Raw genomic sequence first — 144,179 nt, 5'->3', positions numbered from 1 at the left:
CACGCGCCTGCTCCTCCCACTAGGCGGCGCAGGCGCGTGACGTCAGTGAGTGAGCGCCGCCCCCCGCACCGCCTGCTATTACCGGAGCTAAGACAAAGTAAGATATCCCATATCCAAATAAATTATAATTTAAGTAAAGAGCTCAGCAATGAGCAATGATTAAAGTTAAAGTAGTTACTGATTAGTTTATAAATATACTGCTGTGAGCGTCGGGGAGGGAGATCTGTGGATGGCACTGTTTAGGGGGGGATCTGTGGATGGCACTGTTTAGGGGGGAGATCTGTGGATGGCACTGTTTAGGGGGGAGATCTGTGGATGGCACTGTTTAGGGGGGATCTGTGGATGGCACTGTTTAGGGGGGGATCTGTGGATGTCTTTGTGATTAATTACTCTGCTTTAATTATGTTCAATTTGTAGCAATAAAAATACATCCTGCATATCAGATATTTACATTACAATTCATAACAGTAGCAAAATTAGTTATGACGTAGCAAGGAAAAAAATGTAATGGTTGGGGGTCACCACAACATGAGGAACTGTATTAAGGGGTCACGGCTTTAGAAAGGTTGAGAACCACTGCCCTAAGGGCTCGTTCACACGAACGTGTGCTGCCCGTTGCCGTATTGCGGACCGCATTTGCGGATCCGCAATACACGAGCACCGTTCCATGGCCATTCCGCATCACGGATGCGGACCCATTCATTTTAATGGGTCCGCAAATCTGGAGATACGGAACAGTGCAGAATGGAAGAACAGAACGGAACACTACGGAAGCACTACAGAGTGCTTTCTGGGGTTCCGTTCCGTGCTTCCGCACCGCAAAAAGATAGAACTTGCTCTTTTTGCGGAACGGAAGTGTAGTGTCCCACTAGGTGAATGTGGGCACTACACAAGGGTCAATTGGGCCACGTCGTACTCCACCTCCTGTGGAACAGTGGCATTGTATTTTACAGTCCATTTTAATATATAATTTCTGTGTTTTTATGTGAATTTCCCTGTTGTATCTGTGTATCAGGCCTGTTAGGGTGTAATTCCTCCTCCAAGACAGTAGAGGGAGCTAGGGAACCCCTAGTATAAATAGTCAGGTCCTGTTCAGGGAGGGTAGTGTAGAGTCAGAGGCCAGAGGACACTTTAGCCAGAGTGGGGCTGAGGTGCAGGCTCTGACATGCAACTAGACAGCCCAGGTTTATAGTTGACACCAGGAGGCTAGTGAGTGTGGATCAGCCTGCCTGAGGATATGGAGCCAGAGCTAGCTCAGAAGATTTGTCACCAGGGGAAGAGTTGCCTCCTGAGAAACCGAGTTTCCATAAGCAGAGCCAGTATTCCAGCTAGACAAGAGAGCTGAAGGGCAGAAGGATTCACCCAAAGCAAGGATATATGCCTGAGGAAGTTTGCTACCAAGGATAAAGCCAGCATTAGGGCATACGGGCCTTGGGATAAAGATGGCCAGGAGTTCTGAGGAATAGTGCACAGGATTTCTGAGGAATAGTGCAGCCTGGTCTGTAAGTGTTGTTTTTACCCTCTGAGTATCTTGCAAAGAACATTGTACCTGCCATTGATGTGAAAGCCTGCTTATTACTGCTGCATTACCTGGAACTTACAAAAGACTGTATAAAGTTAACTGTTTCCAGTAAAGAAAGTTTTGGTTCACCATAGCAGCGTGTTCCTCACTTATTACCACTATCAATCGGTGTGCCACCGTTACAGGCACTGGCGTCACAAATCTTAAAGGGACCTTGCCCTAGGCACATTAAACATCTGCAACATCCAGGGCACCTCACCCACCATCAGGCCTGGTCCCTAAATACAGAGAGTGCCCCAGAGGACCCCTGTGCCAGCCTCTCCATCACTGCTGTACGCCTGCCCAGGGTCCCCCTACAAACTGTGAGTAACCCAGAGCAACCCTCGTTTGCCTAAGTAACCGTGACCTCACATCGCAATACCCTGCAGGTCTGCGTGCTGAAGAAGGATCACGGACCCTTCAAGTGAAGGGTCTGCGATCCCCATGCGCCTGCCCCATGGACAGTGCCCCTGCATTGCAGACCGCAATTTGCGGTCCACAGCACGGGCACAGGCTTCACACTTTTGTGTAAACAAGCCCTAAAGGTGTAGAAAAATGGTGGGTAATATAGGGGTAGATTGATCAAACTGGTGTAAAGTAGAACTGGCTTAGTTGCCCATAGCAACCAATCAGGATCCACCTTTCATTTTCCAAAGGAGCTCTGAAAAATGAAAGGTGGAATCTGATTGGTTGCTATGGGCAACTAACTAAGCCAGTTTTCCTTTACACCAGTTTTGATAAATCTTCCCCTAAGGCTCTATACAAACGTCTGTAGTGCATTGCGGATCCGCAATACACCCAGCCGGCACCCCCATAGAAATGCCTAATCTTGTCCGAAATTGCTGACAAGAATAGGACATGCTCTATTTTCTTGCGGAGCTGCGGACCGGAAGATCAGGGCCGCGATCCGGAAATGCAGATGCGGAGAGCACATAGTGTGCTCTCCGCATCTCTTCCGGCCCCTATAGAGAATGAATGGGTCCGCACTCGTTCCGAATAATTGCGGAACGGATGCAGACCCATTCTACAAACGTCCAAATGGAGACAAAAGGTGCAGAAAAATGATGGGAAATATAAGGAGAGATTTATCAAACTGGTGTAAAGTAGAACTGGCTTAGTTGCCCATAGCAACCAATCAAATCCCACCTTTCATTTTTCAGAGCACCTTTGGAAAATGAAAGGCGGAATCTGATTGGCTGCCATGGGCACCTAAGCCAGTTCTACTTTACACCAGTTTGATAAATCTCCCTCGTAGTGCTTATCAATGACATATGACAAATGGAGAGCATAATGCCGGCTCCCACTGAATCCAGCTCTCTCCATCTCATTTGGCAGACCTCAGGTTTGTTTTGCTGGCACCGGGAATCTTTGTTTAAGTCCACATTTCGCTGGGCGGTAACACGGCGGCTCCTCGGCTGTCCCTCCATCTGTATTCACAGAATGGTGTATGGCCAGAATGCTAAGTACCATAGGACATCATTAATTCAGTGCTCACCTGAGCCCGCACAGCAGCAGGGGCGTTTGACTGTATTTAAAAGCCAGTAGGTCAGTGATCAGCCGTGAATGGAGACGAGAGAAGCCGACGCCACTCTACTGGGGTCACCAAATGAGAGAGATAATTACAGTTTCATCAGTACACGAAATGTAATCAAATCAGCGTGAGGTCTCCCAGCTTTGGGGCCCCTGCGCCAATAATATAAGAAGCCGTGCAAGTCGCTGTATTGTGCACCGGGCACACAGGCAAGTCGTGCACTGCCTCTACTAAAGAGAGCCTGTCAGCATGGAAATTCACTGATGAACCGGGCACGGTGCCTTGTAGAGCTAGCTCAGCTGAATGTAATGATACCTCTCACTTAGCGATCCGTTGCTTTATTCCATATGCAAATTAGCTGTTAAAGGCTATCTACACCATTGGAGGCAATTTTTTTATGACTGCATTTTAGTTATTTTTGGCTAAAAATCATATTTTAAGTTGGCCTTTATTAAAAATATTGAGCCATTCTGTCACAAAGGGTTAACTGTTTTTCTAGCTGCGTGAGTGGTACTTTCACTTTGTGCCGGTCATCTAATAACCCTTATCTCTAAACTACTAAGACCACCCACATTCTAATGAGTAAGATAAGAACCGAGCTATGAGTGTTTATAAGGTCAGAGAGCAGAGATAAAGAGCCCATCAGCTCCCCAACTGACCGAAAAGACAGAAAATCCACAGGCAGCTAGTAGAGCATGTCAGCTCTGTACAGAAAAAAGGATTCCGTATTGTTAAAAAAGACCAATTGAAAAAAATTACTTTTTTTTATTTAGCTCAAAATAAGTACAATGTAATATTTTTTTTAAAAAATTGCCCCCAAAGGTGTACATAGCCTTTAAGTGCACTCCGGGTGGGCACAAACCGCTTCATGTACCCTTGCTCCTCCTGCTTCCTCTGCTAGCCCCTTCCTCTCCTTCTTGATTGACAGGGACAGGTTCCTGCATAGTTCTCTCACCTGACCCTGTCATTCAAGCAGAGGAAGTAGGAGGACCGAAGGTGCAGAGTGGCTTGGGCCCACCCTCAGTGCACTTAACTGCTCATTTGCATATGGTTTTAAAATTGCATTGTTTCATTTAATAATGTCTTTCTGGAGGGTATTTTTTATGTGTTTTCCAGAGTAGTTGAAAAAGTGTCAAATATCAAGTCCCCTTGGAATTGAATTAGAGGACTTTACAGTAACGTTTTATTTGCATCCAAAATGAGCTGAGACCCTGCAATCAGATATAACCTGCAGTGGTACCTAGCCATATGTGTTCATTGCCACATTGCAATCAACGACTTTGTAATGCACAGGGGCTCCAGAGAGAAAATTACAGGGTCTGACTACAAATAAGAATCTGTTTGTAACCATGGAGATGCCTAGGTCTGCATAGGAGCTGTAGACATGAAACGGTAAAGTACAGTTTTAGGGAAGATTATTTGAAAAGTTCATTTATTTGTTTCAGTAAAATTGCATAAATATACACGCCGTTCAAAGGAGTTTTCCATTATATATAATAACCGTGTTATTATGATCGTGGTGGACACTGTAAAGAAAGGGACATGGAGGGATGAACCAATCGAGCTCATGGCACAGGGCCCTTCAGTCAGATGCAGCACTGACTTCTACTCCCGTATAATGATGTATACGCCGTATCCTTGCTTGTTTAAATGGCGGAGCGACTATTAATTACGATTTTGCAGTCCCCCCTGACAGTATCATGGCTTTACCTCCCCTTGAGTGGGATATTTATGGATAGCGATGAATGGCCTTCTACCAGTGGAGAGAACAACGCCGTATAAACCATGTCCTGTGTCTCAGTGCGCGCAGAACAATAGATCAATTTAAACGTTGTTGCAGTCGATGTCTTGTAATTTTTCCTCTGCATGATTATCCCTATGAGACACGAACGTGCTGCTTCCACCACGTGCCAGTAGGTTTACTTATTGATTGCCTACAGAGTGCTATGAGCCATCCATCATGCACGCCTCCATTTCTATTCACATTGACGTTATGCTATAAATTTGGAGCATTTACCCACAGGAGGTGGTGCTCTGGAGGATGCAGTACAGCTATTAATTACACAAACAGTGCCTTGCAGCCTAAGATTGGCTATCTAGAGTACCAGAGGATCCTCCTGTGGGCTCAGGGCTTAGATACAGTAAGGAGCCCAGAAGAAGACAACCCCACTGGTGATGACTTTGGCTTTGGAGTTATCACTTGCCTCTAGGGCAGGGATGGCCAACCTGCAGCTCTCAAGCTGTTGTAAAACTACAATTCCCACCATGTCCTGCTTATAAGCTGATAGCTGTAGGCAGTCTGGGCATGCTTAAAGTTGTAGTTTTGCAACAGCTGGAGAGCCGCAGGTTGGCCATCCCTGCTCTAGGGTTTATAGGATGACCTATTAGACCTTTTGGGTGATAAATCCTGTGTGTGGAATGATAAAGATTATCGTGATACTCACTATGAATTTTATTCCAAGAGTGTACCTGGATGCTGGTTTGAAGCCAACTGGCAACATAAAAGAGACCAAGCTGGACTTGAGGATGTTGGAAGCAACTTAGAAGCAAGGCACAAAGTTCAGGAGACCATTACCAAGGTTGCCGCAGGTTAACCTGAGGTGCCCTACCTGCAGTTCTTCATCCTCCCTCAAGAAGATGTGGACTGATATTTACCTAGATTGTGGTTCCCAGAATAGTCCCCAATAGATGGTTGGAACTTGGAAGCCTGGCCAAAAGAGGTAGTAAGGTCAGATATGAGTCAGCAATGAGTAGGTGAAAGTCATGTCTAAGGCTGGGATAGAAGGTTGGGCAGGAGTTGGCACATGGATAGTCTGGTCAAGCAAAGTCAGGCAAGAGGGGTCAAACCCAGAAAACCACATCAAGAAATTAAAGTCTATTGACCAAGAATTGGAATGGTTCTCCTTTAAGGTCCTGGAATGTCATGTCTCATGCTATGTGGGCCCTGGATCCAGCAGCCAGAGCCTTATGTTAATAGCAAAGGAGAAACATTGTGTTGTCTTAGCCCATCGCTCCAAACAAGCTTGGACAATACAGTGGTGGCACTTATTACCTGACAGTTACTATGCAGCTAAAGGTTGGGACACATATGTTCTATATAGATTGATGGTGATCCCTCAAAGTAATTTCTTCTGGAGAACTCTTGGAACACCAGCCCAGCATTGGTCCATTGATTTTTGTGGGAGCTGTTTAGTGTAATGCCGCACTTCTTCTGTGGTGGTGCTGTGGATAAATGGAACACCTGTTGGCTGCTTACAACAAATCACTGGAGAAGCAGCTTATTGTCATCTTACTGACCACACATTTTCTGACATACCGGTAATTTCTTGTGATGTCAATTACCACCACGTTTAAAACTGTATGAGAAAGACACCAAATGTAGTTGTGTACTGAAAAAAAATTTGACCACTGAAAATAACGTATCACCTTATTTTATTTACAAAATTATGGGGTCAACCATCTTGCCTGAGCTTCTCAGTTCCTGAGTTTTGCAAATTCAGAAGTCAAGTTATTAATTTACATGAGAGTGTTGAAAGCAGGGCTGTGTCTTGTGCAGTAGTCATTGTGTACTTGGAGTGGAAGTAGGAGGTGAACTGTCCATGGTGGGATCCTCTATTATCTGCCTCTAGCTTTATGTGAAGGATTTACTTGAATCAACTTGCATCCATACAAGAAGTGGTGTTTCACTTGGTTCCAGCAGGTTTTGCCATAAACTGGCAGGTAAACTTGAATATTCTGCTTTATCTCCCTGCTGTGCTAGACTCGGCTTTAGTCAGGTCGCTGTTCTGGTACCTTTGGAGTGGGGTGCCTTTGGCTGTTGACTCCTTCACAATACTCTGTCGTTTAATCTGGAGTCAGGGTGACTCTACTAATCTCCTTCCAACTCTAGACTAGACTAAGACTCAGACTGAAAACTTCCTGCCGCCCCTCCCTTGGTAGGAAACAGGACTGGCCCACTTCTGGAATGGTAAGTTCCATTCTATCTACAGATCTCTCTGCTATATACACTGCCACCTGCTGGTGAACCAGGCAAATAACATGTAATACAACAGTTACATAGCAGAACAATGAATGCACAGAAGACCTAGAATAAATACACAGATGACATTATGGTTAGCCCATTAGACACAGTAGCAGGGTGTAGGAAAGGTAATGCAGCTCTGGGGTATTACAACATGTGCCATTCTGACCTTTTTAAATAAATTCTTACTGGCCTAGGAACCCCATTAATACAAACATAACATAATGCTATGCTTAGTGCACCCGTTTTAATTTTCCCTGGTTCCTCTTGGTACAATTAACAAAAGCCAGTAAATCAGCAAGAACAGAAGATCCTCCTAGAGGGTAAAAAAAAAAAATTTGAAAGGTAAAGTCTTAACGATTCGTTAAATATGCAACAAAAACAAATCTCCTAAACAAACATTAATTGGGATGAACCGAGCTTAGGCTAAATTTACATATTTCTGTGGGATAATCAGGTAGTGTTTTGTAAGTCTTTCCTGGGGATGAGAAATTCCCTGATTAGACTCGGTAACCACACAAAATCTCCATAAAGAACCTCACAGAACACGAAAAAAACAATCAAGAGAAATGAATACAGGGAGGATCGGTCGTTGTCTTGACTCCTGACCTTGTCCTAAACATGTAAAATAAAAGCAGATTTCAGGGTTTATTGCAGTACATTTGGGGCAGAATGAGTCAGGTAATTTCAGCAGTTTTATCAGGCTGACATTATTGTAGGCAACGAAACAAAGTCCAACTGTGACTTGGAAATTGGCGCACAGTACAATTTAATAGTAACCAACAAGCAAAACAGTGTCACCTAGAGTATACTGCAACCACTAAGCTTCTGTGACTGTGAAGGAGATTGATAACCATCAAGCTTTTTGTGCCATTGGCTTGTGAAGAAATGAAAAGTACAATAAAGGCTGCCGCTGTTTCTTTAAAAGGGAACCCTCAGCCACCATATTACAAGCTGAGCTCCTATAATCCGGAGGGGTAGATAGTTTTCCCTATTAGATGACTATCATACCACTGTGGGACATCACTGTGATCCCAGTAAATTCACCCAGAACTAAATATTCTGTGTGCTGCCAGCAGGACATATGTGGCACAGATCAGCAGCCGCACGCGGGAAGGACGCTCTCTGAAAGGTTACAAATGCAGTCTATGCGGTCAGCCATATTGTGAAGCAGATGTTGGACAAGTCATTTTCCTGAATCATAAAAATGCCACTTCTATATTGTCCCTGGAGACTTGGCCGAGCTCAGCAACCTTAGGAAAATACTTAATCAAGACAATGCTGAGCATTTCTATCTACAATGTGAACGAAAGAAAATTATATTTACTAGTAAGTCCTTGAAATCATCCTATTCTGTCCTTCCTGAGTGGAAACCAACATGGCTGCCATTACAGCTTCCACGGTTGTTGTCACCTGGCTTTTTTAAAAGTCCTGAACAGCCAACCTGGAAAACTTTCATAATGATACACTGGAATCACTCCACTACTGATAGGGAAGGCTAATCCAATGTTGAGGACTTGGCAGGAACCTCACAACAGCAGAGAGCAGCTACAAGATTGTCTCTCACTCTGGAGGACCTGTCCTGCAGTATACAGATGTCCCATTGATTTAAAGGGGTTGTCCGGGTTTAGAGCTGAACCTGGACATGTCCCTTGCTTCACCAGGGCAGCCCCTTTGAGACGAGCATTTCAATGGCTTTTTTGTTTACTTATGGGTGGGCTTTACAGGCTAGGTCAGCGCTAAAGGTCGCCCATTAGTGCCGGTGACGTCACCGGGAACACTGCTAGGTGGAAGCCTCCGCTTAGCAGACACCGGTACGTCACCGGATCTGTTCAAAAAGCCTTAGCCCTGCGCGATCCAGCCCAGGGCAAGGGAGAACATGAAATGCTTCGATGCTCATCCGAGAGGGGCTGCCTGGGTGGAGACGGGGATATGTCCGGGTTCAGCTCTGAACCCAGACATCCTCTTTAAAAAAGCACTGTGTAAAGCTTCATTTCCCCTGTGGTGGCGCTGCAGGAAGACTGAACATTCACTCTCAGGTTTTCCTACCGATAACTGCTGCTTACTGGAACCTTCTATGATCAGCTTATTGTCAACTGACCCTTCAAACAATTAGCATACAGTGGATATAAAAAGTCTACACACCCCTGTTAAAATGTCAGATTTCTGTGATGTAAAAAAATGAGACAAAGATAAATCATTTCAGAACTTTTTCCACCTTTAATGTGACCTATAAACTGTACAACTCAATTGAAAAACAAACTGAATAATATGGTTGCATAAGTGTGCACACCCTTAAACTAATACTTTGTTGAAGCACCTTTTGATTTTATTACAGCACTCAGTCTTTTTGGGTATGAGTCTATCAGCATGGCACATTTTGACTTGGCAAGATTTGCCCACTCTACTTTGCAAAAACACTCCAAATCTGTCAGATTGCGAGGGCATCTCCTGGGCACAGCCCTCTTCAGATCACCCCACAGATTTTCTATCAGATTCAGGTCTGGGCTCTGGCTGGGCCATTCCAAAACTTTAATCTTCTTCTGGTGAAGCCATTCCTTTGTTGATTTGGATGTATGCTTTGGGTCGTTGTCATGCTGAAAGATGAAGTTCCTCTTCATGTTCAGCTTTCTAGCAGAAGCTGGAAGGTTTTGTGCCAATATTGACTGGTATTTGGAACTGTTCATAATTCCCTCTAGCTTAACTAAGGCCCCAGTTCCAGCTGAAGAAGAACAGCCCCTTGGCATGATGCTGCCACCACCATGCTTCACTGTGGGGATGGTGTTCTTTTGGTGATGTGCAGTGTTGTTTTTGCGCCAAACATATCTTTTGGAATTATGGCCAAAAAGTTCAACCTTGGTTTCATCAGACCATAACACCTTTTCCCACATGCTTTTGGGAGACTTCAGATGTGTTTTTGCAAAATGTAGCCTGGCTTGGATGTTTTTCCTCGTAAGAAAAGGCTTTCGTCTTGCCACTCTACCCCATAGCCCAGACATATGAAGAATACGGGAGATTGTTGTCACCACACAGCCAGTACTTGCCAGATATTCCTGCAGCTCCTTTAATGTTGCTGTAGGCCTCTTGGTCGCCTCCCAAACCAGTTTTCTTCTAGTCTTTTCATCAATTTTGGAGGGACGTCCAGTTCTTGGTAATGTCACTGTTGTGCCATATTTTCTCCACTTGATGATGACGGTCTCCACTGTGTTCCATGGTATATCTAATGCCTTGGAAATTCTCTTGTCCCCTCCTCCTGACTGATACCTTCTAACAATGAGATCCCTCTGATGCTTTGGAAGCTCTCTGTGGACCATGGCTTCTGCTGTGGGATGCAACTAAGAAAATTTCAGGAAAGACCAACTAGAGCAGCTGAACTTTATTTGGCATTAATCAGAGGCACTTTAAATGATGGCCGGTGTATGCTGACCCCTATTCAACAGGATTTTAAATGTGATTGCTTAATTCTGAACACAGCTACATCCCCAGTTATAAGAGGGTGTGCACACTTATGCAACCACATTATTTAATTTTTTATTTTTTTCTTCCCTCCACCTAAAAGATTTCAGTTTGTTTTTCAATTGAGTCGCACAGTTTATAGGTCACATTAAAGGTGGAAAAATTTCTGAAATGATTTCTTTGTCTCATTTTTTTACAGCACAGAAACCTGACATTTTAACAGGGGTGTGTAGACTTTTTAAATCCACTGTATATACCAAAAAGCCAAGAAACACAAATATCTGTAAGCGGAGGTTATCTGAACTGTTTTCATTGCTTAGTGTCGTTGATTAATTGTATACATCATATGCAGTGAGCGCCACCTAGTGGTTGCTGCAGTCAGCCTGAATTATATAATTTATCAAGTCAGAAAAACAGAGCTTCTCTATACAGATATACTTAGCTGAAAATAAAAATAAAAACCCTTGGACTACTTAAATGGGTATTTCAGTTTTATTTAAAAAAAAATTAATGTATCTGATGATAGGAAATCATATAATTTTCTTATATACATGTATTTAAAATTCTGCATACATACCTTTCTTATATCAGGCAGTTGACCTCTATTTGAAATAGAATAGCATAGCCCATGTATCAGTATGATTGAGCTGAGATTAACAAAGTAGAAAACTTTTAGTGGTGCTTGGTCAAGTATCACACAACCAAACAACCACAGTGTTGCCTCCTTTATTTAGGGTTCTGCAGCAGGGTAAGGGTATGTGTTGAGGCAGGGTCACAATAATACTGGGTGGCATCCCCCCTTGCTGTGGTACAGGCTGCCAATCAAGCATGGTGACAGTCATACAGATGCTGGATATCCTCCTGTGCCCATTCCAAGCTCTTACATCTTGGACCCCTAGTTCAGCCAGTGTGGTTGTTGGCTACTGTTGCCCCATCTAGTTCCATTCATTCTCGATGGGGGAAGAGAGATCTGGTGATCGAGCTGGCCAGGGGAGCTGCTGTGGTGTAGAGTGGTCAGTGCGTTGATGGGTGTTATCCTGTTGGAACACCACGTCTCCTAACTGAGTAAAAAAAAAGGAAGTAGGACTGGTTCCATGATGGCTGGTCAATGTTCCCTCACAAATACCAGACAGAAATGGCCGTGGTAGCTAAGTGCACCCCACACGATGTGTTGGACTTGTGTGTCTCCGCAATATGCATCATGGCAGTAGGTGCTCTCCACAATTCGAACCTGCTTTCATCACTAAAAGCTAGTTGTCATTCATAGATCCTAAAGCTTCTCTCGTGCTCTTGGCGATAATGAGAGGTCAGTGGCAAGTGAGCTAGTGAATAGCATCAATACAGAACTGCTGAAAGTAGATGGTTTCCTATGGTCTGGATCAGGGGTCAGCAACCTCCGGCACTCCAGCTGTTGCAAAACTACAATTCCCAGCATGCTCCATTCATTTCTGTGAGAGTTCTGAGAAGAACAGAGGAAGTATGCATGCTGGGAGTTGTAGTTTTACAACATCTGGAGTGCCGGAGGTTGCCTACCCCTGGTCTGGATGGTCACTACAGGGGCTACTGCAGAACCGATATTGATCCGTTGTTTCTGTCCTTTGAGTACAGCAGCTCTTCTTATACAGTACATCAATCTTCTTGTGCATCAGTCTCTCCTGACTCTCCAGAACCTTCTTTATCTTTGTGAGTGCCCTGACTACTTTTGATACCACCGATGCATTACAGAAACTTCTCATGTAAGTCTGTCCTAGATTTGATGGCGTCTCAAAGTCCCACTATTTGGCCCTTTCTAAAGTTCATTAATTGCACAGATGGTGCACGCCTTCGTCTAGCAGGCATAGTGAACACTTCAACAACACCCAATCAACAGTCCTATAATGGAGAAGACAAAAACAGTGCTGTCAGATGAAAATCCACAACAGTGATGTGAAACAAAAAACAACAGAGATGCGAGACAAATAAAAAACAACACTGATGTCAGACAAATAAAAAACAACACTGATGTCAGACAAAAAACAACAACAGTGATGCCAGACGGAAAAAAAAACAACAGTGATGCCAGACAAAAAATTACAGTAACGTAAGACAAAAAAAAAGTCTGTGGAACATCTACAGTACATGTAAAATAAGGATTTGAGAGTATATATATATATATAGATATATATATATAGATATATATATACAGTACAGACCAAAAGTTTGGACACACCTTCTCATTCAAAGAGTTTTCTTTATTTTCATGACTATGAAGGCATCAAAACTATGAATTAACACATGTGGAATTATATACTTAACAAACAAGTGTGAAACAACTAAAAATATGTCATATTCTAGGTTCTTTAAAGTAGCCACCTTTTTGCTTGGCATTCTCTTGATGAGCTTCAAGAGGTAGTCCCCTGAAATGCTCTTCCAACAGTCTTGAACTAGTTCCCAGAGATGCTTAGCACTTGTTGGCCCTTTTTCCTTCACTCTGCGGTCCAGCTCACCCCAAACCATCTCGATTGGGTTCAGGTCCGGTGACTGTTGAGGCCAGGTCATCTGGCGCAGCACCCCATCACTCTCCTTCATGGTCAAATAGCCCTTACTTTCAAAGTTTTCCCAATTTTTCGGCTGACTGACTGACCTTCATTTCTTAAAGTAATGATGGCCACTCGTTTTTCTTTACTTAGCTGCTTTTTTCTTGCCATAATACAAATTCTAACAGTCTATTCAGTAGGACTATCAGCTGTGTATCCACCTGACTTCTCCTCAACGCAACTGATGGTCCCAACCCCATTTATAAGGCAAGAAATCCCACTGACAGGGCACACCTGTGAAGTGAAAACCATTTCAGGGGACTACCTCTTGAAGCTCATCAAGAGAATGCCAAGAGTGTGCAAAGCAGTAATCAAAGCAAAAGGTGGCTACTTTGAAGAACCTAGAATATGACATATTTTCAGTTGTTTCACACTTGTTTGTTATGTTGATAATTCCACATGTTCATAGTTCATAGTTTTGATGCCTTCAGTGTGAATCTACAATTTTCATAGTCATGAAAATAAAGAAAACTCTTTGAATGAGAAGGTGTGTCCAAACTTTTGGTCTGTACTGTATATATATAATTTTTTTTACCTTCAGGATCAGACTATACACTCCCAGGATACCCGCAGCACATTGAAGCCAACTGAGGCATCTTATTTTATTTGAGGGCTGTGGTCACCACCCCTGGATATGCCATGAATCACTTAGTACCAAAAACCCGGCCCACGGACATTACAAAATAATTGACATAAAGAATCCAATTTCTTGAATTGATGTAATTGAATTTGCTCTCCTGCCAGAGTCAACTCCGATCCAATGGTCACATCTGGAGAGCTGGCGATTGAAGTGGTCCCTGGGAGTATTTAATTATCTTCCCCTTTGATACTCTCTGGCAAGAAAAAAAAGTCATCTTATTATTTTTTACTAAATTAAATCTCCAGAATCTAGGCCACAAATTTAAGTCAGTGCGAAGAACAAAATGAGAACATTTTAGTGACGACCTCTTCTTTTACTTTTTTCTTCAGCCAATTGAGAGAAATAATGGGATAAAATCTCACAATTAAATAGTCCAAAAAGTATTCCAGTAGGAGCAGAATAATAAATTCTCACAAGAAAACCCCTGAAATGCTTTACTTTTTTCAATTAAAATAAAGTTGATTCAATTATTCACAGAAGGAATGGTAACATGTTGTTTTTTAAGCTCTAGGCATGAAGTAAATGATCCTTGTCTCCCATCCCGCCTGTCCCTAATCTGGTCCCATCTAAGTATGGCTCTAAGCGGAAGCACAATTCTCTCAGTCATATTAATGTACGTGAATAAATTATGTTGCCATACAGTGTACATATACAGTGCTGCCATACTGTACACGTCATTTTCAGCTACATCTGGAATGTAGACGCCTGTTGGCCAGGACCAAGTAAATAAAACTTTAGAAGTGGATGCCTTTTCTCATTTTCTCTGAAGGGGTACTTTAAAAAGATCCAAAATGATGTGCTGAAAAATCTTTAATATGCCCTCTCCAAATTTTTTCCCTTTCACACAGCAGCAGTTAAAGCAGGATTGTCTGTCTGGTGGGGTTGATGCTGCTGATTAAAATGATACCTTTCTTGTGAAAATCGGTTGTGGCATTCCCAAGAAAAAAAGACTTTTATTCTTTAAGAAAATGAGTGCTTAAGTGCACCAAGGGGCGGGACGAACACTGGAAAGCTGCGGAGCCGTGGTGCACTGAGCGGTCAGGCCCCACCCCTTGTGCACTGAGCGGTCAGGCCCCACCCCTTATGCACTGAGCGGTCAGGCCCCACCCCTTATGCCTCAAAGCCATAATTTTCATAAAGAATAAAAAGTATTTTTTTCTGGGGAATGCTGCAACCGATTTCCACAAGATAGGTATTATTTTATTCTGCAGGGCCAACCCTACCAGGCAGCATGCTTGGTTTAATAGGGCTGATACTACTGACAAGTGCTCTTTAAGCAAGTAAAAGAAGTCATACCTCATACCCCCATAAGTTAAAGAAGTCATACCAATTCCCCACTGCTCCTACTCCGACACTTCCTGGGTTCCCCACCAGTCTCTACTTCCTGGTCCTGTCTAAGGTGGGTCAACATAGCAGCCATTGATTGACTAATTGGTCATCTTTCCAGTGCTAAGGGGGACCAGGAAGTGTAGATTGGCGGGGGAACCAGGAAGCTCTGGAACACTGCAACCGATTTTCACAAATCAAGGTATCATTTTATTTGGCAGGTTCAACCCAACCAGGTAGTATGCCTGGTTTAATAGGGTTGATTCCTCTGATATGTGCTCTTTAAAGGATCTGTCGCATCAGAGATAATCCCTTTCAGAAAGTGTCCCCATCCTGCAGGCCAGCCAGGCTTTCCCCCTGCAGCTGCCTCTGTAGGAGAAATGTAGTATTACATGCAGATCATTTCGATGAATAGCTCGAGTCCACTAGAGGGATGGCTCGAGTCCACCAGAAGTGACCCCCTCTAAGATGTCCATATGTACTTATAATAGGGCACACAGACAGGCTTTATCTTCATCGCTCTGGATGCTTACAGTGGCCACTAGAGGGAGCTCACTGCATACAGATTCACATATCTCCCATTGAAGTCTAGTGGTGACTGCTGGCAGACTGAAGATTGAGGGGAGGGGGTTTAAATGTAACCCTCACTTCATATGTATATCCCACTGTGCATAGTTAAAGTAAATCAGATACATATGTAATGTACCATATAAACTGCTGCTCCGGGGCTCAGGGAACGAGGGGCTTAAGTCATGAAATCCCCTTTTCACTATCCCATGTAGACCTGAGGAACTTGTTACCCTTTCCTCTGGTGGGCCCATGGATCCCATTCCCTGACATGGGATCGCGCAGTAAAACAGAGGGCATCGCACATGCGTGAGACTTCGGAAAGCGAAGCCGAATTGCGGGCTGTCACTCAAAGTCAAGAGGGGGCGTGGTTACCTTGACTTCAAGCTGACATGCAAATTAGCGCGGACAGAGGATAAAAGATCGTTTTCTGACCTGAAAAGTGATGAAAAGTATCACACTGCGGGCTACCCTGAGGTACTGCTGGCGGGTTTACCTGCATTTAGGAGGTGACAGGTTCCCTTTAGCTGTTGTGGTTCTGGTGACTACAGTGTCCCTTAATATAGAGGGGAAAAAGAATCAGCACAAAAGTATCAAATAAAATGACTGCATCACTATTCTAAAAATTTAAAAAGCACAACTTCCAACACAAATATATAGTATTTTGCAGATTACTTTTTTTTTTACAGTATACTACTAACCCCTCCATCCACCCCTACATACAGGGTAATACAGCGCACATACCTCTTACATCCAGTGACGTCTCTTTGATGTAGATGTTCTCTTTCCTCATCTTCTCCTTTCAGACCAGACACCATTTTTCAGCCATTTCTCATCTCTGCAGTTTGACAAAAAAAAAATCTTGGTTTACTACTTTTCCATCATCCTCCCATCTTCTGGACAAATCATTCTACCACCCCCAATACTGTGCTGCCGTGCTCCCCAATACTATACTGCAGAAACAGATAAACCCCCTGATAATAGTAGTACCATGCAGATAGTGCCCTTTAATAATTATTGGCACACAGTGCCCTATAATAACTGTGCCCAGCAAATAGTGCCCTGACACTAATAGTGTAACCATAACGTCCCCCAAAAATAACTGTGGTAAGCTGATACTGTGCCAAGGTGCCCCCCACAGTAATAGTGCTCCCAACAGTCCCACCAATAGGAATAATTCTCTGCTAGAGCACACATGGTAGTAATAGTGCTCCTACAGTGCCCCCAACATGTCCCCACTGTGCCCTAGAAGTAATAATGCTCCCATAGTGCTCATACTAGTAATCATGTTCCCCATAGACCCCCAGTAGTATAGTAATAAAGCCCATAATAATGCCCCCAGTAGTAATAATTCTCCTTATAATGTTCCAGTGCAAAAACAAATACCCCATTTTAATGCCCCCAGTTGAGCTAATGTCCCCACAGTGCCCCCATAATGTGCCAGTATAAAATACCCCATATATAGTGCCCCCAGTAAATACCCCATAGTGCTCCTCTCCCCCCCTTGTTCCTAGTGCCCCCCATAATGTACCAGTATAAAATGCCCCATATATAGTGCCCCAGTAGATGCCCTCAGTGTCCCCCATAATTTGCAAGTATAAAATACCCCTTCTTAGTGCCCCCTATAGATGAGCCCATAGTATTCCTCTCTTCCCTTCACCATAATACCCACCATAATGTGGCCAGGTATAAAATGCCCCTATACAGAGCCTCCATATAAAATACCCCTTATTTGTGGCCTCAGTAGAAGCCCCCATAGTGTTCCTCTCCCCCCTCCCCCTATATAAAATATATCTTCTTTGTGGCCTCAGTAGATTCCCCCATAGTGCCCACCAATAATGTGCCAGTAAGAAGTGCCCCCATAGATGCCCCCATAGTGCCACCCAATAATGTGCCAGCAAAAAGTGCCACCAATTATGTGCCAGTAAGAAGTGCCCCCATAGATGCCCCCACAGTGCCCCCCAATAATGTGCCAGTAAGATGTGCCCCCATAGATGCCCCCCAATAATGTGCCAGTAAGAAGTGCCCCCATAGATGCCCCCAAATCATGTGCCAATAACAAGTGCCCCCATAGATGCCCCCAAATCATGTTGCCAGTAACAAGTACCCCCATAGATGCCCCCCAATCATGTGCCAGTAACAAGTGCCCCACAGATGCCCCCCAATCATGTGCCAGTAACAATTGCCCCATAGATGCCCCCCAATCATGTGCCAGTAACAATTGCCTCCATAGATGCCCCCCAATCATGTGCCAGTAACAAGTACCCCCATAGATGCCCCCCAATCATGTGACAGTAACAAGTACCCCCATAGATGCCCCCAATCATGTGCCAGTAACAAGTACCCCCATAGATGCCCCCCAATCATGTGACAGTAACAAGTACCCCAATAGATGCCCCCAATCATGTGCCAGTAACAAGTGCCCCCATAGATGCCCCCCAATCATGTGCCAGTAACAAGTGCCCCCATAGATGCCCCCCCAATCATGTGCCAGTAACAAGTGCCCCTATAGATGCCCCCAATCATGTGCCAGTAACATGTGCCCCCATAGATGCCCCCCAATTATGTGCCAGTAAGTAGTACCATATAAAAAAAATAAACACTAAGGGTCCATTCACATGTCCGCAATTTCATTCCGCATTTTGCAGAACGGAATTGCGGACCCATTCATTTTTATGGGGCAGCACGATGTGCCCCCCACACGACAGTGGTGTGTTGCCACACGATGTGCTGCCCGGATCCGGAATTGCGGATCCGCACTTCCGGGTCCGCAATTCCGATCCCCAAAAAAAAATAGAACATGTCCTATTCTTGTCCGCAATTACGGACAAGAATAGGCATTTTCTTTTAAGTGCCGGCGATGTGCGGTCCGCAAAATGCGGAACGCACATCGCCAATGTCTGTGTTTTGCAGATCCACGGATCCGTGGATCCGCAAAACTCACACGGACGTGTGAATGGACCCTTATACTTACCTCCATCAGGCTGGCAGCGATGCGATGCAGGCCTCTTCCGTCCTGTGTCCCACGTTGTACGGCTTAGGCGGCGCGATGACGTAGGCCTGCAGCCTATCAGAGGAACAGGGAAGGGAGACGCCTCTCCCTCCCCTGCTGCAGCACTTCCATCTGTATTGCTGTCCTGAGGACGGCGATACAGATAACTATGGAGATGAGCGCTTCCACAATGGAAGCTCTCATCTCCCTGTGCCCATCCGCTGCCCCTCCTACTTGTCACCAGGGCCGTGGCGCCTGGGGCCATCACCTCACTTTGCCTAATTGCCTGTGCGGCCCTGCTGGCGCCCCCCTGGAATTTTGCGCCCGGGGCAACGGCCCCCCTCACGTTACGCCACTGGCCAGCGGGGCTCATAAGGCAGCTGCCTTGGGCCCCCCAGGAGCAACTGGGCCCGGGACAGCTGCCCCTTTTGCCCCGCGTTAAAGATGGCCCTGTATAAAATCACATATAAAGAAGAAATAAAGTGAAATGTCTTCACATCGTTAAATCTAACTGCGCTTTACGACTTGGGAATGTTGTGCGCTTCCCACTAACATTGCAGATAACGCGCTCCCCTCACCTTCTGTGTCTGGCAGGTTTTCTTTCCCCTTAAAGACAATTTCGAGCCCATTTCGGATGAATTGGAATGAATGTTCCCAGCCAAAGCCAAGGATTTAACAAACATTTTATGACGCTCTTTGGTACTGCCGACGTTCAGCTGCACATTACGAATGCTTCATGTCATGATTGTTTTTGAAAATGGAGTTGAGGACTAGGGGGCATCTTCTCCTGCAAGCAAATCTGAGGGTTGCCTTTCACATAGGATCTAAAATGATATCATTGGTGCCGCATATGGAAGAGGTTACAAAACAGTCATTGCCATGAGTAGCATCCACAAGGTGAAAGGCTGTTATAGTCACTCCATTTGAGTTCATGGGTCGGACTGTCCCACCAACCAAACGATCCTCTGGTGGGTCCAGGTTCTAATCCAATAGCGAAAAAAAACAACTATTTGGAGCTGCCTTCGGAGATATTCACCTGCCACTAAGGTTTCTTTGATTCAAAACCTATTCAACATTATTGATGATATGGGGGTTGAGACCCAAGAATCATTTCCTCTGGTGGGCCCAAGGAACTCCAGTATGACACTGGTCAAACCCATGGCCAATAAGAGAAACTCAGCCAAATCCGAACAAGGGATTCCCATACTCGAGGAATTTGCACGTCTCTTGGTGACACAAGGTCATTCTCATATGGCCTGCAGTTCTTGAAGTTGATGTATTGGAGGTAGAACAAATGGTCAAGCATAAGGATCTGACAAGGGCCAAGAAGGGATGGCCAGACAACTGGGTCAGAGCATCTCCAAAATAGTCTTAACAGATGTTCCTGGAATGTAGTGGTTAATATCTACCAAAATCAGCCCAAGGAAGGACTAGACCTACTGTAGTCATGGTACTCTATGGTCTGATAGAAAAGTGCTGTGTATGGGGCCGGGTAGCCACATAATACACAACCTCAGACTACTACCTTCATCATTCTGCACATTTACGTACCACTTTCTCCCTGTTTCCTACCGCTCTGCCTGTGCATGTGTCACTAACGGGATGCCAATCCCTCATCCTGGCATTGTGTTTATCAAACAGGAGGCCCAGGATGAGCAGGGTCTGTATGTCCAGCCTAGTAATAGCAATAAGCAAATTTAGATGTACTCCCCTGCATGGCAGAACACATGGAGTGATGTGCAAAAATATACAAAAACAACATCAAGGTCTAGTAAATGTCTACTACATAATAATAACCAGCAGGCTTCTAAGAGTGAAGATCAAACATGAGGTATTTGATGCCTCACGTCGTGCGCTGGCATCGCTTCCACTCTGGGGGAGGATTGTACAGAGGCCAGAGCTAAGATCCAGCGAGTGAGGATGATGAGCAGATTAGCTGAGCAGACAAGAAAGAGACAATAGACTTCACAGGACAGAGGAAAGCGGCTGGGCACAGGCGCTAATGTGCTGACGGAGGTTTGGGCCAAGAGATGGTACTATGGTTACTCTGCTCAGGCGAAGGATATAGTGGCGGTATGATAGCCGTATACTGGTATAGAATATACAGAATACAGGCACAGAGAATAACACTTGTACACAGTTTTATGCCCAGGGTATAGTAAGGGGTACACATATGTGGCCATACATCCAACCCATGCACCCGCTATAATGCCAAGAAGGAAGAGACAACTTCTGAATGGCTTTCTCCTCCATGCCCAATGTCAATCTAGCAATATTACAATGGAAAAGTTGGAAGATCTCTGCTTATTGTCATGGAATGGAAACATTCCAAAGGTAGAACCATGGAAGGTCACCAGCGAGCAGTCAAGACACGGTTGCCATGCGACTGCGCGGCCATTAACAATCAGCAAGCGATTGCCAATCAGTTTTTGATGAATCATAGAAAATAGCTGTGGCTTGCACGGTCACACATTTTGAAGTCACATCAGGGCTTCCACCAGCTGCCAAGTCTCAACCAGTATCCAGTTACCACATCTGGTCCTACACTTGCTGGTATACAAACGTAATTAAGGTGGATACAACTGTGCATAGTGGAGAAGGGTTTCATGAGGATCCAGGTCTAGGGCAATGAAGGTTATTGTCTCTAGTGGTTTAAAAAAGTGAAGGTGTAAATGTCTGCATCCCCGGTGGTTTAGGGCAGTGAAGGGATAAATGGGTGTATCCCTGGTGGTTTAGGGCAATAAAGGCTATTGTCTACTTCCCTGGCAGTTTATGATAGTGAAGGGGCAAATATCTGTACCCCTGGTGGTTTAGGGCATTGCAGGGGTAAATGTCCATATCCCTGGTAGGAGTTATGTATCTCTGGTGGTTTAGGGCAGTGAAAAGGGAAATGTCTATATCCCTGGTGGCTTTGGGCAGTGAAAGGGTAAATGTCTGTATTCCTGGTGGTTTACTGTAGCGAAGGGATGTTTGTATCCCTTGTGGTATAGGGCAGTGAAGTGGTAAATGTCTGCATCTCAGGTGGTTTAGGACAGTGAAAAGATTTTCTGGTTTAATGACTTTTAAGCAAGCACCTGCAGACTGCCTGATGAAACAGAAGATTCCTACTTACCTGCTCCACACTGGTCTAGTCCTGAGCACTGTCTCCATTGTCTCCATCTTCCGGTCCCTGCACTGCATCTGGTGGTGCATGGGCATGGTTCCATGCACCTCTCCAGCCTATGACTGGCTTCAGCGGTGATGTGGCCACAAGCTGCACATCACCGGCAATCTTCCCCAGGAAACATCTACATGAAGTTTCTGTGCTTGTTAACAGTCGTGGTGCTTGTTCACACACAGCAAAATAATCCTAGGTGTCAGTTCACACCCGGCTCAGCCACAGAAAAGTTCACTGGCCTCTTTCAGGCGGCCTGCACGTCTGTTTGCAGTCTTCAGCCTTCAGCACAGAGGATCCACAGCTTCACATGGAGGTAAAATCCACAGAGCTGAGACTGCTGGCTGGGTTTTTATATCCCAGCCAAAACTCGGCCTGGAGCGTGGGGAGCAGCCACCCACCCTGCACTTTGGCTGCTCCCAGTAAGAGCCGGCCCGGATCGGCTTTACAGCCATACTAAATAACAAATAGTGTCAGTCAGGACTAACTGCCGCTGACACTTAAAATGACCGGCTCTTACCTCACCGAGGCCAGAAATCTCGGTAACGCGTACCTTCCGTCAATGACGGACCCTTGCGCCTTCCTACAGTACTTAAACCTAGCATCTCTCCGACACACAGAAACTAGATTACATGTATGTGCCCCACTGTGGACAAAGACTGACACGATAGATGAAAATCTCTGTACTGCACTGCAGAGTATGTTGGTGCTATATAAGCAGCGGGAAATAATCCAGGTAAAATGAAATATGTCTCCTTCCCCGGATCTCCTTAACAAATCTATACCAATATCCCCAAGGGAAAAGGAAAAACGATTTGCTGTACATTTTTAGCAGCACGAAGAGCCATCACAAAATCCTTGGAGTAATCAGCAGTCGACTGGAGTTAGTAAACACAAAGATTTCATATATAATAGTTCACGGACACCATTAGCCGGATCTGCGCATATGTGGCGCATTAACAAACTGTAATGACAGATCAGAAATGGGAAGAAATTCTGGCTGGTTGTTAATCATCTTGTAATAATGGTTTAATGACTGACTCATCATTAGCGAGGACTGTATCTATGAAATGTAAGACTCGATGATTGTTACCGCCATATAGGAAGCACGCTGGGATAAACTGAGGGGGTGGAGTGAGACACAGAGAATACAGAGTACACATCCATGATACATCCATATTATATTGTTAATTGTCTCTTGACATTTTGAAACAAAAAATAATAATTTAAGTAAATCTCCACCTTTTAACATAGTTTATTTTTAGTTCAAACATTTTCCGCTTCATTTTGGTCATTTCTTAGCTTAACTTTTCTGATACAGAGCTCCAGATCCCCTACATAGACATGCATATACTGTATAGTGAGAACATTTCAGTTGCCATCAGCCACCACACGGGGGAGCTCACTGCATACTGTTTTAATATTGATGTTAATCTATGAGTAGTATGCAGTGAGCTCCTAAGCTCCCCCTAGTGGTGACTTTAGCCAGCCAGTATTTTAGCCAGGAGACAACCTTTGGTGTCTGACAGCTGGAGTAGCTACAATAATAGTTGTCACACAGAATTCTATTGTGTCATTGTATTAGAAAGCTGAGTGACAATAGGCCTGGGATGTTAATGGTAGCGCCTATTGCACATCTCCCAATTTTTAAAGAAAGCAAAGAGGGACCAACCCTTCAGTGAACCCAGCAAATGTATTTTTTACTAATCCATTCCCATCCATTCAACACCCAGTGTCTCTCTACACATCTTTAATCCTGCTTAGTCTCCTGTGTGCCTCCTCAGAAAAATGATGCCCTCCTCACAGTAATAATGCCCCTTTAGTGCCCTCCACATAGTAGTGATTGTTCCTTAGTTCCACCTCACAACAGTGATTCCCTCTTAGTGACCCCTCACAATAGTGGGGCCCCTTTAAAATAATGATGGTGCACCTGCAGCAAGCCCCTGAGGAGCCGGTGCAGAGGATGGGAGTGGTAGTGGCCCTGATGAGTTGTTGTGTCAAGGTGTACTTCCTCAGGCCATCTCTTCCTGGGGTTTGGTGCAGAGGAAAGATGGTGTGAAAAAATCAGCAGATGTAGAAGAACATCAAAAACATTATTTTACTGAATGCAAAGAATAAATTACAGTACATCCAGCTGTCATCTGTGCAAGGTCTCTATCCCCAGATGATGAGGTATGGTGGCAGGCAAGATGGCAGACAATAGTTCTTCTCTCTCTCTCCTGATTTCTGTTTGCTATGGCTATAAACTGGCACCTGTGGCTGTAGGTTTCCACTTGATAAATACAGGCTTTTGGGTTTGCCTGAGCTGTGCCATGGTGATGGGTGTCTTATCATGTTCTCCCCTCACCTGCAGCAGGATCTGTAAAGCTTTAGATGATGGTCACCCCGCTGACTGTAGCGCCATAGCTTTGAAGAATATCCACAGCCTTGGACCTTCAGTCTCCCTGGAGCAGTGTTCCTCATAGTTCAGCTTATTCTTTGGCCCTAAAGGACCCTTGGAATGAAAGCAAATGTTCATGCTTCCTCACGACCTACTAGCCCAGCTAGCATTCCCAGAATTCTCTAGAGCAGGGGTGTCAAACTCAAATTCGTCGGGGGCCGCATCAGCAGTTTGGTCCCCCTCAAAGGGCCGGTCCCGGCCTGACCTGCAAGCGCTGACTGGGGTCACATAGCATTATACTGATTTATGATGCTATGTAACCCTTACAGTTCTGGAACGTGTTGGATAACACTGACATAATGCTGTCAGTGTTATCCAACACATTCCAGAACTGTAAGGGTTACCGTATTTTTCGCCCTATAAGACGCACCTAGGTTTTTGAGGAGGAAAATAAGAAAAAAAAATTTGAACCAAAAGGTGTGCTTTTGGTGGGTTTTGAACTAATTGTGGTCTGTGGGTGGCACTGTTATGGGGGATCTGTGGATGGCACTGTTATGGGGGATCTGTGGGTGACGCACTGTTATGGGGGATCTGTGGATGGCACTGTTATGGGGGATCTGTGGGTGACGCACTGTTATGGGGGATCTGTGGGTGACACTTATGGGAGATCTGTGGGTGACACTTATGGGGGATCTGTGGGTGACACTTATGGGGGATCTGTGGGTGACACTTATGGGGGATCTGTGGGTGACACTTATGGGGGATCTGTGGGTGACACTTATGGGGGATCTGTGGGTGACACTTATGGGGGATCTGTGGGTGACACTTATGGGGGATCTGTGGGTGACACTTATGGGGGATCTGTGGGTGACACTTATGGGGGATCTGTGGGTGACACTTATGGGGGATCTGTGGGTGACACTTATGGGGGATCTGTGGGTGACACTTATGGGGGATCTGTGGGTGACACTTATGGGGGATCTGTGGGTGACACTTATGGGGGATCTGTGGGTGACACTTATGGGGGATCTGTGGGTGACACTTATGGGGGATCTGTGGGTGACACTTATGGGGGATCTGTGGGTGACACTTATGGGGGATCTGTGAGTGACACTTATGGGGGATCTGTGGGTGACACTTATGGGGGATCTGTGTATGACAGTTATGGGGGGGGATCTGTGGATGACACATATATAGCATCTTATGCTATGTGTCATCCACAGATCCCCTCCATAAGTGTCCCTGTAGTGTGAATGACCCCCAATACACGGGCTAGGGGCCGGCATCTGCTTTTATAATTGCAGCGGGGCCCGTGCAGTGACTATTCTACTACACGGGCCCCGCTCACTGTATAATCGTATCTGTAATAGTTAATTGTAATTGTATGTAATCGCATAAGGAGCGCTGTGTATTACGGTACTTACAACTACAAGCGCTCGCCGCTCGGTAGGTAGCAGAGAGGAGGCAGGAGGCAGGCCAGGAGGACAGGCGCTGGCAGTGTGAGTCATACGTCACGCGCCTGCTTCATTCATAAAGTGGGCGGCGCAGGCGCGTGACGTATGACTCACACTGCCAGCGCCCGTCCTCCCAGCCTCTCGGCGAGCGCTTGTAGTTGTAAGTACCGGTAATACACAGCGCTCCTTATGCGATACACCCGATACAGGAGCCGGGAGGAGCGGGGGCCGCCTGCGGCTACGCGGGCCACATGACGAGGTCTGGCGGGCCGGATTCGGCCCGCGGGCCTTGTGTTTGACACCCGTGCTCTAGAGCATCCCCCTCCTGGCAGGAAGCTGGACCAGCCCACTTATACCAAGAGGGGAGGAATGGAATGGTACGTTCCATCCCTAATGCCAACCATACCTTATTATTATGAAGCATACAGTAGATGCATAAAATACATAAAACATAATATTACATTATAATATATAATAAATAGTGTTGATCGAGCACCAAAGTGCTCGGGTGCTCGAGTAGAACACACTGGGATGTGGAGTCAATGGGAGAACCCGAGCACTAAACCAGGCACCCCCTGCTCTGAAGAGGGGATAGTGCCGGGTCCCACTGAGGTCTATGCAGAAGATCGCTGTACAGTGGGGGAATCCCCCAGTGTGAGTCCGCGCTTAGGAGTCCCTGCTCTGACTCCATATACAGCTATGTCCATATATGGAGTCAGTGCTTGGGGACACCCAGTGTATTTAAATCTTATTTAGCCTGTATTTCTGAAAAGTTTCTGTCGGGATTTGAACTCACAACCTTCTACATTAGAGGAAAGAACCTTAACCACTCAGCTATAAATCTGAATGATAAAATGTGTCAGAAAAAACTCATAGTAGTTTCTCATGTAGTAAGTATTCCTATACAGCAAAAGTATCATTTTATATTTAACTGCAGGTTAACATGCAGCTCTATAGCGTAGTGGTTAAGGTTCTTGGCTCTAATGTAGAAGGTTAGCAGAAACATTTCAGATACCCCAACTGGGGTATGGCACAAGGTCACAATAGAAATGCCCCCTTAGTTCCCCCCTCACAACTGTGATGCCCATTATTGTCCTACTCAATAGAAGTGCCCCTTAAGTCCAATAATAAAAGCAGGACCCACACACGAGCAGCGGAGCACATCCCCCCCCCCCTTGTATCACCTCCTCCTCTGCTCGGCAGATGCGGTGACATCACAGCTTCACTCCTGCCTGCAGCAGAGCTCACAGGGTGACAGGTGGAGCATGAAGCTGATGTCACCATTGTATCTGCCTCCGGAAAACATGGATACTGTTGAAATTAGGACTTGCGTCAGGCGTCCCAGGACAAGAGCCAAAATCCAGGACTGTCCCCCTGGATGCGGGCCGGCTGGGAGACATGCTCTCGATTGTCACCTGGAAATGACAATACCACAACCTATTTGCAGCGATGTCTCTAAGTCAATCAGCAAGATATGTTCCCGCAGTAATTTATGGGCGGCCACACATCATTTAGTTATATAATATCTTCTTAGCTGCAGATCTAACAGGCTGTGAGTCATAAATTACCAGTAAAGAGTTTTAATGGGAGCTGTAGGTTAACCCATTACATGCTGCATTTCCTAGACATGACCCTGCCTACCGCAGCGTCCTCTGAACCACTGCTAAGACGGATGTATTCATTAGCTGGGCCTTTCTTCTTAAAGGGGACGTGTCACCATTTTTCCTCTTTGAGAGATACATATACAGTAGAGCGGTGTACGTGTCTTCTCTGTTGCAAAACCACAACTCCCAGCATGGCTTGACAGCCTGACGAAAGAGTCCCCTGGAACTGGTCATATGCAGCTTTTTTAGCCAAATTACCCAGTTGTCCTGTGAACTGTTAAAAATCTGCACATGACCAGTAGAGGGCGACTCTTCTTACAGTTTGATTTGGCAAGAAAAGATATTTTGAGGCTCTGATCTCAGAGAGAAGAGAAGACTCCCAGCATTCCCTGGGGCAGCTGTGTCCTGACCTGTGTTTATTATATAGCGGTAAAAAGGTCATAGGTTACCCTTAAAGGAAATGTGTCGCCAATTAAAACCAGATAGTAACACACATCTTTTTTTTTCTAATCTATTTTTATTTTCTGATTTCTTTATGCTATTTCCTGAACATGATTCTGGGGAGCGACCATCTTGCCTGAGATGTTCTTAACAGCATTTAGAAAGCATTAAAAAATTAGCTTCACGGCAGCCCCATGGGCCATAGACACAATGGTCAGGAGGGGACCTCATTGACCTCAATGGGAGAGTTTTCTAGGCAGTCATTGTACAAGGAAGGAATAGATAAGATTTGACAATAACCCATTGTGAATGGTCTTATCTGTCATTCTAATCCTGTAATGAGATCACCTCTTTGTATAGATAAGCAGATAACTGTAGTAAAGTGATCTGCACAAACCAAGAAGTGGCGCCTGGGAAAATGGCATTTTGATACTGATGACCTATCCTCAGTATCTGATCGGTGGGGGTCCGACACCCGAGACCCCCGCCGATCAGGTGTTTGAGAGGCTGTGCTTGGTATCGCAGCTCAGCATCATTCACTTTAATGGAGAATGATACCAAACACAGCCGCTATACAATGTACGGCGCTGAGCTTGGCGAGCTGAGAGAAGGCCGCAGCACTGATGACCTATCTAGAGGATATAGGTCATCAGTATCAAAATCCCAGAAAACCCCTATAATAATACTGGGGGCCCCTAAGGGGGGATTAATCATACTGGGGGCACTATGGTAGGGGATTTTATGTTCAGGGGGCACTGTGAGTGGCATAATGTATACTGAGGGCACTGCAGGGGTTGGGATAAAAAATAAAAGAAGAAGCCAATTAAATGTATCCATTTTTAATTGCTGTTTAAAAAAATGGATGCAAAACAACCTTTAAAAACAGCCAGGCGGCCAAAAAATTATGTAAAAATGGTTGAAAAATGGACATTTTTTTTGCAGCCTAAGGCCTCTTTCACACGGGCGTTGCGGGAAAAGGTGCGGGTGCGTTGCGGGAACGTGCGCGATTTTTCCGCACGAGTGCAAAAAATTGTAATACGTTTTGCACTCGCGTAAGAAAAATCGCACATGTTTGGTACCCAAACCCAAACTTCTTCACAGAAGCTCGGGCTTGGGATCGGTGTTCTGTATTATTTTCCCTTATAACATGGTTATAAGGGAAAATAATAGCATTCTGAATACAGAATGCATAGTACAATAGCGCTGGAGGGGTTAAAAAAAATAATAATAATTTAACTCACCTGAGTCCACTTGATCGCTTAGCCCTGCATCTCCTTCTGTCTTCATCTTAGCTGTGTGCAGGAAAAGGACCTGTGGTGATGTCACTCCGGTCATCACATGGTCCATCACATGATCCATCACCACAGTAAAAGATCATGTGACGGACCATGTGATGACCAGAGTGACGTCACCACAGGTCCTTTTCCTGCACACAGCTAAGATGAAGACAGAAGAGATGCCGGGCTGTGCAAGCAAGTGAATTAAGGTGAGTTAAATTATTTTTTTTAACCCCTCCAGCCTTATTGTACTATGCATTCTGTATTCAGAATGCTATTATTTTCCCTTATAACCATGTTATAAGAGGAAATAATAATGATCGGGTCTCCATCCTGATCGTCTCCTAGCAACCGTGCGTGAAAATCGCACCGCATCCGCACTTGCTTGCGGATGCTTGCGATTTTCACGCAGCCCCATTCACTTCTATGGGGCCTGCGTTGCGTGAAAAACACACAAAATAGAGCATGCTGCAATTTTCACGCAACGCACAAGTGATGTGTGAAAATCACTGCTCGTGTGAACAGCCCCATAGAAATGAATGGGTCCTGATTCAGTGCGGGTGCAATGCGTTCACATCACGCATCGCATCCGCGTGGAATACTCGCCCGTGTGAAAGGGGCCTAAGGGTTCAGCTACCTGGAGAACTTGTTTGCATTACGCCCAAGGATCGCAGTGTAGCAGTGCTACCATAGAAATGAATAGGGGTCGCAGCGTGACCTCAGAAAACCATTTTAAAGGAGGTTATCCCAAGAAACATATTAACCATGAATACAGCATTTCAAACGAAGCAACACCACAACATGCAAGAAAAATATTGTTTATTACATGCATTGCATTTTTCACTCTGGTAGCGCCCCCTGGTGTTTCTCCTGTGGCCACAGTCCTAGTCCACCTTCTTCTGCGTCCAGCGGTGGACCGACATGCTCAGTAGCTTCCCTCTTCTCAGTGCTGGTGTAGTGAAGCGGCACTGACGCCCTACTTCAGACATGTACAGTATATAGCGCTATCTCTTTCTAGACAGTGGAGAAAGGGAATTACATTACACACTATAGCGCTGTTTATTAGGTAGAGCTGGGGCTATGGAGTGTGAGGGGCTATTGTCTATGCAGGGGAGGAAAGGATTTAGGCCTCATGCACACGACCTGTGTTGTGTTCCGTTCCGCAAAACGGGGTTCCGTTGTTCCGTGATCCGTTTCCGTTTTTGTTTCCGTGTGTCTTCCTTTACTTTTGGAGGATCACCAGACATGAAGGAAAGTAAAAAAAAAGTCTAAGTCAAGTTTGCCATGCCTCCGCGTTTTTTCACGGTCCCATTGAATTGAATGGGTCCGCGAACCGTTTTCCGTGAAAAAAATAGGACAGGTTATATTTTTTTGACGGACTGGAACCACGGATCACGGACGCGGATGACAAACGGTGCAGTAGCCAAGTTTTCAACGGAGGACCCATTGAAAGCCAATGGGTCCGCAGAAAATCACAAAAAACGGAACAACGGACACGGAACACAACAACGGTCGTGTGCATGAGGCCTAAGAGGAAGCAAAGAGACACAGGAGCTGCAGGTAAGTGACTGAGAACCAAAAACTCCTGAAAATGGCCCGGTTTTTGAGTTGATATCATTATAATAATATTCCAGATATTTTGTGGGATCTGTAGGACAACTCCTATAAGGCTGGATTCACACACAACATTTTATAGGGATTTTTTGGGATGTTTTCATTGGTTTTTGTAACTGTATTTCTTTTTGGAACACATTGTGGCCAGATGCTCCTGTGAAGTGTACAGCAAATTGTTGAAAAGTCTAATCTACCTGCACATCATTTTTGTGTTTTTTTAGTTTTTTTTGTGGGGGGGGGGGAGGAGATTTTTTTTCTCCCTACGCAGGTTTTCTGGCAAGAAAAAAGCAAATACACCGTGCTTCAGAGTTTTTTTAAATGCCATTGCTCCTATCTCTTGGTGCAAGTGGCATTTCTACACCGCCCTCACCACTTTCCGAAAAGAGGATGTGGCCAGCATTGCCGGGCACGTTTATCTTCTTTATGCCAGTTTTCTGGAGTAAAAGCAGACGGTTCTCTACGGCAGATTTTTGAGTAGACTTCAGTTTACGCGCACGGACTGCCGGAGGATGTGCTTCGCCTTTAAGGCTCATGCACACCATAGTTTCTGTCCAAGTTTTTTGCAGATCGGATGCGGACCCGTTCATCTCAATGGGGCCACCTGTGGTGTCCGCATCCACACGTCCATTACGCGGCCCCACAAAAAATAGAACGTGTCCTATTCTTGTCCATTTTGATCTGCAATTTGTGGAGCGCAAAACTTACGGTCGTGTGCTCCGTTCCGCAAAATACGGAATGCACATGGACCTCATCCGTATTTTTTGCGGATCTGTTTTTTGCGGACTGCAAAATACATACGGTCGTGTGCATGAGGCCTTGGACTTCAAAGGGTGTGTTTGGTCTGCATTCCATACCAAAGTGATTCATGTCTCCATGATTTTTCCATCCGTGGAAAACCACTGACGTGTGAACAAACACATTAAAATCAATGGGTGCGTGTGCTGTCCATGGAGAACACAGACAGCACATGTCCGTGATTAACTGATGTGTGACCAAGGCCTTAGGCCTCATGCACACGGCCGTTGTATGGCCGTTCCGTGCATTGGGGACCGCAACTGCGGTCCCCAATCCATGGGCAACATCCGTGCAGCGGACCCTTTCAACTTTAATGGGTCCGTGGTATGTCCGCACCGCAAAAAAATAGGACACTTCGTAGTGCTTCCGGTGTTCCATTCCGTGACTCCGTTCCGCATCTCCGGAATTGCGGACCCATTCAAGTGAATGGGTCAGCATCCGTGATGCGTAGTGCACACGGCCGTGTGCATGAGGCCTTAGTTTGAGACAGATTTTTACGCCAGAATTATGGTGCAGTTTTGGCTGCCCTTTTCCCATTCTCCCACCTTTTCAAGCATGTTTGAAAATACTATACAAACCCTAGTTGTGCGCCACATTTTAGACAGATTTTTGGCGTAGACACATTAGTAAATCTGGTCCTTATAAATGTTACAAAATTTTTAAAAAAGCCACTAAAATTATTGTGAGGCCTCATACACACAACCGTGTCTGTATTACAGTCCCCAAACCACTGATCCGCAAAACAGGGAAACCTTCTGTGTACAATCTGCATTTTTCTCCCATCGCTACAAATGACTGTTCTTGTCCGCAATATGTTCTATCAGGTGTTTTTTGAAGGGGAATTTTCTGTAATGGCGTTTTTATTTAAATGACTGCATGCTCTGGTGTTTTTTTCTCCTCATTACCTCGCATTTTATTTTTTATTTTTTCAGTTTTCTTTTTATTATTTATTTATTAAATGTATTTATTTGTTTAATTATATAGGAATTCATTTTTTTGTTGTTGTTATTTTTATTCCACTCTATAGCCAACAATTTATCGGTTCTCCTTTACACACAATTATTATTTTAGCATTTTTAAAAGCTTGACAAAAACATTAGGAGTTCTGGTAATTTTTTGTAGCATATTTTAGGCTGTGGCTACATAGTGGATTTTTTTTTTGGGGGGGGGGGGGGGGTCTAGGGTGGCAGTTGCGTCAACTTGAGAGTCACGCTGCAGCCACATTTATTTCTATGGCAGCCCTGCTACTGTACACCGAGTTTGAAAAACTTAAGGGTAGTGTGTTGATTTTTAAAATTTTTAATTTATTTTTATTTTTTTACCAATGCTTTTACCACTACAGAAATGGCATTACAGGGGGGCACATACTTTCCTCTGTAAACTGCAACAGGTAAAAAAGGTAGTTAAACAAACTGGCCCACATTTAGTAATGTCGGTGCACTTAGGCTAGGTCTACACGACGACATTTGTCACGCGACAATAAGTCGCGCGACAGACAGGGCACAACTACACTGCAACATTTGTAGCGCAACATTTTGTTGCACCAATGTCGCGCAACAATTTTTATAATGGCAGTCTATGGTGTCGCACTGCAACATGCAACATGCTGCGACTGCGACGCAACAGTTGCAGAAAAATCCATCTCGAAAGGATTTTCTGCGACGCAACATGTTGCATGTTGCAGTGCGACACCATAGACTGCCATTATAAAAATTGTTGCGCGACATTAGTGCAACAAAATGTCGCGCGACAAATGTCGTCGTGTAGACGTAGCCTAAGCTGCTGTTAGAAACTGTTGGCACATCTACTACTTGAGAAATCCTCTACACCTAGCTCGATGGCATGGCTTGCAAGGAAAGGGCGTGCCTTAAAGTGTTATATACAGAGAGGTCATTTACTGTGACCCCTCCATGCCAGAAAATGGTGCAAAATAGGTCACAAACCGTTGGTTTGCAACTTTTTATACACCATATTGAGCCTAAATTCTGGTGCAAATGGAGTTTCTATGATGCAGTCTTGTGACTACGGGATGTTAGTGAATGACCCCCACCACCCCCTAAGTTTACACCATCTACAGGTTTAGTAAATCTGCACTACTATGTGGTAAAAAAAAGCCTTTAAAAACACTGATCAGGTTTTTTTAAGCCTTTGTTTGGCCCAACAACCATCAGGACCAAAACCACGTGTGAAGGCTGGGGCTACGCAGTGATCTTGGGCGCAACATTTTCGTCACGCAACCGCAGGATCTCGGTGTACAGTAGCAGGGCTGCCATAGAAATAAATGTGGCTGCAGCGTGACTCAAGTTGACGCAATTGCCACCCTAGACTCCCCCCCCCCCCCCACCCCCCCCACCCCCCAAAAAAAAAAATATGAAGCAAAAAATCCACTACGGTATGTAGCCACAGCCTAAAATATGCTACAAAATATTACCTGATTTCCTAATGTTTTTGACAAGCTTTTAAAAATGTTAAAATAATAATTGTGTGTAAAGGAGAACCGATAAATTGAGTGGAATAAAAATAACAACAACAAAAATGAATTCATATATAATTAAATAAATAAATACATTTAATAAATAAATAACTAAATATGTGCCATCCTCTTGGTCCAGAGGGGAGGATACTTTCTTTATACAAACGTTTTACAAACTACAACTCTCAGCAGCCAGTCCGCGTACGCTGCCAGCCTCCAGCTTTAATATGCCTTTATTACAGCCTTGAATTTTGCAAGAGAGAGAAAAAAAAAAAAAAAAAAAGTCGGCATTAGGACCCAGCAGGCTCAGACTGGCAGCAGTTGTATAGATCAGACAGAGCAAGAGGGTCCAGTTTAAATCCTGTCTGTAATCTCCGCAACAACAGCTCAGGCTCAAGAAGGCTGCTGTGCCTGCTGTGCCCCCCTTGCCCTGCCTGTCCCTGCCCCCACCCCCCCAATTGCCTCTCCCTGCCTCCCCCTCTCCTAAAAGAGATGTCACAGCATCCGCACAATGGAAGCAGCAGATAGGACCACAGAGCCGGCTACCTCCAGTAGCTGAGGACGCCTGATCTCCTGGTACAAGGCACAAGATGAAGACACTGCTGGTAAGTCAATTATTGCAATTAATTCTCTGATCCTATTTGGGGTGCAGGGTGCTACCCATAAAGGTGGGGGGTGGACAGTGGTCTCGGCTCAGCAGCTTCATTGTTAAAACTTTCCGAAGACACCTTGTGTTGGCATTGTGGGTGCAGCGGGGGTACCACTTACCGTGGGGTATATAGGGATTGAGAGTCAATTAGCTTTGTTTACCTGCCAGGAGTGTCGGCAAGATCTCCCAGGTAAAACCCATCAAGACATGTTGGTGGTTGTAGTTCAACAACAGCTGGAGACCCATAAGCCGCCTGACATACTCGGCTGGGGTTCAGGTTTAGACTCTCCGTCTAAAACTTAAGATGTGAGAGTAGTGCGGTCCTTAGAGGGGACAGGAGGTGGGGGGGGGGACGCGGGGGGGACACATGCTAGTTGACCGATCATGCACCAGAATATAAGATAACTTTGCAATAGAACTTTAACTGGGGTCCTTACAAAGTGGGGGGCGCACCGGAGAGTTGAGGTCTCAATAATGGCCGTCATTAAAATTACAAACCTGGGGTCCTCCACTGCAGAACACTGTCAATGTACTGGGGCGCCAGGGTCTGCCCTAATTAGTGAAGGGGTGCGGTATAGATACTTACATATTGGAGGTCCCTGCAACCTTATTTTTTTGCATTAGCACCAAAGAGCTACGACATAGTGGGTGCCCCCTCGCACACAATACACTGAAGGACACTAGATTATCAGTCGCCCCCAGACTAGGAGGGGCTGCATAGCAGAGACAAAGTGGCACAGTTGGGGTCCACAGGTTGGCGTATCAGATCAGTGAAAAAAAAAAAAAAAGGGGGTTAAATTCCGCAATGGGACATAATACAGTATACGGAAGCCGTGTGCCAGTTTATCCCGTGCCCTATAGATGCCCGGCGGTCATGCATTTAGCAACAGCCTGTATGTCATAGATGCTAACAGTGCTTCTTCTGTCTACAGCGCCATGGGCTGGCAGTATTGCTAGCACTCAGCACCATGTGTACCAGTCTGGTGATCATGTACAGCAATATGGGCAGCGTGAAAGAGCAGAGCCCTCCACCTTCATCGGCAGCCATCAGGAAGGAGAGCAGGATAAGCACCAAGGAGTCCACCCCGAGCCCCGTTCTGGAGGGGTACATCAGCGTCTCAGACCACAAGGTAAAGGAGGAGATATACTTATCCCAGGCTGGCAGTCTGCCAGGCAGCATCTTTATGTGCTGCTCTCATAGTGATTAATGACCCTCGCTGGCACTTTTGAGGGGGAAGGGGGCACTGCTGCCTGAATGGGTGCTGTATAACAATATTGATTTGGTATTTGACATGCGGAGAAACTTGTCCTGGCCGATCAGCTCCAGGTTTTACAGCTGGTGTTGCTGTATTCTTCTCACTGGCAGCACAAGTCGGTGGTGCCAACCCAGGCATCTGTGCCGCCACATTAAGATCTCATGTTTACCGGAGCCAGTGGCCTTTAACTGAGAGGCAAATGCGGCATTAAATCTCAGCATTACAGAAGCAGCTTAATCTCCTAGACAGAGAGCGGCGCAAAAAAAGCAACAGGGAGCTTCCCGGCGATGTCATTTTATGCCGCCCTCTATTATTTGACTTTCCCCACCTCCCTCTCTTCGGTGACCCCCAGGGACCACCCACACTTGTTATTCGCTTTGACAGCTTTCGGTACAGAAACTAGGGAGCGAATGCAAATTTCTACTTTTTGGTACTTTGTAACAGCGACAAATGTAACATTTAAGGATCGCTTGAGAGCGGAGGTTTGCGCGCGGGCCGCAGGGTATCCGGTATCGCACCGGGGTGGGGCCGTTATTGCTCAGACTCGTTGAGGTCACAGGGGAGGAAGACTAAATTGTGTAATAGAAAACAATGGTGAAACATAAATACAGGGAGTGCAGAATTATTAGGCAAGTTGTATTTTTGAGGATTAATTTTATTATTGAACAACAACCATGTTCTCAATAAACCCAAAAAACTCATTAATATCAAAGCTGAATATTTTTGGAAGTAGTTTTTAGTTTGTTTTTAGTTTTAGCTATTTTAGGGGGATATCTGTGTGTGCAGGTGACTATTACTGTGCATAATTATTAGGCAACTTAACAAAAAACAAATATATACCCATTTCAATTATTTATTTTTACCAGTGAAACCAATATAACATCTCAACATTCACAAATATACATTTCTGACATTCAAAAACAAAACAAAAACAAATCAGTGACCAATATAGCCACCTTTCTTTGCAAGGACACTCAAAAGCCTGCCATCCATGGATTCTGTCAGTGTTTTGATCTGTTCACCATCAACATTGCGTGCAGCAGCAACCACAGCCTCCCAGACACTGTTCAGAGAGGTGTACTGTTTTCCCTCCTTGTAAATCTCACATTTGATGATGGACCACAGGTTCTCAATGGGGTTCAGATCAGGTGAACAAGGAGGCCATGTCATTAGATTTTCTTCTTTTATACCCTTTCTTGCCAGCCACGCTGTGGAGTACTTGGACGCGTGTGATGGAGCATTGTCCTGCATGAAAATCATGTTTTTCTTGAAGGATGCAGACTTCTTCCTGTACCACTGCTTGAAGAAGGTGTCTTCCAGAAACTGGCAGTAGGACTGGGAGTTGAGCTTGACTCCATCCTCAACCCGAAAAGGCCCCACAAGCTCATCTTTGATGATACCAGCCCAAACCAGTACTCCACCTCCACCTTGCTGGCGTCTGAGTCGGACTGGAGCTCTCTGCCCTTTACCAATCCAGCCACGGGCCCATCCATCTGGCCCATCAAGACTCACTCTCATTTCATCAGTCCATAAAACCTTAGAAAAATCAGTCCTGACGTTTCAGCTTGTGTGTCTTGTTCAGTGGTGGTCGTCTTTCAGCCTTTCTTACCTTGGCCATGTCTCTGAGTATTGCACACCTTGTGCTTTTGGGCACTCCAGTGATGTTGCAGCTCTGAAATATGGCCAAACTGGTGGCAAGTGGCATCTTGGCAGCTGCACGCTTGACTTTTCTCAGTTCATGGGCAGTTATTTTGCGCCTTGGTTTTTCCACACGCTTCTTGCGACCCTGTTGACTATTTTGAATGAAACGCTTGATTGTTCGATGATCACGCTTCAGAAGCTTTGCAATTTTAAGAGTGCTGCATCCCTCTGCAAGATATCTCACTATTTTTGACTTTTCTGAGCCTGTCAAGTCCTTCTTTTGACCCATTTTGCCAAAGGAAAGGAAGTTGCCTAATAATTATGCACACCTGATATAGGGTGTTGATGTCATTAGACCACACCCCTTCTCATTACAGAGATGCACATCACCTAATATGCTTAATTGGTAGTAGGCTTTCGAGCCTATACAGCTTGGAGTAAGACAACATGCATAAAGAGGATGATGTGGTCAAAATACTCATTTGCCTAATAATTCTGCACGCAGTGTACATCCTCAGGCACCATCATTTTTGTATCGATACAGTACATTTATTGCAAAGATGTCAACCGTTAAGCCATGCCCCCTCTTTAAGGAACCGTCTTTATCTCTGAAAAAAATTCATGCAAAAATGTGTAATCCTACATGTGATTGTCATTCATTATGGTTAGGGCACCTTCACACCGAGCAGATTTTGTTGCAGAAATTTCTGCAACTGAAAATCAGTTCCATTCGTGTGTTTGTTTGTTTGTTTGTTTTTTGGCGAGAAGCAAATGGATTTCTGCAAACTCCACACTCCAGATGAATGGAACGTATTTCCGGTTGCAGAAATTTCTGCAACATAATCTGCCCCCTGAAGGTACAGCCACATGGTCTTGTTTCCTGATGCGGTTTTGAAAGCCAAAATCGGGTGTGGATCATAAAAGGAAAGAAAGTATTAAAAGGGTTTTCTAAGACTTAATAACTGATGACCTATCCTCAGGATAGCTCACCGGTATCTGATCGGTGGGGGTCTGACACCTGGGACCCCCGTCGATCAACTGTTTGAGAAGGGACCTTCTCCGCTTTTGCCAAGCACAGCGCCGTACATTGTATAGTGGCTGTGCTTGGTATTGCGCTCAGCTTCACTTCTATGGGGCCCATGTGACAGATGAAAAGCTGAGAGAAGGCCGCAGCGCTACTGTGAATGCTGCTGCCTTCTCTACCAGCTGATCGCGCAGGGCCCCGGGTGTCGGACCCCACACCGATCAGATACTGATGGGATAGGTCATCAGTATTAAAGTCTCAGAAAACCCCTTTAAGGCCAGATATTGTTTCTTCTCTTTTTTTTTTTATTTTTTTTTTATTCACTCCTTGTTTTGGCTTCCAAAACTGCATCGGGACACCGGACCGCGTGGCCCTACACTAAGTGAGTTGCAAGTAGTAATCAGTTGTAGAACCATCAGTGATAAGCCATGTTGTAATTGGAGCCACATATTTATGTATTTACTGTAGGATTTTTGATATTTGCATTTTTGAGTTTGGAATCTACAGACCTGGGGCAGACTTTTTACCTGTTTTATAACAATCTGTAGTATCAGAGACATGGTAAGGTGCAGTTCACGCAGCAGCATTTGCAGTCAGAATTTGTCACAGATTCTGCGGCAAAAAGCTGCCGGGTGACCATACAGAATTGGCCTCCCGTTATTCTCAATGGAAGGGGACTGCTGTGCATGCGCCCACGGTTTATAATCACGACTGTGCCCAAAAAGGACATGTCCTTTCTTAGCATAGTCCTGGCCATAAACTGCAGTCACAGGCGCTAAATCTTCACTTTTAAAAGATGCCACGTGAGCGTCCCTTAGTTATTATGCCCCAGACATTACTACAATCACTGACCGTTTTACATAGATCTGGGAATTGCCCCTGTGACCATATCGGTAAATCCGTCACAAAGTTTTCAAAGTAGATTCTACAGCTGCTTTGTCTTTTTGTGGTAGATATTGGAGGTGCTAACCTCGTCCCTCACCCCAATCAGTGTTTTCTTGTAATATTTCTTCTAGGGATCTGCTCGTGGTAGGCTACCGTAGGGGCGGCAGTATTGAGGCAATCACAGACAGTCCTTGTGATACACCGTGACTTTATTCACACCAAAGGCATAACAGGCAATGTGCAGACCACACAGGGGCCTATCCACATAGAGCATAGAACAAAAAGTCCTTCCATAGCAAACAAACAGCAGGTTTGAGGCACCTTGTTTCTGTACGGACCACACCTGTCCTGCAGGCTTCTAGGCTACCTGCCTTTGTCTCCCTGAGGCCGGAAGCCCTTCAGCTAGTGGCCCCACAGGTCCCAGGGCTATCCTTCAGTTTGTGCTGCGCCCAGTCTCTCCTTGACCAGCACCAACTCTGTCTGTCAAAATCTCCAGCACAGCAAGACACACCCCACCCCCCATCTTCAGCAGGCTGGGTTCTTCAAAGGCCCAGCTCCACCAAAAACCTGGGCTGGCCGTGGGGAACAGGCACCCACCCTGCTCTTTACCTGTTTCCAGTAAGAACAGGCCTGGACACGCTGCGCCAGCAGCATTCGCCGCTGTAACTGCAATAATCCGGTTCTTACTCCACCGAGGCCTGGACCTCTGGTGGCACATATCGTCTGTCCATTATTATCCCGGGGACTCTCCTACATTCTTTATAATACTATTACAATTATCAGAGCTGGTGTCAACACTCGGCAAACCTAATAAGATGCCACATTCTGGGCTTTAGTTCATGGTGACAGGAGTAAATTTCTTCTCCCTCTACCTCTATTTTCCCCTCCTTCCTTCTACCTTTCTCCATTTTTTTTCCCTTCCTTCCTTCCTTTCTCTCTTCCCCTTTCTCTTTTCCCTTCTCTTTTCCCTTCTCTCTTCTTTTCTCTCCTACCCTTTCTCTTTTCCCTTCTCTTTTCCCTTCTCTTTTCCCTTTTCTTTTCTCTTCTCTCTTCCTTTCTCTCTTCCTTTCTCTTTTCCTTCCTTTCTCTCTTCCTTTCTCTCTTCCCTTTTCCCTTCCTTTCTCTCTTCCCCTTTATCTTTTCCCTTTTCTCTTCCTTTCTCTCTTCCCCTTTCTCTTTTCCCTTTTCTCTTCCTTCCTTGCTTTTTCTTTGTCTTTTTCTCTCTTTCTTACTCTATCTCCCTTTGTTTTAACTTGTTCTCCCATCCATCCCCTGCCTTTTCTTCTGTATGCCTTCCCAACTTTTTCTTCCTCCTTTCTATCCTTCCTTCCTTCCTTCCTAGTGTCCTTATCTTCCCTTCTGATTCTTTCCCTTTCATCATTTCCTCTCTTCTTTCTCCCCTCTTTCCTTCTCTTCCAAACATTTGGGGGCGTTTGATATACTTGTAGGCTTCCCATAACTGCTGCTCTGATGGAATCATCCCGTCTCTGTGTTTTCTATTGTCTGGTGTTACATTGTAGCTATTTATGTGTAAATGGACGGTATGCGGTAACACTGAAATGCACTTTGTCCAATTGACATATCCATTAATGCTAAGAGCAGAAAAGTGCTCTAACCTGGAGCTGCCTAGAGACCTGAGGTCGAGCCCGAGAACTGAGGGCATGACGTATCTAAAACTGAGTGCAATATGGCACTGAACAAAAAAAAAAAAGAATACTGTAGCATAAACATGCATTTGTATCCAGGCAGTGTGGCTGACAATGGAGCTAGCCGTGTCCTTGCACTATGACCAGGGCAACAAGATGCATGGCAGCGGCTGACAGCTTTAGTACAGCATGGCACCCGTCTACAACAGTCTGCAGCAGCCCTCATCATTGGGGTCAGGACACTCGGATGTCATTGCTTTATAGTACACAGACCGCATACTGTGTGTGGCACTGAAGTTAGTGGCTGGCCTACATGCAGTAGTGTCTATGTGATAGAATATGGATGGGATGTGTGACACAGTGAGGGGTTTTGTCTGGGAAGGCAGGTATTTTCCTCCCAGCAGCTGCTGCTGGGCTGATTCACAGCCAGGTGAGGTCAAATACTGGACCGGAGTTAAGTGCCGTTCCAGGTTTTGGCAGCACCTGGCTGTCCTTAAATAGGCAGCTGGGCTCAGCAGCTGAGTCTCTGTGTTGGGATCTGAGGTTTTGTGGCGGACTGGAGGGATGAGAGCCATGTGCAGGGGGAACAGGCCCCCTAAAGCCTGCTGTGGACTACTGGAGGCAGAACTGCCAACAAGGTGACTTGTGCAATGTGAACTTTCCATTGTGTGTGAATTAACACCAAAGACTGCAAAGTGACGTGTTGTTTTGTGCAACTGAGACAGTTTTCTACTACTTTTGCATTGCAATTGACTCTTTATATCTGAGCACTGGACTCTTGATGTGTATATTAGCATCTGATCACATAGTCTATGCACTGTCTATGGGGGAGGCTGTCACACATGGGGCCTGGTCTCGGGGTGCCAAAAAGCCCTTCTGCTATAGTATACACCACCACCAGTCTTTGGACCATAGGCACCAAATATGCAAATGAAAACTCATTATCAGGTTAGTTTAACCCCTTTGAAGTCATAATAAGTCCACCTGTGGTTGATAGGCAGAGATTCTGTACATCTACATTGGGGTGTTCAATGGCAGCCCCTTCTTCTATGTACTCATGTGATTTTGAAGCAAGAGGCTAATGTGGAAGTGAATTTTACCAGTGAGGGCAGTGACATCTATAATTTGGGGAAATGGAAAGATCGCAGGTCGGGCCAGTGTTATGTGTGACCCATGCGATGAGGATTTGCTTGTGTTAACTCAACATTTATCATCTGGAAAAATTACATAAAGGGCAGTGACCTTCACTGAGCGTTGGATGGGAGAGCAGAACACGTTTGGCTTCCAGGTCCGTCTTGCCAAATCAGCTGAAAAATTCTTTTTTTTTTCCAGCAATCTGATTCTCTTTGGTTGAACTCAGAAGATAGATAAAGATGGTATCTGTGAATACAGAGAGAATAATGTCCAGACCTATCTTAGACAATAATAAGGACAAGTGTGACCTTAAGGAAACGAAGGAGAGCATCCAAATGGGTTTTATAGTCCACATCCCATGTTTCATTTTTAAAATATATTTTTTTATCTGTCCGTCCTTCCATGGTGAAGAGGGTAGCGATGAGTGGCATAGGCAATATTCGTTTTCACAAATTTTCGCATAATATTCGCAATAAATTTGCAAATTTAGAATTCGCTATCTCCAGTCATTATTTTCGCACTAATGATGCGCATATTTTGCGCAATACATGCAACTTCACATTTTATCAGGTCTGAGTAGATATTACTGATTGGTGCACTAAGTGTTGTTGTGACATCACAGCACTATGTCTGTAGCCTGTATGTATGGACGGCAGAGAAACAGTAATCCCTATCACACTACCTAACACCCTGCACTGGAATCAGCTACACTATATCAGGATATAACCTACACTGACTATCTCCCACTATCTGTATGTATATATATATATATATATATATATGAGCTAACTAACTAACTAACTAACTAATGCAATTGGATAAGGAATAGGATCCAGATGAAAGCACAGAGCACAGCAATGTCACTGCTCTCTCTCTCTGAGTACTGCAAAAACAGCAGAAAATGGCTGCTGTGGAGGTTCTTATATAGTTAGGGGTAGGCAGCTTTCCTATTGGTTGCTAGGGATGTTGCTAAGCTCAGACAAAGACATTGCAGCCTTCTCATTGGCCCACAAGCAAGAAGGGAGGTGTCACGGAACCATGAACCAGACGTACAACAAGAGATAGTGAAAATAAGAAGGCTTTATTGAAAATAAAGCTGTAAAGCAAAAGTCCAAACGGATGGTGAAACCGAGCAGAGTCTTTGCGAAGCCAGAGGTCAGGAACCAGAAGGGTAGTCAGACGAAGCCAGGATCAGGAACCAGAAGCAGCAGCAGTCTTAGAAGCATGTGAACACAAGAGGACCAAGCAAGGAACTGAAGCCACAGACCTCCTATATATATGAGCTAGGCATCCAGCTCCTCCCAGTGGGAAGGAGGAGCCGCAGGGTGGAAGGCTACAAGAAACCCAGAAACCAAGATGGCCGCCAGCACATGTCAAACGAAGGAGAACAGCAAGAAGGTAAGACCATGACAGTACCTCCCCCTCAAGGACCCCTCCTCCGCGGAGCACAAAACGGTTTCTGAGGGAAGCGTGCGTGGAAGGCTCGGAGCAAGGCAGGAGCATGGACATCTGCGGAGGGAACCCAGGAACGCTCCTCTGGACCATAACCACGCCAATGGACCAAAAACTGCAACCGACCGCGGACCAGGCGTGAGTCCAGGATATTGCTCACCTCATATTCCTCACGATTGCCCACTTGGACCGGACGAGGCCGAGGAACCGAGGAAGTGAAACGATTACACACCAGTGGCTTCAACAGGGAGACATGAAACACGTTGGAGATCCGCATGCCAGGAGGAAGCGCAAGGGCATAGGCTACCGGGTTTACCCTGCGAAGCACTCGGAAGGGACCAACAAAGCAAGGCGCCAGCTTGGGAGTGGGCACTCGAAGGTTGAGGTTGCGGGTGGACAACCATACACGGTCTCCGACCTGGTAGGAAGGAGCAGGCGCTCGTCTGCGATCAGCCTGGAGTCTCTGGCGCTGCGCAGAGACCTCAAGGGACTTCTGGATCTGTACCCAAGAAGCACGTAGGACGGAAAGGTGATCCTCCACAGCCGGAATATCCTGGGGAGAGAATACCTCCGGTAACACGGCAGGTTGGAACCCATAATTGGCCATGAAGGGAGACGTCCCAGAGGAAGAGTTCACCGCCGTGTTCCTGGCAAACTCAGCCCAAGGCAGGAGGTCAACCCAATTGTCTTGGTGATCGGAGACATAGCAACGAAGGAATTGCTCCAAGGCCTGATTGGATCGTTCTGCGGCCCCATTGGACTGAGGGTGGTAGGCCGAGCAGAAGGAGAGATGAATCCCCAACTGGGAGCAAAAGGCGCGCCAGAACCTGGACACAAACTGACTCCCCCGATCCGACACAATCTCCTTGGGCAAACCGTGCAACCGGAAGACCTCCCTGGCAAAAATCGTGGCCAACTCTTGTGCAGAGGGTAACTTCTTGAGAGGAACACAGTGGCACATTTTGGAAAACCGATCCACAATCATGAGAATGACCGTATGGCCTCGGGATGCAGGAAGGTCCACAATGAAATCCATCCCCAGGTGTGACCATGGGCGCTCCCCGGTGGCTATGGGTTGCAGAAGGCCCAACGGAAGGTGCCGAGGGGACTTACTCTGGGCACAAACGGAGCATGCCGCTACATATGCGGCGATGTCGGAACGTAGGGAAGGCCACCAGAACAGACGTGAAACAGCCCAGGACAGCTGATTCTTTCCAGGATGCCCCGCGGTCTTGGAGTTATGGTAGGTTCGCAACAACCGAGTGCGCAACTCCTCAGGCACAAAACATCTGCCGTTGGGTCTCCCAGAGGGAGCACCAGATTGAGCCGCCAAAATCTGCTCACCCAGGGGAGAGGTCAGGCTGGTGCGAATGGCGGCCAGGATCTGATTCGGAGGTATGACCGAAGTCGGAATCGACTCCTCCCTGGACAGCTCGGAGTACTGCCGTGATAAGGCATCCGCCCTGATGTTCTTGGAACCGGGTAGGTAGGAGACCACGTAATTAAAACGTGACAAGAACAGAGCCCATCTGGCCTGACGTGGTGTCAATCTCTTGACCTCAGAAAGGTAGGTCAGATTCTTGTGGTCCGTCAGGATGAGAACCGGAACCACCGAACCCTCGAGCAAGTGCCTCCATTCTTTAAGGGCCTGCACGATGGCCAATAACTCCCTGTCACCAATCTGATAGTTGCACTCCGCGGAAGACAGTTTCCGGGAGTAAAACCCACAAGGAAGCAGAGGACCCTCTGGTGTTCTACGCTGAGACAGAAGGGCGCCTACTCCCGTCTCAGACGCGTCCACCTCGAGGACAAAGGGCAACCCAGGGTTGGGATGCGACAGAATCGGAGCCGACACAAAGGCGGACTTTAGGGCCTCAAAAGCTCGGATGGCCTCGAGCGGCCAGACCTGGGAATTACTGCCCTTCCTGGTCAGATCCGTGAGAGGCTTGGCCAGCATGGAAAAGTCCCTGATGAACTTCCGATAATAATTGGCGAAGCCCAAAAAGCGCTGCAGGGAACGAAGACCACTGGGCTGGGGCCACTGTAAGACAGCCGAAACCTTCTCAGGATCCATGGAGAACCCCTCAGCGGAAATGATGTAACCTAAGAAGGTTACCTGGGATCGGTGAAATTCGCATTTCTCAAGCTTACCGAACAGCTTGTTCTCTCGTAACCGTTGCAACACTCGTCTGACATCCAGAATGTGGGCCTCCATGGATTCAGAATATACCAAGATGTCATCCAAATAGACCACCACACACTGCTGCAACAGGTCACGGAAAACATCGTTGATGAATTCCTGAAAGACTGCGGGCGCATTGCACAACCCAAAGGGCATAACCAAGGATTCGTAATGACCGGTCCTGGTGTTAAACGCGGTCTTCCACTCATCGCCCGCCTTGATCCTTACCAGGTTATACGCCGCCCTCAGGTCGAGTTTGGTAAAGACCGTGGCCCCTTTAAGGCGATCGAACAGCTCGGAAATCAAGGGTATCGGGTAAGCGTTCTTGATCGTGATGCGATTGAGACCCCTGTAATCGATGCAAGGCCTCAACTCACCGCCCTTCTTTTTCACAAAGAAAAATCCAGCCCCTGCCAGGGACGAAGATTTGCGAATGTGTCCGCGTGAAAGCGCCTCCCTCACGTACTCCTCCATGGCCTCATTCTCCGCTACCGACAGTGGATAGACTTTGCCACGAGGAGGAACGGCACCAGATTGTAACTCTATGGCACAATCGTATGGGCGGTGCGGAGGTAGGGCAACCGCGCGCACCTTATCGAATACATCCCGGTACTCCTCGTATTCAGGAGGCAACAGAGAGTCCGAGGAAGTACACAGCAACTTGACAGACCCATGGATGCAACTAGCCCCACACTGCGGTGACCACGAGAGGATCTCGACCGATCTCCAATCGAAAGTCGGATTATGCTTCTGGAGCCAGGGGTACCCCAAGACCACCGAGTAGTGTGGAGACGAAATAACCTGGAGGCAGACCGACTCTCTGTGAACGGCACCAATGGCTATCCCCACTGGAAGGGTCTCATGAGTCACGTGTGGCGGCAGAAGGGGTCTGCCGTCTATCGCCTCAAGAGCCAGTGGGAAACCTCGAGCCTGCAGAGGAATGGAATTGGCGGCAGCGAACACACTATCAATGAACAAACCACCAGCACCAGAGTCCACCAACGCCTGGGTCGTCACCGAGCCCCCGACCCAGGAGAGGACAACAGTGATCAGTGGTTTGTCAACACGGGAAACCGGGGACGAGGAAACTCCACCCAAGATCTGCCCCCGACAGGATCTCAGGTACGAGCGTTTTCCCGGACGGTTCGGACATGCCAACCGAAAATGCCCACCGAGACCACAGTACATGCATCGGCCCTCGCGTCTCCGGAGTGCCCTCTCCCCCTCGGACAGGCGAGCAAACCCCAGCTGCATGGGTTCACCCCCAGACAAGTCATCCCCAGGAGGCGTGGGAGGAGAGGGAGGCACGGGTGGGACAGCAAACGTAGGCACCAATCTGTTAGAAGACCTCCGCAGGTTCTCCTTAGAGGAAGGTCTCTCCCTGAGTCTGGTGTCAATCAAAATCAGGAAAGAAATAAGAGACTCGAGCTCAACTGGTAGGTCCTTAGCTGCAACCTCATCCTTCAAGGCATCCGAGAGACCATGAGAGAAAGCAGCGACCAGAGCCTCATTATTCCAGCCCACCTCTGCTGCCAGGGTACGAAACTCAATGGCGTATTCAGCTACGGATCGTGAACCCTGTCTGATGGACATAAGGAGCTTTGCAGCAGAGGCAGCACGAGCAGGCACATCGAATACCTTCCGAAGAGAAGCAACAAAACCGGAAAACTCGGCAACCACCGGATTGTTGTTCTCCCATAAAGGGCTGGCCCAGGCCAAGGCCTTGTCCGAGAGCAGCGAGATCAAGAAGCCCACCTTTGATCTCTCAGTGGGAAAGGCATGTGGCAGCAACTCGAAATAAATGCCCACCTGGTTAAGGAAACCTCGGCACTGAGTTGGCTCTCCCCCAAAGCGCTGTGGAAGAGGGGCAGAACCGGTCATACCCCGAAACACCGCAGGCGCAACAACAGGTGTCGGGGTAGACTCTGGCGCAACAACCGGAGCGGCAGTAGGAGCGAGCCCAGGAGCGACAACCGACCCATCGGCAACGGGAGCGAAATGAGCCGTGCGTTCAAGCAGGGTTTGCAACGCCACAGCGAACCGACCCAACAGGTGATCCTGCTGATCAAGTCTGGCAACCAGCGTGGGTAGCGAGGATGGCCCTGTACCGTCAGAATTCATGGCTTGGTCCTAATGTCACGGAACCATGAACCAGACGTACAACAAGAGATAGTGAAAATAAGAAGGCTTTATTGAAAATAAAGCTGTAAAGCAAAAGTCCAAACGGATGGTGAAACCGAGCAGAGTCTTTGCGAAGCCAGAGGTCAGGAACCAGAAGGGTAGTCAGACGAAGCCAGGATCAGGAACCAGAAGCAGCAGCAGTCTTAGAAGCATGTGAACACAAGAGGACCAAGCAAGGAACTGAAGCCACAGACCTCCTATATATATGAGCTAGGCATCCAGCTCCTCCCAGTGGGAAGGAGGAGCCGCAGGGTGGAAGGCTACAAGAAACCCAGAAACCAAGATGGCCGCCAGCACATGTCAAACGAAGGAGAACAGCAAGAAGGTAAGACCATGACAGGAGGTTACTGATGAAAAAAAAATCTAGAATATTCGCGATTACGAATATATAGCACTATATTCTACATCTTCGCGAATTCTTGAAGTGCCGATATTCGCAATAAAAATTCGCAATTAGAATATTCGTGATCAACACTACAAGAGGGGCCTGGATGTATTTCTGGAGTGTAATAATATTACAGGCTATAGCTACTAGAGAGGGGTCGCTGATCCAGGGAGTTATTCTGATGCCTGATTGGAGTCGGGAAGGAATTTCTTATTCCCCTAAAGTGAGGAAAATTGGCTTCTACCTCACAGGGTTGTTTTCCTTCCTCTGGATCTACTTGCAGGATGACAGGCTGAAGTGGATGGACAGATGTATTTTCTCAGCCTTACAAACTATTGCGGTCATTTATCAAACTGGTGTAAAGTAGAACTGGCTCAGTTGCCCATAGCAACCAATCAGATTCCACCTTTCATTTTCCAAAGGAGCTGTCAAAAATGAAAGGTGGAATCTGATTGGTTGCTATGGGCAACTAAGCCATTTCTTCTTTACACCAGTTTGATAAATGACTCCATATGTCACTATGTTGGTCCTCAGGCCAGTATGTGTAACTGCAAAATTCCACAGAGGAGGAGAATGTGGCCTGTTCTGTGTAAATGTATGGGGTCTGTATTTATCTAGGGAGGGTCCGGTTTGGGTTTTTTATTTATCTATAGGGTCTGTTTTTATTTAGAGGGCCTGTCCTCATTTAGTGGGTCTGTGGTGTTATTTTGGGGGTCTGTTTATTTTGGGGTCTTATCTAGTGTCTGTATTAAATGGGTTCTCCAGTTATTTCTTCTAATCTGTAGTTAGTAATAACCCTTGGAAGGAAGGTTTTTTGTGTAGTACTTACTCGTCACCTCGCTCCGCTTCCATCCCTGCTGCACCCACACAGGCCGTGGGCTCCTCCACCTGTGCTCCGACCAGATGTGGCGGCTCCTTTTTAGCTGCATAGAAGCAGCACCGCCGAACAGGAAAAGAAGTGGCCACATTCAGGACCTGGTCGGAAGAGCCAGCGGGCTGTGTACGTGCAGCAGGGATGGGAGCGGTGGCGGAGCAAGGGATGGGTGAGTACTTTGTAAAACATCTTCCTTCCACAGGTTATTACTAACTACAGATTAGAAGAAATAACTGGAGAACCCCTTTAACTCAAGGGTTTATATTCTGGGGTCTAAACTGAGGTATGTATTTATTTGGGGGTACTTATTTATTTAGGTCTGGTCTGGGGTTTGCATTTATTTAGGGTGTCTGGTCTGGAGTCTGGAGTTACTTTTTGGGTCTGTCTTTATTATAGGCTACTCTAGGGTCTGCTCTGAGGTATTTTGAGCCTTTTATTAATTCTGGGGTCTGGTCTGAGGATGTCATTTAGGTTGCATCCTGGGGTTATTTTGGGAGCTGTTCTTAGTTTGAGTTTTGTTTTTGGTAGGGTTTGGTCTGGAGTCTTTATAATTTTAGGGTGTGTAGAAATATATATGCACTACTTGTAATTGGGAATCAGTAGGTTAGCGATGTTTGGAGGCATGACATATGTAAATGATGGATGTAGGGTTAAAAAAATGTGGGCGATGCATATCCCACCTCTTGGAATCTGAAAAGCTAATGGTAGTCCATATTCTGTATTCCTGTAGTCTCAGATCTGGTTGTAGACAATGTCTCGGGGCACAGGCAGCACTAAAACCTGAGGAGGTGAGTAACGACTGGACATCAGATACTTGACCCAGAAATGCGCCTATTAATCCATTCAGTTGCAAAGACTACCAGTTACATTACATCTCTGGACCTGCTTCTCATGGATACATAGTACTCCTTCTTCTTGGGAGTAGCATCGCTCTGCACCTAAAAAGCAGTCAGCACCTTAGCTCCACCTTGTGGTGACTGAAGACATCTGGAAATGGATGATTTACCTCCATGTCCTTGCAGGGATTTGGAAGTCTTTATCAGTCAAATAGCGCTCTGGACGCTATAATAACAGTTATAAAAATAAATCAGCACAGAATTCAATGGTAGATCGTCACTTTAAGAAATCTATTGGTTCGCCTTAAAGGGCTTCTGTCACCCCACTAAAGTGATTTTTTTTTTTTTGGGGCTAGTTAAATTAGTTATATAGCGATATATGAAAATATAATTGTGTTACTTACATCGATCCAGCAGTTTATTCAAAAAACGAAGTTTTATCATATGCAAATTCGGTCTCTACCAGTAAGTAGGGCGGCTACTTGCTGGTAGCTGCTGCAGAAATCCGCCCCCTCCTCTTGTTGATTGACAGGGTCAGCCGGGATCTCCTCCTCCGGCCAGCCCTGTCGGCATTTCAAAAATCGCGCGCCTGTGTTGATTCGGCGCAGGCGCTCTGAGATGAGGAGGCTCGTCTCCTCAGAACTCCCTCAGTGCGCCTGCGCCGATGACATCACCGAAATAGAAGACGCACTGAGGGAGTTCTGAGGAGACGAGCCTCCTCATCTCTGAGCGCCTGCGCCGAATCAACACAGGCGCGCGATTTTTGAAATGCCGACAGGGCTGGCCGGAGGAGGAGATCCCGGCTGGCCCTGTCAATCAACACGACGAGGGGGCGGATTTCTGCAGCAGCTACCAGCAAGTAGCCGCCCTACTTGCTGGTAGAGACCGAATTTGCATATGATAAAACTTTGTTTTTTTAATAAACTGCTGGATCAAAGTAAGTAACACAATTATATTTTCATATATCGCAATATAACTAATTTAACTAGCCCGAAAAAAAATAAATCCCTTTAGTGGGGTGACAGAAGCCCTTTAAGCCAATACGAGGGAAATTCTAGCATTTTCACAGATAGTCTTTCCATGTACGAACAAACCATAATGAAAACCTATTTGATTGGTCAAAATATGCTCTAACCTGCAGGAAAATGTCATTGAAGTTCCCGCAGCGTCTAAAATTGTGCATGTAAATGGCAGTCGCCGGAGTCACGGAAACAATTCATTCACCGCACAGTTGTTTGCAAATAGCTACACAGTGAAAATGTAGATGAGGTCTGAGATTTGGCTGTCCTAAAAAATCATGTGAGCAGCGTTGGAAGAAGAAGGATGCCGCTTGTCCCTAATGATCTGCTGCCACTGGGAGACGGAACTGTGTCCGATTTCAAGTCCCAATACTGCGCCACCATGCCGGCGGGTGTCATACTGCAGCTGGAAAAAAACACATGACCAGATCCATGCCCATGAGGGGCTTGTCAGTGACGGGATGTAGCTATAGAGGGTGCAGAGAGCTTCCTGGGTCCCGAAGGCCCCTCTGCAGATACCAATGTTATACATGGCACATGGTAGGGGGTTCCTACAAATTTTTCAAGTTTCACCTATAGCAATAAAAATTTGCCTTGAATTGATAGCAGAGATAAAAATTGAGGCCCCTTTCAGGTGCTGCTTGACTTCCCCAAACCCCTAAGCCTCAGTTCACATTACGTGAGAGCCCTCATCTTGCAGAGGCATCCCACAATAAAACATGTACAGCAGCACAGTATGTCATTATTTTAACATGTGAGTCTACGGGACATGCATGCTATTGTAATGCTGGCCATATACATGAGATAACTGTTAGAGGAACTCTGCCAAAATCCTCCCATACATGTGCATCCTTGGCTCGGCTGAGTATGACTACGCACTGAATGGGATGAGGGAAGAAAGGCGCTCATCTCCCTGAGAACACAAGGATCACGCATATTGAAATCCAACATGCCTGATCCTCATCTCACTCAACATCACCACAATACAATTTACTATAGGTGGTTGGCTGAACCCACTGAAATACGATGGGTTAGGCCGATGTAGAGCTAACTGGTATGGCGAGCTTGAGCCTATATTGTGGCATATATCCATCAGAGGTATACATCACACATCCCTGTGCAAGTTATCACCACCCAGGACAAAACTTACCAAGAATGGTTCTCCCCCCAGCTGCATGTGCTGCCTCTAGGTACAGTATGTATGCACGCCTTTGGATACAGTACATTCCAACAGAGACCCTCATAAGTACAACACAATACTGTAGATATGGGAAGGTATCCCCTATCTGCTGCACAGGGGAAGTGCTGGGACTCCCACTGATCATGAGAACGGGGTCCCATGCTCTGTGAATAAAGCAGCTGATCAAACATGCACACTACCATTCTCTATCCATCAAGCATGTGCACTACTATTCCAATGATCGAGCATGCGCACTACCACTCTATCTATTAAGCATGCACACTTTCATTCCATTCATCAAGCATTTGCACTATTCCATTCATCGAGCATTCACACTACCATTCCATTCATCGAGCATTCAGACTACCATTACATTCATCGAGCATGCACACTACCATTCCATTCATCGAGCATGCACACTACCATTCCATTCATCGAGCATTCAGACTACCATTACATTCATCGAGCATGCACACTACCATTCCATTCATCGAGCATGCACACTACCATTCCATTCATCGAGCATGCACACTACCATTCCATTCATCGAGCATGCACACTACCATTCCATTCATCGAGCATGCACACTACCATTCCATTCATCGAGCATGCACACTACCATTCCATTCATCGAGCATGCACACTACCATTCCATTCATCGAGCATGCACACTACCATTCCATTCATCAAGCATGCACACTACCATTCCATTCATCGAGCATGCACACTACCATTCCATTCATCAAGCATGCACACTACCATTCCATTCATCGAGCATTCACACTACCATTCCATTCATCGAGCATTCACACTACCATGCCATTCATCGAGCACGCACACTACCATTCCATTCATCGAGCATGCACACTACCATTCCATTCATCGAGCATGCACACTACCATTCCATTCATCGAGCATGCACACTACCATTCCATTCATCGAGCATGCACACTACCATTCCATTCATCGAGCATGCACACTACCATTCCATTCATCGAGCACGCACACTACCATTCCATTCATCGAGCACGCACACTACCATTCCATTCATCGAGCACGCACACTACCATTCCATTCATCGAGCATGCACACTACCATTCCATTCATCGAGCATGCACACTACCATTCCATTCATCGAGCATTCACACTACCATTCCATTCATCGAGCATTCACACTACCATTCCATTCATCGAGCATGCACACTACCATTCCATTCATCGAGCATGCACACTACCATTCCATTCATCGAGCATTCACACTACCATTCCATTCATCGAGCACGCACACTACCATTCCATTCATCGAGCATTCACACTACCATTCCATTCATCGAGCACGCACACTACCATTCCATTCATCGAGCATGCACACTACCATTCCATTCATCGAGCACGCACACTACCATTACATTCATCGAGCATGCACACTACCATTACATTCATCGAGCACGCACACTACCATTCCATTCATTGAGCATTCCCACTTCCATTCCATTCATCGAGCACGCACACTACCATTACATTCATCTAACATGCACACTACCATTCCATTCATCGAGCATGTGCATTACCATTCCATTCATCAAAGTCTATGGGACTACCAGTCCCATAGACTTTGAATCGATCTGTGCCTACTCTACCATGGCTCTGTTCAAACAGGGAACAGAGGAGCGCCATTCTCATACTCTGGGGGGTCCTAGCGAGTAGACCCCCACCATTTGCCCCTATCCAGTGGATAGGGAATAATGTGTACTAATAGGAACACCCCTTTAAGTGGGCGCAATTCTGCCCTGTTGGTATAGACAAGTCATAGTCTACACAGAATGACGCCCCCTAGTGTTCAGTATATGTTGTATATTATATTGGGTAGGTGGGCTCTTTTTTATTGCTTTCCGTATACAGGAATGTTTCTCTATAACGTTCTGTTATTGATATGATTGTTCATTTAGGCGAATTGTATCAGATGGTGGTTGTGACATTTCATCATTACGAGCCCTGGCCAGTATGAAGGTAATTTACAGAGTGGCATAAGGAACAAAACAAAGATGTTGGTTCAGGTTTACTGGTCAGCGACTAATGGATGGGTTTGCGTGACATTTTAATGCTCTTCTTTTGGGCATTGTTACTAACAATAGTTATTTACTCCATCGCTGGACGGATTCCCGTCTTCGTAAATGATGCGATTTGGAACATTAAGCTGATGTTGGATGAAGACACTTCCAGCAGCAGTTTTCTGATTAGAACCGAAGGCATCTGCGGATTGTGACACCGGAGCCCGTGCTCGTACAGTGGGGATCCCCCACAAAATCGAGATGGACGGAAGAAAAAAGGCTCTGAAGGACGCGCTTTCATTTCGTGGAGTAAAAGCACATCCAGCAGCTTACCGCTTTCGCACATTTTACTCGGCTGTCTCTGTCTTTTTGTTAATAGATTCTGCTGGGTTTGTGGTGCCGTTCTGTGTAATCCCAGTAGCTGGGATGAGTGTGTTATTTGCAGCTATTATTCTATGCTAAAAAAGTGCCTTCTATCAGAATTCCTGAGTGTTAAAGGGGTTGTTCCATCAGCACATTTAGGACATATCAATAGGACGCTCCATAAGTGTACGATAAGTGCGGGTTCCACCTCTGGGACCTGCTCCTATCTCAGGAACATGGCCTCTAATGTGATTGAAAGACCAAGGAAAGATTGCACTTTAATGGCTAAGTGCACCTTTTCAACCAAAAACTGCAAGTAGTCTTCATAACAAATATCTTAACATTTTGTGTATACAGTTCCTATGTGTTTCCATGGTTACAGACTACAGACAAGCCCTGTGTAGTCTGATCCTCTAGTCATGTGTATTCCCATCTGTCCCCACTTCCTGATAGCATTCATTAGGAGGGTAACTAGAAAAGGGGGCAGACAGAAGGGAGTTTGACTGCAGAATCAGACTACACAGGGTTTGCTTCTTATCTTTCCCGCAAGCCCAGGAAAATCAGAGTGGAGGATAGGAGTGGTAGTGGCTCTGGCTGCAAAAACTATATACATAGATCCCAGTAGAAATCCTCACACGGATGATCCCTAAGGATAGGCAGTGACAGGAGGGCACAGCCTTTCTTCCATCGGGGCACACCCTGATGTTGGGGCTCCTGCCTTGTGGTGGTTGTGGTGCCCCTCGTGTTGTGGGTTCGGTTCAGGTGCAAGGCAGATGGTGTAGGGTGTTTGGCCAGCGAATAGTGTTGGTAACCAGGCCAGCTGTAGAAAATGGACAAGTCTCTCTTGCTAAGGTTCAGAATGGGAGTTGTAGTACATCCAACAATATCACTGCAAATCTTCCCTGAAAGCAAAACATGGATATGAGCAATGATGGGGGCTGTAGTACTCCTTCTCTCTATCATTCCATAGGTTCTCTCTGCAAAATCTAAGACTGGCAATAAGGTTCTTGCAAAACGTGTCTGTAATTCCCAGGCTGAGGGGAATTCACTAGGTGACCATAGCAAGATGGTTCTTTTTCTTGGGAGATACCTCTTTGCATATTTGTATTCCATGGAGTAGATCCAGTAAGGCTCCATACCATGGAGGAGACCCAGTAAGGCTCCATACCATGGACTAGACCCAGTAAGGCTCCATACCATGGAGTAGATCCAGTAAGGCTCCATACCATGGAGTAGATCCAGTATGGCTCCATACCATGGAGTAGATCCAGTATGGCTCCATACCATGGACTAGACCCAGTAAGGCTCCATACCATGGAGTAGATCCAGTAAGGCTCCATACCATGGAGTAGATCCAGTATGGCTCCATACCATGTAGTAGATCCAGTAAGGCTCCATACCATAGAGTAGATCCAGTAAGGCTCCACCATACCATGGAGTAGATCCAGTAAGGCTCCATACCATGGAGTAGATCCAGTAAGGCTCCATACCATGGAGTAGATCCAGTAAGGCTCCATACCATGGAGTAGATCCAGTAAGGCTCCACCATACCATGGAGTAGATCCAGTAAGGCTCCATACCATGGAGTAGATCCAGTAAGGCTCCATACAGGACTGGACTCTTTAAGGAGGCATCTCACACACTCAACCAGCCAGAATCCTGGCTTCGCACCGATGAAGGACAGATGGATATCTGGCCGGGCTATATTTCCTTGTCAGACCCCAATGCAATGCTTGTTGGAAAGTCGGATCTTGACTCATAGGGGCCACCTCCAATAGGCAAATAAAGGGCCAATTCTGAGTTTTGCTATAGAGCCATATGATTTTTGTCTACATCCCTTTAAAAATCCCCCCCCCCCCCATCATCATGCCCTTGTTGGTCCTATACCTGTTGTCTCCCTTGACATGTCTCAGTCCTATGGGACCTTAGGTTTGCAGCTCAGGACAATGCCTTTAGCTAATTCCACATTTGGGACTACTACTCCCATTAGAGGTGACTGAACGCAGACAATATATAACAGGAATATAATTTCCCCGCTTCTGTATGAGATGATCGCCCATTAGTATAAGTAGATATGGATTTTTATGTAGCTTTAATTTTCCTTTATGAAATGATGATTACACCTGCGGTAAAGCAGAACCCGGAGCCGCTCTCCCAGTTCGGAGGGGACGTTCCCAGCTCTGACCTATGTCTAATGGAATGAATCTCTCCGATTCTGCCTACATGTAAAGAGTAGGAAGGAATTCATTATTTTACACTAATAATGATGTGAGCGACGTGCCTAATGTCCCCCGCTCCTCAGGTCATCGCTTCAATGGAAAAATATGGGACGCATTTATGCTTTTAACACAGATTTATGACTTCTCCTCATACGTTATGCAGGTTTTAATACTAAAAAAGATCATTTTCCATCTGTCTGTGACCTGAGAGCACGACGGGAGAATATGTTTAAAGAGATTTACTAAAATCTCCTATAAATACAGGTCCTTGAGATTTCTCCGTCTGACAAATTCTTAAAAAAAAACTACTGTTTTTAAGTTATGAGTTTCTGGGTTGCGAGGTAACATCCAATATACAGCTTCTGCAAGGAGGAGGATGAGTCAGGGACTGATAATGGTTTACTTGTTTTATTCTTGTCCATAGCGGGCGGTATTATACTAGCTATATTCTTGTACATAGGAGGCAGTATTATAGTAGTTATATTCTTGTACATAGGAGCAGTATTATAGTAGTTATATTCTTGTACATAGGAGCAGTATTATAGTAGCTATATTCTTGTACATAGGGGGCAGTATTATAGTAGTTATATTCTTGTACATAGGAGCAGTATTATAGTAGTTATATTCTTGTACATAGGAGCAGTATTATAGTAGTTATATTCTTGTACATAGGAGCAGTATTGTAGTAGTTATATTCTTGTACATAGGAGGCAGTATTATAGTAGATATATTCTTGTACATAGGAGGCAGTATTATAGTAGTTGTATTCTTGTACATAGGAGGCAGTATTATAGTAGTTATATTCTTGTACATAGGAGGCAGTATTATAGTAGTTATATTCTTGTACATAGGAGCAGTATTATAGTAGTTATATTCCTGTACATAGGAGCAGTATTATAGTAGCTATATTCTTGTACATAGGAGCAGTATTATAGTAGTTATATTCCTGTACATAGGAGCAGTATTATAGTAGCTATATTCTTGTACATAGGAGCAGTATTATAGTAGTTATATTCTTGTACATAGGAGCAGTATTATAGTAGTTATATTCTTGTACATAGGAGCAGTATTATAGCAGTTATATTCTTGTACATAGAAGCAGTATTATAGTAGTAATATTCTTGTACATAGGAGGCAGTATTATAGTAGTTATATTCTTGTACATAGGAGCAGTATTATAGTAGTTATATTCTTGTACATAGGAGCAGTATTATAGTAGTTATATTCTTGTACATAGGAGCAGTATTATAGTAGATATATTCTTGTACATAGGAGGCAGTATTATAGTAGTTATATTCTTGTACATAGGAGCAGTATTATAGTAGTTATATTCTTGTACATAGGAGCAGTATTATAGTAGTTATATTCTTGTACATAGGAGCAGTATTATAGTAGTTATATTCCTGTACATAGGAGCAGTATTATAGTAGTTATATTCTTGTACATAGGAGCAGTATTATAGTAGATATATTCTTGTACATAGGAGGCAGTATTATAGTAGTTATATTCTTGTACATAGGAGCAGTATTATAGTAGTTATATTCTTGTACATAGGAGCAGTATTATAGTAGTTATATTCTTGTACATAGGAGCAGTATTATAGTAGTTATATGCTTGTACATAGGAGCAGTATTATAGTAGTTATATTCTTGTACATAGGAAGCAGTATTATAGTAGTTATATTCTTGTACATAGGAGCAGTATTATAGTAGTTATATGCTTGTACATAGGAGCAGTATTATAGTAGTTATATTCTTGTACATAGGAAGCAGTATTATAGTAGTTATATTCTTGTACATAGGAGAAGTATTATAGTAGTTATATTCTTGTACATAGGAGCAGTATTATAGTAGTTATATTCTTGTACATAGGAGCAGTATTATAGTAGTTATATTCTTGTACATAGGAGGCAGTATTATAGTAGTTATATTCTTGTACATAAGAGCAGTATTATAGTAGTTATATTCTTGTACATAGGAGCAGTATTATAGTAGTTATATTCTTGTACATAGGAGCAGTATTATAGTAGTTATATTCTTGTACATAGGAGCAGTATTATAGTAGTTATATTCTTGTACATAGGAGGCAGTATTATAGTAGTTATATTCTTGTACATAGGAGGCAGTATTATAGTAGTTATATTCTTATAGATAGGAGGCAGTATTATAGTAGTTATATTCTTTTACGTAGGGGCAGTATTATAGTAGTTATATTCCCTTACATATTGGGCAGTATTATAGTAGTTATATTCTTGCACGTAGGGGCAGTATTATAGTAGTTATATTCTTGTACGTAGGGGCAGTATTATAGTAGTTATATTCTTGTACGTAGGGGCAGTATTATAGTAGTTATATTCTTGTACATAGGGTCAGTATTATAGTAGTTATATTCCCTTACATATTGGGCAGTATTATAGTAGTTATATTCTTGTACATAGGGGCAGTATTATAGTAGTTATATTCTTGTACGTAGGGGCAGTATTATAGTAGTTATATTCTTGTACATAGGAGCAGTATTATAGTAGTTATATTCTTGTACATAGGAGGCAGTATTATAGTAGTTATATTCTTGTACATAGGAGCAGTATTATAGTAGTTATATTCCCTTACATATTGGGCAGTATTATAGTAGTTATATTCTTGTACATAGGAGCAGTATTATAGTAGTTATATTCTTGTACGTAGGGGCAGTATTATAGTAGTTATATTCTTGTACGTAGGGGCAGTATTATAGTAGTTATATTCTTGTACATAGGGTCAGTATTATAGTAGTTATATTCCCTTACATATTGGGCAGTATTATAGTAGTTATATTCTTGTACATAGGGGCAGTATTATAGTAGTTATATTCTTGTACGTAGGGGCAGTATTATAGTAGTTATATTCTTGTACATAGGAGCAGTATTATAGTAGTTATATTCTTGTACATAGGAGGCAGTATTATAGTAGTTATATTCTTGTACATAGGCAGTATTATAGTAGTTATATTCCCTTACATATTGGGCAGTATTATAGTAGTTATATTCTTGTACATAGGAGCAGTATTATAGTAGTTATATTCTTGTACATAGGGGCAGTATTATAGTAGTTATATTATTGTACATAGGAGCAGTATTATAGTAGTTATAGTCTTGTACATAGGAGCAGTATTATAGTAGTTATATTATTGTACATAGGAGCCGTATTCCCTTCCATATTGGGCAATATTATAGTAGTTACAGTCTTTCATTCATTTGGTATACTGTTACAATATGTATTTGTTAATTAGTTTAGCAGGCTTGAAAAATAACACGGTAAAAACACACACAAAAAGACAGAGAGCCGCAAGACATAATGAATTTGTTAAATTTTCTCAGTTGACATTTACTGTATGAAGAGGTAGCTCACTGACAGACAGTAGTATAGACCAGTATTGCTGTCAGTACTACTGATGCAGAAAAACAGAGAGAGACAGGAGGAGTGCACTCCTCTCTGGGAATTTACGCATGTGATGAATAAAGGAAGAAAACCACTCACTATGGTGGAGTCATTTTTATCTGTAGCGCATTTTAAGGCAGAGGGTCACTTTCTGAGGCATATAGGACGATGAGTAAAATGTGCAGGAATACTGAAATGTGATGGGTTCATATATGTCGGCAGGATTCTACCCCATCTACAAACCACAGGAAAAAAGGAGCGTCAATGTAGGAAGTTTTTTCACAATCACCAAAGCAATTTTTTAAATAGCCACCCCATGTGATCACATCTTCAAACGTAATGTTCTGATATACTTTGTGATTTAGTGCCGCACCTTTTGTCATTAAATGAAAACCATCTCGTTTGCACCTAGTGCACATTTCCTGACCTAGCCTGGTGCAGGTTACGTGGCCATGCAATGTGGCTATCTGCTGTCACTTTCCGTAATTTCCCTTTTTTTCCCCCCAGTATGGATTTCGTATCCGCATGCGGGAAATTACGCTCCACATGACTTGCAGCGTGTCCTTCCCATAGAAATCCATAGGACGGTTGACGGTTTCTGTGTGTATTGTGGCAGAGATTCCAATATATTCCTTGCTAAAAATGCACGTGAAATCCGCTGACAAATGCACGTGGCGAAATACACGGCAAAACACAAAGAGCTGTCACAGACTCCATAGGACTTGTCATCATCTCCTCGGTGGTAATGCAAAACGTGGAATCAGCCTCTTGTGTCTTTGTCTTCATACTTTTGTCATCAGAATTTTTTTTTTTAAGTATTAATCGTTGCAGACAAGTTTTCTGCTCGCCAAAGTTGCCTGCTGCGAGAAAACCAACTTAGCTGACAGTTTATGTGACGCACAGAAATAACACGGTGTTAATTATTTATCGTCATCAGATTAAAAGAGCTGAGCGGATGTTAGATCTTAAGAGAAATTCCCATCAGAAGTGATATTAAAGGGGAGCTCCACCTTTGATCGGCATTCACTACATAGTTCGCATTCACTATGGATTCAGATGGCTGGATTTGAGAATTCATGTTGTGAGCACCCCGGCTATCTACCTTCTAAGTTCAGTAGCAATCCGGCCATAGAGGCAGCCAGGTGACTAATATTAGACTTGTAGTGGGAGGGATAACAGTGGCCACTAGGTAGATTATAGTGGCCACTAGATGGAGCTCACACCATCCAGTTTTATAAAGCAGTTCGATACAAGCTCTATAATTGCTAGCTCCCTCTAGTGGAGGCTGCGTGTAGCCAGACATACAGTACAGACCAAAAGTTTGGACACACCTTATGAAAATTGTAAATTCACACTGAAGGCATCAAAACTATGAATTAACACATGTGGAATTATATACATAACAAACAAGTGTGAAACAACTGAAAATATATCATATTCTAGGTTCTTCAAAGTAGCCACCTTTTGCTTTGATTACTGCTTTGCACACTCTTGGCATCCTCTTGATGAGCTTCAAGAGGTAGTCCCCTGAAATGGTTTTCACTTCACAGGTGTGCCCTGTCAGGTTTAACAAGTGGGATTTCTTGCCTTATAAATGGGGTTGGGACCATCAGTTGCATTGAGGAGAAGTCAGGTGGATACACAGCATGATAGTCCTACTGAATAGACTGTTAGAATTTGTATTATGGCAAGAAAAAAGCAGCTAAGTAAAGAAAAACGAGTGGCCATCATTACTTTAAGAAATGCAGGTCAGTCAGTCAGCCGAAAAATTGGGAAAACGTTGAAAGTAAGGGCTATTTGACCATGAAGGAGAGTGATGGGGTGCTGCGCCAGATGACCTGGCCTCCACAGTCACCGGACCTGAACCCAATCGAGATGGTTTGGGGTGAGCTGGACCGCAGAGTGAAGGCAAAAGGGCCAACAAGTGCTAAGCATCTCTGGGAACTCCTTCAAGACTGTTGGAAGACCATTTCAGGGGACTACCTCTTGAAGCTCATCAAGAGAATGCCAAGAGTGTGCAAAGCAGTAATCAAAGCAAAAGGTGGCTACTTTGAAGAATCTAGAATATGACATAGTTTCAGTTGTTTCACACTTGTTTGTTATGTATATAATTCCACATGTGTTAATTCATAGTTTTGATGCCTTCATAGTCAGGAAAATAACTCTTTGAATGAGAAGGTGTGTCCAAACTTTTGGTCTGTACTGTATACAATTTAGCAAATCATATAATTATAACCATGTGTGTGCAAATGTTTTAGGCAGGTCTCTACTTGTTAGAATGCTCTATTGTAAAAAGCTGATCACAAAATGTCCCCTTGTTGAGATCCCCAATGATCAGCTGTAATCTGTAGTGAGTTAGTGTTCAGCTTCCCTGCAGCACCGCCATGGCAAACTTAGAGGTTGTCTCACTTCAACAAAAAGCATTTATCATGTAGAAAGTTAATACAAGGCACTTACTAATGTATTGTGATTATCCATATTGCCTCCTTTGTTGGCCAGATTCATTTTTCTATCACATTATGCACTGCTCATTTCCATGATTATGACCAGCATTGGTGGTCGTGGTTGCACACTATTGAAAAAGTGCTGGACTATGCGCTCTCCTGCGTCCCAGCCACCAGAGAGGCTGGAGCTTTTTCCTACAGTGTGCAAACACGGCCATTGCTGCTGGATTACAAAGTGGTCATAACCATGGAAACGAGCAGTGTATAATGTGATGGAAAAATGAACCTAGCCAGCAAAGGAGGCAATATGGACAATCATAATACATTAGTAAGTGCCTTGTATTCACTTTCTCTACATGATTAATGCCATTTGCTGAAGGGAGACAACCTCTTAAAAGCGTACTTGAATTTAAAAAAAAGCATAATGGCTGTGCTTCATTGTAGAATCATAACTGTGAGGGAGTAGGTCTGTTTTGGGCTTCGCTAATGTGTTCCTCAGCCATATCATTTTGTTTTACTTGCACAGCTAGATGCATTTCTCTCATGAGCAGGGGATGTCTCCCTTGTATGGAATCAGCCAGTAGTGTATGCAGTGACCTCCCTTCCCTTACTTCCCACTACGTTTGTTTTCTTCTAGGGGCTCAGTAAGCTGATATGGAGGAGAAGATCAAGCTTACAGAAACACAGGAGCTACTCTGCTCTTCAGAAGCAGTTCTATCAGGTTCTGGAGTTCAGCTAGCTCTGACACGCCCCCATTTCCTGTGAACCATCTTCTATGTCTCTGTTTCTAGAGTCAGCTCTTGCCTGGACTGCAAATTAGGTGGACGTGAGACCCCTAGTGGCCTTGACTTTACAGGTTATTTTTTCAGGTGAATGGAGGCAGATTTTGTAAATTAAGGGATTTAGAAATTTGCTAGTTACGCCGTTCTCCAATAAATTAATTGAAATTGTGTGAGAGAACAGTGACTCTTTTAAGCATCACACAGTGCCGCGTGTAAACACGTAAAAACATACCTCGCAACTTTTGAAAAGCTCACTGCGGCATATTTTTTGTACACTAAGCCATGCCTCTAACTCTGCCCAAAGTCTGTCTGTACACACCCAACCCTCTTAGTGCCCCTACACAGTATTCCCCCATAGTGCCCCCACACAGTAATTCTGCCCCTATAGGGCCCCCACACAGTATTTCGGCCCCTATAGGGCCCCCACACAGTATTTATGCCCCGTGATGCCCCCACACAAAATGTATTTTCCACCATTGCATTCAACTGCATCTGCATCCTCAGGATGCAGATACATTTCAAATTGGGACATACCCATCTCAGAACTGCAGGTAGGGTTGCCACCTGTACAGGAATGACCCGGACAGTTTGTAATCCTGTGCCCGGGTACAAGCCTTTCTCAGACCCGGGCACAGGATTATTTTTAAACTGCAGTGCAGACTGTCTGACTTGCTCGCTCACGGTCCTGACAGCTGGCGGTGAGTGAGCGGCGGCGAGCTGTGAGCGGCCGGCACTCCGGGACCGGCTTGAACCTGAAGAGGACGAAGCCACCGGTCAGGATGGATTGGAAGCTGGAGAGCTGGGGGCTTCAGGTGGTCAGTAGAAGGAGCACTAAGACGCTGCTGAAGGAGAGCAGCAAACCCTCGCCCCACAGCATGGCGGCCGCGTCGGGACTGAGCTGCTCTCACTCCCAGATCAGGCCGGATAACAATGAGACGAGCTGCGGGCCTGCGCTCCTCCCGTCCCCGGCTCTTCTTCTGCGCTCCTTTTCTATCACTTCCCCTCTCCCCCGGTCTCCGTTACTGGGCCCAGAAAAGCTGCCGGACTCTCACACAACACTCTGCAGTCAGTGTGCCGGCCCCGATTGACGGTTCCCGGGGGATGAGGGCCACATTACTTTAACTGGGGGTCACTAATGGGGGCATTATTCTTAATGGGTGGCACTAATGGGGGCATTACTCTTACTGGGGGCATTATTCTTACTGGGGGGCACTAATAGGGGGCATTATTCATTCTGGGGCGCACTAATAGGGCCATTACTCTTACTGGGGCACACTAATAGGGGCATTACTATTACTGAGGGGGCACTAATGGTGCATTACTATTACTGGGGGCGCTAATGGGGGCTCTAATATTCCTGGGGAGCCACAGTATGACAGCGACTTCACACCCTGTGTTAAGCCACACCCCCACAACCACACCCCCCTTTGGGGTGTGGCTTAACTTGCTGGGTATTTTTTGTTGAGAAAGGTGGCAACCCTACCTGCAGGACAGCCACTGAAGTCCGAGACTGTCCTGCCGGATCCGGGAAGGTTGAGAGGTATGCATACAAATGCCAACATCTCCCTAAGTAAATAAAACCTAGTCATCAAACTCTGGTTGCTGCTTTAACATCTGATTTACTAACATATGGATCATTTTATATTTTGGTGTAAACCCCCTTTAAATGTAATGTGTGTCCCTATGACAGTGCCAATAACCTTGCCCCACGGTATTTATTATGGAAAGCACCGTTTTAGTTTCTGTGTCAGCGAGGAATGATGGACTCCGATAACCTAGAAAGAAGATCCAGACGATCCTCCGTGAGTTTGCGTTTCGGTAACTGCAGATTTTAAGGCCGTTAATGTGTATCCAACAATGTGCGCATTGTGACGCCGCTGATTATTCTGATACTTACGCTAGGGATCAATATCAATTTAAATGTTAGAAAGATCAATTTGCTTCATGTTTGTACAGAGGTCCCGAGGGTCCGGGTGTCGGGACACAGTAACACGTGATGTCATTTAATTCTCCATTGTCAGACGTTAGATTGTAAGTTCTCCAGATCCGATGTGTCCGGAGCTGTCATTTCTTTACGACATACTCAGCAGGAAAAAAATAATGGGTCATAAAATCTTCATTTAATTTGGATTTTAAGGGAATTTTTACGCCTTTCCAGGAAGCTTGTTAAAAACTATTAAAACTGCTACTTAAAGGGATTCTGTCACCAGGTTTGACCCCTGTCAGCTAAACATATGCTGATGTTCAGGGCGTCTTCACGATTCCTAATGTGGGCTTATAAATGTCATCTGTGGGCTTATTTAGCTAAAAAACAGCTTTTACTAACCTGTCAGTCAAACAAATAAGGTGCCCAAGGGGATGTTAACAGGTGCAAGATGCCCGCCGCACCCACCGCCGTTCGTGCCCAGCGCCGCCTTTCCGGACTTCTGCGCCGCCTCCTAATCCTCTGTGCCGCCTCTCGCTCTCCCTCCCTCCCCCCTCCTTCTGCTGTAAGATCTCGCGCTTGCGCACAGGGCTCTGCCTGATGCGCCCGTGCGGACTTCTCCATTTGGCTTCTTACAGCGAAGTGCGCATGCGCCGGCACTTCGCTCAACCCCTGTATGCGCGAGATCTTACAGCAGAAGGAGGGGGGAGGGAGGGAGAGCGAGAGGCTGCACAGAGGATTAGGAGCCGGCGCAGAAGTCTGGAAAGGCGGCGCTGGGCACGAACGGCGGCGGGTGCGGCCGGCACATTGCATCCATTAACATCCCCTTGGGCACCTTATTTGTTTGACTGACAGGTTAGTAAAAGCTGTTTTTTAGCTAAATAAGCCCACAGATGACATTTATAAGCCCACATTAGGAATCGTGAAGACGCCCTGAACATCAGCATATGTTTAGCTGACAGGGGTCAATCCTGGTGACAGAATCCCATTAAATATACACCGTATACTAAATGTAGCAGAGCTGAGCGTGCTATTCATGCTAGAGATGAGCAAATTTTAAAAAAAATTGATTCGGCCGGTTTGCCAAATTTTCCCAAAAAATTTGGTTCGATCCGAATTTATTTGTGGCGAATCGTGTTAAAAAACGTCTATTTCCTGGCTGCAGAGAGCAATTATAGTGGTGTAGAACACTGTGCCTTGCATTAACACACATAGGGAGTCTGCTGTGCTAGTGAAACAATACAACAATACTGTGAGTCCGTATGACATGTAGATGACAGGCGTCGCTCTTAGAATCACTGCACACTTCACTTATTTGGGCAGTCACGGGGCCAAAACTGACCAAATAACTCAAGTGTGAACTCAGCCTTACAGGTCAATGTTGGAACCAGGTATAAAGAACCATGCAGAGGCCCAAGATCCTACTATAGCGTGAAAGAGCGCACTCCTTTTACACCAATTCACTGATTCCACATAGATGTTATCAGAACCTGTTCTATTAAACGCTTATATAAGTAGAGCCCCCTGATAGAGTGGAGAGGGTGTCAGCAGTAAGTTTGTGTTGACGTCACTGATTATTTTGCCCTTCCTCTGATCCGTCAAAACAATAACCCTCAAAAAATGGATCCTGTCCGTAGAGCATCCACCTTCACTCGGTCAGCATTTGATCAGTAATCCATCAGTATTGCTAAAGCCCAAAAAAACAGGAGTGGATCCTGTAACGGATCTCCTGGCACCCCGACCGAGTACCTCCGTCGATGGATGCTCCTAGTGCTTCCCGAGGACTCCAAGCACTCCACTTGACACCGTAAGTGCTGCAGACCCCACGAACCACCGAAGCTTGGTTGAGGTCTTACCATCTCCTACCCACCCTGGACCTACGACAAGGCTCCAGACTCCAGTGGGTGAACCTCTCCTACATCCAGAGAGCAGGAACAGCCAGGGAGTATACAGCGTATAGCAATCCCCATACACATGAGACAAGGCTCTATGTTGAATGTAAAACAGGAACTCTTTATTGAACACACAGCATTGACTTATATACACATGACATACTGAGGACATGACATAGCAGCCAATCCTGTACAGTTTAAACACAAAACTAACCCTATTTAACAAACACAATGGCATTGTCTGTGACGCAATTAACAAACACACTGGCATTGTCTTTGACGCAATCAACAATGAACATGCCAACAGATATCTTCACCCCCTCCATAATGAATGAATGGAAAGAGGAGACACATGTGATAGGATTATCTCCTGAGTGTATCATAGGAGTCGGCTGCTATTATAATCAACTATCTTAATCCCATCACTAGCACAATCAGTGGGAGTCTCAGTGCAGAGTTAACCCTTTTTGTGTTGCTAAATCCACACCATGCCTTTTTAATGGGCAATAGGAAATATGTGGCATATAAAGTACACACATAAATCAGGGTTCATAGTTCCTTGTAACCCCAAAAGGTCTGAGGGGGTCTCCATAGTTCTCGGTCCATAGTCTGTAGGAAGGAGGCTGGCCCTCAGGCTTCTCCAGCAGCCCCAGTGACGGTTCAGTCCGTCACAGATCCAAAACAGAGATGACACGTGAATGGAATATTTGCATGTCTTCTGTGTTTTGAACCCACTCCTGCTTTTGGCTACCAAATCATAAGCCAATTCTGATGCAAAATGGGGACCATGTCATGCAGGCCTTACAGCTGTTACATAGACAGTGTCCATTGTGCGTCTCATTTTTCCTTCCTTCTGACAGATCAGAAGAAGGGTCAAGTAAATGATGATGTCAGCCAGGCTGAAAGGCAAAATAGTAGCCCAGGGGAGGGTAGGAACAGCATGAGAAGTCTACAGAGTAGCCCTATGACATAGTGGTGAGGTGGAAGCAGCATGAGGAGACTACAGAGTGGCGCAATGACAGTGTGGAGGTGGCAGAAGCATCAGGAGGAGGCCAAAGAGTGGCACAATGACAGTGTGGAGGTGGCAGCAGCATCAGGAGGAGGCCACAGAGTGGCACAATGACAGAATGTGAAGGTGGCAGCAGCAGCATCAGAAGGAGGCCACAGAGTGTCACAATGATAGTGTGGGGGTGGCATCAGCAGGATCAGGAGGAGTCCACAGAGTGGCACAATGACAGTTTTGAGGTGGCAGCAGAATCAGGAGACCACAGAGTGACCCGTTGACAGAGTTGGTATGTGGGTGTCAATACCGGTACCAGCTGAAGATGGTGAGTGAAAGAAGGAGCGCTTGGCATCAGGTGGGTGGCAGCATCAGAATAGTAGCTGAGGCAGGTAGCCAGAAGAAACCAGTCTCTTTTGTCAAAGTGTTGGTGTGGCACCATGGATGATCTAGTCTGATGCATCAGGCATTGGTGGCTGGAAATCCTGGCTGATCCATGCCTGATTCATCTTGACAAAGGTCAGTCTCTCCACATTTTGGGTGGACAGGCAAGTTCTTCTTGGGGTAACTATGGCCCCTGACGCACTAAACACCCGCTCAGAGGCCACACTACTGGCCGGGCAGGACAGCTTTTCCAGGGCAAACTCTGCCAGTTGCGGCCACAAATCCAGTTTGGCTGTCTAGTAGTCCAGCGGATCTTCAATGTGGGATGGCAGGGTGCTGTACAAGTATTCCACTACCTGCTGGTTCAGGTCCTGCTCCAGGTCTAGCTGCTGCTGGTGAGTAGTATCTTCACTAGGCGGGTGAAGAAATCTGCTCATCAGCGACTCTAGACTCAAGTTGATGCTGATGGAGCTGAAACTGCTCCTACCCTCCCACCCTGCCACAGCAGCCATGGTAGAGGAACGTGAGCGCAGAGGGCCCCCCGGTCAGACCTGCGAGAGTATGGACGATAGCCCAGATAGGCAGCGGCCAACTGACTACATAGGATGTCTCTATAGTAGTTCAGTTTGTCCTCCCTCTCAGCGGGTGTAAAAAGGGCCCCCATTATGGACCGGTAGCGAGGGTCCAACAAGGTGGAGAGCCAGAAGTCATCCCTCTGCCAAATGCTGACAATTAGGCTATCACTACGCAAGCAAGTGAGCATGCATCGGGCCATTTGTGCAAGTGACTCGGAGGGACTCCCTGCCCCCATCTCCACTGCATACTGCCACGGTGTGTCTGGGTCCTCTACCTCGTCTTCCTCATCGTCCTGTAGCTCCTCTGGCTGCTCCTGCATCTCCTCTCCTGTCATCTGTGTATAAAAACCACCCATTTCGCTACACATTGCTTGTACTCCAATGTCCTCTTCCTCTTCCAGTTCAGTCCCCACAGTGCTCATGTGGCCATGAGATCTAGGCGCCACGTCTCCAGTCCCCTGACCAGCCAGATTTACCGGCATCTGTTCCAGGACATGAAGCAGTGGCATGACATTGTTCATCCCGTAGTCCTGGTGACTGACAAATAACGTGGCCTCCTCAAAGGGACTGAGCAAACTGCAGGTGTCACGCATGAGCTGCCACTGGCTGACATCGAAGTTACACAGGGGAGTACTCCTGTCCGCTTGGATCATCAAGAATTAGTTTATGGCCTTTCTCTGTTCGTATAGTCGGTCCAACATATGGAGGGTGGAATTCCAAGGGGTGGAAACGTCGCACGACGTTATCAGTGGCGCGTGATACTTGCTACATGTTTAAATGACATCCATCTATACTCCTGATGAACTGCTGTTTTTACAGCAATGAAACGCGTTGAGTGTGAGGACAATCAGAATCAGTAATATAGCCTACAGTGTGAAGGTCTATGTAGGGAAAGAGACCAGGTCTACGAAGCACCAGTAAGATCCAGTGTACCAAGTTGCTAAGAGAGAAAGAAAGGACACGGATGGTTGCGTTGATGGATGCCTGACCTATGGTCTGTGTGGTGGCACGCCCGTTATGAGTGCTTGCTTGTTACACTATACTGCTGCTAGCCCAAGTGGACAACACTAGTGTGCATGTGTGTCCCACATCTATAGGGCATTTAGCAATATTAATAAGGACAGCCAATCATATTACACTAAGGAGTGCACACCATCCTTTACCCTCATTTTTTATACACTATTTTTGGGCAGATAGCCTTTTATTTATCCTTGATACCAATAAAGTTTTTTTGTTTTTTTTGTGGCAACGCTATCTACCTTTAAGTTAATGGTGGGATTTTACCGTAGGACTGCAGGTAAACCTACTGCACTATCATTACATTGTCTGTATCGCTATACACATGATGAACGATGGTATTCCCTAAAGGCCTAGATGGATAATGCCTTGGCCACACTGAAAAAAAAATCCAGGAATAGTGTGAGAAACATGACAATGAGTTCAAGGTGGTGATTTGGCCTCCGAATTCCCCAGATTGCAATCCGATAGAGCACTGTATCTGTGGGAGGCGCTGGAAAAAATGGGTCCGATCCATGGAGGCAACCTACAAGACTTAGGATCTGCTGCTAAGGTCTTGGTGCTGGATACCACAGGACACCTCAGTGGTCTTATGGAGTCCAGGCTGTGATGGATCCGAGCTGAGGGGATTTACACAATACTAGGTAGGAGACTTTAATATTACTGTATTTAGGTAACTATCTGGCACTGCCATGGGCACTATATGGCGGTGTTATTTTAGCACCATATGGCATGGCTATTTGCAAAGTGCATGATGAGGCAGGGGCTGAGATGACTCCCGAATGTAGAAAGCTTTTGCTGTGTTTTCAGTTTTTATTTTATTTTATTTTTTTACCTTTTGGCTCAACTAAGCATTATCTTGTTATTTCATCTCACGTAACCCGGCACGGACCACAAAAGATTGGAACACAAGATTGGAATTTAATCAGTGATTCCAGCACAAAATATCTTCTTAGGTCTGTGGACCCGCTCTTCCCCGCAAGTTGAAGACTGGAAAATACTTTGTAATAATTGTGTGCCGTAGAAAACTTTCTGTAGAAGTAATTGGTATCCATTCTTAAAGGGATTGTCCACTTTTTGCAATTCATTTGGTAAGCAGGAATCATGGGGACCCCTTATGATTATCTGTAATCTGCAGATTAATTTTGCAGCTCAGTTTACTTGCAGCACCACCGCAGTGGAATCTAAGCATTACAACATGTCCATCGAAATCAATGGACTCTCAACGGAATGCATGGATGAACTAGGTCCTCCAGAGAGATTGAGGTTCTCTTTGCAGGTAGATGTTTTTAAAGGGGTTTTCTGGGATCCAGTGGGTCCCACAAATCCAACTCAATAACACATGACTGGCCTGTAGAAGAAAGTTTATAATATACTTACCATCCCTAAATTGTGTGAATAGGCAGCTCGTTAATCCGGTCACATGATGCTCCTCTTCTGAATATCCTGCTTCCGCTGATACCACAACTTTAACCAGGTTTATGGCCTGGACTATGAGTGGGACGAAACTTCTGATATAGATAGGGCCAGGGCTATTCCTATGCACATGTGCCAGGGAGATAAATAGTTCTGGCCCCATCCACAACAGAAGAGACGTCTTGTCCATAGCCCGGGCCTGAAACCTGGTAAATGATGCAGCATCAATTGAAGGAGGATTTCAAAAGAGGTACATCACATGATTGGGTTCCCGAGCTGCCGGTCCACACAACTTTGGGATGGTAAGTGTTTTACAAACTTTCTTCTACAGGCAAGTCATGTATAATTAAGGTGTGTTTATGGGAACTGCTGGGTCCTAGAAAACCTCTTTAGGATCAGAATTTATCAGGTTAGGTTGTCGTCTGTGGCTCTTTATGGATCTAAGAGTTGGAGAATTCTATGATGGGTAAAGTCTTGATGTCCTTGAGTTTGGACAGTGGTGAAGACTTTGGTCAGAAAGGAAAGAACCAAGTGAAGATGTTGGCCAAACAAAGACTGGCTTTCCATTTAAATGAGCTACAAAGATTTCTTATTTTAGACATAAGAAAACCTTACTTATTTTAACTGGATTTCATTGAAGAGACTTAGAGGCTCAATACAAGTTTATAGCAGACTGAATATACAACAATGTTTGTTTGTTAGGGTGTTCTTCTCCCATCCACCACTCCCACTAGAATGTTCTAGGCTGCATTCACATTTCTGTTTCAGAGATCCAGCAAACGCCGACTGTCGACCTGACAAAAAAAATGTTGCATGCAACGGTTTTTGTCCGGCTGAAACCAGGCATTTATGCCAGAAATCGGCCAGATCACTGTTGGACCTCATTACAGTCAATGAAGATCTCTTCCAGAACAGCCTGCCGGATCTCAAAACAGAGATGTGAACGAAGCCCCTAGTGATCTGCAGATAGGGACCAGTGTTCAGCGAGACTCTGTCAGACTGCATGATTGACCAGAAGACACTGAGATGGGGATACTCTGCCACAGACCCTGGGTCACCGGTCCTTTGACCATGGAGCCAACCAGACGACTGAGCTACGGACCCTAGTCCATCAGCCCTTTGGCCAGGGTGCCAGAGTTCTGAGAGAAAGGGACAGCTAGCTAAGGATTTTCCTCAGCACAGGATCTTCTGCTACCAGAGGGAAGACTCGAGAAGCCAGCTCAGTGCCTCACTGCACTGTATTAAATCAGAATGACTTGATAGAGTCATAGAAAATGTTTTTTCTAAACTAGACAACCCCTTAAAAGACTGTTTCATGCTTATCTCTCCAATGGCCAAAGTACTAACTAGACCTCGGGTTTTTCCTGAGTACATCCAATCTAGAAAAATAACATTTTAAAGCCAGCAATTTTCAAGTGTAGCTGGCGCATAAGTGTAATGCCCAACTCTGGGCAAGCAAAATGCCCTTTCGAAAACTCTGGGAATACTAGAGCAATATTATGTTTCCATTATCACATGATATGAGTTTGATGGGAACTATTAGGTCGTAATGTTCTGCATATTCCTACACTCAGACCTATGAATGAAGCTGTCCTAGAATTAAATAGCCATGGTGTCTCCATGGGTTTATTGGCTCCTCTGTGTTTTTCTATTTAGAATTCATTATTCATTACCTCCGTCTCCATCTAAATGTAATAGAAGGTATTCTGCAAGACTTGGCTGCGATGCTGAATGAGAATGTGCCGTATTCTGCCCTCGGCGACACAAAGGTCAGCGGCAAAACAGAATAATAGTAATTAGGTTGACACCGAACATCAATTTTCAGTGTATTATCCAAAGAGAAGAAAGTCAGGTGATGCATTTACCCAGCTAACTTGTATTTATTGAATGTAGGTAACACTTAGGGCGAAAAAGATCTACGTCTGAGCCGACAACGTGGAGCACAATGTGGGAAGGAAGCATTGTACGTTATGGCAGCGCTTATTTTTAGACCTTTATATTCCAGGCGACTGTGAGCGAGTCTTTGTTCTGTACATCACTGCCAAAAAATACCTGGAACGGCAGGAAGAAATCTGCTTCTCCCCTCATTTATAGTAATGACTCGAGCTGGATTTCTGAAGTCCTGATTAATTAAATCTATCGAGCTGCCTCTTATCTGCTTTTTTTTTACGATGCTAGGAAGTTTGAGAACCCTGTAGAATTGTGCATTCGTTTTCAAAAAACTTGTTGGCATCTTGAAGGAATTTATAACTGTAATAAAGACCCAAATGGTTACTTTTTGAATCATTTAAGAATCGAATGCCTTTGTCAAAGAAAGTATGTGAACCCAGTGCTTACTGTGAATGTTTATGGTAACTGAGGATCAGTCCCAAGTAGATCCTATCTGAACTGTTCAAACTCATGGATTTTGGTGGTTGTCTTCCAACTCCGGTCCTCGTCCTCCTGCTGCGTTTCTAACAGATGGCAGTCACTGTGCACCTTTAACCATCATGTCACTTTTAGATTTAGGTATCTTTATAGGGACTGTATAGGCATCTTCTGGCAGAAAAGTAAATGCACACTAGATATCAGATGGCATAGATTTGCACTACAATTGATTCCAGTTTCTGCCGCAGCCACATCCAGTAAAATTGAAAAAGTCACCCATTTCTGTGCAAAACTGGCATGTGCCGAAATTTGAGACTTTATTAGGTCAGAAGAGTTGCAATTCCTACTATAGAGTTAAAGGGGTTCTCCAATTTCATAAAAACATTTTATCTCCCCAGAGTATCCCAAACACTGCATATTTTTGCCCCATACACCTGTTTTTCATGTCAGGACTTTCTTTCCCCTCTTTCTAGCATCGCTGCATCCTGGCAGAATGTTTACATGCAGAACTTCCTGTTTCCATCGGCTTCTTGTTAGATTTTCTAACCAATCCCAGCATGCTTTGCTCTTTTTCCCAGGGCTAGTTCTGCCTAACCAACATAGAGAGGGGAGATGTAGGGGGCATGACCACTGCAGAGGGAACAGTGTGAAAGGTAGAGCAACCCTGTGCAAAGGGGAGAGCAAAGGATGATGGGTTTGGTTAGAAAACCGCACAGGAAGCTGATCAAAACAGGAAGTTCTCCATGCAAACATCCTGCCGGGATGCAGTGAAGCTGAGCAAAGGGGATGGAAAGCACAGACAGCAGTTTCTGGGGTACTCTGGGCAGATAAAAAAAAATCATTATGAAACCTGCACAGAAATTTGCATATATTTGCTATTTAATATTAAATTATTGCTTTGCCAGAAACTGGCATAAATTCTGTTTCTAGTACAGAGACTTCCCAAGATATACCAACATTATTAAGAGAAGTGCACCAATAAATTGCTCTCTGTACATAAGGAAGGGAGGGGGATCCTTGTATAAAAAAAATAAAAAAATACTGGGGGTAATTTATCAAAGATATCATTATTCAGAGCTCCTTTAGAAAATGAAAGGTGGAATCTGATTGGTTGTTATGGACAACTAAGCCATGCCCCCCCCTCGGTTACTTTGATCTTTTAGGTCTGTGTAACAGCTGTTAGTAAAAAAGTAAGGGAGAAAATGGAATGCAGTGTAAATATAGAATCAGACTACATAGTTTGTAGTCTGTTACCATGGAGATGCATAGGTCTCCATAGGAGCTGCATGCACAGAATTTTTTAACTGCATTGGAACAATAAAAAGTCTGTAGTCTTCTCATTTATGTTCTTTATAGTGCTCATTTTATCACACACAGAAGATGAAGTCTTGCTGATTAAAGGTCTTTTCTATTGGATTCTATTCATAACGGAAACCACATCACCTTGCTGGGTCTGTTTCACTACTGGCCTCAAGGGATTCCATTGACTTACAGTTGAGTTCTTCAGGTTGCATCTTTTGATGGAACTTCCAATGGAGACTAGCAGCTTCGAGACCATAGCTTTCCATCTCTGTATTGCTGAATTATGGTGATCTGATTTAGGCTTCTTTCACATCTGTCCTCTTTGGCAGGCCGTTCTGGCATAGAATGCCGGGAATCGGCAGGACAAAAACTGTTGTGCTCAGCAGTTTTTGTTTGACCAATTTCCAACATATTTGCCAGGAAGCGCCCGGATCTCTGCTAAACCTCATTGTACAACGGGGTCCGGTGGGAAGACAGCAGTATCCAGCAATGCCTGATCCCGAGAACTCTAGCAGGCTCTTCTATGCCGGAACAGCCTGCCATAGAGGACAGCTGCAGCAGTGAAGCTAGCTTTACCTTGTTTATACTTCACAAAAGCAAGTTAATGCAGCTGACATCCTGAACCGGTTAGAAATCAAGTAAGACATTGTGCAAGTAACATTGAAACGCTGTGTTAACCTAACATTCACAGGCGCCGTTCTGGGTAATTGGCTCTGTGCGCCATATGTAGTAAACTGCTTTAAACTATGCGGTCAGGGATGGAAGATCAGTGCTTCATCTGAGTGCAAAACATCTGTCGATGATGCGGGAAGTCACTTAAAGGGTTATTCCTATCAGAAGGAGATTGTGGATTGGCATCGGCACCTATGCTGAAAGTGAAGGTGCCACAGCACCCCCTTAAAAGTTTTTCCTTGCATAGTGGTGCCCCCACCAACTGGCTGTGCTGGGAACTGCAGCATGGCCTCATTCACATGCTGCAGTACCCAGGCCAGACTGCTATACAGTGGTCGGAGCTATGTAGATCTGGTGACTGGTCCTGATGCCGGAGCTACTGCAAAACAGCTGACCACCAGGAGTTGGACCCTGTTGATCTGATATCTAAGGATATATAATCAATAGTTTAGTGCCGGATAACCCTTTAATCCTTTAATTCTTCCATTTGCTACCTTTCCCATCTAATTCTGTATATGAAACAGATGGAAAATGTAGAAAATTTCAGCTCCATTAGATTAAGATGTGCATTTGGAGACAGTTTACCAACAGCGAGATCATAACCGGCGGCCATTCATCTCTGGGGTTAATTGTGTGCGTCATCCATTAGCTATATGGATAGGACATAGTGGAAAGGGTCACCCAAGTGCTAGAGAGAAATGGAGGATTTTAACTTTGGATATATCAGATGTTACCTCTTATGCAAGAAGACAGCTGTTAGACAAAGATTGTGTAAGGGTATGTTCACATGGCGTAAATGCGTGTTGTAGCCTGTGATTGGTTGCTGTGATCGCATGCGACGAGAGTCCCCATAATTTTCAGGTACAGTCCTGGCAAATTCAGGCTGTCCTGAAATGAAAATGAGTGGGTCTAATAGTAACTCCCCACATAAATGGACATTCCTAGAAGGGTTTAGGGACACTCCCGAGGTGAGGCTTACATGCCCCCAATTTACCAGCTACAGTGTTGGTAACTATGGCACTGGCGGAAATTTTCCATAGCGTGTGAATGAGATTAGTTAAAACCTCTTCTGCACTGCTGCTACTGTATCCGCTGCGGGTAAGCGCTCCCTAGGTAACGTGAATTATTTTTTTGAACTAGAAGGTTGCTTTAAAAGTATTTAGAGAAGCCAATTCTGACACGCCTTTTGAATTTCTAGTGATGATCACAAATACCATAAAAATATGGATTTTCTGTGTGCTGTCCCAGATAATAGCTCTAATTCAGCATTCCTATTTAAATGTAGTGTTCTATCTGTTATCCATTATGTTTAGTGTACTTTGCTGACATCTAGTGGCCATTGTTGTATTTGGTGTATATAAGTTATCTATGTTGTAATTCATTGTCATTTATCCTGCCCCTCCTCCTAAATCCTCCTCTCCTGTGAGCTCACATCCTGTGTCTTTCAGTCTTCTCCTGTTTCTCAGACATGCATCACAGAGCTTGAGGGAGGATTTTCCTTTGACCACTATCAGCATTTCTGAAAGGTGCTTGCTTTCAAATTACCTAGGATTATCTATTGCATCTCCCTCACTGGAATTGTACATGCAACTAGTGTCGCTAGGGGAGGGCTTATAGCAAGTTCACTATCTTCCATTGTTTGTACAAGAGATTGCCACTTGCATCTATCAGAGGCTTCTCTCATGTACATCGGTGGCAGAATATTCTTATTGATAAGCTTGTGAAATGGGGTATCTGAAAAAAAAAGTATGAGGGTGTGAAGTAGAGGAGGTCTCATGGGAGGGAGCAAGATGTGACTAAGAAGTGTGAGACAAGACCCCTTTTCAAAATGAAAAGTGTGGTGTACGTCCATGAAGTTGTCCTTTAAAACAATGCAACTCCAAAAACCCCTTAGAGGCTTAAAGAGGTTGTGCCATGACTGAAGTAAAAAATGAGACTCGGACATCATAATAGTACATGACAATCTCTTTCCAACAAAGAACCAGCCCTGTACCTCACATGGATCCAGAGATCTCCTATTCATTGCTCTAATTGCTCTGCTAAATTTATTTCAAGCTGGCAGCTTGACCAATGTGGCTGTGTCTGGTGCAGCAGCTTATTCAAGTGATTGGGAGAGCACAGCTGAGCTGCAGTACCAGACACAGCCACACTGCACTGGTGGCACTGTGCCTGGATAAACACATGTGCATTACAGCCCATTGATTTCCATGGGAAATGTAATGCTTCCTTTTCCCTGTGGTGGCTCTGGAGGGAAATTATGCATTTGCTGCCAAGTTCCCCTGCAGATGATCTCTAGGGACACTTCTTACAATCGGTGGGTGTCTTTTCATGGATTTCTTTTTAACGTTCTGTACGAGCTGAGTTATTTGGACTAGATATCAGGGGAGATTTCATGGTAAATATGCGCCGTTCTACCTTTTATTTTTCATCCCGTCTAATGTTGCAAATGAAACAGACGGAAAATGTAGAAAATTTCAGCTCCATTAAATTAGGATGTGCATTTGGAGACAGTTTACCAGCAGCGAGATGAGGGATCATAGCCCGCATCACAGAACTACCAGTAATTAAAATTCCGGCGCAGCGCACAGACGTACCACTAGTCACTTAATTCAGCGGTAATTGCCACGGGAAAGGCGCTAAAATATTGCCATCAGCCCTGATTCAGCGGTTGTTTTATTAAAACATTCTGCTCATTTTCATTGATATTATAGACATTTTATTTTACATTTGTGTGACTATCTGTCACTCACGCGTTACCCTGCTGTTCCTGTATATTTTTGTTTTGGATTGCTGGCACTTACAGGGTATGGATACTTTTGCAACTATTTTCATATAGCATCAAAGCATATGAAATTGGAAAAAAAAACAACTTTGCAAATAGCCTTCATTAAAAGTCTTACTTTATATTGTTTTGTGTATACAGCTTATATCACTTACTTATAAATCTCTACGGTGATGTCACACAGTACAGGAATAGTAAACACAGTGATGTCACACAGTACAGGAATAGTAAACACAGTGATGTCACAGTACAGGAATAGTAAACACAGTGATGTCACAGTACAGGAATAGTAAACACAGTGATGTCACACAGTACAGGAATAGTAAACACAGTGATGTTACACAGTACAGGAATAGTAAACACAGTGATGTCACACAGTACAGGAATAGTAAACACAGTGATGTCACACAGTACAGGAATAGTAAACACAGTGATGTCACACAGTACAGGAATAGTAAACACAGTGATGTCACAGTACAGGGATAGTAAACACAGTGATATCACAGTACAGGAATAGTAAACACAGTGATGTCACAGTACAGGAATAGTAAACACAGTGATGTCACACAGTACAGGAATAGTAAACACAGTGATGTTACACAGTACAGGAATAGTAAACACAGTGATGTCACACAGTACAGGAATAGTAAACACAGTGATGTCACACAGTACAGGAATAGTAAACACAGTGATGTCACACAGTACAGGAATAGTAAACACAGTGATGTCACAGTACAGGGATAGTAAACACAGTGATATCACAGTACAGGAATAGTAAACACAGTGATGTCACAGTACAGGAATAGTAAACACAGTGATGTCACAGTACAGAGATAATAAACACAGTGATGTCACAGTACAGGGATAGTAAACACAGTGATGTCACAGTACAGGAATAGTAAGCACAGTGATATCACAGTACAGAGATAATAAACACAGTGATGTCACAGTACAGGGATAATAAACACAGTGATGTCACAGTACAGGGATAATAAACACAGTGATGTCACAGTACAGGGATAGTAAACACAGTAATGTCACAGTACAGGGATAATAAACACAGTGATGTCACAGTACAGGGATAGTAAACACAGTAATGTCACAGTACAGGGATAATAAACACAGTGATGTCACAGTACAGGGATAATACACACAGTGATGTCACAGTACAGGGATAATACACACAGTGATGTCACAGTACAGGGATAAACACAGTGGTGTGATAATAATTACAAATATAATACACGCACAGACGTTACAGTATAGCAATAATCTACTGATGTGACACCAGAGTAGTATATGCAGTGGCCAACCGACCGAGGCCATGGGGGCCCCTTTAAGAGGGAAAAAGTCTATAGTTTCTTGTTTGTCATGACGCCAGTTGCATTGAAGCAATAAGGGCACAGGGCCCCTTTTAGTGATATGGTGGTACCCAGTGTAGGAATGCCAGAGTGGTGTAGGGTGGCATAAATGTCCCTTAATGGTGTTGCACTTGTCACGGTGCTCCTACCTGGATACGCTGGAACCCCAGGCGTGGTCGTCCGTTGCAGAAAAAGGGATAGTTGATGCAGGGGATGATGAAATAAGTGGAGTCCAGACTTTGTATAACATTGAACAGCAGCTTTACTTTGTATAAACTTTCTTCCAGGCTTTGTCTTAGTCTCCAGCAGGCTTTGGCATTAAATTTGGCAGGCAAACACACTCGGCTCTGCTATGTCAGTTGCTCTCTGGCTCTGCTGTGCTAACAGGATTAAATGGGAATCTTTTTTCCTTTCTGCTGTACTCTTTCTGTAGTCTGGTCTGTCTCTAGTTGTATCCAAGGAACTTTGCTCCTGGCTTCAGAGGCTTCAGGCTTTGGCCTCAACATCCAGTAGAGCTGCAAGTCTTCTGCTGGCTTGAACACAGCCTTCCCCTAGCAGGGGGCACGCTAGACTCGACCTCTCCCCTAGAAGGTGTAGGCTAGACTTTCCCCTAGCAGGGGATTAGCTAGACTGACTTCTAACTAGCTAAACTCCTCCCTCTAGGTAAAATAGTTCTGCCTGGTATGCCACCATCTGCTGGTGAACCAGGTGTATTACACTTGAACATAACAGTTACATGAAAATGGAAATACACATTTTGCAGGATCTGGAAATTAATGCAAAGGATGACATTATGTTAACCATAAGAGATAGTAGAGGGGTGCAGAAGTGGTAATGCACCTCTGGGGCATTACATATGCACAAGAGTGTTAACCCTACACACTGTGACATCACAGCATAGCAAAAAAAAAACATAAAATGTCAAGCAGCACAATAAAAAATATAGAAATAGGCAAACTGGCCTCCTGCAAAATAGTGTGCCTTGTGTGTTGGGGTCGTGAGCCTATATGGCCGTCATTGGCTTCCCAGGGAATCACCCCAGCCACACATCGATCCCTGCGCTCTGAGTTCCTGTGAGAAAAGTGTATTACTAATGTTTGTGGAAGTTGTCCATAAAGACTGAAAATGTTGATTGGTTATCACTAGAGCTTTGCAACATCACGACTGTCTGGAAGCTGATTATCTCTGTATCCCTTCAGTGGAATAACACCCACTATGTTTTTGTGGGGTAGTTTTGTAACAGGATTCAGATATCTGCCACATGGACATAGTGTTTGGAGATGACTCATTGACTTCTATGGGAGAGTGTTGTGGGCATGCTCTGTGACCTGTGAGAGGTCATTGTGCAGGGAGGGAGAAGAGATAAGCTGTGACCATCACCAATTGTGACAGGTAAATTCTATGCTATCTACATAAAAAAAAAAAAAAATATATATATATATATATATATATTGAGTCATATCTATAATATGATGAGATGACTGCTGAAAAGTGATGTCCACAGGACGTGTCAGACTTGTATGAGGCTCATTATGAAAACTGCAAGATTTCACAATTTTTTAAAATCTATATTGACATGGAAAATTAAAAAACAGCGCCAAAAATTCTTAAAAATATGTTGAACATAGAAACTTGATTTAAACAATAGGTCATTAAGCTAAACCTTCATAAAAGGCCTTAACTAGACTCCTGTAAACCCAACATAGACTTGAGCGAACCCTCCGCCCTCCAAACCTCTATGAACGCCGTGTAACAAGCTGCAAAAGTGGGAAATGACAAACAATCCATCAGCCGGAATGGATTACATCATGAACTTCAGTATCGCGCAGAGACGCCTTGAATAATCCATCTTGTGCGGCTTGTTGTGTAATAGTCTTACATGAGAGCAGAGATTCACTTGCCATTTTTATCTTCCTCGTACTCCGGACCCACTGTGCTATGATGGATAATATCATTCAGAAACTACTGACTTTTGTATGGAAAAAGATTTTCTGCAAATATAAATATGGAATAAAACTATTACTGCGCGATGTCTCCCGAATCCCATTATTACGGCATAAAGGATGTGTAGAATGGGTAATTGCTTTACATGATGATAAGCATTAGCACGGCTTATATGTGCTGCTAAGTGTTCCCAAGTCTTCTCAATCTGTCTCTGGCAAGAAAAAAACATAGAGGTAAGAAATTTTCCTTCGCGCTCTTCGTTGTTAATCTATGCAATTATGCAGTTGCTATTGAAAGCTGCCAATTATCTGATATTGCTGCAAAAAGTTGGCAGAATTGGCATCCATTTGTGTGTACCTCTGTTTGTCTAGGGAAGGAGCTAGGAAATCATACGAATTGTTTTATACTTCTAAAAGTGTGATTGGAGTTGACCTTTTAAAAAGGGGGCGGAGTTGTGACTACCTCGCAGTCACTCAGTATAGGAGACAGAGTGGTTGTTGTCACCATTAAAGAAAGCTTCCCAGTAAAGTAAGTGATGGCATAGCTATTACAGTTGCAAGAAAAAGTATGTGAACCCTTTGGAATGATATGGATTTCTGCACAAATTGGTCATAAAATGGGATCTGATCTTTATCTAAGTCACAACAATAGACAATCACAGTCTGCTTAAACTAATAACACACAAAGAGTTAAATGTTACCATGTTTTTATTGAACACACCATGTAAACATTCACAGTGCAGGTGGAAAAAGTATGTGAACCCTTGGATTTAATAACTGGTTGAACCTCCTTTGGCAGCAATAACTTCAACCAAACGTTTCCTGTAGCTGCAGATCAGACGGGCACAACGGTCAGGAGTAATTCTTCACCATTCCTCTTTACAGAACTGTTTCAGTTCAGCAATATTCTTGGATGTCTGGTGTGAATCGCTTTCTTGAGGTCATGCCACAGCATCTCAATTGGGTTGAGGTCAGGACTCTGACTGGGCCACTCCAGAAGGCGTATTTTCTTTTGTTTAAGCCATTCTGTTGTTGATTTACTTCCATGCTTTGGGTCGTTGTCCTGTTGCAGCACCCATCTTCTGTTGAGCTTCAGCTGGTGGACAGATGGCCTTAAGTTCTCCTGCAAAATGTCTTGACAAACTTGGGAATTCATTTTTCCTTCGATGATAGCAATCCGTCCAGGCCCTGACGCAGCAAAGCAGCCCCAAAGCATGATGCCCCCACCACCATACTTCACAGTTGGGATGAGGTTTTGATGTTGGTGTGCTGTGCCTCTTTTTCTCCACACATAGTGTTGAGTGTTTCTTCCAAACAACTCAACTTTGGTTTCATCTGTCCACAGAATATTTTGCCAGTACTGCTGTGGAACATCCAGGTGCTCTTGTGCAAACTATAAATGTGCAGCAATGTTTTTTTGGACAGCAGTGGCTTCCTCTGTGGTATCCTCCCATGAAATCCATTCTTGTTTTACGTATCGTAGATTCGCTAACAGGGATGTTAGCATATGCCAGAGACTTCTGTAAGTCTTTAGCTGACACTCTAGGATTCTTCTTCACCTCATTGAGCAGTCTGCGCTGTGCTCTTGCAGTCATCTTTACAGGACGGCCACTCCTAAGGAGAGTAGCAGCAGTGCTGAACTTTCTCCATTTATAGACAATTAGACCCTTCCCAGCTTTATGCAAGTCAACAATTCTTAATCGTAGGTCTTCTGAGAGCTCTTTTGTGCGAGGCATCATAAACATCATGCAATGCTTCTTGTGAAAAGCAAACCCAGAACTGGTGTGTGTTTTTTATAGGGCAGGGCAGCTGTAACCAACACCTCCAATCTCAACTCATTGATTGGACAACAGTTGGCTGACACCTCACTCCAATTAGCTCTTGGAGATGTCATTAGTCTAGGGGTTCACATACTTTTTCCACCTGCACTGTGAATGTTTACATGGTGTGTTCAATAAAAACATGGTAACATTTAATTCTTTGTGTGTTATTAGTTTATAGTTTAAAAGCAGACTGTGATTGTCTATTGTTGTGACTTAGATAAGGATCAGATAACATTTTATGACCAATTTGTGCAGAAATCCATATCATTCCAAAGGGTTCACATACTTTTTCTTGCAACTGTATATGTAATGACCTACTGATCGAGGTCTGACGGCCTGTACCACCCACCCCCTCACCTGTGCAGGGAACTACAAAGCAACCCCCATTTACTTGAATGGAGTCGTGTTGTAGTTTCTTCCACAGTAGCTGAATGGGATGGACACTGCAGGAGAAATGCTGTAGGGACTTCCTCCCCTTTGCACCCAAAGGATGGACCCCGCCAACCAGACTGTTATGGCATTTCCTAGTGATATAGCCATAATATTAAAGGGTTTTTCTGAGATTTTTTTAACTGATGAGCTATCCTCTAGATAGGTCATCAGTATCTGATCGGTGGGGGTCAGCCACCCGGGAACCTTGCCGATCAGCCGATACTCACAGTAGAGCCATGGCCTTCTTCCTGCTCACCGAACACAGCGCCGTTCATCGTATAGCGGTATCACAGGTTAACCCCACTCATTTCAATGATGCGGAGCTGCACCTAGGCCATTTGACCAATGAACGTGACGTCACTTGGCCTAGGCAAAGCTGCAAGAAGGCCGTGGCACCACTGCAAGCGCCAGTGCCTTCTCAAACAGCTGATCTGTGGAGGCCTGTTTCACATTTGCATTAAAGAGATGTGGCAGGCTGTTCCAACAGGGCATTGCCGGAAGCAAACGCATCGCCGTCCGGCCCCATTCACTATAATGGGGACCAGCAGCGATCCAGCTACAACCAAGCAAATATGCAGATATCGCTTTCCACAGCGGTTTTCGTCCAGCTGTTCCCCAGCATGTTTGCCAAGTTGTGGCCGGATCTCCGCCAGTCCATATTATAGTCAATGGGGCCGGCTGATGTCAGATAGCATCCGGCAGTGCCGGATCCAGACATCTCCGACAGGCTGCACATAAAGTGCAAATGTGAAACAACCCCTTTAAAATTGTGGCAATAGCCCTTGTAAATTGTTTCATATGACCGTAAAACGGGCGTATTTTGACATTTGTTTAAAAAATTCAAAACACACCCCCACCAAATTCTTTATAGGATTTTAAGTTAGGTTCTTGTAGCATCACAGAGGACCCCAGAATGATACTGACCTAAAACATAAGTATATCAATGAACATGACTAAGGGAGTATTGTATGGCACTCATCTGGGAAAAACTTTGCAAAAATGAATAAAAAGTTGACATGCTAACACAAAAAAAACAAAAAATACATATCAATGACAGCTCCTTTGGTGGCATGGACCACTGTCCCTAAAAGCTTTGCGTTAATGGGGTAATGGTACAAACCGGATTCCAAAAAAGTTGGGACACTATACAAATCGTGAATAAAAACTGAATGCAATGATGTGGAGGTGCCAACTTCTAATATTTTATTCAGAATAGAACATAAATCACGGAACAAAAGTTTAAACTGAGAAAATTTACCATTTTAAGGGAAAAATATGTTGAATCAGAATTTCATAGTGTCAACAAATCCCCAAAAAGTTGGGACAAGGCCATTTTCACCACTGTGTGGCATCTCCCCTTCTTCTTACAACACTCAACAGACGTCTGGGGACCGAGGAGACCAGTTTCTCAAGTTTAGAAATAGGAATGCTCTCCCATTCTTGTCTAATACAGGCCTCTAACTGTTCAATCGTCTTGGGCCTTCTTTGTTGCACCTTCCTCTTTATGATGCGCCAAATGTTCTCTATAGGTGAAAGATCTGGATTGCAGACTGGCCATTTCAGTACCCGGATCCTTCTCCTACGCAGCCATGATGTTGTGATTGATGCAGAATGTGGTCTGGCATTATCTTGTTGAAAAATGCAGGGTCTTCCCTGAAAGAGATGACGTCTGGATGGGAGCATATGTTGTTCTAGAACCTGAATATATTTTTCTGCATTGATGGTGCCTTTCCAGACATGCAAGCTGCCCATGCCACACGCACTCATGCAACCCCATACCATCAGAGATGCAGGCTTCTGAACTGAGCGTTGATAACAACTTGGGTTGTCCTTGTCCTCTTTGGTCCGGATGACATGGCGTCCCAGATTTCCAAAAAGAACTTCGAATCGTGACTCGTCTGACCACAGAACAGTCTTCCATTTTGCCACACTCCATTTTAAATGATCCCTGGCCCAGTGAAAACGCCTGAGCTTGTGGATCTTGCTTAGAAATGGCTTCTTCTTTGCACTGTAGAGTTTCAGCTGGCAACGGCGGATGGCACGGTGGATTGTGTTCACTGACAATGGTTTCTGGAAGTATTCCTGAGCCCATTCTGTGATTTCCTTTACAGTAGCATTCCTGTTTGTGGTGCAGTGTCGTTTAAGGGCCCGGAGATCACGGGCATCCAGTATGGTTTTACGGCCTTGACCCTTACGCACAGAGATTGTTCCAGATTCTCTGAATCTTCGGATGATGTTATGCACAGTTGATGATGATAGATGCAAAGTCTTTGCAATTTTTCGCTGGGTAACACCTTTCTGATATTGCTCCACTATCTTTCTGCACAACATTGTGGGAATTGGTGATCCTCTACCCATCTTGGCTTCTGAGAGACACTGCCACTCTGAGAAGCTCTTTTTATACCCAATCATGTTGCCAATTGACCTAATTAGTGTTAATTGGTCTTCCAGCTCTTCGTTATGCTCAAATTTACTTTTTCCAGCCTCTTATTGCTACTTGTCCCAACTTTTTTGGGATTTGTTGACACCGTGAAAATTGGAATCAACATATTTTTCCTTTAAAATTATACATTTACTCGGATTAAACGTTTGATCTGTCATCTACGTTCTATTACAAATAAAATATTGACATTTGCCATCTCCACATCATTGCATTCAGTTTTTATTCACAATTTGTTTAGTGTCCCAACTTTTTTGGAATCCGGTTTGTATTTCCATCTCAAACCTATACATTCTGCAATGGGAATAACCCTTTAGTCACATATTACATCAAAAGGAAAAGATATAAGGGAGGCAGCAAGAGTTCAGTTCCCCTGCAGCGCCTCCACAGGGGAAATAAAGCATTGCATGGTTCCAGTGAAATCAATGGGCTGTACATGTGATGTATTTGATTTTTAGTCCTCCAGTGGTTTGTAGTTGCTCTCCGCTTTAATTTATGGGGGTCTGAAATGATGGATCCCCGCTATCATTTCAGAATCTTCTTGCTTTTTATACATCAGATAACCCATTGAAGAGTCCGAGGGAGCAGGGAACCATTATAGACGGCTTCCACATTCTCCTACAAGGACCTCATATCCCGCTGATGAGCTATTATTCCCTTTCCTTGCAAGAAATTTACTTTTAAGGAAGAACTTTAGTAAATGGATCCTTTTGTTGCTGCCTTTCCTTCCTGCAGATGATGGTAGTTGTCAAGCTGTCACATATCATTACTTCCAAAATTCCATGTCGCGGGGAAAGATCTGCACAGGTGACCCCTTCCACCCTTCCATTTATTTCAATGCCAATTTTGAAAGAACTGCTTACCACAGCAACAGCACAACGGAGCACAACGGACCCCAAATGACCCACAAAAATTTGCCGTTGTGACTTCTTCAAGGTCACTTTCAAGGTTCCTGCAGCCGTCCATATACCCTGTGTGATAAAACTCAAATTTCTCACTTGGAATTTTTTTTTTATATCCGTCACCGTGTTGGGAAGTTAATTTATAATCCCACGGGAACTCTTTAGGATCTGTCAGGATGTGGAGCAATCGCCGGCCGTATCTGAGTGGAAATTTAACAGCCCCAATTCCAAATACTCATTTTCCTGTCTTAAACAATTTGTGCAAACTCTGTTCTGAAGCCTCACCGGGGACGCGTGCTGATGGGCAGGGCAGGACAAGGTCATATCTTCCAGCGAAGGATCACACGCTGCAGAAAATGTTTTCTGTAAAGTGTTTCAAATAGAATTTAGATTGTGTAACTTGCCAAGTTTGATAGATAATTTAATCATTACCGCCGCAATCTTACAACTATCAAACACTTCGTCATTTAGGTGGATTCTCTGCTTGTCTTTTGTGTAACGTAGAAGCTTTGGAGCCGAGATGTTCGAAAAAATAAGTAAATAGTTGTTTTTAGTTTGTGAATGTACTTCTTATAGGATTTTCTATGCTTTCCCGGTAATGTATTGACCGAAGAGAGACACTCTGTGGTCATATCTTCATAAAAAGTCATATTTCGATGTTTCATGCTAAAAAATATGTTACGTAGGTCTTTGCAGTGGTGTAACTAGAGTTCTATGGGCCCCAGGGCAAACTTTGGATCTGCCCCAAACTCTACTCGCGGGTGCCTGTCGCATGGTCTCTGGTAATAATAATATCCCCCCCACTGCCCCCAGTAATATCCTTATACTGCCACCAGTAATGTCCTTATACTGCCCCCAGTAATGTCCTTCCGCTGCCCCCTGTAATGTCCATATACTGCCCCCAGTAATGTCCCTTATACTGCCCCCAGTAATGTCCTCATACTGCCCCCAGTAATGTCCTCATACTGCCCCCAGTAATGTCCTCATACTGCCCCCAGTAATATCCTTATACTGCCACCAGTAATGTCCACCACTGCCCCCAGTAATTTCCTTATACTGCCCCCAGTAATTTCCTTATACTGCCCCCAGTAATGTACACCACTGCCCCAGTAATTTCCTTATACTGCCCCCAGTAATGTCCTCATACTGCCCCCAGTAATGTCCTTATACTGCCCCCAGTAATGTCCTCATACTGCCCCCAGTAATGTCCTCATACTGCCCCCAGTAATGTCCTCATACTGCCCCCAGTAATGTCCTCATACTGCCCCCAGTAATGTCCTCATACTGCCCCCAGTAATGTCCTCATACTGCCCACAGTAATGTCCTCATACTGCCCACAGTAATGTCCTTATACTGCCCACAGTAATGTCCTTATACTGCCCCCAGTAATGTCCTTCCACTGCCCCCAGTAATGTCCTCATACTGCCCACAGTAATGTCCTTATACTGCCCCCAGTAATGTCCTTCCACTGCCCCCAGTAATGTCCTTCCACTGCCCCCAGTAATGTCCTCATACTGCCCCCAGTAATTTCCTTATACTGCCCCCAGTAATTTCCTTATACTGCCCCCAGTAATGTCCTCATACTGCCCCCAGTAATGTCTTTATACTGCCCCCAGTAATGTCCTCATACTGCCCCCAGTAATGTCCTCATACTGCCCCCAGTAATGTCCTCATACTGCCCCCAGTAATGTCCTCATACTGCCCCCAGTAATGTCCTCATACTGCCCCCAGTAATGTCCTCATACTGCCCACAGTAATGTCCTTCCACTGCCCCATGTAATGTCCATATACTGCCCCCAGTAATGTCCATATACTGCCCCCAGTAATGTCCTTATACTGCCCCCTGTAATGTCCCTTATACTGCCCCCAGTAATGTCCTCATACTGCCCCCAGTAATGTCCTTCCACTGCCCCATGTAATGTCCATATACTGCCCCCAGTAATGTCCATATACTGCCCCCAGTAATGTCCTTATACTGCCCCCTGTAATGTCCCTTATACTGCCCCCAGTAATGTCCTTATACTGCCCGCAGTAATGTTCACCACTGCCCCCTGTACTGTCCTTATACTGCCCCCAGTAATGTCCCTTATACTGCCCCCAGTAATGCCCCTTATACTGCCCCAGTAATGTCCCTTATACTGCCCCCAGTAATGCCCCTTATACTGCCCCAGTAATGTCCCTTATACTGCCCCCAGTAATGTCCCTTATACTGGGCCCAGTAATGTCCTTATACTGCGCCCAGTAATGTCTTTACACTGCCCCAGTAATGTTCTTTTACTGCCCCCTGTAATGTCCACCACTGCCCCCAGTAATGTTCTTCCACTGCCCTCTGTAATATCCTTCCACTGCCCTCTGTAATATCCTTCCTCTGCCCCTGTAATATCCTTCCACTGCCCCCAGTAATGTTCTTCCACTGCACCCTGTAATATCCTTCCACTGCCCCCAGTAATGGCCTTCCACTGCCGCCTGTAATATCCTTCCTCTGCCCCTGTAATATCTTTCCACTGCCCTCAGTAATGTCCTTCCACTGCCGCCTGTAATATCCTTCCACCTTCCACTGCCCCCTGTAATGTCCATTCCCCCACTGCCCCAAGTAGCTTTCCCTCAGTCTTTAGTCACATGTAATGGGGCCCGGCACTGTCACTGTACTTTATGCCGGGCCCCCTTCAGAGCCCTCATCACAGCAACATCACATGTGGTCGGTCCGGCATCTATGAAGCCCCAGCGCTGCCCTACTAGTAGTATTCACTTATGACTCGGGTTAGTTTGTTGGGCGATCGTTACACCCCTAGGCCTGTGCAGCGGTTAAAGGGGTTGCGCTAACATTGAATGCAGTGGCGTACATAGAAAAGTAAGGGCCCCATAGCAAAGATCAGACCAGGCCCCCCACACAGGACAGAGGGGTTTCCGCCTAAACTTTTCTCAATGACCCTTGGGCCATTTTTTCCATTGCTTCATTTGCTAAAAGTTGTTCCTTTAGAGCAGGGATCAGCAACCTTCGGCACTCCAGCTGTGGTGAAACTACGACTCCCAGCATGCACACCTCCATGGCTGTATTCAGAACTCCCAAAAGAGTGAATGGAGCATGCTGGGAGTCGTAGTTTCACAACAGCTGGAGTGCCGGAGGTTGCTGATCCCTGCTTTAGAGGATAGAGTCCTGACCAACCTCCAGTAGAAGAGAAAACAATCCCAACTAAGACTGGGCCCTATAGCAGTCGCATGGCCTGCCGCTATGGTAGTTACGACCCTGATTGAAAATTATTTTAAGATAATTCAGCATGAAAAACTAATTTGATACAAAAAGCTCAATTTGTGAGATATTCCCTTTACTTCATTATAACGTTGCCCCCTGGTCTTTAATCTGTACAGTAACAATGTAAAGTGCACGTCCACTTGCAGAGGCGGTCACAGATGCTCAGTTCCATGCTCCAACTGCCACCATTCTTATATACTGTTGGCAGCTGTGACCGTTACAGAGAGAGAGATGTAGCAGAAAGGACAAGCTGTGATAGGGAGAGAACTGCATCAGAAATCACATGTCCTAACTGTGATAGAGAGTGGTGTGCAGCAGAAAGGACCTGCCCCCTAAGCTGAGATAGCGAGAGAGAGCTGCAGCAGAGAGGACACACCGTGTGAGCTGTCTTAGGGAAAGAGCTGCTGCAGAAAGGACACACTCCCCGAGAAACAACATACCTCTTGAGCTGCCAGTCTGAAGAAAATCTAGCAGAGCAATTATGGGGAGATCTCTAGATTTGTGTGAGGTACGGGGCTGGTTCTATTGTTAGAAAGAGATTGTCAAGAGACTGCAGAGCTGCAACTAAACAGCTGATCGGTGGAGGCGCGAGGTGTTGGACCCCCAGCAATCAGATATTGATGGCCTATCTTTTGAATACGCCATCAATATTAAACTCCTGGCCAACCCCCCACTGTAAAATACCGTTTACATGGGCACCTAATCTACATCTTAATACTCGCCGTCTACTCTGGGTACAGCCTTTGGAAATACGGATTATAAACAGGCAATAATAACTGCGGCCTAGTATTATTGGCTAATTTCATCTGCTCGGTGTACGGATGTGCAAACACGCTCAGTAAATACACCCGAATCATATAGCGCATAGACCTTCACCGATCGTGCTTTGCTAATTGGACCCATGGGACTAGGCCAAACAGATGAATCTGCCCATAGGTGCGTGCAGTCTCCAATGCGGCATCTGCACACAAAAAATAATAATCTAGCTTGTTTATATTATAATTTTTTTTCTACTTAGAAATTGAATGAAAAAGTGGCATTGCCTGTCCATAGAAAATTGCAGGGATAGCTTTGCCGGGTAATTGAAGTCTGCGCGGGAAGCATCCAAGGGTTAAGGTCATTAATTGTGTTGCTGATTAAATTGTGCCGGGCCAGACGGTTGTTGTTTTCCAAAACATTGCTCAAGTAGAATAATAATTTGACATCTCAATGCAGAAAGTTCATTTGAAATTGTTTAAAAATGTGATGGGATTTTTAGCCTGGACTTGGGAGTTCATTTCAGATCCCTCAGAAACCTAGCCTTTAATATTTAATATTTTATACGGTAGGTGGGGGAAGGTGGCTTCTCCTGGGGGTCAAAGTAATGGTTATAGATGGGATTTTAGCATCTTGTTGAAGTCTCAATATACCTAAAGAGCTCCTAGGGATTTGCTGATCATTTGTCTACACCTGGATGTACAGTCAGGTCCATAAATATTGGGACATCGACACAATTCTAACATTTTTGGCTCTATACACCACCACAATGGATTTGAAATGAAACGAACAAGATGTGCTTTACCTGCAGACTGTCAGCTTTAATTTGAGGGTATTTACATCCAAATCAGGTGAACGGTGCAGGAATTAGAACAGTTTGCATATGTGCCTCCCACTTGTTAAGGGACCAAAAGTAATGGGACAAAATAATAATCATAAATCAAACTTTCACTTTTTAATACTTGGTTGCAAATCCTTTGCAGTCAATTACAGCCTGAAGTCTGGAATGCATAGACATCACCAGACGCTTGGTTTCATCCCTGGTGATGCTCTGCCAGGCCTCTACTGCAACTGTCTTCAGTTCCTGCTTGTTCTTGGGGCATTTTCCCTTCAGTTTTGTCCTCAGCAAGTGAAATCAGGTCCGGTGATTGACTTGGCCATTGCAGAACATTCCACTTCTTTCCCTCAAAAAACTTTCTGGTTGCTTTTGCAGTATGCTTTGGGTCATTGTCCATCTGCACTGTGAAGCGCCGTCCAATGAGTTCTGAAGCATTTGGCTGAATATGAGCAGATAATATTGCCCGAAACACTTCAGAATTCATCCTGCTGCTTTTGTCAGCAGTCACATCATCAATAACTACAAGAGAACCAGTTCAATTGGCAGCCATACATGCCCACGTCATGACACTACCACCACCATGCTTTACTGATGATGTGGTATGCTTAGGATCATGAGCAGTTCCTTTCCTTCTCCATACTCTTCTCTTCCTATCACTCTGGTACAAGTTGATCTTGGTCTCATCTGTCCATAGGATGTTGTTCCAGAACTGTGAAGGCTTTTTTAGATGTCGTTTGGCAAACTCTAATCTGGCCTTCATGTTTTTGAGGCTCACCACTGGTTTACATCTTGTGGTGAACCCTCTGTATTCACTCTGGTGAAGTCTTCTCTTGATTGTTGACTTTGACACACATACACCTACCTCCTGGAGAGTGCTCTTGATCTGGCCAACTGTTGTGAAGGGTGTTTTCTTCACCAAGGAAAGAATTCTTCGGTCATCCACCACAGTTGTTTTCCGTGGTCTTCCGGGTCTTTTGGTGTTGCTGAGCTCATTGTTGCGTTCCTTCTTTTTAGTGAATGTTCCAAACAGTTGTTTTGGCCACGCCTAAAGTTTTTGCTATTTATCTGATGGGTTTGTTTTGTTTTTTCAGCCTAATGATGGCTTGCTTCACTGATGGTGACAGCTCTTTGGATCTCATCTTGAGAGTTGACAGCAACAGATTCCAAATGCAAATAGCACATTTGAAATGAACTCTGGACCTTTTATCTGCTCATTGTAATTGGGATAATGAGGCAATAACACACACCTGGCCATGGAACAGCTGAGAAGCCAATTGTCCCATTACTTTTGGTACCTTAACAAGTGGGAGGCACATATGCAAACTGTTGTAATTCCTACACCGTTGGATGTAAATACACTCAAATTAAAGCTGACAGTCTGCAGTTAAAGCACATCTTGTTTGTTTGTTTCATTTCAAATCCATTGTGGTGGTTTATAGAGCCAAAAATGTTAGAATTGTTAGAATATTTATGGACCTGACTGTATACTACTTTGAAGGGTTCTTAATCTTCATGATGTGTCTTAATGATTCCTTTTTATTGGCATAGGAGTCATGCAGAATTAATGGGAAGTCAGATCTTAAAGTTTAACATAGAACAGGAACACAATGGGTTATGTCATTGTCAAATCTTGTAGACCATAGAGCTGACCGTGCCAGTTGAGTTGACCAATGTTGTGAACATTTTGGACATGTTAGAACTATTGATCCTTTAATATAGGTCCTATAAATACAACAAAATCTAATATTTCAGGTATTGGAAGCAAAGACTATCTAGTTGACAGTGTATGAAGACATTGTTTGGTTAATTGGCCATGGTTGGATCTAGTCACTGCAATACCTTCCCACAAATGCTTTGCACCTGGTCTTGAGTGTGGCATGGAGGTCCTTACTACATGTTATGGTCGTTGTACTTATTCTGCTCATATTGTCCGACACAACACTGTCTCCTATCGTGAAATAAAATACCATGAAAAACTAGAACATCGTTATATAGCGTTACGATATCATGCAAATAGGTACAGGTCATACCATCTGAAGTCTTGCTCACTTGGTGGTGATGTACTGAAAGCAGGTACACATCTGTTGAGGGCATTAAAATCATTTGATGCACCGCACTCATCAAGTAGTTTTCCAGATCAAATGAACTTTAGAAAAGGACCATGTTTTGTCGGTAACGCCAATCACAAATCTGCAAATATTTTGCTCTTAGTTTCATTTTGGTTCATGCTACAAAATTTGGGATCGAACTAGAGGCACTTCGATAGAAGCCAAGTTAGATTTCGAGACGGTCACATCATAGGTCTGTTGAAATCTGTGAGAGTGAAACTCAAGATGTTCTCAACCCAAAGTACAGTTAAGAGTTTATTCACTGGCATTTATCATGCCCTGCAAGCTATTTCTCCTTGAACCCTTTATTGAAATGGTCCTGGCAACAGCTTAGTGTGCTCATGCTGGTGCCTTTAAAATAGTCTTACTCGACCTCTAGTCTATGAGGACCCCCATAGGCTCCTCTGCTACATAAGGAAACACCAGTAGGCACATGGTAGATGGTGCAATTTGACATGGAAGGTCATAATCATGCATTTTTATGGAAATAAAAGTTAATACAGAGAAGGTTCACCTTGTATCACACAGAAGTCACATCTTGGAGCTGCAGGATCCAGTTTCAAAGGCATCGTACACCAGAAGCTGATGTCTCACCATGTGGACCTTCAATTGCCATTCCCATCTTTGTAGATATAAATCTCCCACCTAGTCCTTTTGTTCTTAATTTACAGCTCTCTATACTTTGTGCGAAACCTTCTAGTCCAGGAAGACTACTTAAAAGAGTAATAGAGATGTTCCAGAGCACAGACCCCTTGCTGGATTGCTACTACGGGGAGGGTAGTCCCAAAGTGAAGCTTTTAAAACAAATATCTCTCTTGGAAATACTTTCTATTTCAGGCAGGAGAAGAGGTGCTGACCTTTAAAGCTGCTGTATCCCCGGAAGAAGCCAGATCTACTGGCGAAACGGCGTTGGGTCAGGAGTCGGCCGAGAGATCTTTGCACCAGTCAGGGTATGTTTATACTTTGTCCTTTTTATTCCAACCTCAATCTTCACAATTGCCTCCTTTGCACTTTGTTTGGGGCGTTGCTGCTATGAGGTTTTGAGATATGCTTTTTCAGCTAGCATTCTTTTTTCCCTGTTATTTCGTGCACTGATCTCCCGGCCTCTCCTTGGGTCCTGCTACTCATCTGTGTGTCCCGCCTTGTGCTGCCTGTTTTATTATATATGTATGTATTGTTTATATGTTTATATATACTTACAATAAAGTTTTTTGGATCTTCATACATATGTAAGTTAGTTTTATTCATTTTTTTGGTGATTCTCAAAGATATAGAATATATTTTAATTCCAGGCAACCTTTAATCTTCTAGAAGAGCAGTCACGTATTATTGATCTTGAGTTTCATAAAAATCCGTGTTATCCTTTTCCATAAGTTCCTGCTCTTCCAGCTCTGAAAAGTTCTTTTTCCCATCCAAAATGTGTTCACTGGTGGATTTTTTATTAACTTCTCCCAACAAAATACAATGACATGCTTCTAAATTACAGCTCCAAAGGCATCCAGATATGTGAGAAATATTTTATTTCCGGGTATGATTCTTGTGTATTTTTTAACATCCACTCTATAACACCAGGGGCATGTACCATATAATTCAAGACCACTCACGGCATGTAGGTCTCTTGACCAACAGGATCATGTAGATCTCTAGACCCCCAGACGCATGTAGATCTTTGGATAACCGGGTGTATGTAGATCTCTGGACTACCCGGAACATGTAGATCTCTAGGCTTTCAGGAGCATGTGAATCTCTAGACCACCAAGGACATGTAGATCTCCAGACTACCAGGAGCAAGTAGATCTGCAGCCCCACCAGGGGCATTTAGATCTCAAGACTACCAGGCACATGTATTGTAGTTCTCTAGGCCATCATGAGCATGTACATCTCTAGGCCACTATGGGCACGTAGATGTCTAGGTTACCAGGGGCAAGTAGATATCTAGCCCACCATTGGCATGTAGCTCTCTAGGCAAACAGGGGCATGTAGATCTGCAGACCACCAAGGTCACGTAGATCTCTAGCCCCACCAGGGGCATATAGATCTATGGACTACCAGGCGCATGTAGATCTCTAAGCCATCAGGAGTATGCAAATCTCTAGGCTACCATTGGCACATAGATCTCTAGACTGCCAAGGGCAAGTAGATCTCTAGCCCACCAGGGGCATGTAAATATGTATACCCCCATACTGATAATACCTTTCAAGTCTCCTATTTACTGGTTTTCCACTGGACCTCAGTTGGGATGTCTTGTGGTTTAGTGTACTCTTCCTTGGTGTCCAGTTCACCAGAGATTCATCGTTTTCATCAATTGGCAGCAGGAGCTATTATGTACTCAGTACATGGCAACCTGATGACCTAAAATTTCTCATACCGACTTAGATTGGTGCATGATTACTTCATGACCACCTGGTTGTCTTAACATTCTCACAGGGCAATCAATTTTTAACTTTATCGAAGTCTAATCTGGCACTTTGTTCCAGCACAGATCTACAATACAGTATATTGAGGAATTTCACAAGACCAGAAGCAGAAGACTGTGCAGATAGAGCTGATGAGGGTCCTCGTAATTAAAAACTTCTTGCATCAGATTTTGATTTTAACTTCTCCCCGCACTTACTCATCTTGACAGGATGGTAGCTTGTAGCCGTCAGCAAACATAAGAAGTCTTCTTTTCATCTTTAAAAAATCTAACATATCAAACTAGAAGGCAATATTTCACTTTTTCATCAGCTCTTATGGAAGGGTGGAAATTAGCTCAAAGTGTTGACATTCTGTATAGGAATTTTGATCCAGACGTATCTTCAGGCATGTGCAAGAAAGAAATATGCAGGGAAAGATAAGATTTCACATTTATATCATTCTTGGAAATATGGGTTTAAAAAAAATATAGCTCACCGGTGTGCCAAGCGGAATGAATAATTGTGGGTCATAGAAATCATTGCATGCAATGGTTTTTACCAAGCCAAAACCTGGCACTCCTGCCGGAAAGCCGCCAGATATCATTATAGTCTATAGGGACCAGCAGTGAACAGCAGTAGCCAGTGAGCACTGGTAGCCTGTTCTCTGCCAGAACAGCCTTCCAAATCAGGCTACAGTTTATGTGAATGTACCCTTAACCTTATTCCTTTCAGTTTTGCTGTTTTTCGAAAGATCTTAAGGTGAACTGACTTTGCAAAACACTGGTGAAGATCAGAACGCTGGGATCAGTAATGCCCTCTATGATAGTTCTACTCTAGCGGTCTTTTCTCACTTTCTTTATTATAGTATTTAAGGTTTAGATTATACCTATCTTTGTTTTATAGAGATGGTCTTGACAAGTTGAAGAAGACAAGTTGTTCATATTAGTTCCTTGGTGATGTGGGTTTTTAATCATGTAGGGTTTGGAAGATCAATGGTTGAGCAACTTGAGCTCACCTGACAAATAATTACGTTACGTAGCTCAGAGGTGGTCAAAGTACTTCAGATGCTGGAAGCACTTGGTGACCAACAATGGTCCTATAAGTTATACCAAATATTCCTCATTATACCACCAGTACCAGATTATACCAGCTTGAGGATCCAAGAAGTTTTCTCAAAACCAAGACCGCCTCCTTAGGGTAACTCAGAAAATGGTGTTTTTTTTTCCCCCCAGAACATCTTTTCCCAGTCATTTGTTGTACGTAGGTCATTGTTAGTGTCTAAAGTGCCATATCAGAGATCTTACATCATCATGGAATAGCATGGACCAGCTGAAGGTGTAGATTGAACACGGTCACTGGCTGCATGTTTGGAGCAGAGTCCTTACTGTAGACATCCAATTATGATTTCCAGGGTGACTTATAGGAAGCTGTCCGCTTGGTGAACATCATTAAGACGACACAAGGTTCACATTAGCTGCGCGACTTTGATAAATCGAGAAAAAATAAATTAGCAGAGACAGATGAACAATGTTGTGCGCCCAAAGAATAACCAGCTGTAATTGATCTATTTGCAGCGACCATTTTTCAAACGAAACAAGAACAAAAAATCAAGAGTTGTTGTGGCAAATTCGAATATTACATTCTGCAAGTGTAAAAAGAACCACAGAGCTGGAAAAACATACACGGGAAGAAAAAAACCCACAGAAATTAGAGGACAATAATAAGCTTTTTTGGCCAGATCAGGCCCTAGGCAAGGGTGTATTCATAGAGGTTGTCCACAGGGCCCATTGAAAGAGGGGCCAGTCCACGTTCGCTCCACAAGCCCTACAACATCAGGCTGCTACGGTATGGGGAATCACTCAAAATATCATGAAAAGGAGATGGAGGCAAGCAAGCACTGGTTCCTTTTGCCTCTGGAGGTTTGGAGTGTGGTGGCATCAATCAACATTGGGAGGAAACCTCATTTTAACCTTTGCTACGAGGTCACCAGGGGCATAACTACCATAGAGGCAGACCTTGCGACTGCTATGGGGCCCAGGGCAAGAGGGGGTCCAGTCTTAGTTGGAATTATCTCCTCTTCTACTGGAAACTTGGTCAGGACTCCACCCTCTAAAGGAACAACTTTTAGCAAATGAGGCAGTGTAAAAATGGTCCAAGGTTTATTGAAAGGGTTTTAGGTGGAAACCCTTCTGTCCTATGTGGGGGGCCTGGTTTGATCCTTGCTATGGGGCCCATACTTTTCTATGTACGCCACTGGAGGTCACCTCTACATACCATCATAGAACTACTTTTGTCCCCATCTAGCTTGTCTTTCCACTCATACGGTAGGTTCACAACCACCTATGATGACCCCAGCGGTCGTACCCCAGTGTCTAATGTGATGGAAAAACAACTCAAGCCAAGAAAGGAAGCAATACGGACAATCACAGCACAGTAGTAAGTGGATTGTAATAACGTTATCTACATGATAAATGCCATTTGCTGAAGTGAGACGGCCCCTTTCAGGACAGACATGACTTCTCTCTTATTTTTTTTAAATCCACTCCTGGTTTTGACGTCAAAAGCTGAAATCTATTCACACATTTCTGGGAGGAATAACAGAGGAACGACACAATGCAAGAATGATGCTCTAGAATTATTATTATTATTATTCCCTGGGCAAGTATTTACTAAAATGGACAAGTCGGGAGAGGCGACAGCTCCTCTTTAAATCTGCTAGGATCTATTACAGCCAACCATGTCAATATTCGTCAAGTAGGAGCAAATACATGAAAGCAATTGTGCATTTACTTGGTAGGAACCTGTCTCATTTTTGTCTCTGCATACAGATGCAGCAGTGCTGACTTTGTCACATGTAGCAAAGCTGAGTTTGTCATTTGGTTAAAGTTATAGTGAGATCATAATGAGGTTCCCTAGGACTGCAGATAGAACCTTCCCCATAATCCAAACTATTGCATCTATTTTGCATCTACCCCCCCCCCCCAAATCCCACGATGTTTATTACGTGTAGCATCCTATATAATCAACTGGAGTTTATACATATGTTGCCGTCCAGCGTGTATTATCCAATGTTTAATAATCCGTTTGGTAAGGCGTTATGTTCCTGTAAATGTTCGACAGTAATATGCAGACATATGAATACTTGTGACCGTGCCCAGAAAACTTCATTTCTCTGCATATTGCCATTTAGTAATATGAGTTGGAAAAGGCCAAACTCCGAGCAAGGCCATGATTCATCCAGCAGAACAGTTCCGGTCAGTGGGCTAAATTCTGCATGAATTTACATAAATTTACCAACTGTTTGCACCACGCTGCCGAGCGAGGCCTCTAAGCCGCCCAGAGCAGGACGCATTCCCTGAAATGGCATCGAGCTCCATCGTAGAGCGTCGTCCCCCTTCATTGGTGATGAGCCGAGCACTCCGAGCGAAGCTGCAAGACATGCTCCGTGGTCCTGGAGAGCAATCAAATGCGCGCTGCACAGCAACCAAATAGAAATCCTCAGGTGCACTTGCGGCTGGGTGACATGTAACATTAGACCCGTGGACGGGCGGCATGTAGGAATTTAGCTTTGCTCATTATTTTTCCCTCTTGAGCCACAGACCAATAGATCGGCCAAACTCATGCGCCTGCTGTGGTCGCCATTCACTTCTGAGTTGCGGCTGTTGCGACCACGGTGGTGTTGAGTTGCACAAATTGTAGGATTGAATCCATCTGTGTGTGTGAAAGTTTCTCTGGGTGCAAGGAAATTTATGTTTACACCTCAACCCTGTATAGATCGGTGGAAAGTAGGAGGAAAGGGATTTAGTCTGCTGCAACTATGAAATATGTTTAGAATATCTCAGCTAAATGTGCGAAAACGAATGTACAAGTCACCACGTGGACTAAAGTACTACAGGATATTCCATCCCCAGCAAACCATTTAGTATTTAAGATGACATGTCTGGTAATACTCCTGGAACCAGAGTGGAGCTGCTCTGATATATGCTCTTTACTGTTTTTATCTATCTATCTATCATACCTTACGTATCTATCTATCTATCTATCTGCCATGACCCCCGGAGGAGCGGGAGCAGAGGATGGGAATGGTGGTGGCTGTGGCTGCAATAGTTATTCACAGTTGCAATCCTCACATCAATGCTCCCTAGGGCCAGGGTAGGGACAGGCGGACGCACCCTTTCCTCCCTCGGGGCACACCCTGATATAAGGGGTTCTTGCCAGATGGTGGTCAGTAACCTGGCCAGTTGTAGAAAAGTGCAGAATGGGAGTTGTAGTACATCCAACAGTATCAAACCACAGTTCTACAGCTCCAAACTATTCCCAGGGCAAATTTTCCCAGATAGCGATGTATGGATTTCAGAAAGAATAGGGGTTGTAGTACTCTTTCCATCTGTCTCTCCAAAGTCCCTCTCTGCAGAATCTAAGGCTGACAATATTACTCTTGCAATGGTGGCTGTAATTCCCAGCACAGGTGTGCAGGTTTTAAGATCTGTCTGTAATCTCCCCTTTATTTCTTAGGGTACTTTCACACTAGCGTTTTTCTTTTCCGGCGCTGAGTTCCGTCCTAGGGGCTCAAATCCGGAAAAGAACTGATCAGTTTTATCCCCATGCATTCTGAATGGAGAGTCCGTCCTTCAGGATGCATCAGGATGTCTTCAGTTCAGTCTTTTTGACTGATCAGGCTTTTCAGAAAAACGTAGCATGCTGTATTTTTACCTCCGGCCAAAAAGCCTGAACACTTTGACTGAACGCCGGATCAGGCCTTTTTCCCATTGACTTGCATTAACGCCGGATCTGGCGCTGTGTGTTCAGTCAAAACGGATCCGGCTTTTGCATGTTAAACCCGAAAAATGTGAAAAAAAAGTTAAAGTCCATAAATGGCGGATCCGTTTTTTCCAATGCATTTTTTCATTGTGATCAAAATCCTGATCAGGATTCAAATGTAATCCGTTTTCACACGTTCTTCCGGATCCGGCGGGCAGTTCCGGTGTCGGAATTGAACGCCGGACTAAAACAACGCTAGTGTGAAAGTAGCCTAAACTCCTCGGACATCTGATCTACTCTCGCCTCATCCACTATCTCTCATCTAACTTTCTACTTGATCCTTTACAATGTGTTTCTTGCCTTTTACATTCTACAGAAACTGCCCTCACCAAAGTGACCAATGACCTCCTGACAGCTAAATTGAACGGTGACTACTCTCTACTAATTCTGCTTGATCTCTCTGCTGCATTCGACACTGTAGACCACCATATTCTCCTCACCATGCTCCAATCTATTGGCCTTAGGGAAACCGTTCTTTTTTGGTTTTCTTCCTTTCTCTCTGGACGCTCTTTCAGTGTATCATTTGCTGGCTCTACCTCCCCTTCTCTCCCTTTTGCTGTTGGGGTTCCTCAGGTTCAGTCCTAGGTCCTCTCCTTTTTTCTAGTCATACAGCTCCTATTGGACAGACTATCAGCAGATTTGGTTTCCAGTACCATCTCTATGCCGACTATACCCATGATATCACTCCTGCTGTACTACAGAACACCAGTGACCGTCTGTTCGTTGTCTCTTACATCATGTTCTCTCTCTATCTGAAACTGAATCTTTCAAAAACTCAACTACTAGTGTTTTCTGCTTCCACTAACCTACCTAAACCTGATATCTCCCTCTCAGTGTGTGGCACTATCATAACTCTGGGGCAGCATGCCCGCTATCTCTGTGTTATGTTTGACACTGATCTTTCCTTTATCCCTGCTAATGCCGCCTGCGCCTAAAAAACATCTCTAGAATCCTGCCCTTTCTTGTTGTGGAAACAACAAAAACTCTCATTGTTGCCCTGATCCATTCCTGCCTTTCGATTATTGTAACTCATTACTAATTGGCCTCCCCCTCACCAAACTTTCCCCTCTCCAATCTATCATGAACACAGCAGCCAGGGTCACCTATCTGTCTAACCACTACTCCGATGCCGCCGCCCTGTGCCAGTCATTGCACTGGTTGCCCGACATCTATAGGAGTAGAGCAGTGACACAAACACTCTTTTAGTTGTCGCCCATCTTTACTAGAAACAGGTTTACCTAAAAAAAAAATGGTGGAATAGAATCCATTTTATAGTTTAACTTTCAGCAAAAAATAAATAAATAAAAAAGAAGCTAATTGCAATTTTTGTCCCTAGACCATAAGTAACTAGGTGAGACGTGAGGAACAAAGGGCTTCACGCCTCAATAATTAGTTCCCATTGAGTTGTCAGACTAAATACCGCACACAAAACATGGTTGCTTACAATGTACGTAGGTGACAGGTCACTGGTAAATAAAGCTGTACATTATAACACAGCGGCTGCGTCTCGCACCAAATGAAAGTTGTATAGAAATAACCCTTAAAATTCCATACACTAAAAACATGGCGGCCACCCATAGAAAAACGTACAGTCTAATTAGCTCCACAGCGGGTACAAATTACAGGTATAGCAACATACACACAATTCTATTACTTAAAACCTCTTTTTTTGGCCCAGATTATACCTTTTATTAGGCTGAGACTAATTTTCTTTCTTTAGGATTTTAAGGGTAAATGTAAATGGTCCTTTCAACAATTGCTGCTATTTGCCAAGAATTGCAGATAGCAAATTAAAGACACTAGGATAGGCCATCAATGTCACAGATATGGGCAGGTCCCACCTCTTGGCCCTGCTCCTATCTCCAGAACTCTGCCCGCACCGTTCACTTTGAGGGTCCTGTTCTGGAGATGGGTGCAGGTCTTACCTCTGGGACCTGCTCCTATCTGACAGTGATAAGCCAGCCACTTCAACCTTCGAAATGCTGATAATGCTCAATTTCTACTTATGATTCATATAACTTATGGGTTAATTATTTCCATGCTCTTATATCTCCAAAAAGGTGGAGAAGTTAGCTACTTCCTTCTTCACTGGTGTCACCCCTGAACTGAACTTCCTACACTTCTAGTCTATGAAAAAAGCTAAAGTCTCTGGTCTGTCTGACATCCCTCTGACATTTTGCACAGGACATTAGTTCAACGGTTGACCAGGTGACAGAGGAATCGGCCCACTGGATCTAATATGGCATCAGGAACTAGCTTCAGTGCTTCTTGAAGGCAGTAAAGGTCAACGGACTGAACTTGCAAGAAAGAGACTGCACAAATTTAGATATTTGGCTGATGCAGGACTGGACTGAGAAGGTTCTAGGCTCAAAAGGCCATGGGCCTCTTACCAGCCCCTTTAGGCATGTCCAGCACAAAGGCTCTATTCACTTCTGTGCTGTGAATTCTGATTATTACATAACACCATACTGGATCTGTCATAAGGTGGATGTGAACAGCACCTGACAGATTCTATAAACCCATCATTGAGTCCATTAGGGTTCTCTTTGAGGTTTTCATCGTCTTGATGCCAATTCCAATGGAAATTGTCATGGAATGATATAACTCAGGTGTGAACATAGCCCTAGGTTGTAGTTGACAAATGGGCCATTGGGTCCCCCGTAGCCGATTTGATATATATGAAGAAGTATGGTTGATGCTTATGCTCAGTTTTTCATTGTTTTTTGGCCACCTAAAACAGGGTAATCTATTATCAACCCTCTGTTTAGACAATAACCATCTGAGAAGACTGTTGCATGACCAAAACCATACCAAAGTCATAGGTGGCAAGCTGGGAAGAAGAAATTAATGTAGAGTGGTATGTATAGTGAAAGGGGACCTCATAACAAAACTGAAAATGGGGTCCCCTGCTAGTCTGGCACTTATGACAGGGGTTGACATTGGGTTTAGGGGTTTGTCCAACCACTTTTTGTCGAAGGGACCCTAAAACCCAATTGCTTGGCAGTGTCTATGTACTTGTGAGTACCTCTCCTTTAGTTCACACCATGAGCAGATTCACAGAAATTAGCAAAATGTAAAATGGGTTCCACCCTCCATGATACTACACTTTTATTTTTATACTACATCTGTACAAAGAAGCCTTTGATTTATGACTTTGACAAATTATATAATTTAGGCTACCTGCAGACACCACTAGGGGGAGCTACAAACTATGGGTTTATGCTGGTATTAAACTGAATAAGATGTGTATGTAGTGTGCTCCTCCTAGTGGTGGCTGCAGGTAGCCACTATGTTACAGCAAGCAGAGAACCCTTCTGGGCCCCTCTAGCCATGAGTCTTATACAAGTTATGTGCCTTCATAGGCATTGTATGTCTCTGAATACCACTTATGGAGAAGGGAGATGGGGCTACCATTATCCATAAATATTAGTTGTGCTGCAAGCCTTTGATGAGGTAGATATGACGCTACTTTGAGGATGCACTATGGTGAAGCTGGCTGACCACCTGCAGTTACAAGGAAAAGCTACATTTGCATGCATCACGATGGAACTTGATGGTGCAGCCTCCAGCCTTTTGGGAAAAAAAAAGTTTTGTGCAACGCAAATCTGATTTACAACAAGAAGTCCCCCCCCCCAGCATAAAACACTGGCATTCTACTTTCCACTTGGCCAATAAGTCAGACAAACCGTTCTGCAATTCATCTACTGAGCTGCCTGATTCCAGCCGTCCACAAGAACAACGTACAAATTGCAGGATCAAGGCGGCCTGCGCATATTCCTCCAGGCTTCATATCAATGGAAGTAATTGTCTCTCTGTCATCCAGAACCGCAGCATCCAATCTTTATATCTTCAAATGCAGAAGGCAATTGCTCTACATAACAGGATCATGGTGTGATCTGCAGACGCGCTGTGTCTGTCTGCCTCGCCAAACCAGAAGCAGAAAAGAGATTTGTCTCAAGTGTGGAGTCGTAGTTCTGCTGAATTCCCTCACACCCCCTTAGAATAAATTACTACACCAATCCAGAGGCATAAATTCAAATCCCTGGGCCCAAATGCAAATTCCATACTGGGCCCCCCCGACTTACCATGTTCCATTTATGATACTGATGCCCTTCGTTAGGTCCCATCAGGTGCAAGGCGTGGCCCCAATCTCCACCTAGGACTATTACTACCTTTGGAGCTCCATATTCCCAATATGCACAATTCAAAGGTAACAAGCTGGCTGCTGCAGTCACCACTAGGGGGAGCTCACTGCATACTAAGGTATATATTACATTCCATATAAGAAGTATGCAGTAAGCTTCCCCTAGTGGTGGCTGTATATGCAGTGTTCCTGCACAGACGTGGCTGCACAAGTCACCAACTTTTTATTGCATTCTGTAAGTATTGCATGCCTCATGGAGACAATCTCTTTTGATGCTGAAATCAGGATGTAAAAGACTGTGCAATGGAAAGCGACACAAGCATGGGATCATTGGTTAAATGCATTTGAATGAACAGAAAGTCTTTAACTTCTACATCTGATTCAATAGGCAAGAGAACCTCTGACACATGAGCATCAGGTTTTTGGGAGATGTGACAGTAGTGGATAGCAGGATTTATATGGAAGGTGGAGGACCAGACAAGAAAGGGTTACATCATGATTCTAGTTTAGGAGGATTATTCCTTACTCTCTGGGAAGGCATTGCGCAGTATAGATGCTGAGCAGGACTACAGTCCATAGATGTCACTTCAAGACAGGATTTCAAAAATGTTGAGGGAGGTCGTTTTGGAATCTGTTCTTGAGGCAGGCCCTATGGACTGTAGGACAGAACAGTATCCATACTGCACAATGACGTCCTAATGGGCACAGATATATTCTACCTTAGCATAAGGGAGACATGAAAGAAGAGATAGGGACAGTGTAGACTACAAGTGGTCAACAGGTACATATGGCACTGCTACAAGTATTTTTCCATGCTCCTTTTTGACAACAGAACGGTATTACTCTTGCTCCACAGCCGTGTCCTCCTAATACACACCCATGCTCTTCCTACCACCACCTATTATGTGTCATTTACGAGGTCTAGTTTGCAAACTCCCCACCTCAGTCTTGGAAATAGCCATCTTCTCTGTCACAAAGATTACTAATAGCGTAGGAACCTCAGAAGAACTTAATATTGTTTCTACTATAGAAAAGTAGACCCAAAAAAAAAGTACATACAAGGTCTGACAATAAAGTTTGCAAGCTTGTCGGGGCAGCAATGTACAGAATCTCAAGTATGGTTTCATAACCTTATCCTATCAGCGTTTTACAGCTGTGTTCTTGTAGACCCACAGCAATCTCATTCTGATTGGTGACTAGCAATATCTGTGCATGCTTCTAAAGCCCATTGCAAGAAAGTCGGAGCTTGAATTGGAGCAACGAAGAGTAAAAAAACATTCCTTGCAAAACTTGGCAAGAGAAATCAGGGAGATGCTATTGTAAGTTTATAGGGACAATGCTATAAAAAACTGCAGTTTACAAGTGGATTAAGTATTTTTTAAAGGGTAGAGGAAGTGTCGCTGACGAAGAGAGATCAGGACGACCAACAGCAAGCAGAACGGACAAAAACATTGCAAACATTAGTCAAATTGTGCATGAAAATCATTGGCTGACTGTTAGGAGCATTGCTGAGCAAGTGAACATTGACAGGGAAACATCTTAACTGAAAACCTTGGCCTGAGGAAGATGTGTCCAAAAATGGTCCCCAAGATGCTCACCAATGCAAGCAAAGGAGAGTCAAAATTTGCCAAGAGGCAAAATGAAGTTTTGGGCCATGTCATCACATTGTTCTACCAATACGACCCTGAAATGAAGCACACAGTGGAAGACTGTTGATTCTCCCCAACCACAAAGGTTGCTCCAGTTCAATTCAAAAGTCAGAATGATATTGATAGCTTTCCTTGACCTCAGGGATTGTTCACTATGAGTTTGTACCAACTGGACAAACAGTCAACCAAATGTACAATCTGGAAGTGCTGAAAATGTTGCGTGAAAATGTAAGATGGAAACAACCCTAACTTTTGGTGAACACCTCGAGGCTCTTGCACCACGACAAGGCACCTGCTCAGAGGTCACTGTTTTTGAGGGAGTCTTTAGCTAGTCATGAAATAACTGTGTTGGAACACCCTTCTTATTCGCCGGATCTAGCCCACAGTGACAATTTTTCTGTTCCCAAAGATAAAGGAAAGCATTTGGTGACATTAATGACATCAAAGGTAATACAACAGCAGAGCTGAAGGCCATTCCACAAAACCAGTTCCAAAATAGTTTTGAGGCGTGGATGAGGCGCTGGCACTAGTGCATAGCTTTCCAAGGGGACTACTTTGAAGGCAACCACAGTGAAATTGAACAATGAAGTACTGTATGTAGCACTTTTACCACGATGAGTTCACAAACTTTGTCAGACCTTGTATAATACTGGTGTCTTCTTATGTGGCAGACAGATCTTTGGATTCCTTCAGGCATCAGTGCCTGGATGCGACTGGAACCTGTGTGTCCACTAAAGCTACACATCACTGGGGTTGATTTGGGTAAGAACCTGAAGTATATCCATAAGTTTATGCTATATTAATGGCCCAGTTCCTGGAACCATCCTCTCACTTGATTTCTCCGGCCAGATAACTTCACCCGCTTATCTCCTCCAGCCACGCAGAATAGTTTGCCAGAGCAAAGTCTTCAAGAGATTATAGAGTAAGACATGTAATCTGAAAGTAAATATCAGCCATGGAAGAAAAAGGCCCTTTAATTAAATCATGGCGGGTGAAAGGTGAAATGCGTCAGGACTATTGATTTAATAAATGGAATTCGCACAATACAGGGATAAACTTTCTAAATGTAAAATTTGCACAGGAAATTTGAGGCAGGAATTCTGGGTGCATCTGGCAGGCTCTCTGCAGCATCTGGGGCAGGAATTCTGGGGAAACTGGCAGGCTCTCTGCAGGCCTCTGAGGCAGGAATTCTGGGGAAACTGGCAGGCTCTCTGCAGCATCTGGGGCAGGAATTCTGGGGAAACTGGCAGGCTTTCTGTAGGCATCTGAGGCAGGAATTCTGGGTGCATCTGGCAGGCTCTCTGCAGGCATCTGAGGCAGGAATTCTGGGTGCATGTGGCAGGCTCTCTGGAGGCATCTGAGGCAGGAATTCTGGGTGCATCTGGCAGGCATCTGAGGCAGGAATTCTGGGTGCATGTGGCAGGCTCTCTGGAGGCATCTGAGGCAGGAATTCTGGGTGCATCTGGCAGGCATCTGAGGCAGGAATTCTAGGTGCATCTGGCAGGCTCTCTGTAGGCATCTGAGGCAGGAATTCTGGGGAAACTGGCAGGCTCTCTGGAGGCATCTGAGGCAGGAATTCTGGGTGCATCTGGCAGGCTCTCTGCAGGCATCTGAGGCAGGAATTCTGGGTGCATCTGGCAGGCTCTCTGCAGGCTTCTGAGGCAGGAATTCTGGGGAAACTGGCAGGCTCTCTGGAGGCATCTGAGGCAGGAATTCTGGGTGCATCTGGCAGGCATCTGAGGCAGGAATTCTGGGTGCATCTGGCAGGCTCTCTGCAGGCATCTGAGGCAGGAATTCTGGGTGTATCTGGCAGGCTCTCTGCAGGCATCTGAGGCAGGAATTCTGGGTGCATCTGGCAGGCTCTCTGCAGGCATCTGAGGCAGGAATTCTGGGTGCATCTGGCAGGCTCTCTGCAGGCATCTGAGGCAGGAATTCTGGGTGCATCTGGCAGGCTCTCTGGAGGCATCTGAGGCAGGAATTCTGGGTGCATCTGGCAGGCATCTGAGGCAGGAATTCTGGTTACATCTGGCAGGCTCTCTGTAGGCATCTGAGGCAGGAATTCTGGGTGCATGTGGCAGGCTCTCTGGAGGCATCTGAGGCAGGAATTCGGGGTGCATCTGGCAGGCATCTGAGGCAGGAATTCTAGGTGCATTTGGCAGGCTCTCTGCAGGCATCTGAGGCAATCATTCTAGCTCCATCTAAGGCAGGTTACCTTGAATCATCCAAGGCAGGCACCCTGGATGCATATGTGGCAGGTCTTTGATTAAGCTATCTGAACTAATTAATCTGGAGGGCGAGGCAAGTCATGTGCTCGAAGAGTCAACATAAGATATGTCCAAGTTGGGATTGGATGTGGCATCTAAGGATAAGTACTCTGGAGGTATTTGGACACTAATGGGACATTTGAGGTTGTGGTTCTCTGGAGGCATCTGAGGCGCAGTTTTAGCTGGTGTCAAATCCTTTTTCCATTATTTAGTATATCCTCTGACGTGAAGGTGCAGACCCATCACCCGGATGCTGATGACAAGTAATTAATTGCAGCTTTCTGATTGCTGAGATATACGATTGGTGTTTGAAGGGGTGAGCAAGGTGACACATTTTGGGCCATCATTGTTTAGGGTATAATAAATATCTAGAAGTAAATAAAGGACTTTACAACTATGGCTGATAAATTAATATTTTTCTCTTCATTTAGAATTCCGCAGACCATGTTGTCATGACAACCCGGCTTTGTTTCAAGAAAGTCTCTGTGTTGAGATAGCAGCCTGCTTAATAATCCCCTCTGGCATGCTGTGGAATAACATAGTTACTACCGCATCCACATTCACATCACACAGCTATAGTTACCACTTGTGACACATGCGGTTTGGTACTAGATGGATCGTTAAATTACCGGTGGAGTATCTGTCTCTTGTATGTAGCCGGCTCATCTCTCCGGAGCCGCACACTTCGCCGTTTATCTAGAAGAAGGAAATTATTAGATTTCCTATTTGTTTTTTTTATGTCATTTTTGATACATTGTTATGGCCCCCCACGACCTCCAATGGATAGGTTATAAATGGTTTTTATCTGGAATACCCCTTAAAGGCTAATAGAGACTCAGGGGGTCATTTATTAAGGCTGGTGTTTTAGACGCCGGTCCTAATAAGCCCCTATAGCTGGCCGTGGATCCGCCGAAGTTATATAGAGGCGCCGGCCTCTACATAAGGCATAGAAAATGATGAATGAGACGGGCCTGCCGACCCGTCTCTGCCAACGCCACTTTTATAGACCTGGTGCTAGCGGGGAAAAGTCGCTGCCCCAGAAATACGTCTCATATAGACGCATTTCTGATTGTAATGACCCCCTCAGTCTTTTTGAGATTAAACCTCCAGAAACAGTTGAATGACTTCAAAACGACTTGCCCATACACATTACCATGCATTAGATCTCGGCGATCAATTTTTCACTTTTATTGCTCATTTTTTTTAAATCTATTTTAATAACTATTCATGATGCACAAGTCCCTGATAGATGGTCTATAAGGATATAAAGATACGTTTGGATATGTCGCTCTTTCAGGTGGTCCTTGTTGATAATAATATAATCTTTGTACATTATATTTAATAAATAGATGCTACAGCATTTTGCCCACAGCTTCCATGCACAGCTTTGTGTTACCATGGTAACAGACTGCAAAATAACCCTGTGTAGTCCTACTTCTTTTTTTTTTTTTTTAACTGTCTCCTACATTTTTTTCCATTTGGGTAGGTTACAGATGAAAGGGAGAAAAAGGATTAATATAATAATAATAATAATAAAATGTATTTATATAGCGCCACCATATTCCGCAGCGCTTTACAAATTCATAGGGTTCATGTACGAAACAAAACTAACTGGCTAATATGCAAATGAAACACTAGGAGTCAGGGCCCTGCTCGCAAGAGCTTACAATCTATGAGATTAGACAACATAGGGATTGTTGATAGTCTGTTACCATGGTAACAGACTACAAAATAACCCTGTGTAGTCCTACTTCTTTTTTTAACTGTCTCCTACGTGTCTCCCCCCCCCCCCCCCCCCCCCATTTAGTAGGTTACAGAATACAGATGAAGGCCTAAAAGGGATTAGACTACATAAGGGTTGTTTGTAGTCTGTTACCATGGAGACACATAGGCCCACAGCAGTAGATTAGTAATGAGGATTGTTTGTAGTCTGTTACCATGGAGACACATAGGCCCACAGCAATAGATTAGTAATGAGGATTGTTTGTAGTCTGTTACCATGGAGACACATAGGCCCACAGCAGTAGATTAGTAATGAGGATTGTTTGTAGTCTGTTACCATGGAGACACACAGGCCTACATAATGGCAGTGCAGAGGATTGTTACCATGGAGACACATAGGTCTTTTAATGAAGACTTTAAAATTCATTTTCGTTTTAGATGCACATGAGCAACAAAAAATATTGGTTCTGAAGTTGGATGTGAAATGCCACTACCGTAGGTATATGTCCTGTAAATTAGATACGATGGCTTTTAAGGCCATTTCAGAACGGTATTTTTATTTAAACTTTTTGCCTCATTATTCAGTTAAATTTACAACAATGGAAAGTCGATTCAGATTGATTTAATTTCACTTGCAATTTGCTTTCCCAGTTCAGTGGAGACAAAAACATAGGTTAGGACGGGTGCCAGCCACATTGTGGGCACTGTCCTGCACCGAGCCCTCTGCAGAGCGATCAATACAGAGACGTGTGATTAGATGCCAGTCCATTATTTGTTGGGGTTTTGTTCTCTATCCAAGGGACATGTTCAGTTATTTGACTGCTGCTGCCTGTTTAATTCCCGCAGCGGTTTCCCTTTGCAAATAATGTAAGACCCCTGTAAGTTTCATCTCACAAACTGCGGCAGAACAGAATATAATTCTTATTAATGTCATTAATAAATGACATTCATATATCACTTAAAGGGAGGCTCTACCTTTTTGCACCATGTCATTTGTAGATCCAGCATTCTGTGCTGGTTAATTTTAGGATATATCTATATAACAATCGATGTCCAGTTTTTTTTATTTTTTATACCGAGCTCCAAATCCTCTGCGCAGACAGACATAGAAGGAAGTGATAAGAAACTGTCTGCCAATAGTCTCCACTAGGGGGAGCTTAAAGGGCATCTGTCAGCAGATTTGTCCTGGCTGATCTGTTACATGTGCGCTTGGCAGCTGAAGACATCTGTGTTGGTCCCATGTTCATATGTGCCCGCAGTGCTGAGAAAAATGATGTTTAAATATATGCAAATGAGCGCCTGGGAGCAACGGGGGCGTTACTGTTACACCTAGAGGCTCTGCTCTCTCTGCAGTTGCCGCGCTCTCTGCACTTTGATGGACAGAACCAAGCAGTAAAACCATTATCACACCCATCCCTCTCAATCAAAGTGCAGAGGGCGCAGCAGTTGCAGAGAGAGCAGAGCCTCTAGGTGTAATGGTAACGCCCCCATTGCTCCTAGAGGCTCATTTACATATAGTAAAACTTAATTTTTCTCAGCAATGCGGACACATATGACCATGGGACCAACACAGATGTCTTCAGCTGCCAAGTGCACATTTAACCAGTGTCCTAGGTACAAATCTGCTGACAGATGCCCTTTACAAGTTTATTGCATGCTATTTTATTATTGAGCTCAAGGGCTCAGTACTCGGTAAGCTCCCCCTAGTGGTGGCCGCTGGCATACAGTATCTTATCATTTAATTTAATGACAGGATTATTTCAAGCTCTTTTTCAAAAACAGAGCTCTGACCTCTCTGAAGGTATATTATGAAGCAGAAAACTTTCACCCTGGTTAATTATGTGCAGCTTAACACTTGGCTTACTGAGTATTCATTAACATCAAGAAGAAATTTTGCAGAGCATCTGTCAGCCTGATCAACCCTATTAACCCAGGCGTGTTCAATAGGGTTGATCGGGCATGCTCGTGGTGCTCCAAATGGATAATTTACATGAATAGAAACATGACTATATCTGAGCAACTATTAACCTATATACAGTGGATATAAAAAGTCTACACACCCCTGTTAAAACGTCAGGACAAAGATAAATTATTTCGGAACTTTTTCCACCTTTAATGTGACCTATAAACTGTACAACTCAATTGAAAAACAAACTGAAATCTTTTAGGTGGAGGGAAGAAAACAAAAAAAACTAAAATAATGTGGTTGCATAAGTGTGCACACCCTCCTATAACTGGGGATGTAGCTGTGTTCAGAATTAAGCAATCACATTCACAATCCTGTTAAATAGGAGTCAGCACACACCGGCCATCATGTAAAGTGCCTCTGATTAACCCCAAATAAAGTTCAGCTGCTCTAGTTGGTCTTTCCTGAAATTTTCTTAGTCGCATCCCACAGCAAAAGCCATGGTCTACAGAGAGCTTCCAAAGCATCAGAGGGATCTCATTGTTAGAAGGTATCAGTCAGGAGAAGGGGACAAAAGAATTTCCAAGGCATTAGATCTACCATGGAACACAGTGAAGACCGTCATCATCAAGTGGAGAAAATTACCAAGAACTGGACGTCCCTCCAAAATTGATGAAAAGACGAGAAGAAAACTGGTCTGGGAGGCGACCAAGAGGCCTACAGCAACATTAAAGGAGCTGCAGAAATATCTGGCAAGTACTGGCTGTGTGGTACATGTGACAACAATCTCCCGTATTCTTCACATGTCTGGGCTATGGGGTAGAGTGGCAAGACGAAAGCCTTTTCTTACCAAGAAAAACATCCAAGCCAGGCTACATTTTGCAAAAACACATCTGAAGTCTCCCAAAAGCATGTGGGAAAAGGTGTTATGGTCTGATGAAACCAAGGTTGAACTTTTTGGCCATAATTCCAAAAGTTATGTTTGGCCCAAAAACAACACTGCACATCACCAAAAGAACACCATAGCCCCAGTGAAGCATGGCGGTGGCAGCATCATGCCAAGGGGCTGTTCTTCTTCAGCTGGAACTGGGGCCTTAGTTTAGCTAGAGGGAATTATCACCAGTTCCAAATACCAGTCAATATTGGCACAAAACCTTCAGGCTTCTGCTAGAAAGCTGAACATGAAGAGGAACTTCATCTTTCAGCATGACAACGACCCAAAGCATACATCCAAATCAACAAAGGAATGGCTTCACCAGAAGAAGATTAAAGTTTTGGAATGGCCCAGCCAGAGCCTAGACCTGAATCCGATTGAAAATCTGTGGGGTGATCTGAAGAGGGCTGTGCCCAGGAGATGCCCTCGCAATCTGACAGATTTGGAGTGTTTTTGCAAAGAAGAGTGGGCAAATCTCATACCCAAAAAGACTGAGTGCTGTAATACAATCAAAAGGTGCTTCAACAAATTATTAGTTTAAGGGTGTGCACACTTATGCAACCATATTATTTTATTTTTATATTTTTTTCTTCCCTCCACCTTAAAGATTTCAGTTTGTTTTTCAATTGAGTCGTACAGTTTATAGGTCACATTAAAGGTGGAAAAAGTTCTGAAATGATTTATCTTTGTCTCATTTATTTACATCACAGAAACCTGACATTTTAACAGGGGTGTGTAGACTTTTTATATCCACTGTACATATGCCTGGTTTAATAAAGGCTGATGATGCTGACGGATGCTCTTTAAAGGGGTGAGTAATTGATATACAGTATAAAATTAACTTACTTTTCACTATACAAGAAAGACAAAGATGAGATGTTGCTAGGATATGCCACCAGGGGTCTTCTGCCCCACTGTTTTTGGAATCAGTGGGTGGCCCAGAGGTTGGATTATAAAATTATAGAAATTCCTAGCGATGTGCCATAACATTATATGATGGAATACCGGGCAGAAGGATCAACCCTAATAAACCAGGTGCACTGCCTGGCAGGTTTGATCGTGTTGAATAAAATGATACTTGTCTTGTGAAAAATCGGTTGCAACGCTCCAAAGAAAAAAAAAATGCAAATGTGGGCTTCAGTGCACCACAGGGTGGGACCTAGCCAATCAGTGGCCCTCAGCTTTCCAGTGCTAGTCGCGACCCTTGGTGCACTGAAACCTTCATTTGCCTAAAGAATAACACTGCAATTGATTTTCACAAGACATGTATTATTTTAATCAGCAGATTCAACCCCATCACACTGGCCTTTTTTAGGGTTGATCCTGCTGACATGTTCTCTTTAAGCTGCATTGATATAAAAATGCACATCACTGGTTTCCAAGTAAAGGAAGACAAATTCTTATGTCTGGAGCTTCAGTCCACAGATAAATGGCGGCCTCCGCCGCTTGAAGACACTTTTCAAAGAAGCAACAGGGAAACAGAGGTGAGTATTTATCGATTTGTCCGTTCCCTTGGAGGTTAGTTATATTGGATTGAAACCATTGCAAACATTTAACCCAATAAAAGCAGGAAATTAGATCTTCTGTTCGGCGTGGCCGGCAGTGACAGACGATCAGAGGTCATGGCATTCGCTATTCGGCTTTATTGGTCTTTTGCAGGAGGCTTGATGAATGGTGAGAGGTTCGGGCTGTAGGTCCTTCTCTTCTTTTTCTACCTCCGATAAACCAGATTGCACTTAACCCATGAAGCGCTGCTCGGTGGGCCCCTCCCGTCTTGTAAGGACCCCTCGAAATCCATCATAATGATCTATCTGTCCACATTAGCAGCGCGTTTCACCTTGCGCTCACGCGTTTCTCTTTGCTGATTGCTTCTCTTGGTTTCACCATTACTCTGGTTGATAGCTTTGGGTTATCTTTGTGTCCTAGCCTCCACTCCAATAAGGCCGTGATTGATACTGATCTTTCTCGGCGGACACTTTTATTGGGAGCAGAACAGAACTGGCTCAGTAAATCTGCGGTTTATAGCTGCTTACGGGTTACAGGTCTGTCATACATCCATTGTAGGGGCTGAGGAAGGGAAGGTCGTTACCCCACAATCAACGCCATTGTAGAGATACAATGGCCGCAGCTGCTGGAATCGCACCAGGGTTCGATCCGTGGCCCGGAACCTCATTAGGAAGGCTTATATCGCACTTGTGCTGCGTCAGCCGGATGGACGACGACGCGGGAAATGCACAGACAATGGAAAGCCAATTAACTGAGGGCAAAGTGTCCACTCGCCAGACATTAATTGAAAATGTAAGTCCTCAACGCACCCAGCTCTGTGGTTTACTGCGCAGTCCTTGAATAAATAAGTCCTTGAATTCTCAAGTTGGAAAAAAACTTGCATTCAGCTGCACCAGGGAAAGTGAAGTTGCTTTCTCTAAGGGTTGGTCACCCAGCTTTGTCGGACCCTTGAATGGTAAATCTGGGCCTTCTTTTGCTGTGTCCTTGATCATAGAGGCAGGTTCTGCGCATTGTACTTTTATGTGACTATACCCACTTCACTTTTGGGGACCAGCAGCGCAAGTACCATTAAGCCATGTGATTAGAACAATTTTATTGTAACATTTGAACTTTTGCATGGAGTACTGCGCTGTCAGTCACTGTACGGTTTTATATCCCTATCCCCCACGTTCCCCTAGAAGGCACCACCTGAGGCAGCCGCCTCACCTGGCCTTTATTAAAAGGTGCGCCCCTGGGCAGGTCCCCTTAATTGGCATGATCAGGAGTAACCTCTGTTGTCATAAAAAAATAAAAAATTCACAGCCCTTTAATTTAATGGGCACAGTCTCTTACTTGCTTCTTTGAGCATTGGGTGATCTCATGTTCAAGTCCCCTAACGGGACTGAAATGAAAATGAGAAAATCAGATTTTTTTTCCCTTTTAGAAAATCAGAAAAAAAAAAAAGTACATAAAATATCTCAAATTGTCACGTTATTTATCCTGGATGGTAAATTTTAAATTAAAATAGTCCGCCTCCCCAAAAAAATTGAATAAGAAGTGATGTAAAAAGTCATATGTATCCCAATAAAGAAGCAAGAAAACTACGGCTAAAAACAAGCTCTCACACAGCCCCATCAATGGAAAAATTAAAAAGTTATGCCTCTTATCAAAATATGGCAGCAATGATTTTTTAAAGTGTTTTTTTTTGTGTTTAATTGTACTATATATAATTTTTCGCCCTAAAAAAGAAAATCAGCTTTTCAATAAATAATTGTATCCCCAAATGATATAGCTCTCTCTATCACAGCTCAGTGGGTGTGTCCTTTCTCCTGCAGTTCTTTCCCGATCCCAGCTCAAGAAGTGAGTCCTTTCTGCTGCAGCTCTCCCCGATCACCGCTCACGAGGTGTGTCCTTTCTGCTGCAGCTCCATATCACAGCTTAGAAGGCTTGTCCTTTCTGCTGCAGCTTTCTTCCTATCACAGCTCAGGGGGTATGCCATTTATGCTGCAGATTTCTCCCTATCACAGCTCAGGGGGTATGTCGTTTCTGCTGCAGCTTTCTCCCGATCACAGCTCAGGGGGTATGTCGTTTCTGCTGCAGCTTTCTCCCTATCACAGCTCAGGGGGTATGTAATTTCTGCTGCAGCTTTCTCCCGATCACAGCTCAGGGGGTATGCCGTTTCTGCTGCTGCTTTCTCCCGGTCACAGCTCAGGGGGTATGCCGCTTCTGCTGCAGCTTTCTCCCGATCACAGCTCAGGGGGTATAACGTTTCTGCTGCAGCTTTCTCCCGATCACAGCTCAGGGGGTATGCCGTTTCTGCTGCAGCTTTCTCCCTCTCACAGCTCAGGGGGTATGCCGTTTCTGCTGCAGCTTTCTCCCGATCACAACTCAGGGGGTATGCTGCTTCAGCTGCAGCTTTCTCCCTATCACAGTTCAGCGGGTATGCCGTTTCTGCTGCAGCTTTCTCCCTATCACAGCTCAGGGGGTATGCCGTTTCTGCTGCAGCTTTCTCCCTATCACAGTTCAGGGAGTATGCCGTTTCTGCTGCAGCTTTCTCCCGATCACAGCTCAGGGGGTATGCAGCTTCTGCTGCAGCTTTCTCCCTATCACAGCTCAGGGGGTATGCCGTTTCTGCTGCAGCTTTCTCCCGATCACAGCTCAGGGGGTATGCTGCTTCTGCTGCAGCTTTCTCCCTATCAAAGTTCAGGGGGAATGCCGCTTCTGCTGCAGCTTTCTCCCTATCACAGTTCAGGGGGTATGCCGTTTCTGCTGCAGCTTTCTCCCTCTCACAGCTCAGGGGGTATGCCGTTTCTGCTGCAGCTTTCTCCCGATCACAACTCAGGGGGTATGCTGCTTCTGCTGCAGCTTTCTCCCTATCACAGTTCAGGGGGTATGCCGTTTCTGCTGCAGCTTTCTCCCGATCACAGCTCAGGGGGTATGCCGTTTCTGCTGCAGCTTTCTCCCGATCACAACTCAGGGGGTATGCTGCTTCTGCTGCAGCTTTCTCCCTATCACAGCTCAGGGGGTATGTCGTTTCTGCTGCAGCTTTCTCCCGATCACAGCTCAGGGGGTATGTCGTTTCTGCTGCAGCTTTCTCCCTATCACAGCTCAGGGGGTATGTAATTTCTGCTGCAGCTTTCTCCCGATCACAGCTCAGGGGGTATGCCGTTTCTGCTGCTGCTTTCTCCCGGTCACAGCTCAGGGGGTATGCCGCTTCTGCTGCAGCTTTCTCCCGATCACAGCTCAGGGGGTATAACGTTTCTGCTGCAGCTTTCTCCCGATCACAGCTCAGGGGGTATGCCGTTTCTGCTGCAGCTTTCTCCCTCTCACAGCTCAGGGGGTATGCCGTTTCTGCTGCAGCTTTCTCCCGATCACAACTCAGGGGGTATGCTGCTTCTGCTGCAGCTTTCTCCCGATCACAGCTCAGGGGGTATGCCGTTTCTGCTGCAGCTTTCTCCCTATCACAGTTCAGGGAGTATGCCGTTTCTGCTGCAGCTTTCTCCCGATCACAGCTCAGGGGGTATGCTGCTTCTGCTGCAGCTTTCTCCCTATCACAGTTCAGGGGGTATGCCGTTTCTGCTGCAGCTTTCTCCCGATCACAACTCAGGGGGTATGCTGCTTCTGCTGCAGCTTTCTCCCTATCACAGTTCAGGGGGTATGCCGTTTCTGCTGCAGCTTTCTCCCGATCACAGCTCAGGGGTATGCCGTTTCTGCTGCAGCTTTCTCCCTCTCACAGCTCAGGGGGTATGCCGTTTCTGCTGCAGCTTTCTCCCGATCACAACTCAGGGGGTATGCTGCTTCTGCTGCAGCTTTCTCCCGATCACAGCTCAGGGGGTATGCCGTTTCTGCTGCAGCTTTCTCCCTATCACAGTTCAGGGAGTATGCCGTTTCTGCTGCAGCTTTCTCCCGATCACAGCTCAGGGGGTATGCTGCTTCTGCTGCAGCTTTCTCCCTATCACAGTTCAGGGGGTATGCCGTTTCTGCTGCAGCTTTCTCCCGATCACAACTCAGGGGGTATGCTGCTTCTGCTGCAGCTTTCTCCCTATCACAGTTCAGGGGGTATGCCGTTTCTGCTGCAGCTTTCTCCCGATCACAGCTCAGGGGTATGCCGTTTCTGCTGCAGCTTTCTCCCTCTCACAGCTCAGGGGGTATGCCGTTTCTGCTGCAGCTTTCTCCCGATCACAACTCAGGGGGTATGTTGCTTCTGCTGCAGCTTTCTCCCTATCACAGTTCAGGGGGTATGCCGTTTCTGCTGCAGCTTTCTCCCGATCACAGCTCAGGGGGTATGCCGTTTCTGCTGCAGCTTTCTCCCTATCACAGTTCAGGGAGTATGCCGTTTCTGCTGCAGCTTTCTCCCGATCACAGCTCAGGGGGTATGCAGCTTCTGCTGCAGCTTTCTCCCGATCACAGCTCAGGGGGTATGCCGTTTCTGCTGCAGCTTTCTCCCGATCACAGATCAGGGGGTATGCAGCTTCTGCTGCAGCTTTCTCCTTATCCCAGTTCAGGGGGTATGCCGTTTCTGCTGCAGCTTTCTCCCGATCACAGCTCAGGGGGTATGCCGTTTCTGCTGCAGCTTTCTCCCGATCACAGCTCAGGGGGTATGCCGCTTCTGCTGCAGCTTTCTCCCTATCACAGTTCAGGGAGTATGCCGTTTCTGCTGCAGCTTTCTCCCGATCACAGCTCAGGGGGGTATGCAGCTTCTGCTGCAGCTTTCTCCCTATCACAGCTCAGGGGGTATGCCGTTTCTGCTGCAGCTTTCTCCCGATCACAGCTCAGGGGGTATGCTGCTTCTGCTGCAGCTTTCTCCCTATCACAGTTCAGGGGGTATGCCGCTTCTGCTGCAGCTTTCTCCCTATCACAGTTCAGGGGGTATGCCGTTTCTGCTGCAGCTTTCTCCCAATCACAGCTCAGGGGGTATGCCGTTTCTGCTGCAGCTTTCTCACGATCACAGATCAGGGGGTATGCAGCTTCTGCTGCAGCTTTCTCCTTATCCCAGTTCAGGGGGTATGCCGTTTCTGCTGCAGCTTTCTCCCTATCACAGCTCAGGGGGTATGCCGTTTCTGCTGAACTTCTATGCCTATCATCGCTCAGGGAGTGTGCCCTTTCTGCTTCAGCTCTCTCCCTGGAAATGACCATATCCGGCCACCTCAGTAGTTTGATGCACACATTACTATACAGATTAAACATCAGGTGGCGCCAATGTAATGACGAAAAGCATATATTTCACAATTGGAGCGATTTGTAACAGACAGTAAATTGCAAAAGTAACTAACTTTTCATGCTGAATTATATTAAACAGATTCTGGTTCATGTGGTCATCTCTCTGGGTACCCTGCTGGGTATGGGTGACAAGCACCTATGATCTCATGAATTGATGGGGGTCTCTATGGGCAGACCCCAATGGATCAGACCTTTATGTCCTATCCAGTAGCTGAGCTATACAGTTCTGCAGTGAGAGTCTTGAAGTGAGGAACCCTTAGGCCAAATGCCATTTTTTCTGTTTTCTCACTAGTGTTGTATGTCACCATCTCTGCCGGATGTCGGTGAATAGAATTTTAAAATAATCCCATTGATACGCTGTGGCCCCGAGCTACAGATTTGGTGATTTTGTGTCTTTTTTTAAAAATTTTTAGGTGGAAATGTTCTTCTTTGAAGTGTTGCATTTTCTTGACTTCCCCTGTGACTAGGCAACAGATAAAAATGTGCGTCTCCCCGTGTAGTACGAGTCTGTTCATTAGCGAGGATGTCAAGAGCCTTTTCTGCAAATGAAAATGCTGAGACGAGTCTGTGTAAGAGGCTGATTGCGGCGGCTCCGACAGAGGAAGAGAAAATGTTTTAATTGCGAAATATTCTTAAAGACGGCAGAAATGACTCGAAAGTGACATCTTTGTGAGAGCCGAGACGCTGTGTAATCGAGCTCTCTGCAGATTTATGGAACTTCTCGGCTTTTTATTAAATTCTGATTATTTTTGGCATGTGTTTCGCTAAGAATTAAGAACACATCGGAGAATTGTTGACAACTTATCAGGAAACGCCGGTTGACGTGTAGGTGAGGGGTGTCAGGGCATGAGATATACAGACGATATGAGGCCTGTAGATTTAATGTGACTTGTGGTCAGTGAAGGCCTCGTCCTATCTGACAAGTGACGGACAAATTCCAGATTATGTTTCACAATCAATCATATCTGTGCACAGGGAGAGGAGTGGGAAGAAACCTCCTTGTGATTGACTGTCAGGAAGATCTAAGAGAGGGAGGGAACCGGGTGACAGAGAAATGAGCTCCATGAGAGCCAATATGGCTGACAGGGTTTGCTATCAGACAGCTACTTCCTGTCCAGGAAACAGAAGGCAAGGAAACACATAGTCAGTTTTTCAGCTTATTCCAAGAGACCCATCATTTTGTTTTAGGGTACAAAACTGACTCAGAGGAGGAAGTGACATCAGAGCCTTTGAGTTCAAAAATCAATGATGTATGTGCAGCGGCCCGGGAGGAGGATGGGAGTATTAGTGGCTCTAGCGCTAACAGTCAATCACAGTGGCTTTCCACACACCGTTGGGCCATGCAGTGAAAGGAGGGGGGCACCTTTTCTTCCCCTGGGGCATACCCTGGATCTAGGGCTCCAGTCAGGGTGCCTGCGATATTAAGTGTTCATATGGGGGCAAGGCAGGGCGTGTAGAGTGCAGTGGCCAGCGTATGGTCTAGGAGTAGAAGAATAAATATGTCTCTTGACTCAAGTACAAAATGGGAGTTGTAGTACATCCAGTTATAGCAGACACCGTTCCAACTGTACACCGTGCAATTCTATCTCAGATAACGATGTATGGATTTAGGCAAGGACGGGAGTTATGATCCTCTTTGCACACTACCTTGCTAAAGTTTCTCGCAGTAGAATCTATGGTGGGCAATAGTACTCGTGCAATAAAGGCTGTATTGTCCCTGGCGGGATACAGGATTTTCAAGGCACGTCTGGCCAGGTATGAAGGGTGTCTTACTGGTATGCCTCACAGCAGCAAAGTCTGAGTGGCTATAGTAGTAGGTTACCTTGCTAACTCCTATGCTTGGCAATGCAAATTCTAAGTTCTCTTTTATCTCCCCCTCTGTCTCTTCTTCTCTTTCTCTCCTTCTGTGGAACTTACAGAGATCTGTTAGTCTCTGAAACTTTCTGGGCCTAAGGAGGCATGAGGTAACAGCTTTCTCTCTCTCTCTCTCTCTGAACTCTGCAGTCTAGACTGACTAACTGAGCTGGGGGCAGATCCTGGATCCTCACCCAACTGCCTGCAAAGGCTGAGCAATACCTCGGGCACCAGTAGATATGTGTGAGATGCAGTGTTTCCAGCAACGTTTTATCTAACCTGTACATTTTTAAAGAAATTTGTAGTTTTGTGCTGAGTGGGCGTGGCCCTTCCAGAGCATCGATGTGGGCTCTAACCGGTCAGATATCCCCCTCCCCTCATGCAGCCTCAAACAGAGGCTGCGGTATTGTATCAGGCTTACCTTCTCCCCTGTTACAGCATGAGCCTCACTGCTGCAGCTTTTCTTTTTTCTCTGTGAATATGCTAATAATATACAAATTCATGCAAAAAAAAAGCTAAATATTAAATATCTCTTGCACTGTATTGTAAGAGTATTTTTTAAATCTGTTCTGTCCCTTTAATTCTGTTCCCTTTTATTATTATTATCATTCTGTGTAATGGTGTGCCTTGTAATGTAGTACCCATCCCCCACTGTGTTAAGACCACATTCCTGAGTGATCTCAGCGACATGCGTGCTGCACACTGAAGGAGGAGCTAAAAGGTTTAAACTTTGTGACACACATACAGTACAGACCAAAAGTTTGGACACACCTTCTCATTAAAAGAGTTTTCTTTATTTTCATGACTATGAAGGCATCAAAACTATGAATTAACACATGTGGAATTATATACATAACAAACAAGTGTGAAACAACTGAAAATATGTCATATTCTAGGTTCTTCAAAGTAGCCACCTTTTGCTTTGATTACTGCTTTGCACACTCTTGGCATTCTCTTGATGAGCTTCAAGAGGTAGTCCCCTGAAATGGTTTTCACTTCACAAGTGTGCCCTGTCAGGTTTAATAAGTGGGATTTCTTGCCTTATAAATGGGGTTGGGACCATCAGTTGCGTTGAGGAGAAGTCAGGTGGATACACAGCTGATAGTCCTACTGAATAGACTGTTAGAATTTGTATTATGGCAAGAAAAATGCAGCTAAGTAAAGAAAAACGAGTGGCCATCATTACTTTAAGAAATGAAGGTCAGTCAGTCAGCCGAAAAATTGGGAAAACTTTGAAAGTAAGGGCTATTTGACCATGAAGGAGAGTGATGGGGTGCTGCGCCAGATGACCTGGCCTCCACAGTCACCGGACCTGAACCCAATCGAGATGGTTTGGGGTGAGCTGGACCGCAGAGTGAAGGCAAAAGGGCCAACAAGTGCTAAGCATCTCTGGGAACTCCTTCAAGACTGTTGGAAGACCATTTCAGAGGACTACCTCTTGAAGCTCATCAAGAGAATGCCACGAGTGTGCAAAGCAGTAATCAAAGCAAAAGGTGGCTACTTTGAAGAACCTAGAATATGACATATTTTCAGTTGTTTCACACTTGTTTGTTATGTATATAATTCCACGTGTTAATTCATAGTTTTGATGCCTTCATAGTCATGAAAATAAAGAAAACTCTTTGAATGAGAAGGTGTGTCCAAACTTTTGGTCTGTACTGTATATTTGGGGGACTCCACCTAGAACTTCATCCTAGGTTCGATGTAAGTATTGATTTTCCCTATCTCTTGTACACCCCGGGGTGTCTGTCATGTATTATTGTGGTAGACAGCCATGTGTTATAGCATGATCGACGGAGTCTCACCCCATATTGCATTTTTATTATTTATTATGTGATCTGTCTGTGTTATCTTATATTTATTCACACTTAGGCCTCCTGCACACGACCGTATGGCTTTTTCAGTGTTTTGCGGTCCGTTTTTCACGGATCCGTTGTTCCGTTTTTTGTTTCCGTTGCGTTTCCGTTTCTGTTCCGTTTTTCCGTATGGCACATACAGTATACAGTAATTACATAGATAAAATTGGGCTGGGCATAACATTTTCAATAGATGGTTCCGCAAAAAACGGAACGGAAACGGAAGCCATACGGATGCATTTCCGTATGTGTTCCGTTTTTTTTGCGGACCCATTGACTTGAATGGAGCCACGGAACGTGATTTGCGGCCAATAATAGGACATGTTCTATCTTTAAACGGAACGGAAAAACGGAAATATGTAAACGGAATGCAGTACATTCCGTTTTTTTTGCGGAACCATTGAAATGAATGGTTCCGTATACGGACCGTATACGGAACGCAAAAAACGGCCAGTAAACAGGGGGAAAAACGGTCGTGTGCAGGAGGCCTTAGTAAATATATTTATTCACTTAGCCTGCGTAATCTTACTCATTCTCAAATCTTTTTTCAATTCACGACTTGAGCTTCTCTGTTAGAGCTGAATTGGTAGGTTTATCAAAACTGGGGTAAAGGAAAATTGTCTTTGTTGCCCATCAGATTCCACCTTTCATTTTTCAGCGCTCTTTTGGAAAATGAAGAATCTGAAAAGGAAGCCAGCTTTCCTTTTCACCAGTCTTCCCCAAAGACTTGAAGGACCTTGCTTTGTCCTTAGCCATTACCAGCCTCTTCGTTAGCAATTTGGCACTTTTGAATTCTAAATAACATCCTGATGCAATGGGGCCCGTCTCAGCATCATGTCTCCTTTTATTCCAAGAGCTCCCCCTAGTGTTTGCCACCAATATCTCTGATGCTGAGTCCACTGGAGATACATGTTCTGTTGACTTTGGTTTTATGAAGCTTTTGTCCAGAGCAGAATATTATTCAGTCCTATCTCTAATCAGGTCTGTGTATTTTCTGAGTCTTAACCTGCCTCCCAAACGCCTTTTTGTGAAACTGCCTTTAGGGACCCTCGTCTGTTTAAGAGAATATAAAGAGCAGTTTTCAAGCTGTGAAATATGACGGCTCACTCTGTGATTTTTACGGTCTGCTATATGTTTTCACTGCTGCAAACATTTCTTCTCCACAGCCCCTGAAAATGCACTGCAAGAGTTGTGCGCTAGTCACCAGTTCGGGACACCTGCTGGGCAGTAAACTGGGTAATAAGATTGACCAGACAGAGTGCGTGATACGTATGAACGATGCTCCAACACGGGGCCACGGACAGGATGTCGGAAACAAGACCAGCCTGCGAGTGATCGCGCACTCCAGCATACAGCGGATACTCCGAAGCCGCAACGAGCTCCTCAACATGAGCCAAGGCACCGACTTCATTTTTTGGGGGCCCAGCAGCTACATGAGGAGGGACGGCAAAGGGTTAGTCTACAACAACCTGCAGCTCATAAACAAGATACTACCTCGATTAAAAGTGCACATAATTACCCGGCACAAGATGCTGCAGTTTGATGAACTCTTCAAGAAGGAGACGGGAAAAGACAGGTAGGACATTAAAAACAAAAAATATTATATACAGTACAGACCAAAAGTTTGGACACACCTTCATGACTATGAAAATTGTAGATTCACACTGAAGGCATCAAAACTATGAATTAACACATGTGGAATTATATACATAACAAACAAGTGTGAAACAACTGAAAATGTGTCATATTCTAGGTTCTTCAAAGTAGCCACCTTTTGCTTTGATTACTGCTTTGCATACTCTTGGCATTCTCTTGATGAGCTTCAAGAGGTAGTCCCCTGAAATGGTTTTCACTTCACAGGTGTGCCCTGTCAGGTTTAATAAGTGGGATTTCTTGCCTTATAAATGGGGTTGGGACCATCAGTTGCGTTGAGGAGAAGTCAGGTGGATACACAGCTGATAGTCCTACTGAATAGACTGTTAGAATTTGTATTATGGCAAGAAAAAAGCAGCTAAGTAAAGAAAAACGAGTGGCCATCATTACTTTAAGAAATGAAGGTCAGTCAGTCAGCCGAAAAATTTGGAAAACTTTGAAAGTAAGGGCTATTTGACCATGAAGGAGAGTGATGGGGTGCTGCGCCAGATGACCTGGACTCCACAGTCACCGGACCTGAACCCAATCGAGATGGTTTGGGGTGAGCTGGATCGCAGAGTGAAGGCAAAAGGGCCAACAAGTGCTAAGCATCTCTGGGAACTCCTTCAAGACTGTTGGAAGACCATTTCAGGGGACTACCTCTTGAAGCTCATCAAGAGAATGCCAAGAGTGTGCAAAGCAGTAATCAAAGCAAAAGGTGGCTACTTTGAAGAACCTAGAATATGACATATTTTCAGTTGTTTCACACTTGTTTGTTATGTATATAATTCCACATGTGTCAATTCATAGTATTGATGCCTTCATAGTCATGAAAATAAAGAAAAAACTCTTTGAATGAGAAGGTGTGTCCAAACTTTTGGTCTGTACTGTGTATATATATATGTAATTCAATGAAATAAAATATTCCTTTTTATTGTGGCATTGATAATATAATTTTGCAAACTCTGCTACAAACACTCCAGGGCCAACTCCATAGAAGGCCTAACGGGTTGTCTTAAAAATAATGTCAGCACGTACCTCAGTATAAGGGGACATTCACGCGATCATATCGGTTTTGCGGTCTGCAAAACACGGATACTGGCCGTGTGTGTTCTGCATTTTGCGGATCAGCATGTCCCGCCCTATTTTAGAAATGCCTATTCTTGCCTACAAAACGAACAAGAATAGGACGTGTCCCATCTTTTTTGCGGGGCCGCGGAATGGACATACGGATGTGGATCGAACACGGTGTGCTGTGCGCAGCTCTTGCAGCCCCATTGAAATGAATGGGTCCACATCTGATCCGCGAAAAATGCAGTTTGGATTGCAGACCCAAAATACGTTCATGTGAATGGTCTCTTAGACCATTGAACTCAATGGCAGCTGTAAAATCAGTTTGCTCTGAACTCCCTCTGGTGAAAAATGCCATGTATTCATGTAAAAAAAGAAGCTCAGCACCGGGCCCCCTATCATCTCTGGCCATGTAGCAGTACCGTGGTCTGCTTCTATCATAAGTACTCTTCTTAATTAAAGGTAAGTCTATTGGCATCCCAGAAAACTCCTTTTAAAAGGAGGTGTTCAAGAGTTAGAGAAAACATGGCTGCTTTCTTTGAAAAACAGTGCCACTCCTGTCCACAGGTTGTCTCTGGTACTGCAGCTCAGCTCCATTGACTTGAATGGGGCTAAGCTGATATTCCATAGATAAGCTGGGGACAGGAGCAGCGCTGTTTTTTGTTCTTCAAATCACGGGCGATTTCTTTAAGATGTTGATCATAGAACTCACAACGTCTACTTTCCAACGAAGAGTGCGAAGAAGTCACAGGGTTAATAAATCTCCTAAGGAAAGGAATGGCCGAGGAGCAGACCCGTTCCTGTAAATGATGACATTTCACTCGACGACGTTGGTTATTCGAGAAGAATTTTTCTTGTCAGATAAGTGGATAACGGATAACGAGCAACAGAACGACGCAACGTGCGAATGATCTGAACCGTGTCGCAGCTCTTCACCCATCGCTAACCATGAAGCGCAGATTTTCAGTCCTGTTTTTGTATTTTAAATTTTGTCTCGACTTTCATTACTATTCGAGGGGAGTTCACACGACAGCATTTTAATTATGGATCCCAAATGGAGATGGATGTATGGGAAACTATTAAAGGGGAAGACGCGCTAAAGCATGTGCCATGTTGCTTAGGTTAAAGGGGTTCTCCCATCAAGACTACTTATAGGGGAGAGCTGATGGGTGTCAGTGGGGGTTCAACCACTGATCAAGAGATCTGGGACCTGTGCTCCCCCATATGAATGGAGTGGCTGTCATGTATGCACACTGCTGCTCTGTGGGGCTGCAGGAGATAGTCGAATACACAGGTTCAGCTATCTCCGTCCCATAGAGATGAAAGAAGTAGCAAATGGGGAGCATGGGCCTTTGTTCTCTATTGGCGGGACCTCACTCATCGGACCTCAAAGCCGACCAGACGCTCATTCCCTATCCTATGGATCGGGGTTATGTTGTATTAATGGGACAACCCCTTTAAGTGTTAGTTATTGGTGGTGTCAGATGGGCACTTTATGAATCTGATGATTGCCCTGAGCTCCAAGTGTAGACTTCTAACTTTCTGATTCCCCCTTAAAAGGACTGTGAAGTTTAGAAAACTAATTTCAATTAAAATACTCCATTCTGGGCTCTTATTTATTAGCTACAAAGAGCGTCTGTCACTTTGGAGGACCACACATGACCATGCATTACATGGACAGCCCATCGCATTCAATGAGATCAGTGTAGTACTTTTTTTTCCCCCTGTGGTGGCGCCGCAGAGAAATTAAACACTACCTCCAAGGTTTACAGCTGATTCTCTGATCAGGTTCTCTAAAGCAGACAACCCCTTTAACCAGGGTCCATGTTCACATGAGGCAGTAAATCCCAGCTCTGAGGTGATGAGGTTCAAATAGCCCAAACAGACCTGTCCTGGGTATCAGATATTAAGGTCACGTTTAAAACATTGGAAGAGAACTATTTATGTCCTCTACTTACAAATCGAAAAGCAAGGGTCAAATTAGGAAGAGATCAGTCATAAACGTAGGTCAAGACAGATAGCAGATATGATAACTAGGTCAGGAATACAAGCTACGTAGAAACCGTATGGAGCTAGAAGAAGCGCACACCTGTGCTACTCAGGCCCAGAGTGATGTAGGAAGGACCTTTACTATGAAGCCCAATGGTTGCAGTCAGGTAGTTAGCACGGGCCCTATAAGAAGCTGAGAGCAGGCGCATAGGCATATATACGGCTCACGAGCAGAGCAGTGTGAAGCAGACAGGAACGCAGAACGCATGTGCATGTCTCACGAGCAGAGCAGTGTGACGCAGACAGGAACGCATGCACTTGACTCGCGAGCAGAGCAGTGTGAAGCAGACAAGAACGCATGCGCTTGACTCGTGAGCAGAGCAGTGTGAAGCAGACAAGAATGCATGTGCTTGACTCACGAGCAGAGCAGTGTGAAGCAGAGAAGAATACATGCGCATGTCTCGCAAGCAGAGCAGTGTGAAGCAGACAAGAACGCATGTGCATGTCTCACAAGTAGAGCAGTGTGAAGCAGACAAGAACGCATGTGCATGTCTCACAAGTAGAGCAGTGTGAAGCAGACAAGAACGCATGTGCATGTCTCACAAGTAGAGCAGTGTGAAGCAGACAAGAACGCATGCGCAAGTCTCATGAGCAGAGCAGTGTGAAGCAGACAAGAATGCATGTGCTTGACTCACGAGTAGAGCAGTGTGAAGCAGACAAGAACGCATGTGCATGTCTCACAAGTAGAGCAGTGTGAAGCAGACAAGAATACATGTGCATGTCTCACAAGCAGAGCCGTGTGAAGCAGACAAGAACACATTCGCTTGACTCACAAGCAGAGCAGTGTAAAGCAGACAAGAACGCATGCGCATGTCTCACAAGTAGAGCAGTGTGAAGCAGACAAGAACACATGTGCATGTCTCACAAGCAGAGCCGTGTGAAGCAGACAAGAACACATTCGCTTGACTCACAAGCAGAGCAGTGTAAAGCAGACAAGAACGCATGCGCATGTCTCACAAGTAGAGCAGTGTGAAGCAGACAAGAACACATGTGCATGTCTCACAAGCAGAGCCGTGTGAAGCAGACAAGAACGCATGCGCATGTCTCACAAGTAGAGCAGTGTGAAGCAGACAAGAACACATGTGCATGACTCACAAGCAGAGCCGTGTGAAGCAGACAAGAACGCATGCGCATGTCTCACAAGCAGAGCAGTGTAAAGCAGACAAGAACGCATGCGCATGTCTCACAAGCAGAGCCGTGTGAAGCAGACAAGAATACATGTGCATGTCTCACAAGCAGAGCCGTGTGAAGCAGACAAGAATGCATGTGCTTGACTCACGAGTAGAGCAGTGTGAAGCAGACAAGAATACATGTGCATGTCTCACAAGCAGAGCCGTGTGAAGCAGACAAGAACACATTCGCTTGACTCACAAGCAGAGCAGTGTAAAGCAGACAAGAACGCATGCGCATGTCTCACAAGTAGAGCAGTGTGAAGCAGACAAGAACACATGTGCATGTCTCACAAGCAGAGCCGTGTGAAGCAGACAAGAACGCATGTGCATGTCTCACAAGTAGAGCAGTGTGAAGCAGACAAGAACACATGTGCATGACTCACAAGCAGAGCCGTGTGAAGCAGACAAGAACGCATGCGCATGTCTCACAAGCAGAGCAGTGTAAAGCAGACAAGAACGCATGCGCATGTCTCACAAGCAGAGCCGTGTGAAGCAGACAAGAATACATGTGCATGTCTCACAAGTAGAGCAGTGTGAAGCAGACAAGAATACATGTGCATGTCTCACAAGCAGAGCAGTGTAAAGCAGACAAGAACGCATGCGCATGTCTCACAAGCAGAGCCGTGTGAAGCAGACAAGAATACATGTGCATGTCTCACAAGTAGAGCAGTGTGAAGCAGACAAGAATGCTCAGCACCTGGTGATGCATCCTGACACTATGTAGGATATTATTTTGAAAAACAAAGGGCAGTGTACAAAACAACATTGACTGTCTTTTAAGGCGATCTGATATTTTCGTGCCACCCTATAAAGCATTCTGGTTGAGTCATACAGATGACTGATTCAGTTGAGTGCTACGGTTGTCAACTCTGACGTACGACTGATTAGAAAGAGAGGAAACATGGCGCCGATATAATAAACAAGGAGGAGAGGGACGAAATTTAGATCTAAGGCATTTAAGGCCGCACGGCACAATGTTCCTTATAAAGAGGACGTTTTCCAAGCCAATGACAAAAGCTGTACTTGTCACGGCTTATGATGATGTCTTCTGCTGACATTGACTCTTTATGATCTCCTTAGTCCCACAATGTATGCAAACTCCAAGCTCCGCAGTCAATAAATCAATGGCCTTTAATATTTATACTCATGTTAGGCCTGACCTGGGGAAGAAGAGGCAGAAATCAAAAGATGCTGCACACTGCAGTTTCTGTAGATGCACATGTGTATAAGGGGCATTAGATGAGCATCAATTAAACGTAAAGATGCGCCCCCCCAAAAAAATGGGTCCCCCCAATAAAACATATTACATTTGCCAGGTTCAGGACTAACAAAGGAATTTTTAAGCATTTACTGATTTCTGATCCAGTGGTTGTGTGAGCTTAGAGAGAACAGCGCCACTCTTGTCTATAGGCTATGTCTGGTATTGCAGCTCAGGAAATAACGTGACGTTGCAGTGTGATCGGCACTACTATATTATATCTCTATCATTTCATTTGGATTTATTATATGGAAGGGGATCTAAGGGAGTCATATAAAGGGCTGTCTCTTTTAGGAAACCTATATATCAGTTATCCAGGACTTCCACCGGCCAGCTATTTGAGAAAGCCGAGTGCCAGAGCCTTCTTGATGCTTACCATAGGCCACTGATGTCACGACCATCGGTCATGTGGCCTAGGTCGAACTGAGCCCCATTAACTTGAATAGGGCTGAGTTGTGCCTAGGCCACATGACTGATGGTCATGATGACGTCAGTGGCCTAGGGTAAGCACCAGGAAGGTTTAGGCTCTCACAGGAGCACCAAGGCGTTCTCAAACAGCTGATCGGCAGGGGTCCTGGGTGTCGGACTAGATGCTGATGACGTATCCAGAGGATAGGTCATCATTTACAAAGAATCAGATAACCTCTTTAACAGAGAGGAGTCTCCCAACTAGTTACAAAGAACTTCTCTTGCCCTGGAGGACCCAGCATGTCCACGCATCACGGTGTATTGATATCTATCGGCACCTTGCAGTGCATCATTTCACCTGCGGGGGTACTGCAGGGAATTTGAACACACCCGCTTGTTTGGCCATAGCAGTGAATAGCGAGGACTTTGCACACGAGCAGCATACTGTCACAGTCCCTCCCATGACAGAGGTGAGAAGATCTGAGAGACTGGCGGCACGTGAGGGTATCTGACAGTCTCTCTGTTTTCTCCTTGCAGTGTTTTTGTTTGGTAATGACCACACCTCTTGTCAGGTGCAGCTTGTGGTCATTACTGAGGCTCTATTTAGTTCTGACTAACTGCTTACCATGCGGTTGATATTTACTGCTGGAGTTGGTTGAGCTGGTGTGTTGTTCCTTTGGATCTCCTGCTCCCCCATTCTTCTTTAAGCTAAGTGCATTTTGTTGTTCGCTTGTGTTTGTTGTTTTCTAGGCCTCAGGGAGACGCTGGTTCCTTCATCTGGGAAGGAACCAGTAGTCTCATTCCCTGCCACCACTCCTAGGGATTTCCAGGGTCTCCAGGGCTAAGGTTCAGTTGTATGAGTATTTCCCCCTTCAGGGTCTACTCATATTGGCAGAAGTCAGGGAGAGGTCTAGGGATTCCTAGGAGGTCACCATCCCTCTCCCTTAGCTTTGAGGCCTAGACTCCGGTCTATTTCCTTCTGTGTGTTATCTGGTTTTTCCCCTTCCCCATTACCTGTGACACATGCTCTCTGTTCACATGCAGGCATCCTTCTTGAGATAGGAGCGGGTCTCAGAGGTGGGACCTGCACCAATCAGACATTTATGAAATATCCTATTGATATGTCATATTGCCCAGATGAAAATACCCTTTTAACAAGAAATTGATACACCATGACGGTAAAAGGAAACAAGCATATTCTGTAAAATTATGATGGGTGGGGGTCCAACCTCTGAGACCCCTGCCGATCACTAAAATGAAGGGACTTCTCCCCTTGGGTTTACTCAGGGGCGCACCTAGCCTTATTTGCTGCCTGAGGCGAAAACTAAAACGCCCCCCCCCCCTTCCCCAATGCAAATTTGTTAACCTAACCCCTTTGCCACAATGAAAGCGCTCATTGCCCATGGCCCTTCCGCTGTCCCCCCCCCCCTTGCCCCTACCTGGTGCTGTGATCGCCTCACCTGGCCTCATTGGTGGTGCACCCCTTGGTTTACTCCTTGCACAGAGACCTTCTTGACCACCTTTCTTCAAATGAATGGGGCTGCGCTATAGATCCCAGCGCAGCGGGTGGCCAGGAGCGTAACTGTGTAGATGAACACTACGCAGGAGCCTGAAACAGACCCTAATGCAGATTTTCTATTAGGGCAGAATGACTTCATAGTGGAAGTCAGGAACCCATAGAACTATAGATCTCAGCCGCCTGAAAAGCTCCACACTCACTCCAAATGGGTGGTATTTGTTATGTTCTAGCCCAGTCTTTTTCATGGATATAGATACTAATGTGGAAAAAATTCCTTTCATACCGAGTAATTACAGTGTTCAGACCATTAGCTAATACGGGCTTTTCTTCTGAACTTGGTCTTTTTCTCTGTACCCCTGTAATTTGGGGAGCGATGGGACCGAGGTGGCTTGCGTGCGGAGGTTTAATATCATTAGAGGTAAGAATTGGCATCGAACCATCAGCGCTGGTCTGAGGGGCCCTGCGGCTGCTGTAGAAATTCTGTAATTTTAGGTCGTGATGCTGGAACCAAGACATTCTCCACAGGAGAGAATGAGAAATAACACCTATGTATTATAAAGTAGCTTGCCTTGAAGTGCAAGCAATGGAAGGTGAAAATAATGTTCTGACCCGTCGCCGATACCCAGGGTGCACCTAGCCTTTCTGCTGCCTGAGGCAAAAACTGAAACAGCGCCCCCCCATGCCAATTTCTTAACCTAACCCCTTTGCCACAATGAAAGCGCTCATTGCCCATGGCCCTTCCGCTACCCCCCTCTTGCTCCTATCTGGTGCTGCCCGAGGCAATCGCCTCATCTGGCCCCATTGGTGGTGCACCCCTGCCGCTACTTGGGAGAAGTTCATGCTGGTGCAGTCTGTGATCCTGGACTACCAATGATTTCCAGAATATAGGGGCTCTATCTTCAGAATCCGGTGTCTCTATCGAGAGATTTAAACCCCTTTGTCACTACACAGAGACTTCTGTTACTGAAAATGTGACGTAGCGGACTCCAGTAAGAGTTCACATTTATCCAACGTAATAATACCCTTCCCATAGCGATCCGATGCTTCATTCCAGAGAAAAAGTACTTTTAATCCATATGCAAATTAGAAGCGGTCAAGTGCTCCGAGGGCGGTCTCAAACCACTCTGTGCACCCTTGCTCCTTCTACTCCTTGACTGACTTGGCCAGGAGAGATGACTATGCAGGAAGCTGGTCCTGTCCATCAAGGAGAGGGAGGAGCTGGCAGAGGAACGAGGAGGAGCAGTGGTGCACAGGGTGGCTTGCCCGCCCCCCACCCCGTGCTCTTAACTGCTCATTTGCATATCGGTTAAAGGTACTTTTTCCTCTGGAATAAAGCCCCAGATCGCTGCCTATTCTTGCTTTGACACTATGATAGCAGTTACCAAAATCCAGCTGCAAATAGATGTATGCTGCTACCAATTACATAAATCTATATGTATTTAGCTCCCCCTAGTGGTGGCTGCAGACAGAATTATATCATTTATCAAGTCAGAAAAACTGAACTTGCCGTTACATTCTGAAATCAGGTCAAAATTGAGGTAGCACATTAATAAGAATTGTGAATGGGAATTGTGGCCCTCTGATTTATGTCTCTGCCCCTTTTAGGTAGACATGTCCTAATAAACCATATGGGAACAGATTATCTATGGGAGACAGTCTCATGATAGAAATGTCCGTTACTAGTGTTCCGTTATACAAACAATACGGAGAGTTGTCAGTTTTTTATTATTCTTCCACCATTTCTTCATGAGAACAGGCATAGGTGGCAGTCATAGGTGGCAGTAGTGAGTCCAAGGGCCACTTGTGATTTATAGCATTATTATGGATCTGAACACATTATAATTAAACTATTGAGATTTATCAATAGTGTCTGCCAAAATAATGCAAATTGCTCCAATTGCGACATGACAGATATTCTGTTTGCTTGCGCCCCCACTTGGCTGACATACTTATAGCATGCACATAAGGATACCATACATACATGCTGTGGCTGCAAAATTAGTAAATCTTTTGCCTGCGCTACTGTACCTCAAGTGTATTGCACTTGCTGTCACACAACGCGTTTCAATGCCAAGGTCTGACCAAGCCTTATGTCCGCCCTGTAGCAGTGATATGTGCTGATAGGGTTTATATACTGATTTTTTTTTTTTTTTAGCTCATACATGTATTTTCGTATTTTTCGTTTTCTTCTTGCAGGAAAGTTTCCAACACTTGGCTCAGCACGGGATGGTTCACCATGTCCATTGCGTTAGAACTCTGCGATACAATCAATGTGTACGGGATGGTGCCTCCAGATTTCTGCAGGTAAACCTCCAGTCTCCTGGAATTCCATGGGGGGTTTTATCCCGAGGGGAATTTTTTAAGTCAGTTTTGCATTGTTATAATTTGCACCAAATTTATCAAATCTGCACGGTTTAATACATTTGGTGCATCTTTAATTCTAACACTTCTGTCTTGAGATATTACTCTTTTATTTTTCTACATCACCCCTTTACTGGAGTAAGATGGCAACCATTTTTCCAATATTTTTTTTATTTTTTTTTTAAGTTGCAGCTGATAAATGTGGCTTAAATCACTTTGACGGGCCAATCACAACCAGTTTCCCACCTACTTTTTTAATAATTAAAGGGGTGTAAAAATTAATTTTTTTGTCCAATTTTTTTGTATAAATATGCCTATTTTAGAACTTTTTGAAGCCAGAATTCTGGAGTGAATTATAATTATAATAGAGGAAAAATTCTAGTATCGTAAAATAATACAGCCTGTGTGGAGGTAACTTTTAAAGAGGTTTCCCGAGATTCTGATATTGATGGTCTGTCCTCAGGATAGGTCATCAATATCACATCAGTGGGAGTCCGACTCCCGGGACCACTGCCGATCAGCTGTTTGACGAGCCCAGTGAGCGCTGTTACCTCTTTCTAGGCCACCATTCATCAGTCACGTAGCCTAGGCGCAGCTCAGTTCCAAGTGAATAAGGCTGAGCTTGCAATACCAAGCACATCCACTATTCTATGTACGGCGCTGTGCTTGTGAGCCGCATCGCTACTGTCTTCTCAAACAGCTGATTGGCGGGGATCCCAGGTGTCAGACCCCCATTGATCAAATACTGATGACTAGAGATGAGCGAATCGACTTCGGATGAAACATCCCAAGTCAATTCCCATAAAACTTTGTTTCAATACTGTACGGAGCGAGCGCTCCGTACAGTATTAGAATGTATTGGCTCCGATGAGCCGAAGTTATTACTTTGCGAAGTCTCGCGAGACTTCGCATAATAACTTCAGAAATTGATTTCTACTGTAAAAAAAACATTTCCCGAACTCTGGTTCGGTTCCAATCTACCACTTGGAATCGAACCCGAGTTCTGGAAATGTTTTTTTACTGTTTAAATCAATTTCTGAAGTTATTATGCGAAGTCTCGTGAGACTTCGCAAAGTAATAACTTCGGCTCATCGGAGCCAATACATTCTAATACTGTACGGAGCGCTCGCTCCGTACAGTATTGAAACAAAGTTTTATGGGAATTGACTTGGGATGTTTCATCCGAAGTCGATTCGCTCATCTCTAGTCATCAGTATTTGATCAATGGGGGTCTGACACCTGGGATGTTTCATCTGAAATCGATTTGCTTATCCCTACTGATGACCTATCCTGAGGGTCATCCGTTTAAAAAAAATAAAATAATGGAAAACCCCTTTAAAAGAATTGGTAACAACTGCAACTGCTATGCTGATACCCAATATACTTGTATTTGAGAGTTGTCTGTCTTATTCTTTTTTTTATGCAAAAAATAAAAATCTCCACTGATCCTTCGCCACTCTGACTTTGGCGCTCCCCAGGATCCTTGCTTCCTGTTCTCTCTCAACACACAGGAAATATCCATTCAGCCAATCACAGGCCACAGCAGTGACCTTATGTGTCAAGAGAGACCTGCGAGGACCCGGGGAGCGGTGGGAAAGTGACTGGGGGTAGCATGCCAAATGATTGACTGGACAACCCCACTAAGAATCAACCTACTCTGTGATACTCTGTAGCTGCCAGACTTTTACAGCTTTTTTATGTTGTTCTTTTATTATAAAAAAAAAATCCAAACTGTAATAAAAATACGTGTAAAAACAACATAAAATCCGCAGCTCCAATACAGGGTAAAACCTCCAGTGTGTTCATAGATGACCTTGACCAAAGCAAGGAAGATGAAAGATTTCGGTTGCCACAATGGAGAACTTGGACTTCAATCAGATTTGTACCTCTTGGCCTCTTCTCTTTGATCCTTATATTTTCATTTTACGCCATCGTTTCAGCAGCCAGGCGCAGGCTTGAAATGACATTTATCAAAAACGACTCAATCAATATATTACTTATTACACTCTGCAGCCAGTCATTATATCAGGGGCTAAATACACACTTCCATTTCCTACATAACATGCACCGTGAGTTAACAGAGATTGGTTTGCCATCGACTGAAGGCGGTGTAATCGTTGTCCGGCCGCGTTGCGAGCCATCATGATCTCGGTATTAATCCTTATTCAGGATGCCGCCTCACTAGGATTAGAACACTTTAATGGTTGTCAACCATAAGTATTCATTAGGAGAGAACCAATTCAGTCTAATCACTGCCATGGAACTAAGTGGGTATCTTATCTGTTCATACGAAGGACGTCTCAAAGGTATTGGAAGTAATGTTATGAAGTCAATGAACCAGTGGACGAGAGGCGAAGGGAGAGCTGAAGATTTAATGCATCCTGCAATACATCTTCATGGCGTGGACAGCAGACGTCATTGAACTTTTGTCTAGGACGGGCCCCAGTGTGTAGAGTACAGACAACCCGTAGACTGGGATGAAATTCAAGATGTAATTCTGTTTTTCACTAATTTAACTCGTCAAAGGATGGAGCGAAAAAGGACCTTAAAGGGGTTTTCCTATAAATAACATTTGTCACTTAGCCACAGGATCCCTAGCGATCCCGAGGACATGAATCCCGAAGTTCCCCATAGGAAAGGAGTGGTAGTGTGAATGCATGACCACCACTCCATGGGCTTCTATGGGACTGGCAAAGATGGCCAAGTTCTCTCATTAACATCTTAAAGGGGTTAATGCCACCCCCCACCCTCCTTGGGCAGACCTGCGAAGGGAAACATACCTGCTTACCAATGTTGGCTCCCGGTCCCGTCTGCTCAGCTCGGGTCCTTGGAAGTAAACTTTAAGTTTGCCACCGCAGTAGTGATATGCTCTCATCACGTGACCATTTGAGATGACGCAAAGGGAGCTACAGTAGTCACCGCTGTGGCCAACGATTGGCTGCAGCAGTGTCAAACTGGTAGTTTACATCCAGGGACCCGAGCGGAGCAGAAGAGGCCAGAAAGCGCAGGAGCTGGGAGCAAGCACCGCAAAGCAGGCAAGTATGCTTACGTCCACGAGTCTGAGCCATCACATAGCAGAAAAAAAAAGTAATGGGTGACAGGATATGGCGACACAAAGCAAGCCTTTTTTAATGGTAAAACAAAAACTAAATTTGGCATCTATGATAATACTGACCCAGCAGAATAAAGCTGAAATGCCGTTAGTACTGTACAGAGAACACCGTAAAAATAAAACCTTAAAAACAATGGCAGGATTGCGTTGTTTTTTCATACTGTCTCCTAAAATCTTTTTACAGTTGCACAATTCACCCTGATGTGCCCCAAAAATGGTGTGATTAATAAATAGAACTTGCCCTGCATAAAACAAACCCTCCTACATCTTTGTCGATGGAAAAACAAAAAAAAGTTCTGGCTTTTGAAATGTGAAGATCAAAAAGCAAACAAAAACAAAAAAGATGAGTTAAAGGGGTTGTTAACCCCTGGGGACAATTTTCTGCTGACCCCTCCCCAGCTGGCCAGACCCACAGTGGGAATTATATTTACCCTATCCTGTCCACAAGGCTCTGGCTCCATTACTTCCCCTTGGGCGCCACAGTTCTCAGGTCTTGCTGCATCAACCTCTGTTTTGACGTGGGTCGCGTGGCGGCTGCAGGCAATGACTGGTCGCAGCAGTGATGTGTCAACCATGCATCATATGAATCAGTGACGTTACATGTGTGACAGGTGACTTGCGTCTAACCGGATTCTGACACGTGGAGACCCAAGACCTGCAGTGCCTGAAGGAAAGTGATGGATCCCAGCAGCAGGAATAAGGTAAGTATGATTCCCACCGCAGGTCTGGCCATGCTGGGGGGAGGGGTGTCTGCATTAGAGGTCCTCAGGGAGAAAACAACCCCCTTAAGTACCAAACTAGACCATGTTCTTAATAGGTTTAGAAATCCCCCTTTTACATGGAAAATGTTCCCTAGTGGTCCCGCTTCAGAAAGTTTTCAATCAACTGTGCTCACCCAAGGGAAGCTGTAGCTGAGCATACATTTTCCTTGTAGCTCCTACTGCAGGGTAAATGTATTACATGCTAACAAACCCCGTCTGCCTGCACTAGCCGCTGGGGTACCTACCATTAGCCCCTCCTCTTCTGCCTGCACTAGCCGCTGGGGTACCTACCATTAGCCCCTCCTCTTCTGCCTGCACTAGCCGCTGGGGTACCTACCATTAGCCCCTCCTCTTCTGCACTAGCCGCTGGGGTACCTACCATTAGCCCTCCTCTTCTGCCTGCACTAGCAGCTGGAATACTTACCACTAGCCCCTCCCCTTCTGGCTGCACTAGCGGCTAGAATACCTACCACCAGCCCCTCCCCTTCTGCCTGCACTAGCAGCTGGCTCACCACTAGCCCCTCCCCTTCTGGCTGGAATACCTACTGCTAGCCCCTCTCCTTCTGTTGCACTAGCAGCTGGAATACCTACCGCTAGCCCTTCCTCTTCTGCCTGCACTAGCAGCTGGAATACTTACCACTAGCCCCTCCCCTTCTGGCTGGAATACATACTGCTAGCCCCTCCCCTTCTGTAGTACAAGCAGCTGGAATACCTACTGCTAGCCCCGCCCCTTCTGTAGTACTAGCAGCTGGAATACCTACTGCTAGCCCCTCCCCTTCTGTAGCACTAGTTGTGACCGTATGAACATTTCTGCTTGATCCATTCTGTGTAATTGACAATTGGTTTACATTTCTTCTTTTTTTTTTCTACTAGAACTGACTGCACACTTGTATTAAATATGGTGAATGGGTTATGAGGGGCGCAGACAGATGTTCTGCATACGTTTCCTCATTAGAATTCCGTTCTCGGATCTCGTGTGTGAAGAGACTCTGGTTCTGTCTTAATATTCTGCTATATGCCTCGCTGGCTGTATATTCATCACTTGCTCCAGATATTGATTCAGGATGTAAATTTTTTAGGTTCCAGATTATGATTACGGCTCAATATTATTATACAGTTCGGCAGTCCGTCTTTCAGAGGCGTGTACATCAATATATCTTAAATCCCCGAGGAAATTAAATCGATTGTGTTTTAAATATACATATAAAGAGAATATTATTCTTGTCTCTGTAGTTTCCTGTGAGGTTAAGTTAAGATATGAAGGCGCATTTTCCCACAGTCATAGGGATGGTGCTTTATTCCTTCTTTGGACCTGAGTTGTCAGAACTTTCCTTTATTTCCATGGTATCCAATCACAGCTCTGAACCGGCTATGTCTGGCAGACACATAGACTTGAATAGAGCAGCAACAGACATATGCAACCGCTGGTCATCTGAACGGTGACACCCCCTACTCGTCATCTGCAGCTGTCCCAGTGGTTAGACCCCCAACGTTCGGACACTTATCCCCTATCCTGTTTGTGGGAAAAAGTGGAGGAACTTTAAAGTGTAACCGCCATCAAAAAATGAATTTTGGCATAGGTTACTGCTGCTGCAGCATTATGCATAAAGCAATCTTTAGTTTCTTCACTTACCACTGTTTTATTTGAGTTTTTCCCTTAGTTATAGCTGTTTTAACCTCTACAATATGAGGACCTTCTCACGATGGCTCCTCTGCCAGTTCTCTGAGGACAAAACTGCTTTCCCTCACTTCCCATACGCACTTGCTGTAGCCAGCAGCTCCCTGCCGGGCCAATCAGATTAGATTTCTGAGAGACACGCCTCCTCACTCTGAAGCCTAATGTAGGCATGCAGTGTGAAGGACCGCCCCTCTGTCTTCTTTGCCGGAGACAGATGAGCCATAGCAACTGTCTTTTAAGGGAGCAGTGGAAAGAGACAGAGGACATTAATGAAAGCTGTTATTATAAGGTAATTACAGATCTTTTGACAATCATTGACAGACTAACTTATGTATACACATGCCTAGCTCTAATAAATTGGCAAATAAAAAAAAATATGACAGTTACACTTTAAAAATATCGTTTTTTGCCAAGAATTTCAGTTAAAGTCTTTTTAAATCGCATTCGGTGTACTGGCCAGAAAAAACTGCTATGGCGAACGTCTCCATAGGCACCAATGCGATGCAATCCTCCGCCCCCCCCCCCCCGCCAGCATAAAGCACCAGTGAAGGGGTATTAAATGACCCTATTTTCAAAATTCTGCTGCATGCCATTGGGAACAGTTTAGCTCCGCCTCCCTGTTAAACGAGACCCATTTCATAGTCCAAAAGTCATCTATAGGGAACCCATCACAATTGGGGTTTATAAACTGAAATTAGAAATGAGCAAATCGATTTGAAATATTGAAAATTTGGATCAAATATTTTTAAAATAAATTCTGATTCTAACAAATTCAAATTTCACCGTATTCTATTCTCGGGAGCAGAGAGAGAGGCTTTTTCAGAGCACTTCGGCCGAATCAGAACCTAATCAAATTTTAAGATCTAGTGGGCATCATCTTCTCCTAAAACCAGGGTTAGGTCTATCTTTGCGTAGCCTAACTTCTAACTGTTCATGAGATGGTTAATATAGGAATTTTATAGTAATCTTACCTTTTTCTTCACAGGGCTGCCAACCACACGTCAGTACCTTACCACTACTATGAACCTTTGGGACCAGACGAATGCACTATGTACATCTCCCATGAACGAGGGCGGAAAGGAAGCCACCATCGCTTTATCACGGAGAAAAGAGTTTTTGCCAACTGGGCACGGACCTTTAATATTCACTTTTTTCAACCAGACTGGAAACCGGAGTCAGATTCTGCAAAGAGAGGACCTATAAAGCCAATGTTCTGAGGAGAAACATGACCCAAAGTAGAGCTGTCACCTGAGGGGACACAGCCATGCTGAACCAAGCCTGTGACTGAAACTAGAACTAGAGATGTCGTGTTGTGTCCTGTGGAAGATGACCATTAACGGGAGATGAAAGTCTAACTTTGGACTCCATTTTGTTTTCTTAACCTAAATAGAACCAAACTCGTGTGCTGATAATGTATTCATACTTCTCTGGTTTTCTGATACAGAGCACCAAATCTTCGCTATGTGGATATGTGATTGCAAAATGATATGGTTTATGCAGTATTTGTCCTGTGAGCATCTAGTGAATTAACAAGCTGTTGGTTCAGCACCCCCTAAAAAATGTCTGCCCTCAGGTTGGGTTAAAATGGGTCTGCATTAAAGCACTTTCCCGGAGCCAGTCGCCCGTCCAGCCAAGGAAGCAGAAACCCGTTTTGCAAATAGAGGTAAAAGCTGAACCCATGTTGGTGTTGAGAACGATGAACCATCCACAATGGAAGCTGCAAACTGTAAGACTCTGCTTTGGCTCCAGTAATTTTATAAGAATTTGTTACTTCCAGCGATGCACAGTGGCTCTACTTCACTTTGCCAGGATTGTTCTGTCCGTTCTACGTATTGTTCAGACAATACAGATTTTTCATAATCTATTTTGGTTAGTATTCTTGATCCTTCTGTAAATAAATGGCAAAATTTTTCTCTACATGTGTCACTAATAGATCTGATGTCTACGTGCTGATGGTTCTCTAGTCTAATGTAAAGACTTTACTCACAATGTTATTCACAGGGGCATTATTATAATACTTGGGGCCAGCATAGTAAGACGTCATCAGCTGAAGTTAAAGGAGTTGTCCAGGATTGAGGACTTTGTTCCATTAGTACAAGACAGACATACACATAACATACATCCATGTCCTACATTTTCCACATGTTTCTGAAGCCCCGTTTTCTTATAGGAAATTCTTCGCCGGAAGTGAAGTTTTCTTAGACTCAGTGACGTACCGGGTCCCTTGCAGGAGCGCTGA

The 144,179-nt window shown here is 44.7% G+C and overlaps 1 protein-coding gene across 1 annotated transcript; it reads left to right on the top strand.

Annotated features, from left to right (window-relative positions):
- The first annotated feature begins 34,309 nt into the window (after window positions 1-34,309).
- On the top strand, window positions 34,310-143,851 carry ST6GALNAC5 (ST6 N-acetylgalactosaminide alpha-2,6-sialyltransferase 5). Its single transcript, XM_040407314.1, has 5 exons — window positions 34,310-34,467; window positions 35,444-35,641; window positions 126,086-126,495; window positions 136,225-136,332; window positions 142,926-143,851. Exons 1-5 carry the CDS (start codon window positions 34,453-34,455, stop codon window positions 143,155-143,157), a joined length of 963 nt encoding a protein of 320 aa, XP_040263248.1. The 5' UTR covers window positions 34,310-34,452; the 3' UTR covers window positions 143,158-143,851.
- Window positions 143,852-144,179: the final 328 nt, after the last annotated feature.

The sequence above is a fragment of the Bufo bufo genome, chromosome 9 (genome assembly GCF_905171765.1).
Source record: "Bufo bufo chromosome 9, aBufBuf1.1, whole genome shotgun sequence".
In the NCBI taxonomy this organism is placed as follows: Eukaryota; Metazoa; Chordata; class Amphibia; order Anura; family Bufonidae; genus Bufo; species Bufo bufo.
Note: the sequence above shows the minus strand (reverse complement) of the source record. Positions and strands in the feature narration are given on the sequence as shown.

Excerpts from the sequence above, each read along its gene's own strand:
- ST6GALNAC5 (XM_040407314.1), top strand. Across the intron at positions 35,642-126,085 it reads TCAGCGTCTCAGACCACAAG|CCCCTGAAAATGCACTGCAA; the intron begins GTAAAGGAGGAG and ends TCTTCTCCACAG. Across the intron at positions 136,333-142,925 it reads GTGCCTCCAGATTTCTGCAG|GGCTGCCAACCACACGTCAG; the intron begins GTAAACCTCCAG and ends TTTTCTTCACAG.